Below are 144,179 nucleotides of genomic sequence, written 5' to 3' on the forward strand. Positions count from 1 at the left end.
TAGTGAAACAGATTCCACGACTGTAAATGTGTATTGCGATATTTTTCCACTCTCAACAGTTTAATTTTAATTATTTAAAAAGCTCGACAAGCCTCGCGCTTTAAATATTAAAATATCAAAATTTAACTGTCTCGAGTGGAGAAATATCGTAATACACTTCACTTGTTGCAGTTGTGGAATCTATATATAACAGATGAAATTCGTGATGACGAATTGGTGAAAATCGTGATAACAGATTTTGAAATTCGAAATAATGAATTAAATGTGTTATCGCACTGTTAAGTAATTTTTTTTTATGTATTAAAATAGTTATAACGAACTGTATAATTGGTTATTACAGATTATTTTCGTGATAACGATTTTTTTGTATTAGTTATCACAGTTTTTTGTAATTTGGGATTCTAGATTAAAATTCATTATCACAGATTTTTTTCGCTCACCTGAACCACAGCGTTAAGTGAGCTTTTTCCTCACTGTTCGCCTGTCGCTATTTATAAACTTTTTTTTTAATATTCTTCACTGAAACCTGTTAGCCAAATTGAAGAAACATGGTCATGTGTGAACAATTAAGTTTTAACTCATTTTATTTTAAAATTAGCAAAAGGAATTTAACAGAAACTGAAATTGTTTTGGTAAATTATTATGAACAATATAGTATGTTTTTTTCTCTCAACATAAATTAAGTGATAGAATCTACTGTAGGTGTAATGTTACTATCATTCTAACATTACAGATATTATTTCAGGTTTTGTCAAATTCCTTTTGCTAATTTTACAAATAAAATGCGTTAAAACTTAATTGTTCACACACGACCATTTTATGACATATTGGTCAGCTCACAAAAGTCTACTAGAGATTCCCCTTTTCGTTCATTATTCATTCCACATCCATGTTTTCCCATTGTTCTTTCAAAACCCCTGTAATCATGTCATACTTAAGTATTGAAATCTACCATGAAGATTGTTAGTTTTTGGGGGGGGATTTTCTCTATCTCAGTTTGGAGAATTTCATAAAACTCACTCTGGATTGTTTTATCAGCTTCATTTGTTGGAGAATAAACTTGGATGATTGATATCTTTATAGGTTTTGTATTCAGTCTTGCTGTTATTATTCTTTCATTGACTGGATTGTACTCAATGAGTAATTTTGTAGCCGATTTGCTGAGGATGATGACAACTCCTGATGTTTGTTGTCTTTTCTGCCGGAGTATATGGCAAAACCTGTCCATTACTTATGCCTAGTATGTGAAGCTTGCTTTCCTTAATTTCTCTTAATACTTGGGCTTGTTTTCTTGTCTCGAACTTAATACGGACATTCCTAAAGCCCATTTTCAGTTTTTGTTTACTAACATTAAAACAAAATATTAAATTTATTTCTGATTGGATGACCAACTCTCATCCTCTTTTACTTGAGTGATACTGACTACTAGTATTTTTTTCCGAGTAATTCACTTCACTAGTGAAACCGAGAACAATATAGATTGAAACAATGTGTCTTACTTGATGAATTGACAATTTATTAAATAAAATGACAAATTTGAAGTCAATACTTGCTATCTTTAACAGTTATTTGCAAGATGTTATATAGTCAATACATGCTGTCGTTAAATATTTTATCTTTAGTACACTTTAGTACGCTCGAAATCTTACTTAGTACATGTGTAAAAAAAAAATTAAAAAAATGCTCTTGTTTAATCACTGAAACGACAGAAAACATGTGTTACAAGCCCAGACTCACTTTGATATCTACCAGCGTTTTATTTACGAAATCTTCTTTCAAGTGTTCGGTTGTGATCAGATTTCTCAAGTTTTGAACATTTGGCAACTTTAATTTATGTAAGTAAAGAATTGTATTTAATATATCATATCATAACTTTATGCTATCTTTAGGAATTCTGGACTTTTTGCCTCAAATCATATTAGCTAACTAGATAATTAACCAATAACATTGTTACGTAAATCTTACTAGCGTTTTGACGCGTATGAGTGTGGTTTACGTTATACAAAATGTTGTTGGTTCAGCAAAATTATATATTTTTCAATTTTGCTGGATTGAAACCAATTTCATTTCTAACTTACACATTATTTTGGGAATTTTTAAAACTTTCTTCTTTGGAATCTGCCTACGTTAAAAAAAACCCCAAAGAGATGAAAGCGGTCACAGGCCACGAGTACAATATTTAGCACTCATTTATGTCAAAGAACTGGAAAAAAATATGTCAGACGCAAGATCAAAAACAGAAACAAAGGGATTGAAGCCCATATTCTGATGTATCTAGTGAAGATAAGTCAAAAAGGACTTATTATGACAATGAAATAGATGAACAAGACCACCGATGAGTTCGCACTCACATTATTGCTAAGGCAAAGAATGACAATATGTCTGTTATTGAAGATATGAAGGGTCTAATGTTTACTGAGTAGAAAGCTGGTTCCAAAAAAATATACGATTAACTATGACCTTCCACCCGTAAAGGGGTAGATGCTGCCGTTTTGTAATGTGAAAAACTTGAGTGCAACGTCTTGTTTACATAAGGAGAATCTATACAGATTTTAATGGTGGCGAAACAAATTTTGAATACATATTTACAACACACATTGTTTTATACGGAAGCACATTTAGGACCTCCTAAAAGTAATTTGAATTTGAATTCAAAATCACAAATTTAAATCGTTATCACGAATTGTATAATTCATTTTCTCTAATTGTTGTGCTATTTTCACATTTCCTGACCGGTGTGAGAAAAATATTTCTCATCACTAGTGAAAAATCTGTTCTCGGCAAATGATTTGTTCAAATTTAATTGTGACGTTAAATTTTCTTGTTTTCTTCTGAATTCTTTATTGTGACGTCATGAAAGAAAGGCGACCATGCATGATTACGGCACATCAAAAGTACACAACTTTCCTCAAAATTTTGAAAAGAAAGGATAAAATTCATTAGTGAAACAGATTCCACGACTGTAAATCGTGTATGGCGATATTTTTCCACTCTCAACAGTTTAATTTTAATTATTTAAAAAGCTCGACAAGCCTCGCGCTTTAAAGATTAAAATATTAAAATTTAACTGTCTCGAGTGGAGAAATATCGTAATACACTTCACTTGTTGCAGTTGTGGAATCTATATATAACAGATGAAATTCGTGATGACGAATTGGTGAAAATCGTGATAACAGATTTTGTAATTCGAAATAATGAATTAAATGCGTTATCGCACTTTTTGGTTATTTTTTTTTATGTATTAAAATAGTTATAACGTACTGTATAATTGGTTATTACAGATTATTTTCGTGATAACGATTTTTTTGTATTAGTTATCACAGTTTTTTGTAATTTGGGATTCTAGATTAAAATTCATTATCACAGATTTTTTTCGCTCACCTGAACCACAGCGTTAAGTGAGCTTTTTCCTCACTGTTCGCCTGTCGCTATTTAAGGTCTTTCCTCTACAAAGGAAAGACCTTATTGTTTTTCTTCCGTTTTTTCTTTTTCTTTTTTTTCTTCCAACATTTTTTTGACATGCCCGCCTCTTGTTTCTGTTGAAGTTATAAAGACCAAATATGGACCATAGATAGACCTCACCAAGATGTATTACCAAATGACCCTGTTAAGGATTTCATCATCCCCTTTAGGAGTTATCTCCCTTTTATTGATTTTTTTTCAACATGCCCCCCCTCGTTGGTTTTAAAGATATCATGACCTTGATTGGACATAATGTAGATCTCATCATGATGTATAACCATGTGAGGCTGAATAGGATTTCATCGTCCCCTATGAGAGTTATATCCCCTTGAAACAATTTCTTTCCTTTGCGTTTTTCTCAGAAAGTATAAGAGATAGAATCAATTTGAAAACGGCAACATGTACAGGAAAAGATGGCAATGTTAATGAACATGTACAATCATTTTGTTATTAACCCTTATAAGGAGTTATTTCCCTTGAAAAATTATACATAATTTTAGAAAAATTGTATTTCAAGAACCAGAAGTCGTAGAGACTTGGGACCTTCACCAATAATCTTTAATTCATGTGACCTTTAATATGCCGTCAAGGTCAAAGGTCACTGAGTGCAAAAAAAAATTACGCTGCAATTTCAAGCTTACATATTAGGAAAACGATAAGACTTTGCTGCACACATACAGTGTATCAAATGTTCCTCTCGACGAGCTCTACATTTTATATGATAAGTCCAAAAATGTCCGACTGTCTGTGTAAAAGTTACAACGGGATGATTCTTAAAAGTATATTATTTTGTGTATATCTTCTTAAAGGTAACATATATCAACCTACTATAAACTGCAAAGATGGTCAGTAATTCAAGACCGTCAATTTGAGGTCAATGTCAGGTCATGATGAAATTTCACCTTGACCTTCACAGTATACTATGACCTTGACCTTGTGATATTTGAAAGGTCAAGTGGTCCTAAGGTGAATGGTGGTAGTCCCATGTCTCTACGACTTCCGGTTCTCAAGTTTGGTATTGCATCATATATTTGATGATTAATTGTGACCTTGGTGAACTTTGAAATTGTCCCAATTCTTTTTCTATAATGTTGTCCTTTAACTGTAGATTATTTACCATTTAACAGATTTGAGATATCTATTGTCGTCTGCAATATAATGCAGTTTGAAATTTTGCGAGCGGGAGCATGTATTTCGGAATCGACAACAGCTTACCACTTAAAATGTTTTAGAAATTGAAGAGGTTAACATAGTTATATGTTTGACCAAATACCAAGAACATTCCATGAAAAAAAACACCAAAAAATCAATTTGAAAATTTCCGGTTTTGCATTGACTTTGTGAGTTTCATAAGTTCTATTTATATAGTTGATATTGCATCATTTTTGGCACTTTGTCAAATGGGGTCATCTGATATATCAAATTGAAGGTCTTAATAAACTCTACTTAAAAATGAAAATTTTAAACCCCCTTTTCATCCAAGGGGGACGGGTGGGGTCATTTAGTGCAAACATTCAAATTTCTCAGATGGTAAGGTTGTCGCATATCAAATGAAAGAACATAAAGCGTACATTTCAAATTTCAAATTGACGTCTCCCAAAAATGGGTTGGATGGGGTCATTGAGTGCAAAAAATAAATGTTCTTTTAAGGTAGGGTTGTTGTATATCAAATGAAAGGTCATGATGTGTACATTTGAAATATCAAATTCCCGACCTTCAAAAATTTGTTGGATAGGGTTATTAAGTGCAAAAATCAAACTTTCAAGAACATGGTGTTGTCGCATATCAAACGAAAGCTCATCTACTCTGTTCCATATATCATAATTCCGATCTCAAAAATGTAGACGGATGAGGTCATTAAGTGTAAAAAGCGAAAAGTTTCAGAAGGTGTGCTTGTCGAATCGATTTGAAAACGGCAACATGTACAAGACCAGATGGCAATGTTAATTAACATATACAATCATTTTGTTGTTAACCCTTATAAGGAGTTATTTCCCTTTAAAAAATATAAACAATTTTTGAAAAATTGTATCTCGAGAACCGGAAGTCGTAAAGACTTGGGACCTACACCAATAATCTTAAATCCATGTGACCTTTAATTTGCACCCAAAGTCAAAGGTCACCGAGTGCAAAAAAAAATTACGCTGCAATTTCAAGCTTTCATATTAAGAAAACGATAAGAGTTTGCTGCATACTTACAGCGTATAAAATGTTCCTCTCGACGAGCTCTACATTTTATACACTGACCTCAAAAGAGTCCGACTGTCTGTTCAAAAGTTACGACGGGATGATTCTTAAAAGTATAGTATTGTGTGTATATCTGTTTAAAGGTAACAGATATCAACCTACTATAAACTGCAAAGATGATCAGTAGTTCAAGACCTTCAATTTGAGGTCAATGTCAGGTCATGATGAAATTTCACCTTGACCTTCACATTTTACTATGACCTTGACCTTGTAATATTTGAAAGGTCAAGTAGTCCTGAGTTGAATGGTGATAGTCCCATGTCTCTACGACCTCCGGTTCTCAAGTTTTGTATTGCATCATATATTTAATGATTAATTGTGACCTTGGTGAACTTTGAAATTGTCCCAATTCTTTTTCTATAATGTTGTCCTTCAACTGTAGATCATTTATCATTTAACAGATTTGAGATATCTATTGTCGTTTTAGAGATAATGCAGTTTGAAGTTTTTCGAGCGGAGGCATGTATTTCTGAATCATCAAGAGGTTACCACTTAAAATGTTTTAGAAATTGAAGAGGTTGACATATTTATATGTTTGACCAAATACCAAAAACATTCCATTGAAAAAAACACCAAAAAATCAATTTGAAATTTTCAAGTTTGTAAGTTTCATAACTTCTATTTATATAATTGATATTGCATCATTATTTGCACTTTGTCAAATGGGGTCATCTGATATATCAAATTGAAGGTCTTAATAAACTCTACTTAAAAATGAAAATTTTAAACCCCCTTTTCATCCCAGGGGGACGGGTGGGGTCATTTAGTGCAAACATTCAAATTTCTCAGATGGTAAGGTTGTCGCATATCAAATGAAAGAACATAAAGCGTACATTTCAAATTTCAAATTGACGTCTCCCAAAAATGGGTTGGATGGGGTCATTGAGTGCAAAAAATAAATGTTCTTTTAAGGTAGGGTTGTTGTATATCAAATGAAAGGTCATGATGTGTACATTTGAAATATCAAATTCCCGACCTTCAAAAATTTGTTGGATAGGGTTATTAAGTGCAAAAATCAAACTTTCAAGAACATGGTGTTGTCGCATATCAAACGAAAGCTCATCTACTCTGTTCCATATATCATAATTCCGATCTCAAAAATGTAGACGGATGAGGTCATTAAGTGTAAAAAGCGAAAAGTTTCAGAAGGTGTGCTTGTCGTATATCAAACGAAAGGTCGTACAAAGTACAATACGAAAACATCACTTTTACAGGAAAGACCTTTCAATTGTTTTACAAACAATTGAGATACTAGTTATAAACTTTTTTTTTAATATTCTCCACTAAAACCTGTTGGCCAAATTGAAGAAACATGGTCATGTGTGAACAATTAAGTTTTAACTCTTTTTATTTGTACAATTAGCAAAAGGGATTTAACAGAAACTGAAATTTGTTTGGTAAATTATTATGAACAATATAGCATGTTTTTTCTCTCAACATAAATTAATTGATAGAATCTACTGTAGGTGTAAGGTTATTATCATTTTAACATTACAGATATTGTTTCAGGTTTTTTCAAATCCCTTTTGATGATTTTACAAATAAAATGCGTTAAAACTTAATTGTTCACACACGACCATTTTATGACATATTGGTCAGCTCACAAAAGTCTACTAGAGATTCCCCTTTTCGTTCATTATTCATTCCACATCCATGTTTTCCCATTGTTCTTTCAAAACCCCTGTAATCATGTCATACTTAAGTATTGAAATCTACCATGAAGATTGTTAGTTTTTGGGGGGGGATTTTCTCTATCTCAGTTTGGAGAATTTCATAAAACTCACTCTGGATTGTTTTATCAGCTTCATTTGTTGGAGAATAAACTTGGATGATTGATATCTTTATAGGTTTTGTATTCAGTCTTGCTGTTATTATTCTTTCATTGACTGGATTGTACTCAATGAGTAATTTTGTAGCCGATTTGCTGAGGATGATGACAACTCCTGATGTTTGTTGTCTTTTCTGCCGGAGTATATGGCAAAACCTGTCCATTACTTATGCCTAGTATGTGAAGCTTGCTTTCCTTAATTTCTCTTAATACTTGGGCTTGTTTTCTTGTCTCGAACATAATACGGACATTCCTAAAGCCCATTTTCAGTTTTTGTTTACTAACATTTAAACAAAATATTAAATTTATTTCTGATTGGATGACCAACCTCCCATCCTCTTTTACTTGAGTGTTTCTGATAACTAGTAATTTTTTTTTCTCGAGTAATTCACTTCACTAGTGTAACAGAGAACAATATAGATTGAAACAATGAATCTTACATGATGAATTGACAATTTATTAAATTGAATGACAAATTTGAAGTCAATACGTGCTATCTTTAACAGGTATTTGCAAGATGTTATATAGTCAATACATGCTGTCGTTAAATATTTTTACTTTAGTACACTTTAGTACGCTCGAAATCTTACTTAGTACATGTTTAAATAAAAATTAAAAAAATGCTCTTGTTTAATCACTGAAACGGCAGAAAACATGTGTTACAAGCCCAGACTCACTTTGATATCTACCAGCGTGCTATTTACGAAATCTTCTTTCAAGTGTTCGGTTGTGATCAGATTTCTCAAGTTTTGAACATTTGGCAACAATAATTTATGTAAGTAAAGAATTGTATTAAATATATCATATTATAACTTTATGTTATCTTTAGGAAATCTGGACTTTTTGCCTCAAATCATATTAGCTAATTAGATAATTAACAAATAACATAAATTCGATGTATTGTTACGTAAATCTTACTAGCGTTTTGACGCGTATGAGTGTGGTTTACGTATTACAAAATGTTGTTGGTTCAGCAAAATTACATATTTTTCAATTTTGCTGGATTGAAACCAATTTTATTTCTAACTTACACATTATTTTGGGAATTTTTTAAACTTTCTTCTTTGGAATCTGCCTTGGTTTAAAAAAACCCAAAGAGATGAAAGCGGTCACAGGCCACAATTCAATATTTAGCACTCATTTATGTCAGAGAACCGGAAGAAATATGTCAGACGCAAGATCAAAAACAGAAACAAAGGGATTGAAGCCCACATTTTGATGTATCTAGTGAAGATAAGTCAAAAAGGACTTATTATGACAATGAAATAGATAAACAAGACCACCGAGGAGTTCGCATTCACAGTATTGCTAAGGCAAAGAATGACAATATGTCTGTTATTGAAGATATGAAGGGTTTAATGTTTACTGAATAGAAAGCTGGTCCCAAAATAAAAAAAAAATATACAATTCACTATGACCTTCCGCCCGTAAAGGGGTAGATGCTGCCGTTTTGTAATGTGAAAAATTTGAGTGCAACGTCTTGTTTACATAAGGAGAAGCTATACAGATTTTAATGGTGGCGAAACAAATTTTGAATATATATTTACAACACACATTGTTTTTTACGGAAGCCCATTTAGGACCTCCTAAAAGTAATTTGAATTTGAATTCAAAATCACAAATTTAAATCGTTATCACGAATTGTATAATTCATTTTCTCTAATTGTTGTGCTATTTTCACATTTCCTGACCGGTGTGAGAAAAATATGTCTCATCACTAGTGAAAAATCTGTTCTCGGCAAATGATTGGTTCAAATTTAATTGTGACGTTAAATTTTCTTGTTTTCTTCTGAATTCTTAATTGTGACGTCATGAAAAAAAGGCGACCATGCATGATTACGTCACATCAAAAGTACACAACTTCCTGAAAATTTTTAAAAGGAAGGATAAAATTCATTAGTGAAACAGATTCCACGACTGTAAATCGTGTATTGCGATATTTTTCCACTCTCAACAGTTTAATTTTAATTATTTAAAAAGCTCTACAAAACTCGCGCTTTAAATATTAAAATATTAAAATTTAACTGTCTCGAGTGGAGAAATGTTGTAATACACTTCACTTGTTGCAGTTGTGGAATCTATATATAACAGATGAAATCTGTGATAACGAATTGGTGAAAATCGTGATAACAGATTTTGTAATTCGAAATAATGAATTAAATGCGTTATCGCACTTTTTGGTAATTTGTTTTATGTATTAAAATAGTTATAACGAACTGTATAATTGGTTATTATAGATTATTTCGTGATAACGATTTTTTTGTATTAGTTATCACAGTTTTTTGTAATTTGGGATTCTAGATTAAAATTCATTATCACAGATTTTTTTCCCTCACCTGAACCACAGCGTTAAGTCAGCTTTTTCCTCACTTTTCGCCTGTCGCTATTTATAAACTTTTTTTTAATATTCTTCACTGAAACCTGTTGGCCAAATTGAAGAAACATGGTCATGTGTGAACAATTAAGTTTTAACTCATTTTATTTGTATAATTAGCAAAAGGGATTTAAGAGAAACTGAAATTTTTTTGGTAAATTATTATGAACAATATAGCATGTTTTTTCTCTCAACATAAATTAATTGATAGACTCTACTGTAGGTGTAAGGTTATTATCATTTTAACATTACAGATATTGTTTCAGGTTTTTTCAAATCCCTTTTGCTAATTTTACAAATAAAATGCGTTAAAACATTGACAAATTTGAAGTCAATACGTGCTATCTTTAACAATTATTTGCAAGATGTTATATAGTGAATACATACTGCAGAAAACATGTGTTACAATCCCAGAATCACTTTGATATCTACCAACGTGTTATTCACGTAATCTTCTTTCAAGTGTTTGATTGTGATCAGATTTCTCATTTTTTTGTCATTTGACAACTTTAATTTATGTAAGTTAAGAAGTGTATTTAATAGAGATTTCCAATAAAATGACTTTACTCGACATAACCGACCTAACTCAACGTATTTCGTCCTACTGCATTGAAGCATGACGGAGGGGAGCATACACAGCATGCATGTTTTGCTCTTTGAACACGCATTGTTTGCTGGAATATACCGTCAGTAAAAATCAACCCCAACTAATTGTTTTACTCTTTAAATATTTTGTCATTAAACTTTGAATGATTTTATTGACACACATACTATAATGGAACAAGTAAATTAGCAACTTGTAATCAAACACACCCATCATTTCTTGTCATTTCACTTGACCCATATTTTAGTTCTTCTCAAATTATGAATTTTAAAAACTACCAAGACGAAATTTAGCATGCAAATATTAAAATAACGAATTCCGAAGCGAGAAGGTTGCCTTTTTATTGTTTTAAAAAGATTTAACGTTTAAAGTAGATTACAACACACCCGAATGTAAAAGGTTTACTCGACTTTTAAAACAAAATAATATTTTTCTATAATTTAATTGAAGATAATTTTATGTGGGCAGAAATTCATATCAATGATATATTTTTCAAAAGTACTTTTTCGTCTTTACCTATACCAAATTATGGGGCGAGGTTTTTGTTTACAGCTCTTCTATAAAAGCATGCAACGCAAACCATTGATCAACTTGCTTGCTATATTTGTTTGGATGTTGGTAAACAACAGGTAGGTAGTTTGTTTACTATTTACTTGAATTTGATTGGGCAATAAACATTAATGTCAATGCATGTCCAATCAAATCCCAGTATATATTGAAACTCCGCCTTCCTATTGTTTGCAAACATCCAAGCAAACATAGCAAGCAAGTTGATCAAAGTTTTGTTTTGCATGCTTTTATAGAAGAGCTGTAAGTATACCTAAACTTGCATCCGAGGATACAGGGGTAGAGGGCGTACTCCCCCTTTTCGATCGCTAAATAAGTTTTAAAATCCATATCATTTTTAGCGTATAATTGTCCAAATTGTTTTTTGCATCGCTCCGCTCGTCAGTATAAATTCAATTATAGAAAACTTCACCCTCTTTAAAATATCTTGGATCCGGCCATGATCACAAATTGTATTGCACGAAAAAAAAACTTAAATGATTGTCGTTTGACTTTGATAAATACTTTTTAAAAACAACAATGTCTGAACATTAGGCATCTCGCATGTGATTTAAAAGTTTAAGACTACATACTGAATTGGATTTTTTTTCCCATGATTTAGTAGCTCACTGAACATAAACAGTTATGACCACTAATGGTCCCACAGATACTCTGTACTTTTGACATGACAAAAGGTCTCGCTTTTCTAGACTGTCTATGAATGTTTTATTCTTAATTTGTGATGTACAAAAAACAAGATGTAGTATGATCGTCAATGAGACAACTCTTCACAAGAGACCAAATGACACAGAAATTTTAACAACTATAGTCCAACGAAGGGCTTTCAACAATGAGAAAAGTCCATACAGCATAGTCATCTATAAGAGGCCATAAAATGACAAATGTAAAACAACTTAAACAAACAGCCAAATTAATGTTAAAAAAAATCAACGAAAACACAACAACAAACGATAAGCACTGAATTAAAGGTTCCTGACTTGGGACAGTCACATCCATACTAGGACAATGGTGTAACAGTACGACATAGTTGATCAATATTATAAACGGGATAATTATTCTTTATTTATTAGTTGTAGTTGTTTTTAAGATAGTGTTCAGCAGCTATGGATACTATCATTTCGGTACATGGAGCTTATTTGGAAATACTAGAAATGGCTAGCTGTTTTTATGCTTCGTTTCAGTCTCACGAGTCAATCCCTTTCTATCTGTTTTAATTGTGACATGATAATTTGATAAACGATCTCCATTGGCTTTAACTTGGATATTTATAAAAACTATGTATCATAGAGATTCATGCGTAAAATAAGTTCTCGACATAATCTGGCTAAAATATTAGATACGAATTAAGCCTCACGTTATACTTACGACGAAGAAGCCTACAGCTATATATAATACATGTACTTACGACGAAGATTAAGCCTCAAGCTATAGTACTTATGATGAGGATGATACTGATGTATGTCTTATATCCAGCGACAAATATTACATATATATTGAGGATGATGAAAATTAATTATAATGATAAATACATATACCTTTTTAAACATGCCCGACAATTAAGAGTCGCATTTTCATATGCTAGGTAACAAGAGAGTGTAACCACTATCAAGACACACAAGTCTTTTTACGAGTAAACCAATACCTGCTCTTGCTCGTGAATGCATCATGCTTGGTGGAGAAGCCGAAAAATACAGTCTTAAAGTCATTCGATCAGGGGGTCCAACAAAATCATTGAATTTGTATTCGAGGCTAGCCTGCTACCAGTCAATCCCATATACAAGTATATAATCATGAATATAAAATGTTTTTTTTCAGTCGTGTAACACCTTCACTGGTGATCCTGTCATTGGATCTGTCGCATAGTTGTCACTTTTATATATATTTTTTATATATATATATACCTCCAAAGCGAGACAAAAATTGAAACTTAAAATTTTCGCTAACTCAATCAATATATGCGATAGCTTTAGAATCTACTTCTAATCGGATGAATACGAGTAAAAAGAAAATTGCCGTAAAGACTGAAGTGACATTATAGTTGTCTCAAAAATGTAACAACTATGTAAATAGACATTCTCATCCACTTTTAATCAGAAATACTTGGGTACAGGATATTTTTAGCCAATTACTATGTACTATGATAAGTTGATAGTTTACTATCCACAGTGGTCAATGCAGATTATTAGTCATCACTTGCTAATCAAGTACACCTTCCAAATTACAATCTATATAACGAATTGGTGTACACATTTATTTACACACATTATTATCAACTACAGTTTTCTTTTTTTAATGTTCGTTGACTTTCATTTGAAAGAAAAGTATATGTCAACTATTAAAATTTAAAGAAGTACATGACCTGTATTAATGTTTTTTTTTTTAAATATTCACTTCCCGTTGACGTACGTTTTTGTTGTTGAATTTTTTTTTAGAAGTTGTAAATTGAGGAGATTAAGTGCAGAAGAAGAGAACGTTTGAAATGATACTTAATAAAGTATGATGCAATCCCAGTTATCAACTTTAACAGAGACACGATCTGATTAACATTTTGAGTTCATTTTTTTTTTCTGAAATTACGACAAAATCTATATAAATTAATACCCACGGAAATTAAATATTATAAAACATTAAAAATCGAAAAGAAGAATCTATCTGATAACGACAAACAAAATCAATACAAATATCAAATAATAAAAGGTTCATTAAATTTTGCAAAGATAAGTATATCTGAAAATCAAAGTCATTGTCAAAACCATGAAAGACAACTCAAATGAATCGTATGATAGGTAAAGATACGTTAATATACGTGGTCTTATGACAGTAAGGTTTAGGCGGGAATCTCAATAATCACGTGATATATAAAAATCATGATTTCTTTCGTTTTTCATCATCTTAGAAATATTTGATATTGGTAAAATTTATTATGAATGGATTTCATAGTTTAGGAATGCTTAGTTAAAACTTGAGTAACGCATTTAACAAAATTAATTGGTTAGCAATAACCGGTCCCGTTACGTGTGTACGTCGAGTTAGGTACGTATGTCATTTTATTGGAAATCTCTACGATATCATATTATAACTTTACGCTATCTCTAGGAATTCTGGTCTTTTTTCCTCAAATCATATAAGTTAATTAGATAATTAAAAAATAATATTAAATCGACGTTGTGTTACGTAAATCTTACTAGCATTTTGACGCGTATGAATGTGGTTTACGTACTATAAAATGTTGTTGGTTCAGCCAAATTACATATTTTTGCCGGATTTAAAACAATATCCTAACATTCCTTTCCAGTTATTGTAGTTTCTGAGCTAATCTTATGTTTCCCTCTAACCAGTTTTTAGGTATCTTGATGTGTTGCCAAACTTTTTATTTTTTGATTTTTTTTAACTTTCTTCTTTGGAATCTGCCCAGGTTCCAAAAAACAATCAAAGAGGTGAAAGCGGTCACAGGCCACGAGTACAATCTTTAACACAAATTTATGTCAAAGAACTGGAAGAACTTTGTCAGACACAAGATCAAAAGCAGAAATAAAAGGATGGAAGCCAGTATTCTGATGTATCTAGTGAAGATGAGTCAGAAAGGACTAATTTTGAGAATGAAATAGATGAACAAGACCACCAAGGAGTTCACACTCACAGTATTGCTATGGCTACGAATGACATTGTGTCTGTTATTGATGATATGAAGGGTTTAAAGTTTACTGAATAGAAAGCTGGTACCAAGAAAAAGAATGAAACATTTCACTATGACCTTCCATCCGTAAAGAGGCAGATACTGCCGTTTTGTAATAGAAAAAAGTCTTGTTTACATAAGGAGAATTGTACACGTATAACTGGTGCCGAAACTAATTTTAAACATATCTTAACCACACACATTGTTTTAAGGTACTGGATGTACAAAAACTATCATCTCAATGTCAAAGCAACATTATTGAAATACGAAAATATATGTCAAAAGATTGTCATGGGTTTATCCAGTAACAGTGAAAAAGATTTTATATCTATAAAAACAATCAAAATGTGAAAGCCTCTTCTAAAAATGTATGATATTTGATACCATGAAAGAAAGGGCAATATATCTGGCCAGAGTGCGTTAAATAAAGCTTATGGTCATTGCTCTTATCTCGCTTGCAAATTCATAGATGACTGTCTTCTTTTGGAATTGATTCTTTTTTTTATTACAGATAACATTTGGAAAACAAGGGAGGAGAGAATACAATACAGGAAAATGTTGACCACAGTTACAATTATTTTGTTTATTAGCTTATTAAAAGGGCATTTAGTTATTGGATGTGTATTACCTTGTACATGTGCTGATACAAAAGTGGATTGTTCTTCAAAGAATTTAACAGAAATACCACCAAATATTCCCTCAAATACAACAGAATTGTAAGTACTTAAATTGCATTTTCTGTTACCTAAAGTACTTGTGCAAACGTGATAAAAGCAAATCTATAAAAGTTCATCGGTCGCAAAAGTTCTGTTATTTACCATTTTACATTAATCGATAAATTAAATAATTAAATATCAAAAATGCAGAAATCGATTGATTACTAAGATAGCTAGATCTGGTGCATTGACAAATAAAAACAAAGGTTTATATTGCTTTTTATTACATATTCTATTCAAGTTTATTAATTAACTTGCATATCTCCAATTGTGTGCTTTTCATTACTTCATTCACGATTGAATAACACTTATTTACAAATATAAGTTATGTGTTATATTTTACTTTTCAGAAGATTCCTGTTTGTCTAATTCTAAATTCTTTCTTTCATTTTATCAATTTAATTATAGTCTATGCTACTATTTTTTCTTAAAATTTCCTGTCCAAGTCAGGAAAATGGCAGTTGTTATCTTATAGTTCATTTCTGCGTGTGTTGCATTGTCCTTTGTTTTTGTTGCACTTGAGTGTTTCTGTTTTTTCGTTGTTTTCCACGTATAGTTGATATGTTTACCTCAGATTTAGTTTGTAACCCGGACTTGTTTTCTCTAAATGGATTTATGACTTTTGAACAGCGGTATACTACTGTTGCCTTTATTTATACTATTGTCGATACTATCAAAAGATAAACTGTTGATTTTCATTTCATACGTTCAAATATTGTCCATCAATTTGTCAGTTTATCCTGATACCGGTAATATTATATTATTTATATATATTCACTAAAAGATGATATTTTTTTCAATTCATATTTGGAATAAGATCTAAATTTAATATTCATTAATCGTCTGATGTATCGTATCTTTTTTCTTTCTATTCGACGTTTTTAATTTTCATACTTTCAGAAATCTTAGTGGAAATAACTTGACCTCATTATTACCGAATGACTTATCTGATTTAACATCCCTTGTGATACTGTAAGTATAATCAATGCATTATAATTTATACGAGCGTTGGACGTTAAGCAATCAACAAACAATCAATTATACGACTAAAACATGTTTGCGTACGTATAACGTTCTAAAGTTGTCAGCATGGATCTTCATGAAATTGTACTACAAGGTTTCATACCACAAACGAAAGCTTGGGATTGATTTAAGGGGTAATTACTCTAATTGTTTAGGAATTAGGAGTCAGAAAGTATGTGTGTCTCTATGAAATTGTACCACCAGGTTCCAGTTCTGTCGATACCTGTTACTTGGCATTGCACAAGGTCATGTTTTTCTCTGTCTGTTTATGACGTCTTTACACTAAATCCATTGGATGTTGGATGTGTACGGATTGATAGTTTAGTCTAAGAAGCATGATTATTTTATTAGTTGTTAGTGGCTTTGAACTAGCTGTCAGATAACTGCGAGTACTCTCAAGTATGTTCCTACTGTCTTTTTGTTGTCGGAATGTATAAGTACCCGGTCACGTCTACTTGTATGTTTGTTCATCTGATGAGTTAAGCCTTTTTTATCTGATTTTTATAGTTCGTTCTTATTTTGTACTGTTATACCACTGTCCTAGGTGAGGGGGAGGGTTGGGATCCCGCTAACATGTTTAACCCCGCCATATTATTTATGTATGTGCCTGTCCCAAGTCAGGAGCTGGTAATTCAGTGGTTGTCGTTTGTTTATGTGTTACATATTTGATTTTCGTTTATTTTTTTTATATAAATAAGGCCGTTAGTTTTCTCGTTTGAATTGTTTTACATTGTCATATCGGGGCCTTTTATAGCTGACTATGCGGTATGGGCTTTGCTAATTGTTGAAGACCGTACGGTGACCTGTAGTTGTTAATGTATGTGTCATTTTGGTTTCTTGTGGACAGTTGTCTCATTGGCAATCATACCACATCTTCTTTTGTATATTTGATATGCTGAATCTTATCATTTGTGTAGATTTTTATACGCCCGGACGTATTTGGAATACCGTTGTCCGTCCCTCCGTTCGTCGTACCGTCCGTCCGTCCGTCGTGAACATGTCGGACAAATACTCAAAAACGCTTTAAACAATTTGCATAAAACTTTAATGAACTGTTTATATCTATTGACGTGAGCTCCTTTTCGTTTTTTTTTTTATAAATTTTAGATTTTACGTTTCCGAGTTATGGGTTTTTATTCATTTAAACAAGGGTGATTTTCCAGTTTTCGGACAATAGATAAAGAATGCATTCACCAACTTGCAAGAAATTGTGGTGAATTGTTTATATCCATTGACATGAGCTCCCTTTCGATTTTATAAATTTTTGATTTTACGTTTCTGTGTTACAGGGTGTTATTCATGAAAAGGGAGAATTTCCAGTTTTCGGACAAAAATTCAAAAATGCTTTCAGCAGTTTCTTTAAAAGAGGAATGAAAGATACCAAAGGAACAGTCAAACTCATAAATCGAAAATAAACTGACAACGCCATGGCTAAAAATGAAAAGGACAAACAGACAAACAATAGTACACATGACACAACATAGAAAACTAAAGAATAAACAACACGAACCCCAACTTTGGTGAATTGTTTACATTGATGTAAACATCTATTGATGTAAGATCCCTTAAGAATTTTATAAATTTTAAATTTTACATTTTTGCATTATGGGGTTTTATTTTTTTTTTAAAGGGGGGATTTTCCAGTTTTCGGACAATAACTCAAAGATGCTGTCAGCAATTCTCAGGTAACTTTGGTGATTTGTTTTCATCTATTGATGTAAGCTCATTTTGTTTATTTTCTTTGGTTACATCTTCTCACATCAGACTCGGACTTCTCTTGAACTGAATTTTAATGTGCGTATTGTTATATGTTTACTTTTCTACATTGGTTAGAGGTATAGGGGGAGGGTTGAGATCTCACAAACATGTTTAACCCCGCCGCATTTTTGCGCCTGTCCCAAGTCAGGAGCCTTTGGCCTTTGTTAGTCTTGTATTATTTTAATTTTAGTTTCTTGTGTACAATTTGGAAATTAGTATGGCGTTCATTATCACTGGACTAGTATATATTTGTTTAGGGGCCAGCTGAAGGACACCTCCGGGTGCGAGAATTTCTCGCTACACTGAAGACCTGTTGGTGACCCTCTGCTGTTGTTTTTATTTGGTCGGGTTGTTGTCTCTTTGACACATTCCCCATTTCCATTCTCAATTTTATCACTTTTGATTTTCATAGATTTCTAACATAACATTAAGAATTGATTGAACTTTTTATAGTCTGACAACATATTTAGTAAGTATTGCACAAAAGCAAGAAATCTTTACTTGAATATAAATTCAATTCATATCACCAATTTCAAGTTCTTTGACTACATCCATGCAGAAACCTTTAATATGTCAAATATTTAAATACAATCCAAATTCAGACCTGTTTCAAGCTTAAATATTATGTCCTTTTTGCCACAAATGTTCAGAGTTGGACTTCTGCGGGCGTATCTAGCTGCGCTCGGCAAAGCAGTTTATTGGTTTTGGGTCGTCATCTTATCAAGTTGGTCCAAATCGGGTTCAAAAGTAAACTTTGGATTTCAACAAAAATTGAATATATGGGTCTTGTTTTATTTGCTGATTCGAATCGTATATTTAAATTTTGCTTTTGTGGTCTCATTAGCAAAATGGTCCATATTGAGTTCCAAAGAATCCGAAACTAAACGTATGTTTAATTTAATAAAAAAAAATCAATTATCGAATTTTCTGTGATATGCTATTCTGACCATGTATTTTTTCGAATTTCGGGATGTGGGGATTTAAATTTCTTTAAATTCGGGACCTCGGAATTTCATGTTTTTAGGCCCGGGATTTCGGTATCTTACTCCCCCCTTATATATACATACCTCCTTTAATTGTTACATACTTATGTAATTTTGCTATCTTATTGAATGCGTTAATTTATGTTCGTCAAAAATATTTGAGTACCGTGGAATCAGAAAATTTCCATTACTCTATTTTCTACCCACACCTCCTTTATACATATTTTTTCTATCTTATTAAATGTTTTTAGGCTGTCAGTTTACAAATATAGATCAACCTTTGATTGGTACTTTTGAGAATTATAATCTTTCTTCAGTATATTCTCAAGTAATCATATTAATTATAGATATTTATTTCAGAAAGTTAAATGATAACAACTAAAAAGTTTACCCGATGGTCTTCTGTCAACTAACACAAATCTTCAAAATTTGTAAGTGTGATTAATGGCTCTCTCATTCTCTATCTTATTGTATATTTATTTACGTACCTTTATAATATAATTTAAGTTCGTCAAAATACTTGTGTACTGAGGAATTTTTACCATCAATCTATTTTCTACGCACACCTTTATCTATACCTACACATGCATTTTTTCTGTCGTATAAACTGTTTTATGAACTTTTTGGAACTTTGGATCTTCAATGCTCTTCAACTTTGTACTTGTTTGGCTTTATAACTATTTTGATATGAGTATCACTGATGAGTCTTATGTAGACGAAACGCGTGTCTGGCGTACTAATTTATAATCATGGTACCTTTGATAACTATTATGAGTGAGTATAAATGTATATAAACGTTGCATCAAGAATATAAATAAAAATATTTTTTTTACAAGTTAGATACCTTGTCATGTTTTACGAATATGTTAAGCCCGAGGTACATAGAGAGTTTAACCGCTGAAAATTTTGGTACATTTAAGTATCAGTATCTTTTTCATGTAGATTCTAACATTATCATGTTTATTGGTTTTTGTTCTAGGGATTTAAGTGGTAACAACATAATAAATGTACCAGAAGGTCTGTTATCAACGAATACGGATCTTCGAGTTTTGTAAGTGTGATTGATGTCTTATCTTGGACTAAGTCTTATTATAGATTGCACTGTTAATTTAATCGAATATGCATCTTGACATATTGTTAGTGTATAAGTAGCACAGGGTGTAATTGTTCTAATAAAGGGAATTATCGGGTCAATAAAATTCACATTGAACGAGGCAACGCTTAACCCAACATGAATATTATTGACCCGATAAATTCCGTATTAGGACAAGTATTGCCCACTGTGTAACGAATTTATCCTGATTTTGTTATGTCATCACTTATTATATTCAAATTAAATTGTTAGGACAATATTGACCAAATATATTTAGATACTTGATTTAACTGTGAAAAATAATAGGATTATTAGGCAATTCAAAAATATCTTTTTCTATTAGGTCAATGGTGTAAGGGAGATAATTCCAATTGACTGAATCAAAAATTGGACAGAAATTTATTAGGACAATAGGCCAATCAAATGCGAGAATTACTCTTAATTAGGATAATAATGAATAATGTCTAACTCAGAATTTATCATATTTTAGATTGTATTGTATGTCTTATTACGCAAACATATAAATAAGTTCTTATACTTATATACCTAGAATTCAAAAGGATTAACCTTATTCTATTTTCTACGCACACTTTATTTGTACATGCTTATTAAATATAGCATAGACTTTAATTTCGTTCAAACCTAAATGGTTTCAGTTGAAAGCTATAAACAAAGCGTTATGAATATCGGCTCAAAAACATATAAAGCCGAGATAAAGAAGTTTGCGTTTAAGGTAGATATATGGTATACCACCATCTTGGATTGCACAATCGCAGTACAAGATCGGTCTAATTATTTGCCTAAATCTGCAAATTTGGAGACAGATTTGCAATTCAATGGTTAGACTGCCTTTTCTTTTTGAAGACAAATTGTTAATTAATCGTATTATTCAAAATATTTCAACAAATATCAATTTTTTTGGTACAAAAATTATTTTTTTCAAATGAGCCATTTAAGGGGAAATAACTCTTTTAGTACAAAATTTATACTGGGCTAATAGGGATTTTTTTTTATTTTTACTTGTAGCAAGAAAACAAGTTCGGTGACACCATGTTTTCTTTTTATTTATTTAAAACATATTATGAAACCTTTCTTCTCACAATTTATTTCAAAATTCTATCTCATAGAATTTTTTTTATGCACACTAATGTGTTTTTTCATGAACAAACTAACCAAATTTTGGCAATTTTCAACGACCCATAGCTTGAAAAATAGCACGGTGACCCATACTTTTTATTAAATTTTTGAAAAGAGCATAATAAAATCTTCATTTTGGCAAATTATGAAAACATTCTGTCTCAAAAAATATATACTTGTGATCTACCTTAATTGACTAATAGTTAGATAGATAGATTTTAATCTGATAAACATAGTATGTCCATGTCAGATTTGCTCTAAATGCATTAGATTTAGTGATATAAGCCAAAACTATATATAGCTATGCCTATTCTGGATTTCTTTTAAAACTCTTATTTGTTTATTTAAGGAATGACTGTAATATTTTTTCTGTCTATGAAGAAATAACATAACAAAAATGTGGTGCACACTGAATAACGCGCGTAGCGTGTTATTTAACAGTGTGCACCACATTTTTATGTTATTTCGAATAGACTGACAAAATATTACAGTTATTTCTTATAATTTAATTCTAAATTCCATTTTAAACTGGCGTAAATCATGAAAAAACGTTGATGACGTCATGGTGACAAAATTGTGTCTATGATATGATAAGCAAAACGACGTCAGCTAATCAGAAGAAGAGTTACATTCTAAATCAAATTATTAAGTAATTATCATAAATAAAACTGCTCCGGTGTTCAAAGCTTTAATTGATTTTTTTCATCATTCCATTGTATAAAATAATTTCAGGCATATTGTAAAATACGTAGAAAAAATAGTCATTATGTATAATGACTGAATCTTGCATGCCTAAAGTTTTCAGGCATTTTAGAAAATGCCTAAATTTAGAACATGCCTGTAACATATAGCTTGTTGTTCGGTGTGAGCCAAGGTTCCGTATTAAAAGACGTACCTTGACCTATAATAGTTTACTTTTATAAACTGTTATTTGGATGGAGAGTTGTCTCATTGGCACTCATGCCACATCTTCCTATATCTATAACATTAACATACTTATGTAATTTTTCTATATATTCAATGTTTTTTAAGGTACAAAAATAAATTTAAGGTACAAACTCGTTTTTATTAAGATAAGACCGTTGGTTTTCCCGTTTGAATAGTTTTACACTAGTAATTTTTGGGGCCCTTTATAGCTTGCTGTTCGGTGTTAGCCAAGGCTCCGTGTTGAAGGCCGTACAATGGCATTTAATGGTTTACTTTTATAAATTGTTCCTTGGATGGAGAGTTGTCTCATTGACACTCATACCACATCTTCATATATCTATACACGTTGTATCAAGAATATCATAAAATACATATTTAATCTTGTTCTTACATAAAGAGATGATCTTTTGGAACGTTAAATTGGTACATGTACTTTTGTTAAGTTTAGTTATGTATATTCTTACATGATCATGTTAATTGATTTTCTTTCAGAGAGTTAAGTGATAACAACATAATAAGTTTACCAGACGGTCTGTTGTCGACTACTACGAACCTTAACTCTTTGTAAGTGTGATTGATGTCTTTATCAGTATTATATAATATATTGTATTGTATATTTAGACGGACATAATTAGAAAAATATGGTAAATGTGATTGGTAATTAGTTAAGATTTCATCTTATTATAAATTGCCCTGTTTAGTTGATTACGTAATATATATATATTACATTACATGGTATTTCTTAATCATAAGAAATCCGATGGACAAGGTATAATTTGCAGTTGTCACTACACACAGGCAGACATGTACATATATATATTACATATATATATATATATATGAAGTTTAAAAATAAAAAAAATCAATAAAAAAAAATAATAGTAACGCCGTGTGAAGTAGGAGATTCGGTAAAAGCGTTTACTGCAAAAATGCTCTATTGATAATGCCATTTTTTTGTGTTATTTATTTTTAAACTATAGTTTCTATAATAACGTCTTTTCATTTATCATCTGTATATTAGTAAACGATCTTTCCTACAAGGCCCCTGAATCGTTAGGAGGAACCATACATGTACACAATAAATAAATTATAGAAACACCTAAAAAGTGTATAAAACAGTGTAGGAAACAGTAACTGTAATTATCTATAAATATGTCGGATAATAATAAACTCACCATAGATACGATCATGATGTGAAAAGAATAATATCAATCTATTCTGATTTATAACAATATAACAAAGAAGATGTGGTATGATTGCCAATGAGACAACTGTCCACAAGAGACCAAAATGACACCGAAATTAATTGATTTTCTTTCAGAGCGTTAAGTGATAACAACTTAGAAAGTTTACCAGAAGGTCTGCTATCGACGACAACGAGTCTTGAACAAATGTAAGTGTGATTGATATTGTATCTCATAATCGTATTATATATAGATTGTATTGTATATTTAATCGAACATGATTCGAAAAGTATGGTAGGTATGATCTGTATTTACTCATTTCATCTCAATATAGATTGTTTTGTATAGTTGATTACGTATATATGTAATTGATATTTGTATTGTTTATTTGTGCATTTGTCTATCCTGAAGGTTTTCATTTATTTGTATTGTAGTTTTATCATGAGATGTTCTCATTTTAGTGTTTAACATTGCCATGAAAACGGGAGATTTTGCTAGCCACAAAACCAGGTTCAACCCACCTTTTTTTTCTTAGAATGTCCTGTACAAAGTCAGGAAAATGGCATATTGTATCTTATAGTTCGCCAGAGTGTGTGTGTTGTATTGTCGTTTGGTTTTTTGTTGCACGTTAGTATTTCTATTGTTTCGTTGTTTACCTCTTATATTAGATGTGTTCTATCAGTTTTAGTTTTTTTGTTTTCTCTCAATCGATTCATGACCTTCGAGCAGCAGTATACTACTGTTGCCTTTATTCTTCAATATAATTGTGAACCGATACCTCAATAGTTTAATCATCATTCTACATACTTAAACATGTTCAACTTTTAATCTCGTTTAATGTTTAATGGTTGCAGTTCAAAGCTATACACAAAGCGTTAAGAATATCAGCTCAAAAACTATATACCAAGTCAGGAATAGGACAGTTGTTGTCCATTCGTTTGATGTGTTTTATCATTTGGTTTCGCCATTTGATAAGGGACTTTTCGTTTTGAATTTTCCTCCGGATTTAGTATTTTTGTGATTTTACTTTTGAATACATGCAGACATTTGAAATATTTGTAACTTGAGTAGTAGAATCTTATTTGAGTATACATGCATTTTTGCATTTTTTGATTAATTTTCTGCCGAACGTTTAAATAATAACAATTTAGGAAGTTTACTTGAAGGTATGTTCTTTTCGAAAACACATCTTTCAAATATTTAAGTTTGATTGAATTTTATCTCAGGCCTCATATTATAAGAGATTGTATGGTATATTTAATTATGTATAAATTTGATTTTTTTTCGTCAAATACTTTTGTACCTAGAACTCAGTAGGTTTTTTATCGTTCGATCTTCTACCAACACATACTTTTTACATACTACTGTATATATCATAAGGTTGCAGTTAAAGGTATAAACGTTGCATCAAGAATAAAAAACAATTTAATAATTTTGGTACATATAAATAAATAAATAAATGCAACAGTAGTATACCGCTATTCAAAATTCATAAATTGATTGAGAAAAAAAAAACAAATTCCGGGTTACTAAATAAAGCGACAAACCTTTGAAACCGTTGGTACTTTTGATTATCACAATCGTTATTAAGTATATTCTTTTATAATCATGTAAATTGATTTACTTCCAGATATTTACAGAATAACAAGTTAGTAAGTGTACCAGAAGGGTTGCTATTGACGACTACGGTTCTTCAGTTGATGTAAGTGTGACTGATGTCTGATCTCAAACTTAATCTTATTATAGATTGTACTGTATATCAATTCAATCGAAAGTGAATCTATAATTATTGTAAGTAAGATTGATATAATTCTCATGATTTATCATACTAGAGATTGTATTGTATATTTGATTACTTACATGGTGCTCCTTTTGAATATCAGTATCTTAGTTAATTATATTCTTTTATAATCATGTTAATTGATTTTCTTCCAGAACTTTACAGAATAACAAGTTAGAAAGTTTACCAGAAGGGTTGTTATCAACGACTACGGCTCTGGTATTTCTGTAAGTGTGCTTTTTGCCTAAACTGAAACTTTATCTTGGTAAAGATTGTACAGTGATTTCATTGAAGGAAGTACACCACTAATTCATGGTCCCATTGCTTTCTATGTTAAATTCCTCCATTTCAAGCAGGCACACCTCTTTCATTTTAAGTTCAAATAAAGTGGCAATCATTGCATATTAAAGCAACACTTTATGGTGTCTTGTACTGAAAAAATCAACATACCTTTAATGGCATATAAGAAAGAACTGGTTCCCGGAACTTCGAATGTACCAAAACAGGTACTTCAGATCGGACAAACAGACAAAATGTACCCTCTTTTTAAAATTTAGTGCATTTTTTTTTTAATATTCAAATTTATAAATCCAAAAGTGTTCTACAATGATCACCAGTCCTTCAGCTTGCATTTGATGCCAAAAATAACTAAATAGCCTACATATTTTGAAAGTTACACTCATGCGTAGGAACTATTTTGTGTACAATATGTACAACTTTCTGGTATGTGCTTTCTGGCCGGGCCTGAATTAGTGGTGTTACACCTGAACTGAATGTGAATTAACATTTATGGTAATTTTCTTTTATGCAATGAAATGTTATGTGAATATTTTTCTATGGTACTGGACAGGATAAAACTTTACTTATGCCGAGTATTTCTTTATTTGAAACCAAGATAAATTCTGCACTTGAAAAGTGCGAAATTAACAAAGAATTATATGGGATTATCAATGGTGATATTACACCTTTTTCAGGCTTTATCATATTGTAGATTGTATTGTAGATTTGAAAACTCAAATCTATAAATACGTTCTTCAATATACTTATTCAATAGGATAACCATAATTCTATTTGTTCGTACACTTCATTTCTATACACTTATTAAATTTTGTTTCTCGTTAGCTATTCAATGGTTGCAGTTCAAAGCTATGTAGGCTTTAAGAATATCAATTAAAGAATACATAAAGACTTTTAAAATCTGTGGTTATATGAATATGAGTATCTTAATAAGGTATTCTCTTGCATAATCGTGATTATTGATTTTCTTCCAGAGATGTAAGTAATAACAACATAGAAAGTTTACCAGAAGGTCTGTTATCGACGACTACTAGTCTTCTAGCTTTGTAAGTGTGATGTCTATCTCAGTCTATATTCTATTCTGGTGTACTTATGTCCGTTGTTATTCTGTGATTTACATGTTGAAATGTAATAATATTTTATCTATCCATATGTTTCTCTGTCATTAGTGTTTTTGTGATTATCTGTACCGTATTCCAGTCACGACTTCTTTTTATTTTAGCTGTAATTTCAGCATTGCCTTATAAGCGAGAGGTTTGACTAGCCCTAATACCAGTTTCAACCCGCTATATTGTCTTAAAATGTCCTGTACTAAAGCAAACGGCAGTTGTTATCAAATAGTCCGTTTCTATGTATATAGACGTATGTTATTTTTGTGTTACTATAGTTCTATTGTTTTCTTCTTATAGTTGATGTTTTCCCCTCGATTTTGGTTTTATGACTATTGAAAAGTGGTTTACTTATGTTGCAATTATTTGTCGTATTATATATTAAATAACGTACTTATATAGCTGATGTATTTATCGATAACAGTTGACAGCAATCGTGCCAATCCCCGATTGGTAAACTACGGTTATTGTAAGTTTATTAACGTAAACATCGGTAATAAACTGTGAGTGTAATGTTATTATCGTGAATATCGGTAATATACAGTGAGTGTAATGTTATTATCGTGCCTATCGGTAGTATACAGTAAGTGTAATGTTATTATCATGAATATCGGTAGTATACAGTGAGTGTAATGTTATTATCGTGAATATCGGTGATATACAGTGAGTGTAATGTTATTATCGTGAACATCGTTAATCTAATGTTATAGCAATTTCATTATCGTGAATATCGGTAATATACCGTGAGTGTAATGTTATTATCGTAAACATCGGTAATATATAGTGAGTGTAATGTTATTATCGTGAACATCGGTAATATACAGTGAGAGTACTGTTATTATCGTGAACATCGTTAATCTGTTGTTATATCAATTGTATTATCGTATGCTTTCCCCTCGATTTTGGTTTTATGACTATTGAACAGTGGTATACTAATGTTGCAATTATTTGTCGTATTGTATATTTAATAAAATACTGATATAGCTGATTTATTTATCGATTACATTTGACAGCAATCGTGCCAATCCCCGATTGGTAAACTACGGTTATTGTAAGTTTATTAACGTAAACTTCGGTAATAAACTGTGAGTGTAATGTTATTATCGTGAATATCGGTAATATACAGTGAGAGTAGTGTTATTATCGTGAACATCGTTAATATGTTGTTATCAATTACATTATCGTAATCATCGGTAATATACAGTGAGTGTAATGTTATTATCGTGAATATCGGTAATATACAGCGAGTGTTATGTTTATATCGTAAACATCGTTAATCTTATGTTATCGCAAGTTTATTATCGTAAACATCGATAATAAACAGTGAGTGTAATGTTATTATCGTATACATCGGTAATAAACCGTGGGTGTAATGTTATTATCGTAAATATCGGTAGTAAACAGCGAGTGTAATGTTATTATCGTGAAGATCGTATCAGTAATCTAATGTTATTGCAATTTCATTATCGTAAACATCGGTAATATACAGCGAGTGTAATGTTATTATCGTGAAAATCGGTAGTATACAGTGAGTGTAATGTTATCGTGATCATCGTTAATCACCTGTTGTAAGTTTATTAACGTAAACATCAGTAATTAACGTTTACATTGATAATCTATTGGACATCGTTAACATTGATAAACAATTGTACAGGGTTGCGTTCAATATCGTAGCAGCTGCAGCTACGTAGCTGATATCAATATCTATGTAGAAACTATAGGCTAGCTACACGTTCAATAGACAAAAATCTACGTAGCACTACGTAGCAGCTACGATATTGAACGCGGCCCTGGTAAGGTTAATATCGTGAACATCGTTGATCTACTGTAATTGTAATTGTAATGTTAATATTACATGGTAATTATCGAAATTGTCACTGCTACGTTCAGTCATATCTTTTGATCATTTACTTTTTAGTGTTTTGTCCCTCGGCCAACGCGTTGTTGGGGACATAGAAATACCAAGTGTCCGTCTGTCCGTCTGTTAATCTGCTTTATGAGCGCAATCACGTGTACAGTTCTTGCCAAATTTGTATGACAGTTCCTTTTCATGAATGTGACTTACCGAATTAAATTTTTTACCGGATTTGTTATAACATGAGCAACACGACGGGTGCCACATGTGGAGCAGGACCTGCTTACCCTTCCGAAGCACTTGCTCGCCCCCAGTTTTTGGTGGGGTTCATGTTGCTTATTCTTTAGTTGTATATGTTGTGTCATGTGTACTATTGTTTGTTTGTCTTTTTCATTTTTAGCCTTGGCGTTGTCAGTTTATTTTCGATTTATGAATTTGACTGTCCCTCTGGTATCTTTCGTTCCTCTATTACATTATATGTTTATATCAGCTAAGTCTTGGACGAGTTTGAAAATCATTACCGATCAATTATTTAAAAAAAAAATATGTCTCTTGGAAACACGGTACAAATTGCATCGTTTGGAAAATTACCTTACGAGCGCTGTAATGTCTTTTTTGTGAAATTTGTCTTTGACTGTTTGAAAAATCAGTGCCGATCAGTTATCTATAAAGAGTTATATCACTTGGAAATATTGATTAATTGGAAAATGCGTTTTAGCGCTACCATGTGTACAATTCATGCTAGAATTTTATAAAACTTGTCTCATAGGTTTTTATCAGTAATGGCTTCGGTACTTTAAAATACAGGTCCTAGTTGATCGAATATTTTTAATGAGTTATTCCTCGCAGAAAAAATTATTATAGCGGAAATCATATAGCATTTGGTCTTGAGTCTTCATTTCTCTAAGATATTGATAAATAATTTAAAAAAAAGAAAGTTATTGCCCTTGTATCCTGGATAGATAAAATATGTTCAAAGCAGGGACATTTGAACTCTTTTTTTGTTTAACATTAGACTTTTGTTTCTTAATTTGAAATAATCTGTAGAACAGTATATATTTGGTATTTATTGAGACCATGAATTTGAGTCAGGTATCACGTGATAAGTTTGTTTTGTAAGTATTATGCATAACATCAGTTTGTCTTTGTAGTGATAATTAATGAATGGCTATTATCGGATTATGTAAAATGTGAAGAGTCAAAAATTAGTTTTATGGTTCAATAAAATCAAAATAAATTATTGCCATTCATTATAAATAAATTTCTATCAAAAATAAGTCTCAAAGAACTTTTTATATTATTTATATTAACAATAATAACGTACACACATGTTGGCGTATGAATACACAACGTCAGAGTGGGTGTGTCGCCATCAAAATTGACAACATTGAAAATAAAACTAATAATTTCAACCAACCAGAAGACAGTAAATACACCAAATTTATTTATTGAATGGCATTGATTATTATATTATTCAAAGAAGCATTTTATATCTATTTTGATTTGATGATTTGTGTAAATTTTTTAGCAAAATTAAATGATAGCTGTGTCGTATTTTATAAGTTTCGACGGCATCAATTTGTGATTTGATGGTCGTAAATTAAGTTTGCTGGTGACTTATTAGTGTAAACGTCAACAGGTATTTAATTGCGACCATCAAATCAACAATTCAAATGAAACTGACAGAAAACAATGCAAAATTATCCATTTTAAATATTTCTTTCGTCGTCTGTTCTTGCGCGAGCGGTTTCCTAGCATAAATTTTGAACGTAACAAACGATGTTGCATTAGAAGTAGCATTACTATGTTGTTAGTTCTTTCCATTTTTATAATGTTGTCATTTTTTAAATTTCTTATCATTGATGTTTCGATATGTTTCGCAATAAGTGAAATAAGAGAAATTACAGACATGGAAATGTACAGCATTAACTTTGTATTTAATTAAATATTTAAGGAATATAAGCGTTAACCCACTAAAATGCTGCCTAATGAAAAATGTAATAAAAAGGTTGACAACGGTCCAGTTAGTCTCAGGCACCTGTGAGGATTTCAACACAACGACAGAAATTAAAAGTTTCAATACTTCAGACTGCAAAATACCAGGTTAGCAGTTTAATATATTTCCTGATAAATGATGAATTAATTAATGTTTAATGTATTTCAAATTTATTCGTTCAGAACTTGACCTCTGTAGCAACTCTGCGATAAGAATATATAGTTCAGATTCGGTTCTTTTTCTTTCTTTGTAGAAGAAGTAAATGGTTATCAAAGGTGCCAGTATTATAATTTAGTACGCCAGACGCGCGTTTCGTCTACATAAGACTCATCAGTTCTCGTGATCGTATAATTGTAGTTTGCGTTGTGTTGTATGAATAGAGAAAAAGACGTCTATACAAATGCTGGAATACAATGACGTTAATACATAGCAACCATGACGTTACATATAGAGAGCGGTAACGCGTATAAGTACATGTATGAATCCCGCGTTATGTGATTGTCTCTATTTATCCTCGACATACTCGGGGCCGCGAATTTGTGCAATTAAAGTCTCAATGAGCAATTTATCCAAATTAAAAAAATCATCTATAAATGAAAAGAAATGAAATATTTGAAACTTTAAAGTCTATAAATCACATTTAAAACTATCTCTGAATCAATGTTGCGATTGAAAAATGTTCTCAATTATAATTACAGTCTCTGATTGCGGTTTTGTAAACGGACACTTCTTCTTCTAAGTATTTGTGATTCATCATTGTCATTTGAATTTATCTCTAGTGTGTAGAGTTTGACGATTGGTCTATTCGTAAGTCCAAATTTTGTACGCACTATTGCTGATCTCACCAAACCATCTCCACCACGCACAAGGTCCTCGATGATACCAAATGTTCCATACAGTTCTAGGCGAGTCATCATGAATTTGTACTATGTCCCCGATCTTTATCCTCTGTAAATTATTGCCACTGGCTCTGTGGAATTCTCGTAGTGATGTAAGGTACTCCTTCTTCCATCTCGTCCGAAAGTGTTGTAGTAAATCTTGTTGTTGTTTGTTACGTTTTAGCGCATGAGCGCAAGTTAGTGTTTTTCTAGTGTCTTTAAATTCGCTTTTGTCATTTAAAGGATACGGAAGTGTCTTTAATCTTCTGCCATACAAAAGATGAGATTGCGTAAGTGGTTCTTGATCCTTTTCATCAGTAGAGATGTACGTTAACGGTCGGTCATTCAGTGTGCACTCGATTTCTGTAATAACGGTATGTAGCATATCTAAGTCGATACAGGCACGTCCTAATGTTTTCTTGAGCGAAGTTTTTGTGAGTCCAAGAAGTCGCTCCCACCATCCTCCGTACCAAGGAGCTCTGCTGGGTATAAACTTCCACAATGTTCCTAACTCACTAAGTTTTCCGTGCACTTTTTCTGATTTGAATATTTTAGAAATCTCTGTCGCTGCAGATTTATACGTAGAAACATTGTCAGATATCATAATTTTCGGTAAAGACCGACGGCTAACAAATCTGCGAAAAGCTAATAAAAATGAATGTGTCGTTAAATCCTGAACTAACTTAATGTGAACAGCCCTGGTTGAGGCGCACGTAAAAAGACATATATACGCTTTTGTTTCCTTGTTACCATTTTGTCGTACATGTAACGCTCCTGTGAAATCAACTCCCGTGACGCTGAATGGCGGGTCTTCTCCAAGACGATCCTTTGGCAGTGGTGGTGGGTCAGGCGCCACATACGGTCGACTAATTATCTTCCTACAGGGAATACAATTCCGTAATGCGGTTTTCACTCTTTGTCGGATTTTCGGTATCCAATACGTCTGTTGAATTAACGTAATTGTCCCATTTATTCCAGTGTGATTTTGTAGTTTATGTGCGTCCAAAATTATCAATGTTGTCAACGGGTGTTTTGTCGGAAGTAAATAAGGGTATTTCACTGTTTCGCTAACGAGCGCATTGTCAATTCTTCCGCCGGAACGTAGTAGTCCCTTTTCGTCGATATATAACCGTAACTGACGTACTATAGGTAGTCGATTAGTATCCTTTGAAACAATTTTGCGGATTTCATTCATAAAAATAGTTTGCTGTACATTCCGTATCAACACGAGTGAAGCATTTTGAATCTCGTCTACCTCTAAATGTTGGTATTTCCTGTTTTGTGAAAGCGTTATGCAATTCGCTATAAAGCGCAATACGTAAGACATTATACGAAGCAGTTTCGGAAAACTGCTGAATATTGATGACTTCCTTTACAACTGTGAATCTGTCATCATTTTGTTGAATTTGCCGGACTATGTCTTTACTTCATTGTCTGTAATTGTTGTCATAGCAACGGAATTTCGATCCCAATGCGGCCACTGTTCTTCATGTGCAAGCCATTTCGGTCCGTTGAACCAAGTACCATTATTCAAAAACTTAGATGAAGACATGCCGCGGGTAAGATAGTCGGCGGGGTTACAGTCAGTTGGACAATACCTCCAAGTTTTATTTTCCACAAGTTGTCGGATTTCTGTAATTCTATTAGCTATAAATGGTTTTTGTATTTTCGACGAATACAACCAACTCAAAACGATTTGGCTATCACACCAAAATGTAACTTTTGTAATTCCTAAAATATTTGACACATGTTTAGATAATTTCGCTCCAACTACGGCGCCCATCAACTCCAATCGCGGCAAAGTAATTACTTTAAGCGGTGCAACTCTGTTTTTAGCCATAACTAATTGCGAATGTTTTCCTTGTACAATGTAGGCGCATGCTCCATAAGCTTGTTTGCTAGCATCGGTAAAAATGTGCAATCTTGCTGTTTGTGGCGATAATCCATCGTTGTTAAGTAGTCTGGAAAGTTCAACTGATTTTGTATATTTAAGATCTGTAGATAAAGTAGTCCATTGCTTAGTTACATCTTCAGGTAAGCGTTCGTCCCATCCAAAATTACGTTTCCATAGTGACTGCATAAGAATCTTAGCTTTCACTGTCACGGGACTAAGTATGCCAAGCGGATCAAAGATTTTAGACGACTGTCGTAATATTTTTCTTTTGGTTACATCTACCATGGTTGAATCTATGTCTACTTCTGCAAATAAAAGTTTGTCGTCCGCAACTTTCCAGCGCATTCCAAGTATGTTGACCTCGTTACTGGAATCTAGTACGTTTTCTGTTTTAGCAAGTTGTCGTAGTCTGTTAGAATTAGAGTTCCATGATCTGAGATTAAAGCCTCTTTTCTGTAATAAACACCTGGAATCACGGTAAAATTGCATTAAGTCGTCTTCATCAGTAAAACTAGTTAAAACCTTATCAACATACAAGTCTTGTGTAATTCTTGAAGCTGTTGGACTAGGATTCTCTTCAAAGTGTTTCAATAAAGTTGCATTCAGTATAAATGGTGAGCATGTAGCTCCGAATAAGACTGACTTCAAACGATATGTTGTAAACGGACTGGTTGAATCTGTTGGGTCACTTAACCAAAAAAAGCGAGTTACATCACGGTCAGATTTATGAAGTCCAACTTGTAGAAATGCCTTTTCGATATCTGTTGTTACTGCAAACTTCTGAGTACGAAATCTGGTTAGTAGCTCTGTTATGTCATTTGAAATTGGCGGATATGAATGAAGACAGTCATTCAAACTCGGACTTTTTGCGTTCTCTTTACAACTGCAATCATACACAATTCTAATCGGAGTAGTTGTAGAATCTTTCTTGACGGGGTGATGCGGTATATAGTGTATGCGCTATGGCTCGTCCTCATTCTCCTTTATCTTTTCGATAAAACCACGTTTTTCCTGCTCTTTAATTATGTCGCCATATATTTTGAATAATTTTGGTTCCTGGTTTAAGCGGTTAACGACTCTATGGGTCCTTGCTCTTGCAATCATCTCGTTTGTCGGTAATTCAGGACATTCTTCAATCCATGGAAGTTTTGCAACGTACTTCCATCCTCATATGTTATCGATGTTGATGAAAATTCTTTGATGTTCTGTTTTTCCGTGTTAAGTTTGTCGTTTTCTTGTATACCAAGGGACTCCAATTTCCAAAATCTCTCAATATCATAGTCCTCTTTTGTGTGACTAGATAATATGTGCATCATATGTGAATTGCGTTGTCCTCTTGTACATGTAAGTGGTCCAGATAACAAATAGCCTATTTTGGAGCTCATCGCTGTCGGTCCGTCGCCTCAAACGATATCATCCTTGATTACATCCCAGTAGTGGTCTGCTCCAATGAGTAAAGAAATTTCAAAGCTATTATCCTCTGATAACGGGTGGGCTAGTTTAAGTCCTTTCAAATAATGAAGTTGCTGCGAAATGTACCTGCGATTATTCTGAATCGGCGCTGCTATGGTTGGTACAATCAATACCTGTAAAGGTATTTTCTCTCCTGAGTCTGCTTCTAAATACACTGTGGCTTTATTCATGTGACGAACATTCTTGTCAGAATTTCAGAAGGCGGATATGTTGAGAGTTTCCTTTCCGTCTGGCTTGACGTTCAACTTGTCGGCTATTTCCTGCGTCATAAATGATCGTTGCGCTCCTTCGTCGAAAAGGATGTGAGCGTCGGCGCACTGATTCTGTGACCATATTGGAGCGATTGCCGTTTTTAAGAAGACGGTAGAATTTTCTTGTTAAGCAGATGTATGCATGATTGGCGTGCCGTTTTCTGTATTACTTGAAATGTTCTGAATCTGTGATTTTTGAATTGAAGATTCATGGCATAAACTAGTGTGGTGTTTACGTTTACATGTACGGCATGTGTTTTTCGACCTACATTCTGATATCATTGCAATAAATGCACATTTTACTTGGAGAATAGTTTTTAGATTTTGATTTATTTACGTAATTTCCATTTTTCTTACCAATTCCGGCATGGAAACTTGCGGTAGGTATATCACAAGCCTCATTTTCATTAGTGCTGGCTTCTTGAATAGATATTTCCCGTTGTATTGCCTTTCTTAGATTTCCAAGGGTCCAGTCGTCGTTTCCGTTTTCTCTTGTGATATTACTTTTAACTCTAATAGGGAGCTTACCAAGCATAACTGGGATTAACAGGGAACCATACGTATCTTGGCACTGTCCTAAAGATTCTAATCCACGGATATAAACCTCTGACTTATCCGAAAAATTACGGATACTATCTAATGTGTATGAGGGTGCTGGCAAATCTAAAAGAGCTTTCATATAAGCGTTCACAATTTTGTGTGTTTTCCCAAAGCGATTTACTAATAACTCCACGGCTTTGTGATAGTTTGCGCTGGACAAGTTTAAACCATTTATAACATTCATAGCGTCTGCATCAAGAAGTGACTGTAGGTACGTGAATTTCTGGACATCAGTAAGTGTATGATTGCTGTGAATTGTGTTTTCAAACGACTCCCAAAAGTATTGCCACTCAAGAATATCTCCAGAAAAAGTAGGTAGGGTTAGCTTCGGCAAGCGGTGATTTTGACTAGACAGGGAACTAGTTTGTGAAGAAAATCTTGGGTTGAATTCTGTGTTCATTACAGGACGGGTTTCGGAATTGATTTTATGCATGTTCATGACGGGGCGTGTGTTTGGAATACTTTCGTGAGATAATTCTGTACATGTACGTGTAACTGTTTGTGCTAATTTCTTATAACGGCGTAAATGTGTTTCAAGATCTAAATTATACTCATCTGCATCTGTGATTTCAACTTCTATATCTTCATCCGATGTATTTTCCAAAATCTGTTCATCCAGTTTAAGAATTACACTTTGTTTTTTCACTAAAGCGTCAATAATTGGACCTGCAATGTCTATATCCATCTCCGAATCGGTGTTCAGCTCATCTAGTTTCTTGAAGAATTTCGTGACAGCGGCTCTATACACCTTATCGCTATTTGTCCGCCATTGCTGGAAATCACACAGGTTCCCGTAAAATTTTGACGTCATAAAACAAAATGTCTGACGCCACAATGGAAAAGTGATTGTTGTTGACGTCAAAAGTTCAAGCGGACGGGTCAGCCGGGAATAGCGATAAGGTGTATTTCCAGCTCGAATAGACTTGATTCTCGACGAATCCATCTTTTATCTTGGTCTCGGTACCAATCTCGTGATCGTATAATTGTAGTTTGCGTTGTGTTGTATGAATAGAGAAAAAGACGTCTATACAAATGGATGATTTAATGCTGGAATACAATGACGTTAATACATAGCAACCATGACGTTACATATAGAGAGCGGTAACGCGTATAAGTACATGTATGAATCCCGCGTAATGTGATTGTCTCTATTTATCCTCGACACAGTGACGGTCATATCAAAATAGTTATAAAATAAAGTCTCTTTATACTTTGGGATTTCGAAATTAGAAAGGCTATATATTTTATTTTAGCTTGTAATTAAAAGGGATACAGGAATTTGTTCTGAACTTATTACATAAATATTTAGTATAAAGTAAAATAACAAAAATATTGAACTCCGAGGAAAATTCAAAACGGAAAGTCCCTAATTAAATGGCCACATCAAATAATAAAACACATCAAACGAATGGACAACAACTGTCATATTCCTGACTTGGTACTGTAAAAAATACTTTTGGGACAAATTATATCAAAATTATAGAAAACTTCATCGACTCTAACTCAAAATATGGACAATTTTATGTTTAGGGCGTCTTGAAATCTTTTTTGACAGCTTCCGAAGTGCTAATTTTCATCCTTTTTCAGCTGGACCAAATCACTACTTTCCTTTAAAATTCTGGACCCAAATTTTTTTAAAGTGTAATTTTATCCCCCTACTTGCAATTTGAGGCATTAAACATGGAGAAATAAATTTGGAAGGGGTATAAAAATTAATGGCAAGTAACCCACTGTCAACACTAGGGACTATATTTGTGAACAACGAAAATCAAGGGACGACAATTGTGGTCTCGGACCTAATAGGATAGAAAGAGTTGACAAATCTTAAAAACTTGGTATGACCAAAGCTTAATAAATTATAACACTGCTTACAAAGTTTCATGACAATAGGATGTATATTATAGACAATAAGTTAAGTTCTATACTCATCTTTGCGCGGAAAATTTTGACGTTAAAATTGAAAATTTCAATTATCAACATTTGGGGCTTTAAAAATTAAAATATTGCAAACAAATACTTTTTAAATGCCTTAATATATAACTTAGCCTGTACTAAAAGCAATAGAGTACTCATTTGATTTATCAGACTTGGCATAAGTATTCAAAAGTAAAATTTATACGAGCCTGCGCCTAAAAATTGAGGTTTTTCAATGAAGGGGAGCCTTACATGAAGATGTAATATTTTCCAGAAATTTTAAATTTGTGAAGCTTTTTGGTTATAAATGATCCTTACATATGTATTGAAAGTACTTTAAATGGAAAGAAAAGTTACAAATAACATATCATATTAGTTTAAAAGGGTCTTAGGCCAAGTAAGACTGGAAAAAAATTAGGGTCAATTTAGGCGGTGCCATATATTTACATTCAAAAATGCATACTGAGGCTATAAGAAATAAAAATTTGTGTCTTTTTTATCATTTCTATACTCATATGACATGATGCAACAAATCTGAGCACAAAAAGACTCTTGCAATTAACTTTTCTTACAAACAGTATGGTCTGATACAAAGATATTTGCCTTTTTAGGGAAAAACTTGCATGCAATTTATTCTCAACAGGCTTATATTTAAATCACTTGCTATCCTACAGAAGAACAGAAAGATATTATGTGAAATGGAACAGGTACAATAGACATTGTAAAGTGCTTTTGATACAAATTTAGTGAGGTCTTTATTATGGACTTCAAATTGTATGTACCAAGCTCCCCACTTTTTACTTCATCCAAACAGGGCGTTAGACAAGGGTAATTTATACAACACATTTTGCACATATTGTCTGAGATAATCTTCTTTTCTGTAGATTCAGAGTTCATAAATAAGTAAAAGAACTAGATAAAGGCATAGAAACACAAATATTGACACATGAAAACCTGTCAGATAGAAAGTCAGGATGCCATTTATGCATCAATATTGAAAAAGCTATAAATGTCTATTTTGACCATAAAATGCCAAAATTGGTCATTTTTGCAGAAATTCTATAAAATTAAAGTTTAAATCCTTTAGTTTCATGCTATTTGACAAATTGACACCATCAAAACATTTTGGGAAGTTGCCAAAGTACAGATTCTATATTTACAGATTTCACCTCTTAGGTCCGAGAACACAATTATTTCGTAGTGCATTTCTTTTAGAACATAAATGAAAATAAAAAAATCCCACCTGCGCTTTCTCAAAGAAACTTTTACAGTGTGTTGTACTACTTTTGGGACAAATTATATCAAAATTATAGAAAACTTCATTGGCTCTAACTCAAAATATGGACAATTTTATGTTTAGGGCGTCTTGAAATCTTTTTTGACAGCTTCCGAAGTGCTAATTTTCAACCTTTTTCAGCTGGACCAAATCACTACTTTCCTTTAAAATTCTGGACCCAAATTTTTTTACAGTGTAATTTCACCCCCCTACTTGCAATTTGAGGCATTAAACATGGAGAAATAAATTTGGAGGGGTATAAAAATTAATGGCAAGTAACCCACTGTCAACACTAGGGACTATATTTGTGAACAACGAAAATCAAGGGACGACAATTGTGGTCTCGGACCTCCTGACTTAATGTGTTTCACTCGGTTTTAGTTTGTTACCCCGATTTAGTTTTTGTCCATATACTTATGAGTTTTGAACAGCTACTACTGTTGCCTTTATTTGGAACAGCCGCAAAAATGCGGCGGAGTTAAACATGTTTATGAGATCTCAACCCTCCCCCTATACCTCTAGCCAATGTAGAAAAGTAAACGCATAACAATACGCACATTTAAAATTCAGTTCAAGAGAAGTCCGAGTTTGATGTCAGAAGATGAAACCATAGAAAATAAACAAAATGACAATAATACATAAATAACAACAGACTACTAGCAGTTAACTGACATGTCAGCTCCAGACTTCAATTAAACTGATTGAAAGACTATGATTTCATCATATGAATATCCTTCCCGTTAGGGGTTTAGTATCATACCATCATAACATATATGAGAAGAACATAACCCGTGTCATGCCAACAACTGGTTTTTGCATAAATTTGTTTAGTACCGATGCAAAGTGAATCATTATTAACGCCAAAATATGCAATCTTTAATGACCTGACAACCGTATCGTAACTATATCCCTTCTTAATAAGTCTATTTAAAGGTTTTGTTAGTTTCTGAGGTGAATATTGACATTTTTGTGCTTTATAAAGAATATTTCCATAAAAAATTGGATGTGAAATACCTGAACGTATAAGAAGTCTGCATGTTGAGCTACATAGAGTCCATATCTGATGGACACCACTTGTTGAATATATCTTTGCACAATATTTACGCCGAACGTAGAACAATATGTTGTCAATCATTTTGACGTTATCTAAATTAATAGACCACTTTCGAGTTTGTCCCTCACCGGAAAAAAACTCGTCAATCATGCGCGCCTTTATGACGTCATTTATCAGATAGAGGGGATCGTCTGTATCCCTGCACTATAAACGTTCATCAAGCATCTTAGTGATCGTCATTGTGCAGGATAAAGTAGAAATAATATTTGTTCTGTAGGTAATTAATCACAGTTCACTAATGACAGCTGTGCTGAAAGACAATTATGAGAATTCAATTCGCCGAATAATGCGTGGAATATAGCTTTATAGTTTTCCAACCGTTTCCTCAACATTTGAACGGAAGTGAGGACGCACCTAAACGCAAGAAGGATGTTCACTAAAACCAAAGTTTTTTTACGGAAATGCATCGAACTCGAAAGTTGTCTATTAAAATCCATTGGAAACATCAAACAATGCATGCGATGCTAGCAAAATAACATAATTTTCGGACTATAAGCGATTTAATTAAATTTCAACACAATCTTTTATAATTGTCAATAAGCATGTGACAACAATTTGATTATGATAATATTCTTACGATGTTCCCTGTTTTATTTAATACAGTTTCATAGATAACCGTGCATCTCAATTCATCGTTTACCTTTTAATTTAATTGTAAAACAAGTTAAAGGTTAAACGATAAATATTACGCATGCATGAAGATTAAAATGATTTTGAGCTATTGTTTTGTTTGACAATATTGTAAAAGCTAGGTTCTTGATTTATTTGGACAATTTACCCAAACTGACTGATATTAATGAATAATTGTTCAATATTTTTTAATAGTTGATGGAGGATGGAGCATTTGGTCCAGCTCGTCATGCTCTGTAACTTGTGGAAATGGTGTCATTACCAAAACCAGAGCATGTGACAACCCCACACCGTCTGACAGTGGACTTGATTGTGTTGGTTCCGAAACTGAAACATTTTTTTGCAACTTAAGAAAATGTCATTCAAGTAAATTTAGTGAAAATCATGTAATTCTTTAAAGGGGCACTAGCTACGAGATATATAAAAATCTAAAATATGTGATTTCTTTTTTGTTCAATGATTAATGAAAGTGAAAGATTGTCAACATTGAAAGTTAAACAAAGGCAAATCATTTGATTGACTGATTTGATCCACAAAATATCATTCTTATACAGGTAAAAACCATGATTATTAAAAAAATAAATCTATAATATGAAATTGAACAGACCTAGAAAAATCCAAATTCACTAGTCCTTTTCAATTAATATCTATATTTATGTTTATATCGCTAATATAACCATCGGAGGTATCCGGAGGTCAACTGGATAGTCAATTAGATGCTATCTAGACTCAAAAACACACGAAACGAAGTTACATTCTCGAGCCCATGCTCTGTAAAATTGTTTATTTTTGCACTCTTTATAATATGGATAAATGTTTTACATAGTTATAAATGAAATGTGAGAATTTTAGTCAAATCGTTGAACACGAATTTGACAGCTAGTGTCCCTTTAAAGTACATAGTAATACATTTATTTTAAATACGAAGTATTTGAATGGTTATTCTATTTTATCTTTAACGTTGTAACAATGTGTCAGATGACACCGCATTCCAACCAACATGACTGACATGGATAAAAAAAAAAAGAGAACATAGGGCTAAAATGCAAGTTTTTTCTAAACAAAATTAACCTTTATGAAAAGAGAAATTCTGAAAGGAGCACATATATATGTTCATAATAATGAGCTCTACATGTCAAAACTGTTCGACAATTCTTATAGGAGTTATTGCCCATTAAGGACAAACATGTTTTCCCATTTTTGACTTTTATCATGAAAACTATGATATTGAGGGAAACATGTTTTTATTATGTCTCATATGATTAAAATTATAATAGAAAAATAGTTTTTTTAAATCACAAAAATGATCAGCAAGGCGAGATCTATTATTAAGTCAAATAAACTAAACAGACTGAAAGATCAATAATACAAAATAAAAAAAAAATAGAGATTTTAACATAAATACTTCTCGTCTACAATGTTGGAGAGTGTGCTTAATGTTTGATATGCCCATAGACCAAGGTGAGCGACACAGGCCCTTAAGAGACTCTAGTTAATTTTATAAACTATACACTTTATTTATATATATATTGTCTGCTCTATGGTCGGGTTGTTGTCGCTTTGACACATTCCACATTTCCTTTCTCAATTTTACTTCTTTTATCACAACGACACATACACGAACAAAAGGAGGCATAGATCAAATAACTCATTTTAGAGACCCGGCTTAAAATTGTGTTCACCAAACGCTTTTAATCGACAGAAGCCTTCTATTTAAAGTGACGCCCCAATCAAAAAGATTAGATACACCAATTGTACTACTAAGTTAAAGAGCATTGAGACCATAAAATTCCGAAATGAGTTGCTAAATACAACTAAGGTAATATATTCCTAGGGTCGAAAATCCTTAGTTATTCCAAAAATTCAAAGTTTGGTATTAACAGTTAATTGAAAACTATGACCATACCTATGTTAATTCATGCATTCATTTGAAATAGAAAAAAATGAATATTGCATAAAACGAATAGTCAAAATAAGTCTATAGAAATCTCGCTAAATGAAACCTTTAAACAATGAAATTATATATTGTTTACATCTGTTAACAGAATCGTGCAATCATTCAAAGAAAACTAGGATCGGCCACTAACCAGGAAAAGATTTCGACAATATATCGGGTAATTTGTTTTCCCATTATGATTATATTATTTCAGATAACGAACAGGACATATAAAAGACATGCATTATTTTTTAATCCATTCAGAATATATAAATCACACGAAAAGAACCTTCGTTAACCGCTTGACGTCCTATCGCAACATAATGCAGAAGGGGAGTAAACCCTGCTGTGAATACATCAACAACCATGCGAGTCCACACGCAATCAAAATATCACTTGCTCATAAGAAAAAAAACAGTTTGATGGCATAATGATCAATAATAAATATCTGACAGCATTTTCAAGCTCATTAAACTTTTCCTTATTGCCTTTTTTTATCATTAATAAAAAGGAGAACAATAAAATAGATTGTTATAACTTACAATGTTATAAGAAATTTAGTCTATGTGTTATTACTTTTTCTTTCAGGAAAACAGCGCAAAAGGAAATCCATGACATGCCATAATAAAAGGACAACCAACATTGATTGATAAAATTGAGGGGAAATACAAATAAAGTCAGCATCGTCATTATTGTGGGGAAAGTCATCATTGTCAATATTGTGGGAAAAGTCATCATTGTCATTATTATGGGAAAAGTCATCATTGTCATTATTGTGGGAAAAGTCATCAATGTCATTATTGTGGAAAAAATCATCGTTGTCATTATTGTGGGAAAAGTCGTCATTGTCATTATTGTGGGAAAGTCATCATTGTCATTATTGTGGGGAAAGACATCTTCATTATTGTGGGAAAAGACATTTTCGTCAATATTGTGGCAAAAGTCATCGTCATTATTGTGGGAACAGTCATCTTCATTATGTGTGAAAAGTTATCTTGGTCAATATTGTGGGAAAAGTCATTATCTGCCTATTTTTTTTTTTTTTTTTTTTTTTTTTTTGTCTGGTGGGAAAGCTCTGCTATAATTGTGTGGTTTACTTTCCCTCGAGTGTAAACTTTGTTGTATGAAGTAGTATTAAAACAATTTATTAGCTGATATGAGTTTAATTAAAATCTTTATTACATTTCTTTTCTTTATGTTAACATATTAATGTATGACATAAATTTATGAAATAGTGTGCGATCAAACGATCACAAATTGAAGCATTTGCATTTTTTATCATATGTCTGGGAATATTGTGGTTAACTTTCATTTTCATTTTTTTAATTACATATGTATGCGACTTTCTTCTAAATAAATGAGGGCAGAAATTTATCATAAGTTGTTTTGGTTTTGTAGCCATATACATTTTTTTTTTTTTTTTGTAAATATGAAATCAACATAACGACCTAATAGAATGTACGTAAAATACATAACCATGCTGTGTAATACTTAAGAATTTACAGTTGAGTAAACGTATTGATGGATGCAGTAGAAGGTAAAACGCTATCCATATGAACCAAAACATGACAATTTATCTGAATAGATCAGAACTATCCGATCTTGCATTCAAAACAGCCCTTATGTATGTAACCCTTTCAAATACCCGAGATTGTGAATGCTTTATTGTGTTTTCAACCAAATGTGATCATGCTCTGACTTATTGTTTCCATACGAAAACATCGTTTTTTCATTGGATTGTAAATTGTTGGAGTAAGATACCAACTTGATAATCAAACTCATAATGATAAGTCGAAAACAAACTCACAACGTCATGGTAAAAAAGGCACTTACTTTTTGGTAATTAAGGGCATACGATACAGTTTTTATCACGTATTTACAAGTTGATGAAAATGTGCATATAGGCCATTTTGTACCTCATTAAATCAAATATGTTATAAAAATATACCTTCATGTGCTACTTTTTGAGTTAAATGAGGTCGAAATTTGGTATATTTGCTCAAAATTCGAATTTGTGGCCCTATTTTCCCTTTGGAAAGAAAGACATAACTTTTTTGTTTTAAAAAATAAAAACAAATTGTTTTTTTGTTAATGAATTTGTAATTTCTTTACTTTATAGATATTCTAAAAATTGATGCATTTTTTTGTTCAAAAATAACGCATATTTATCAAATGGTCAAGAATTTATCAAAATTAAAAAAATTGCACTATTTTATAAAATTTGGTCCATATAATCTCCCTGTAAAATGAAACAAAATGTCTTTTTAAAAAAATTGGGGTCCATGCACTCGTTTTCAGATTAAATAAGTTTGAATGATAAAAATCAGTCGAAAAATGCATCTTTTCTCGATATTTCACAGTTTGACGTCGCGAAAATAATATTTTACGTTACCAAAGTCATTACCTCCCCTGTAACTGTATCGTATGCCCGTAAAGAATTGAGAAACATAAACCACAACCAAAACCGGCGTGATCTCATGTGCTCCAGAAGGTCATGAGGGATCCTTATATTTCTACACTTCTTCTACCCATGATTATTTGGAGGATTGAGTATATCGACTATTAAAAAGAGGTTCTTCTACATGAAATGGGAATCATAGATATTCATTTCTTATTTTATGTTATGAAAAATCTTACTTTTGGAAAAAAACTAGTTCTCAAAACATATAACCCAAAGATAAAATCATCAAAATTATGGACTTTGATTTTTATTTCGTGGATTGATATTTAACAGACGGTATACCAATGGGAGTTAGTTGTGTTGATCGATTCATCGTTAAACTCACTTGAAATATAACTCATTCAAAACATAATCAAAGACAAAAAGGAAAACATCATGTAAAGTTTGTATCTCAAACATTTTCATACAGCTAGTGATTGTATCTCAAACATTTTCACATAGCTAGTGATTATATCTAAAACATTTTCCCACAGCTAGGGATTGTACTTCAAACATTTTCATACAGCTAGTGATTGTATCTCAAACATTTTCACACAGCTAGTGATTATATCTTAAACATTTTCATACAGCTAGTGATTGTTTCTCAAACATTTTCAAACAGCTAGTGATTGTATCTCAAACATTTTCACACAGCTAGTGATAATATCTTAAACATTTTCACACAGCTAGTGATTGTATCTCAAACATTTTCACACAGCTAGTGATTGTATCTCAAACATTTTCACACAACTAGTGATTGTATCTCAAATCTCAAACATTTTCACACAACTAGTGATTGCATCTCAAACATTTTCACTAGTGATTGCATCTCAAACATTTTCACACAACTAGTGATTGCATCTCAAACATTTTCACACAGCTAGTGATTATATCTTAAACATTTTCACACAGCTGGTGATTATATTTTAAACATTTTCACACAGCTAGTGATAGTATCTCAAACATTTTCCCAAAGCTAGTGATTGTATCTCAAACATTTTCACACAACTAGTGATTGTATCTCATACATTTTGTATATCTTATTAAACTTAAAGTTAAGGAAACTTAGTAAACCAGAAGGTGTGAAAGTTTCTTGATATGATATTAACTTTTAAATTGTGAATTTTCTATTTTCCTGCAGTAAAATACGCATTGCTTGACAGTATGGTGTTTTTATATCTCAATTCATATGTTCCGCTATATTGGCTTCATTTTAAGGGTATACTATCTACAACTCGAACTAGAGATAAAGGATACAACAGATACAGTGGAGTTTGCCTCCTACCTTGACTGATATCAAGAAAACGACATGGAAGGTCGGTTGAAAACATAACTTTACGACGAAAGTAATGATTTCAGTTTCCCAATTATGAACTTTTCATTTCTATGAAGCAGGATTCTGCATGCACTCAAGGAAGCTATTAAATGATGAGTTCAAAATGGGGGAAATCATTCCTTCGTAAATTTTACGTCAGCATCACGAGTTGTTTGACAGATGATAGCGGTTCCTTATGTGACACTACAATCCCGTCCCCTTTTCACGATATGACCTATTAAAGACATATCACCGGGTTTATAATAACATAAGCAACACGGCAGGTGCCACATGTGGAGCAAGCTAGATTTCCTTCTCTTACGGAGCACCTGAAATCACCCCAGTCTTTATTCTTTTTTGTTGTGTTTTGTATACTATTGTCTCTTGGTCTTTTTTTCTTTTTAGCCATGGCAAAGTCAGTTTATTTCCAATGTATGGATTTAAGTGTCCTTCGGCCATCTTTCGCCTCTCTTTTACACACAATCTCCTCCAATTATTTACGAGAAAGAACCACTGAAATCAACACTTTATTAATATTTCGGTCACCACCACGGATTAGTTGACCGATACTATATGTTTGTGTTTCAACTGATTATCGGCAAGTTGTCGTAGTCATATATATATAGATAAGTATAAAAACGCATAGTCGTCTTGTCTGTTGGTTTATCGTATGTGTACATATCCGATTGTGACATTATGACATGGCATGTATCTCGGGTAATATTCCTAAAGGAAAACATATGAAATGATTATAAAAGTCATAAACTGACGTCACAAGAATCTCTTAACGTCGGCTTACTAATATAAACGACATGTATTTTTGATGTCTGCTATAGTGACACTAGTATATACCATTGTTTGCTTGACAGATTTATCCGATTGCTACATATTGTTTCATATGAGTTGTTTCACAGTACACCTTCCATAATTAATAATTAATATCGGCACTATATATACATAGGCGTCGCCGACTTAGATCCAAAACAGAAAGTAAATACTAATAACTGCATGTCGGACAAAGTGCGACATTCTACATTTTACATCACTCATAGAAGTGGGACATGTCTGTGTGCACATTGTTATATTTTAATCGTCAATGGTAATTACCGAAACATGGCAAATATTCAATTATTTTGTACCTGTGAGGAAGTACAAATTCTTCATATTTGAATTTTTCCATTCCATTTTGTTATATTCTGCACTTCCGGTGAATCGCCATTACGTCCTTCTTCACGGGAGTGAATCGTCTGTATTATTCAACTCCACAGACTCCAACCGGAAATATTTTACAACCATTTCAAACTGGATTTAAGTATATTTTCATAAAAAAAAAAGGTATTAACACGAAGACATGTTAAATATAGATAACAACTATAAACATTTTATCAAAATTATTTAAAGAATGACTGTAATATTTTTTCTGTCTATGAAGAAATAACATAAAAAATATGGTGCACACTTTAAAATAACCCGCTACATTTTTTATGTTATTTCGAAATATTTCGAAATATTACAGTCATTTCTTATAATTTAATTCTAAATTCCATTTTAAACCGGAGTAAACCATGAAAAAGCGTTCATGACGTCACGGTCACATGACAAAATTATGTCTATGAGCTGATAAATAAAACAACGTCAGCCAATCAGAAGACGCGTTACATCCAAAATTAAATTATTGAGTGTTATTTTGGTATCTGTTCTATTGAATTCATATAACAAATAGTAGCTTTTATAAGAATGTTGCTGTTAATGATTTCGAATTACTAGTATAAACAAAGGAATAACACTAAAGGTTTCTTCATGACATGGAGTGTAACAATGCTCATCTCTCTCAACCTAAATAAATCATAAACAAAAATAAATTCTGAGATAATAGTGTATTTTACTCGAATGAATTTTATTCAAATGTGTATTTTCAAAATCCTTAATTAGTAAATTGTTAATTTGTAACTTGTATCTTTGTCGTTTCAAAATTCTTTATTGATAAATTGTCATTTTGTATATTGTTGTTTTGTAACTTGTGTGGAGAGGTGCTTTCCATACTTGGCTTGAACATTGAAGTGACTTTTTTTCAATTACAAGACAATTGAAATAAAGGGCTGCGCTTTAGCGCATGATACGCCCGTTGCTCTTTTAACTTGTCTTTAATGCTTTAAATGAATTTATATGATCAACTAGAAACATATATACAAATCAAAAGGGATGTTACATTAATATATTCACCACAGTTTCATAAAATCCCCCTTTTTTAAGTATAAAAATTCATTACTTAAGAAAACGTAAAATCTAAAATTTATAAAAATGGAAAGGGAGCTTATGTCAATAGATATAAACAATTTATCAAAGATGCATAAAATTTTGTGAAAGTGTTAGTTATTGTCCCAAAATTGGAAAATCCCCCCCTTTTTAAGCATAAAAATTCATAACACGGAAATGTAAAATCTGAAATTTATAAAAATTGAAAGGGGGCTTACATCAATAGATATAAACAATTCACCAAAGTTTCATGGACATTGGTGAAAGCCTTTTTGAGTTATTGTCCGAAGTGTTGAAAATCCCCCTTTTTTTTATGAAACAAGCCCCATAAATCCAAAACTTAAAATCTGAAATTTATAAAAATTGAAAGGGAGCTTACATCAATAGATATAAACAATTCACCAAAGTTTCATGGACATTGGTGAAAGCCTTTTTGAGTTATTGTCCGAAGTGTTGAAAATCCCCCTTTTTTTTATGAATAAAGCCCCATAAATCCAAAACTTAAAATCTGAAATTTATAAAAATTGAAAGGGAGCTTACATCAATAGATATAAACAATTCACCAAAGTTTCATGGACATTGGTGAAAGCCTTTTTGAGTTATTGTCCGAAGTGTTGAAAATCACCCCTTTTTTATGAATAAAGCCCCATAAATCCAAAACTTAAAATCTGAAATTAAATAAAAAAGGAAAGGGAGCTTACGTCAATAGATATAAACAATTCACTTAAGTTTCATGGACATTGGTGAAAGTGTTTTTGAGTTATTGTCCGAAGTGTGGACGACGGACGGACGGACGGACGGACAGACGGACGGACGGACAACGGTATACCATAATACGTCCCGTCTAAAAGACGACGGGCGTATAAAAAGTGAAACTATCACCTCACTCAATCGGCGTCGCACAAATGCATGTACACACACATGAACACACACATACATGTATAAGTTCATTTGCTAACATTAAGTATAAGTTCATTTGCTAACATTCATATTATGACATTATGGTTAATGTTGTTATTATACTTCACGTTAAAATTCCAGATTTTGATTGGCTTATACTAGGTAGACAGTTTAATTTATTATACCTCACGTTAAAATGCCATATTTTGATTGGCTAATACGAGGAAGAAAAATTACTCTCCCATGGCTGAGCGGGAGACAGTTTTTTTTAATGTCACCCTCTCGTCAAGACCAATCAAAAATCGATAGTATAAAGGACAATGGAATGAATTTACATCAAGTAATTAGAGACAATGCTGAAGTTCTACGTTTTGGCTCAGATTTTATTATTTGACTATCAAAAAAAACAAAACATCTTGCTTCATTTCTTTTGATTTTTCTAATACCCGTAACTTTGTTATGTGCGTGACGTCATAGAAAATACTTTTTTAAATGAAATTCATCTGTAAAAGACAATAATGCTAAGACATTCGGTAAAATAAATTTAATGACGCATAGCTGAGAGATAGAGCAGATTGTTATCCTTCGAAAAAAAACTGGTAACAATCTGTTCCTAATGATATACATAAGGTGTAAAAACCTCTCAACCTCTCAACCCAACAAAAACTCATCAACAAAAATACTATTTTAAATGTATATACAATGTGTCATATAGACAAAAAGCACCAAGTAAGTGTTTGACTAACATTTAAGCATTCTTCTATGAAATATTGTCCTAAAACTGATTTATTTCATCGTTTTTCTGGGGTAATTTCGGCCAATTGTATTGTCCCGTTTGACGCGCCATGTTCTACAGTATTACCGTAAAATATATTACACTATTTCGAATTTTGTATAGACAAATTCTTATATTCTTTGTCGTTTAAATAGTTTAAAGCAGAAAATATTCTTTAAAAAAGTATAAGAGTATATTTTTTTTCTAAATTGATTGATGAATTATTTCTACGTATAGTACTGACTCATATAAGTCTCATTTTTAAACTTCAGAAAATCAACTCGTTTATAAACATTTGTATTTTGCTGTAACCACCATAGCGAGGTAGACTTTCTCAACAGTTTTGATAGCTCCTCGTCTTTGACAAATCCATTATTCTTCATTAAATTAACCACATAACTAGGGGGTTTATTATTAATATGACTCATTCCGCCTTGCCCTGGCACAGCCCAACTTAATATTATACCTTCCCGAGCATGTCTAAATATGTTATCTAAATAAACACTCTCATACTGTTGCGGTATATGTTCGGCAACTTCTAACGACACAATCCAGTCATAAAGAGGTATTCCATACTGTGCAATAGTTAGATCCATATATTGAACTCTCCCTTCACTCGTTTCCTCACAAAATGGCGCTCCGTCATATGCGTCGTAAGATTTGACTTGTCCTAATTTGAGTATTTCACGTTTGTAAACACCGGGTCCATCCCCAAAGCTACCTACGTTTTTCCCTTCAAGGAATCGTGATAAACCCTTTAAAAGTTTGAAATCGGTTTTATGTTCTCCAGTTGCTTCCAAACTTAAATGCCTGCACCATCCACCATTTTTGTTAACGTGTTGTCTCTTAAAAAAGAAATAAAGAATTACACAATGTGTTAACCCTAGAAATATGACCAAATATACAACTTATGGTTCAGCGAGTTTCGGATTCAGATTAAAAATACATCATCGCAAATTACGGCTGTAATACCGAAAATAAAACACAATTATGATTCAGAATGGAAACCCCTAACCCCTGCAATCGTGCCGGCTAACTTCTCAGTTCAGGAGGTTAATCGTTGACCATATATGTACTAATTACTTTTCATAAAAGCAGGCAGCTTTACAGAGAGCGGAGTCAAGCCTTGTAGGCCATGAACCAAAAAATAAGTGTACTGAAAGAGTGACATGTTTTAACGCTTTGTGAGATGTAAGTAAAAATCATGTTTAGGTCTGTTTCAAAGCAGTATTAGATTATACTCTTATAGATATATTCACTTTACTGTTTTTAATAAATATAAGATATTTGCTGCATGACATTAACTATCCATCAAGCAAGGTCATGTTATAATTGTTGATATAAATAATTGACCAACTAAAATTAAACAATCTATTCTCTTTTAAATTAAGTGCGTTTTAAAAGATATTCTGGGTCACTAACTCAATATAATAATCTAATAGTTCGAATTACTAAAAGAGGACATTATAACTAGTTAATATGGGGTTTACAGCACACAAGCCGTTTGAGCTAATGGAAAAAATAAAAAATAAAATGTTTTAACAGCCAATGGTTCAACAAAGAAATCAATAACTAGTTTACATACCTCGCATTCTATTTGTCCTAGTTTTTTGCTCATATCATTTAATTGTCTAGATAGTTCGTTTCTCCTCTTGGTTACTTCTGATGTTATTCCATCATTGCTTCCGATGCACTGAGCATGTGCGGATCCATATACCTGATATTGATCACCAGACGTCTTTGAATGTACTATATAAATGACCAGTGGTATGGCCGTGAGAATCGTTATAAAGATTGCCTTCAAACACCAGACCCATGATAATCCGTTGTTCATCGCATAATTCTTTACTAAGATCACCTAAAACACACAATTTAAATATAACAAAGGATCTTTTTATAAATGCGTTACATGGAAGTTGCAAGTGTACAGGTATAAACTATTTGTGTATACTGAACGACAAGAAATAGGAATCAGCTGCTTTTAATGTCTGCGGCAGGAATGAAAATAATATTTAACATGTGACGATATGCTATCGTAAAACTTAACAAAATGTTAAATCTAAACCACAAGGGAGGCGAAAGATACCAAAACAAATCGAAAACATACTGACAATGCCTGATGGCAAAAATGAGAAAAAAAACATCAGAAAACAAACAGTATACAAAACACAACATAGCAAACTAAAGACTTAGTAACAATAAACCCGTCATAAAATATCCGATGTTCTGAAATTGTAAGCATATCCTGCAACACTATTTGTTTATTTGTGAAAACATAGTTTTATTTAGGTAATGCTTTCAATCGTTATGATAGCATATAAACGGGTGTCTCTTTGAGAAGTTTCCTCATAGAAGTCAGAGCATCGTGAGGAATTACACTTACTGTGCTCAAAGTTCATTTATCTATCATGTGTTCGTTGAGCAGGATATGGCTTGAAAGGGCAGACAGAAGTTGTATGAGATGACACAATCATATCTACAATGGGACTTTAACAAGGTATAGTACTAAAATGAAGGGAAAAAAAGAAAGTGTGAAAAAACGAGCGATATCGCTATATATATAAAAAATCATTTGATGCTGAAGAATTGTCTGTTTTTGTGAAACGACGTGGAGGTTTTGTAAATTCTTGGTTGATACATCTCTTTGTGAATGGCATCTACAAAGTCATGTCACATTAGACAATTGCGTCGACTTAGTTTGATAAATGTGTAGTACAGTGTCAAGCTGCATTCCAGACAGTTTTCAAAGACTTACACTAAGCATATTATGGACATGTTTAATAATGTAACTCTTTTGTTGTGATTTTATCTAAATCTTTATATTATTTGGCAAAATAATGTAAACAAACAATAGTTTGTTTTCAATGAAATAGATAAAACACAATTTACGCGAATTGTTTTCGATCAGTATAGAAGGGGCTATTATTTGAGTATTTGTATGACGGCGATAAATCACAAAGGAAGTAAGAGATTACATATTGATGTATGACTTTAAAAAACCAAAACAGTATTGACAAACAGTCTCATATTGCCGCTTTTCGTGTCATATGATTTAAACGTACTTTACCAGTATTATATATAGTACACATTACACTTTGGGTTAAATTTGAAAATAATGACAAAAAAGATTTTATTCGAATAAAATTTAAGATTAATTTACAGTTATATCAAAATTACGAATGAAAATAATAAGGATTTTAAGATTTGTATGATATGGAATAGACATGAATATACAGTTTTTTATGAGTTTTATAACACTCACCCTGCTCTTGTTTATTCTATAGCAGGGGTTATTTTCGTGCAACGTTTTCGGCCTTTTTATTTCCCGTATTTTCGTGTTTTGGCGTTTTATTTCTCGTTTTCTCGTGTTTGGCTCGATTTGCGTACTTCGTGTTTCTCCTTATTTATTTTCCGTGTTTCGTGTCTGTGCACTTAATTTCTCGTGCATGTCCCGCATTTGTTTAATCCTCTCCCTTTCACACCGGTGAAACCAATTTCAAGATTTTTTGGGAACATTTATACTTGTTTAATCGCCATTTGCTGACGTACAGATGTGGTTAAGGGCTCAAATTAATCCTCAGATAACCAGCAATGCGATTTAATATGCATCAAACCTCTATCATTATTAGTTATGTTCTTTTTCACGGGTTCAACCGAACATAAAGCATTTCTTTTCTATACAAGGCTTAAATACACAAACACAAATATTCTATGGGATGTAGGTTTGCAGCATCCAGTCATTTAATAATAAATTCGGAACATAATAACAACATGTGAACAAAAAATTTAGAATGGCAGGTGTTACGCAAAAAACAGTCCTAATCACATTCTCTTCACTATAGAAGTATGATCAACAGCCTGCACAATCTACAAAATACAATTACAAAAATTAGAAACAATTCACAACTACATGTAAATGATTGTAAACATAAAATTGAATAAATACTGTAACTTTGGACAGTGTACATGTGTGTCTGTTGAATTGTACTATACTTCTATAAGAAATAGCTTATACGTGTGAAAGACAGTACCTATAGAACAAAAATTGTTTTAAAAACAAGAACAAAAAATTAAAGAAAAGTCAAACAGACCTTAACAACAATTGAATTAAACGTCTAGACTGATTGAATGCAAACCGTCGAATGATTTAAATTCCCGCTTAGTATGCACGGGTGGATTCACCCGTGCAAATTACTACGCATAAAGGTATTCGTTAAGCCTTATAACGAAAAGAAATTTATTTAATAAACAAGTCGCCCCTTACTGATGTGTAATTTTTCTGTAAAAAACATTTATTTTTCTTCGAATTTTGAGGAATATTCTCAAAAAGAAGTGCAAAGAAAACTGCTCTTTTAAGAGGATTTATGACTTTTTTCAATAATTGTGCAGTGAGTTTTTGAAGAATAGTATTAAACTAATAGTGCTAACTTGTACACTAGTTGCAAATGTAAATTTTAGTGTTGCAGCGCAATCACAAACTTGAAATACGCTAAAAATCTGAAGTCATTTCTTAAAGATATTATGAGAAAAGAGACAAAAGCCGCTAAAATATTCTGATTTTTTTTTTTTTTTTGTTTTTTTCGCAAAGTTGAAAAAGATGCAACAAAACATGGTTTCGTAAGTGTTGCGGTATACTTAAGTTGAAAAACACTTTTGTTGTAATAAAGGAACATGTATATTTCAATGAAAAAATGACAGTTTAAAGAGTGGATTCCTCCTAGATTTGCGTAAAAATCATGAATTTGGCAACAAAAAATTATCATCTGAACACATAATTCCAAAAAGAAAACAAATTGGGTGAGAATATTTATATTATTTTTTTTTTAATTTCTTCCGTAGTAGTAGACTTAAGTACTTAAATTTCAATAAGTTCACTACAATGCCAGTGGCGCAGGGGTACGCTGATCTATCCCAAGGCGCTAAGATTAAAGTTCGTATCTCACTGTCGGAGTTGGAAAAATAATTTCCTATATTAAATGTAACTTCCTATATTAAATGTAACTTAACTTAACTTAACTTTCAATTTCAAAAAGGAAATTAAACCTAAGGATTTTTTTTTTAAAAGAATGTGTGTGCAAGATTGCCCCACCCCCTTGTTTACCCCCTTTGCTCCATAGGGCTCGGTCAAGGGTGTCCCAGATCAAGCTAACATTGGTAACTAATTTTATTAGTTTTTCCTTGTAAAAACAAAGTTTAGGTTGCTGATTGATTGAAAACGATTAGACAAATAACTAGGGTCCAAGTTTGAAATCGGACAAAAAGAGCGTCTAAAATAAATTATTTCGAATGTTACGGACATCGATATTTCAAGGCCTATAGCACGTTATGCGTCTATTTATACCACTATGATAACTTATATGACTTCAACAGACTCGAGGCATTGTGTTTCCACCAAAACCTGACCCTATTAGCCCACCAATATGTCTCTGCACGACTTTTTGCCCAAGGATTTCGTATTTTTTCACTTTTTCTCCAACAGTCACGTGACTTTTGGAAATATACCACGTGACCAAAAAATGACGAAGTATCTTCAAACTTAATTTTTTGAAATATTTTACCAATTATCTTTCATTTGAGCCCAACATGGCATGTGTATGACCATTGATGCGAATGCTGTATTCATTTAAACTCCGATAATGTATTTTCGATAAGTAAAGGTCTAAAATGCATGAAAGGGAAAGGGTTAAAAGTCAGTGTGTGTTATAATACATTCTGAAATTTGTGTAATCTAATAGTAATTGATGTAAGTTTCCATACTACCATACAATATATATGGTATCAATGAAGTCCATCAAATTTCTATGAATGATATATTTTTTTCAAATAAGATGCAAGTAGCGGACGCTTAAAGTTGACCACAAGGTCTCCATGTCCATTAAAAAAGGCTGTGTGATCTCCAAGTACGACTGAGTAATAACTTCTGGTACTTTTTTCCTTAATATTTACGATTTTATTCTCGCGATTCGTTTTTCCAGCTTTTTATTTTTCGTGCAACCCTTTTTGCGATTTTTATTTCACGTGTTTCCGTGTTCAGTAACACCCCCCCCCCCCCCCCCCACCCTTTTACCACCCTCTTATAACATAAAACGTAAAGTAAAGTGTTCAGTGCAGAACAAGCAGCTATGTTTTTGGTATTGATAAAAGAGGGACGAAAGATACCAAAAGGGACAGTCAGACTCATAAATCTAAAACAAACTGGCAACGCCTTGGCTGAAAATTAAAAAAGACAAACAAACAACAGCACACATGACACAACATAGAAAACCAAAGAATAAACAACACGAACCCCACCAAAAAAACTAGGGGTGATCACAGGTGCTCCGGAATGGTAAGCAGATCCTGCTCCACATGTGGCACCCGCCGTGTTGCTTATGTGCTAACAAATCCGGTAAATAGTCCAATTCGGTAGGTCACATTCATGAAAGGGAAGGGGATTGTAGTTACGACGTAAGGAACATATCCGAAATCATTTGTGAAACGGTTATTCCATAACGGCCAACCAACTTGTGATGGCGTCCGTAAAATTTACGAAGGGATGATTTCAACTATTAGACATGAAAAACAACAATGTTTTTTGATTGAGTTAAACCATTCCAATTGATATTTTATAGTGACTGTGTCTATGTTGTGATGTTACACTATTGTTTCAGATAAGGGATAAGGTTTGGTACCATTAAAACGTTTAATCCTGCTGCAATTGTTTCTACCTGTCCTAAGTCATGAAACTGATGGTCAGTAGTTGTCTTTTGTTCATGTAATTCATAAGTGTTCCTCGTTTCTCGTTTTTTATATAGATTAGACCGTTGTTTTCCCGTTTGAAGGTTTTTACGTTAGTCATTTTTGGGGCTCTTTATAACTTCCTGTTCGTTGTGAGCCAAGGCTCCGTGTTGAAGACCATACCTTACCTATAACGGTTTACTTTTATAGATTATGACTTGGATGGAGAGTTGTCTTATTGGCACTCATACCACATCTTCCTATATCTATATACAAGTCAATAGACATGAGTTGTGAAATATGGCTTTATATGTATTTTGAAACACTGCGGTGCCTTTGTGTCTGTGTTCAAAGTTCCCTGCCACGAGATAGATCTAAATTGTCCGGCGCGGGACGTTTGCGCTTTTATTTAAGGACACTTGCGCTTCAAATCATAGGACATTGGCGCTCTTCAAAATGGACATTTGTTCTTTTTACATAGGACATTTGCGCTTTTTCAATATTTGGTTTATATGACTATCCTCCTTTTTATCCGGGCTTGGGACAGCCAGGTTTGACTTGGCAGAGGTAAAAAAATAACAATCATTGCAAAGCACATTTCTTAGCACATTGATTTATATTTAAAAAAAAATGTATACAGATAAACTAGCAAAAGTAAACATTCTAAAGACATGAAAACACGTACAGTCATCACAGGTAATTTTTTCGCTAGATATCTGAAGCCCAAGGACTGAAACAAGGTCTTGTTATCTGTTTTGACTGGTATTTCGACCATATTTTAAATAAATTATCATGTTTCTCAATTCTGGGGTGCCTATTCATCAATAAAACAAATCGTAATGTAATTCGCTGACGGTTGTTAAATGATACTCTTCAAAAAGATTTTTTAGCAGAATGAGTAAGTAGAACTGTTCATTAAAGTGGGCATTGAAGGATTTTGCACCATATATCGTAATAATGACAAATATAATTTGTCATAGGTTTTTTAAAAGATGCAAAATTAACGCATTTTTATAAAAAAAAAGGTTTTCAGTTAAAAAAAAAATAATTTCGTAATCATACTATTTGTTAAACACTAGCAGGTAGTTTTTAGTTTCTTAAAATACAAGACAATATCAGCAAGAGTTTTTTTTCTATTTTAGTCCTACATTGCATTAAGATTGGGGTAAATAAAATATCGTATAAAGTCTATAGATAAATATCAATAATAGATACATGAAGATGGGATATGAGTGCCAATGAGACAACTCTCCATCCAATAGATACATGAAGATGGGGTATGAGTGCCAATGAGACAACTCTTCATCCAAGTCACAATTTGTAAAAGTAAACCATTAATTACAGGTCAAAATACAATGTAAATAAAAGGACATGATGGGTATACGTAAATAAGTCAGCACCCCAAAAAGATACCTTGAAAAGGGATAACGGTCTGTGTAACACTTATCAATTCAATGTTTTAAAAAGTTTTGAAACTTTAGATTTTTGGAATTTTGATCAAAGTTTTAAAATATCAAAATTTCAAATTGTGTAAAAGTTTTGAAATTTTGAAATTTTAACCAAGTTATTAAAATATTAAAATTCTAAATATCGTTTATAAATTTGATAGTTTAGGAATTTGATCAAACATTTAAAATACAAAACCCAACGTGCAATTTTGATTATTTCACTTTTTGGAAGTTTGATTTTTTAAATTTTTGATTAAAATATCAAAAATAGAAAAGGGGCGAAAAGAGAGGTGCCTGTAAACACTGATGTAGACACGGCTCTGATAACAATCATTCTTAGTTATAAATAAATAGCACGAAATATATCAAATCATTTTTAATTACAAAATAAATAATGGAAAGAAGAAGCCTTTTTTTTATATATAAAACATATTAGACATCACATGGGATAACAGTATCCTGAAATTTTAAGGTTGTGCATCTATCAAAAAAATTTTGTTAAACCTATTTAAACCGGAATTAAATAAGTTGATTAAATCTCTCATATAAGGTTAGCGTTTGAGATAAATAATTCAGAGCTATTTGGTGTCCCCAGTGCCCAACATTTAGAAGTAACAGTGAAAACTGACCAACTCGCAGTAAACCAATTAGAATTATTCGCCTTTTTGACGTTCCTGATAAAGGTAGATCCAGAAAAAGCGCATCGGTCGCATGCAACGTTTTGTTTTCTTTTTTATCGATTGCATGACGATAATATATTGCCTTTTATGATTTATTTCAGTTCCAAGAATAACACGGAAGGAATACTTAATGTATAGCGTCGCAATGAACGTTGTGCTAGGCGCGCTTCAGCTGGCCCCTAGACAAAAAAGTGTACTGGTTCAGTGATTATAGACGTCATACTAAACTCCGAAATATAACAATGAACTAAAATTAAAATCATACAAGACTTAAAAGGACAGAGGCTCCTGAATTGGGACAGGCGCACAAATGCGACGGGGTTAAACATGTTTCGTGAGATCACAACCCTCCTTTATACCTCTAGCCAATAAAGAATGAAAAACACACAGTAATACGAACAGTAAAACGCACTTGAAAAGGAAATACAAGTCCTATGTCAGAATAGGAAATAAACGAAACTAATCAAAATGACAATGATAATAAATTAACAAAGGACTACTATATATAAAGCTAGCAGTTACTGCCATACGCCAGCTCCAGACCTCAATTCATGAAACTGATTGAAAGGTTATGTCTTCATTATGTACACTCTCCCCCTGTTGTATTTATTGCTAATTTGTTTCGGAACATTCATGAAATATGCGTCACTGGCAACAAAAAATCGAAAATTTAAAATAGGTTGTTTACGTACAAATTACGAAGAAACTTAGGATTCAACTCCCTCGGACAAAGTAGCCCTTATAGATGGGTTTTAACTTCACTTTGGCCAAACACCTCTTGAATTTGTTTCGTTTCTTATTTTTCTTGACTTTCAAATTTCAGTTTTCACCGTTCCGTAGTTGAATTCTTTACTTAAAATTCAGCGTTTTACATTGTACTGGTTTTTCGAGAGCAACATTGGTGTATGGCCAAATATGGAAAAATCCAACATATGCAGCTGACACTTTGGCTTCTCTTTACACGCCCCATTCTGACTGGACGTACCTGTGTATTTTTAGTTTGCTAAAAGTCGATTGTCGTACGATAACATTAAAAATGTTCAAATAACAAAATGCAAATACGGAACAATAATATCCCTTAATACAAAAAAATCCCTTTCCTTTTATTTACTATTTAAAAACAGTGGTTGATCTAGGACCCATATTGGAGCTACGTGTACGTATAAGATAACCAGTCCAAACGTTGTCTATAAGGGAGCAACCATTTAACTTTAAAAGTAGGGTGTTGTTGTTTTGTCGAAGCGCTAACAATTTTATTAAATTATGTATATCGCTGATATAGACTTTATTTTGAAAAGAATTTTCAATTTTCAAAATGCCGACATCTACAAATAGATAGATGGGCGCTTAATGTAGTACAGCGGCAACTATTACATACATATGAACTTTGAAAATAATGTTTATGGTATACGTTTATATATGATATGAATGGTTTCAACTTTTACAAAACCAGAGCTATAATTTTGATATAAACGTTTAATTTATTTGGCCTTTTTAATTTTATTTAAGGAATGACTGTAATATTTTTTCTGTCTATAAGGAAATAACGTAAAAAATTTGGTGCACACTAGCAATAAATAAATTTGGTGTATTTACTGTCTTCTGATTGGCTAAAAGCAATTGGCTTTATTTTCAATGTTATCAATTTTTATGGAGACACGTCCACTCTAACGTTGTGTATTCATACGCAAACATCTGTGTACGTTGTTATTGGTATTTAAAATATATATCTTTGAGTATTATTTTTGATAGAAATTTATTTATAATGAATGGCAATAATTTATTTTGAATTTATTGAACCAAAAAATTAATTTTTGACTGTTCGCATTTAACATAATCCGCTTCGCGGATTATTCAATGTGAAGAGTCAAAAATTAATTATATGGTTCAATAAATTCAAATAAATAAAAGCCATTCATTAAGTGTGCACCACATTTTTTATGTTGTTTCGAATAGACAGAAAAAATATGACAGTCATTTCTTATTATTTAATTCTAAATTTCATTTTAAACCGTAGAAACCATGAAAAAACGTTGATGACGTCACGGTCACATGACTAAATTATGTCTATGGGCTCATAACAAAATAACGTCAGCCAATGAGAAGACGCGTTACATCCAAAATTAAATTATTTGACTTTATTTGCCTTTTTAACTTGATTTGAATCGAGCGTCACTGATAAGTCTTTTGTAGACGAAACGCACGTCTGGCGCAAAAACTGACAAAATTTATATCCCGGTATCCATCTATGATGAGTTTATGTATATACCTTGTAACAATACCTTGGTTTTAATCTACTAATATTTGGTCTTATTACTCTTAATTTCAACGTAAATAAAATATAAATATATCAATCACCTCCCACATTGTAGACTAGCACAACCTTAATTGGGACACCATGCATTCAGTATTCCTACCATACCAAAAAAAATATTTAACTAAAATCATTGATACAAGGCAATATAATTATGATCGTCATAAAATCGATAAAAATAAAAACATAGCGTTAAAAGTTACGACCGAAACTCTTTTCTGGATCGACCTTCTTAGGGTACGCTCAAAGCTGAATTTTAAGGGCCAACAACTTACAAAGAACAGATTAAATGATATATTCTTTAGCCAACATGATCGCAGAAAGTAAGAAGTCGTAGAGCAAAACAGAAAAAAATTGAAATCAAAAGAGATAATACACCGTGTATTGAGCCTTTCTATTGCTTAGAGTTCAGTAGAAAATATATATACATGCTCAACCTAAACATACTATTTGACCTACTGCGAGTTGTTCAGTTTTTACTGTTACTCCTGTTTCTTCTTAAATATGGGTGCTAGAAAAACCAGCAAGTAAAATGGCCAATATCAGATCCGTACGTCTTGTTTTGAAATGAAAATTTATTTTGTCATCCAATTTTTCACCGCTTATACAACTGTCTGTCTGGGCTTTTATTTCATACATTAACTTTTAAGTATCAGTATGTTTTCAATTCATATTGTTTCGTTTCGTTCCGTTTTTATTTCGTTTCGCTTTTTACAGGCACCCCTCTTTTTGCCCCTTTTCTATTTTTGATATTTTAATCAAATATTTAAAAAATCATACTTTCAAAAAGTGAAATCATCAAAATTGCACATAAGGTTTAATATTTTAGAAGTTTGATCAAAATCCTAAACTATCAAATTTAAAAACGATATTTAGAATTTCAATATTTTAATCATTTGGTTAAAATTTCAAAATTTCAAAACTTTTACACAATTTGAAATTTTGATATTTCAAAACTTTGATCAAAATTCCAAAAATCCAAAATTTTAAAACTTTTTAAAACTTTGAATTGATAAATGTTACACGGACCAAAAACATACAATCTTAAAAAAAATAGACAGATCTCGGTTTATTTTATCCAACACGGACCCAGTGGCGGATCCAGAAATTTTCATAAGTGGGGGCCCACTGACTGACCTAAGAGGGGGCCCGCTCCAGTCACGCCTCAGTGATTCCCTATATAAGCAACCAATTTTTTTCCCAAAAGGGGGGGGGGGCGGGCCCCCTGGGCCCCCTAAATTCGCCTCTGGGACCTCCTAATCTGACCACTAAAAATAGGGAATAATGAAAACACATCCATAATTCAACAACATTCGTTATCCGTCACTTCAATATAATTCTTTTGAGAATGGCATTAATCATTTTAAAAAGTTTACTTATACAATGTAAAATGTATATACTGTATTATTGATGGTGAGACGTTAATAAATTATTATTGTATTGTATTGTATTCAGTATTGTATAAAAAAAAAAAAGCAGACGCGATCAGATCAACTTACTAATTATCTAAGTACTAATTGTAGTGGAAAATGTTTCGATTTATACTGCGACTAATAGTCCAGTGATTATATGATTTTAGTTAAATACTTACGTCTGTTATTAGTACATCCTGCTCATTCTGTAATTACCATGCTTCAATTTATTGCACACACTATTTACTGTGTAGAGATATTGTCGATATTTTATGCCTATGTAGTATATGACAATCAATAATGGTCAAGGATAATCTGGCAATTCGTAGACAATTGTAATTTGTAGGAACTGATATATATAGAGCATGTCGTCATAGAAACAGTTTTAAATAATAACTTCCTTAAAACGGCATGAGAATTGGTATGAGAATTAACATAGTTTTTGCTGTTTTGTTTTAGATCGAAACTGTGTCAATCAGGGAAATATAAATATGTGGATAGTGTATGCGTATTTCGTGTAGTCTAAACACTGCAAAAAATCAATGAAGCAGTGACGAAAGCTAAATATATATATCTAGAACTAGACAGATCCTAAACATAGAACTACAAATAGAAAGAGTCTAAGCTGACTAACTATGTATATTTTTAAGATTAAGTAGGGTAGAGGGTAGATTGGGTAACTAGTCGCTAATTTTTACATATGCACGCCGTTCTTTATTTCCGTATATTGCATGATTCCAGTAAGCACTGTTTATTCTTTTGGTTTGAATGTTGTGTTTACGCGCAGCAGGGATCCACGTCGAGTGTTCTATAGTTTTTTTTAACCTTGTCTCCATGCATTAGTCTTGATTTTAATAATCAAAGAACCGAATTAGTTTGCATTCTGTATAATATGAAAAAGTGTTAAAACACACATTACAATCCTCGCTATGGCATGACAGATGCTGACAATTTTTTGTAGGAGTTATGCCCCTATGATCTAGGAATTTAGATCTAAATATACTTGTATGCACAATAGTATGCCAGTGCAACTTATATCAAACCAATAAGTTCATGATTTTTTGTAGTTAATGTAGAAATTATATGTAGATGTACATATCCACAAGAGCTGTGGTTCAGTTGACATTTGTAGAAGTTTAATCTGTGAACGTGTTTTAAATTTGATACAACATGAAGTGTTTTTTCCGTTATACTACACATGCTTTTTGATCTCTGATTACGTTAGACTACATATGCTACGTAATCAGAGATCAATATTTTAATTAGATTGGTGGTTTTTCTTTACTAGGGTCACAATTTTTTTATTTACGAGATAATTATCGTGTAATTACGAGAAAACTATCGCGTAATAACGAGATAATCATTTTTTTATCTCGTAATTACGAAATAGTTTTCTCGTAATAAACTATCGCGTAATAACGAGATAATCATATTTTTTTTATCTCGTAATTACGAGATAGTTTTCCCGTAATAACTCGATCATTATCTATGATGCTACATATTTGGTTGTGTATGTTACTTCGTGGAATGGTGTATCTTCTATATATGTATGTTACTTCGTGGAATGGTGTGTGTTCTATACATGTATATATGTATGTTACTTCGTGGAATGGTGTGTGTTCTATATATGTATGTTACTTCGTGGAATGGTGTATGTTCTATATATGTATGTTACTTCGTGGAATGGTGTGTGTTCTATATATGTATGTTACTTCGTGGAATGATGTGTGTGTTCTATATATGTATGTTACTTCGTGGAATGGTGTATGTTCTATATATGTATGTTACTTCGTGGAATGGTGTGTGTTCTATATATGTATGTTACTTCGTGGAATTGTGTGTGTTCTATATATGTATGTTACTTCGTGGAATGGTGTGTGTTCTATATATGTATGTTACTTCGTGGAATGGTGTGTTCAATGTATGTCTGTTACTTCGTCGAATGGTGTGTTTTCTATATATGTATGTTACTTCGTGGAATGGTGTGTGTTTTATATATATATATTACTTCGTGGAATGGTGTGTGTTCTATATATGTATGTTACTTCGTAGAATGATGTGTGTTCTATGTATGTATGTTACTTCGTGGAATGGTGTGTGTTCTATATATGTATGTTACTTCGTGGAATGGTGTATGTTATATATATGTATGTTACTTCGTGGAATGGTGTGTGTTCTATATATGTATGTTACTTCGTGGACTGGTGTATGTTCTATATATGTATGTTACTTCGTGGAATGGTGTGTGTTCTATATATGTGTGTTACTTCGTGAAATGGTGTGTGTTCTATATATGTATGTTACTTTGTGGACTGGTGTATGTTCTATATATGTGTGTTACTTCCTTTAAATGAAATATATGGTAATAATGATACTGCATATATAAAATGCCACATGAGTTTATAGTGCGGGAATTTCTCGCTGCATTGAAGACCTGTTGGTGACCTTCTGCTGTTGTCTGTTCTTCTATGGTCGGGTTGTTGTCTCTTTGACACATTCCCCATTTCCATTCTCAATTTTATTAACTACATTTGTGCATGCGTTGCTGTGTAAATTTACCACTGGATATAAATATGTATGTGTGGTATGTATGCTGCCTTCATAAATAAAAAAATATATATGATTGTATCAATTCCGTTTTGTTAGTACATATGAAACAATTTTTAAATTCGATTATGCTCTTTTAATTTAGCAAGAATGTCGGAGTGCCGTATTGAATATGGAGACAAGCCAACCGACTCTGCCGGTTTTTTTTAAATACAATACGCGCTATTTCATGACATATGCTGACAGGTTCATCAATATAAAAATAAGGAGATATGGCTATAGGAAGATGAGGTATTGCCAATGAGGCAACTCTCCATTCGAGTCACAATTTATAAAAGTAAACCATTATAGGTTAAGGTAAGGTACGGTATATAGGGCCCCAAAAAAATACAAGTGTAAAACATTTAAACGGGAAAACCAACGGTCTTATCTATATAAAAAAACGAGAAACGATTTCCAATGAGACAACTATTCACCAATTGAAAGTTCAAATGGAGTGAATGTAAGCAATTGTAAGCAACCGCACGGCTTTTAATGGGGCTGGAAATCACTTAAGTGATACACAAATTATAACGTTCGTGAATTTTATTTAAGACTTTATTGATATTAAGTGTTCACTTTCAATAATCACGATGTTCGTGTTTTGTTTAACCCAAATAAAAACTAAATATTCAACAATAAATGCGTTTATGTTTAAGATTTTCTTCATGTTTTATTCATGTATCGAATATTAAAGTCACACATTGAGCAGACTTGATTTAATTATACTGATAATGTAAATCGATCTAATAATAAAAATATTTATCCCTTCATATTGAATTGCTGCTTAAATGTAATCGTAATTACCACGACGGTTAAAGCTAGGTTCATACTGCCGATCAGATCAACTCGATGATCCCGATTTCCCAAATTCCCACGACCAAGCGTAACCAAATTCTTGATCAGGCCTGTTTACGACGTCTACCCGACTGCTACCCGACTGTACACGAACTTAACTCGACCATTCACGACTCCTTGATGACTCCATCACGACTCCAACCCGACCACTAATTGAATATACATTCGATAATTCCGACCAATTCACGATCTCTACACGAACTTTACTCGACTAGCTAGACCAAATCAACTATACTCAATCTTAGCCTGATCTCGGCCAGACCAGATCGACTTGATCGTAAAGGGGTCGTAGGGATAGTCGGGCATTGGTCAGGTAGGTACAATTTCAGTATAAAAAAAGTCTGATTTTTAAAAAATAAGATCAAGTGCAAATTTGGATGGCGTAATTTTAAACCTTCTTTGGTAATGACTCTTTATAACGTTCTTTGCCAGCTGGGGCATTATCTGTACCCTTTGGACACATTCTCGGTTTATTTGGTTAGATTCGGTAGTTTACAGAATGTCTAAGTAAAATTATATTACATGGATACATCAAAATGAAATATCTTGAACCATTCAATTACTGATTACATACAAATGCACAAATATGACACAAACAGATAACTAAATTTGTAAGAAAGCAATGAAAAGGGGATGGTAAAATGTATGTATGTATATTGATATCTACCATCAGTTCTAATCCAGGTACAAATCTTATTTTGTGGTGTCATTTTCAAGAAAAGAACAGTTTTTATAACATTGGGGTCCTCTTTGTTGAGCTCCTGCAAATCTTCATACTTTCGATTTTGCCATTTGATTATGGACGTCCCGTTTTGAATTTTCCTATGAGTTCACTATTTTTGTGATTACAATTTATACTGCCCACACAGTGGTCGCCGTGTCAGCCAAGTGCATCACCTAGACTTTCCGCACCCTTAGCTGTCTGCCCCTTTTTTGTTTGTCTTCCACGCTCCGTCACAGCTATTAACCTGTATATCTGTGCTCTAACCACTTTGCCAAATAATCCAACTGCTTTATTCCATGTAAATGTGCCTGTCCAAAGTCAGAAAACATGCATGACATTGTGCCTGTCCGAAGTCAGAAAACATCCATGACATTGTGCCTGTCCAAAGTCAGAAAACATCCATGACAATGTGCCTGTCCAAAGTCAGAAAACATCCATGACAATGTGCCTGTCCAAAGTCGGAAAACATCCATGACATTGTGCCTGTCCCAAGTCGGAAAACATCCATGACATTGTGCCTGTCCCAAGTCGGAAAACATCCATGACATTGTGCCTGTCGAAAGTCGGAAAACATCCATGACATTGTGCCTGTCCAAAGTCAGAAAACATCCATGACATTGTGCCTGTCCAAAGTCAGACATCCATGACGTTGTGCCTGTCCAAAGTCAGAAAACATCCATGACAATGTGCCTGTCTTAAGTCAGAAAACATCCATGACATTGTGCCTGTTCCAAGTCGGAAAACATCCATGACATTGTGCCTGTCCAAAGTCAGAAAACATCCATGACATTGTGCCTGTTCAAAGTCAGAAAACTTCCATGTGCCTGTCCCAAGTCGGAAAACATCCACGACATTGTGCCTGTCCAAAGTCAGAAAACATCCATGACATTGTGCCTGTCCAAAGTCAGACATCCATGACATTGTGCCTGTCCAAAGTCAGAAAACATCCATGACAATGTGCCTGTCCAAAGTCAGAAAACATCCATGACATTGTGCCTGTTCCAAGTCGGAAAACATCCATGACATTGTGCCTGTCCAAAGTCAGAAAACATCCATGACATTGTGCCTGTCCCAAGTCAAAAACAACCATGACATTGTGACTGTCCCAAGTCGGAAAACATCCATGACATTGTGCCTGTCCAAAGTCGGAAAACAACCATGACATTGTGCCTGTCCAAAGTCAGAAAACATCCATGACATTGTGTTTGTCCCAAGTCAAAAACATCCATGACATTTCGCCTGTCCCAAGTCGGAAAACATCCATGACATTGTGCCTGTCCCAAGTCGGAAAACAACCATGACATTGTGCCTGTCCCAAGTCGGAAAACATCCATGACATTATGCCTGTCCCAAGTCAGAAATTATCCATGACATCGTGCCTGTCCAAGGTCAGAGAACATTCATGACATTGTGCCTGTCCCAAGTCGGAAATATTCATGACATTGTGCCTGTCCAAAGTCAGAAAACATTCATGACATTGTGCCTGTCCCAAGTCGGAAAACATCCATGACAATGTGCCTGTCTAAAGTCAGAAAACATCCATGACATTGTGCCTGTCCAAAGTCAGAAAACATTCATGACATTGTGCCTGTCCAAAGTCAGAAAACATCCATAACATTGTGCCTGTCCGAAGTCAGAAAACATTCATGACATTATGCCTGTCCAAAGTCAGAAAACATCCATGACATTGTGTCTGTCCCAGGTCAAAAACAACCATGACATTGTGCCTGTTCCAAGTCGGAAAATCCACAAAAATGCGCATGTCCCAAGATACATGATGTACATTAATGGCTCGCTTATGGAGTGATTATCCAAAATTGTAAACTCGAGTAAGAGTTATTCTACGAGGGCTTTAGAAATGTCCGATGATTTATTACCATGTGTACTGGCTGACTGGAATAATAATAAAAAACACTTATTGAATACTTGATGCACTAAGGTTCATCCATGCCAAGTTTGGTTGTGTAGTTCCCGAGGAGAAACTCTTTAAAATATTTTAGATTAGACAACGGACGACGAAGGGCGCCAGTATTAGCTAAAATTCACATGACTTAAGAGATAAAACGACAAAAGACAAACTATAAAAACAGAACTCTACACACAAAAAGTTTAGCACAGAACCCCACCCCCTTTTTCTAAGAAAAAAGGTCTTAATTCTCTGGTCCCACTAGTACCTGTTGTCGTGTCACAGTAACTCATTGATTCATGGTACAAGTTGTCTTCTGTAATGTATAAATGTCGCAATATTCGTGTTCATTGATGACACAGGCATGTCATATCGGTAACAAAAACATGATAGCGTCCGACTGAATGACTACAACTTTACTAATTGGAACCCTTGAAGCAATACAGTTTGCAACAGAGAAAGCAAAACATAAGACATCGTTAATTTATAAACACATTTGAAATATTTACAATTTTGTGAAATGATACATGATTCGGCTTTTGTTTCATATTTTCTAGTCTGAGATAATTTTACGTAATATCCGACGGTCACATAACGTTGAATGCCAGAGGAACCTATGTGATCAAACAAAAGAGAACTAACAAAAATACATGAACAATGATTGGTTTCCAAAAAAAACGTGCTTAAAGTGTCATCATAAATACCATTTAAAAATCGTATTGTTTTCTTCAAATTGTTTATAACTTATTCTCCTATAAACATTTGTATTTTTTGCAAGCCACCATAATGTAGATGACTTTCTCAGTTGTTTGGATGACTTTTCATCTCTATAAAACCCATTCTTCTCCATAATGTCAAGGACGTATTGAGGAGACTGTTCGTTGATATGTCCCGTACCTCCCTGATTCCGTGTAGCCCAGCTCAATATAATTCCAGCCCGAGCATGCCTAAATATATTATCTAGATAAACACTTTCATATCGTTTTGGTATATGTTCAGCAACTTCTAATGACAAGATCCAATCATAAAGAGGTATTCCGTATTGTGGTATCGTCAGATCCATAAACTTAACTCTCCCTTCACTTGTTTCCTCACAAAATGGCGCTCCGTCATATGCGTCGTAAGATTTGACTTGTCCTAATTTGAGGATTTCACGCTTGTAAGCACCGGGTCCATCACCAAAGCTTGCTACTTTTTTCCCTCTGAGAAATGAAGAAAGTGTAGGGATGAGTGCTTTATCTGTCAGATGACTTCCGGAATCTTCATAGCTTGTATCTTTACACCATCCTCCTTTATTTGATGTTTCTTTGTTAGAATTCTGTAAAGTACAGTATAAGAAGCGTATATATATGTAGTACTCAGTGTTGATTGGTGCGCATTTACCTATCTGCAAAATTGGTAACATTCAAGGAAAAAATACACATATTGCAACACATTTTTCACAAATTTACCAGGAAGAATAAACGGGTTTGAGATAATTATCATCGTCGTCATGGAAAACTTAAAATCATTCATGATAAACGGTGTCGAATTTCCTTAAAGTGTAATGTAGTCCGAAAGTTTCTATAATCTGTGCATACATCATATATTCTCTTACAGTGTATGTATACGCTATATTTACATTCAAAAGACGAGGTATTATTAGTCATACGACAAGTATCTACAAACGGAGTGTATCTTTTTTTTTAAATAAAGTTAACTAGTATTTTAACATGTCATTTTTTATAATCACGATGAAGACGGGGTGTATCATGGTATAATATGCGTATGCGTCCGTGCATCCATCCATCTGTCCATCCATTAAGACACAATTCAATAAGGTCCTTCAACCAATTCTCAAATAACGTTAACACAAAGTTAGAATTGACGAAAGGAAGATTCCCTTTCCCTTTCTATTTCGTTTGTTGTTTCTGAGTTTTTGGATTTTAATTATTAGATTTAAGAAAATTTGAACACGTTTTCTGCATTAACTTTAGTTTGCCTGGATTGATATAGTGGAAACTTTACCAATCTAATTAAAAACCGATCTCTCATCGCTCCTGTTTCTGATATGTCGCGTGGGAGATCTAACGAAACCCGCTTTGAGGTCACATGTGAGTGACCTCGTAGGTGTGTCTTTTTCGACCAATGAAATTGAGTCTTCCACGATCTTGGAAGTTTAACGTAAGGCAAAGGGATGTAACTCATTTTATTTACGACGAAATCGTCAGTCATAATAATTCATAAACTTTTTTGATTGGCTTATTAATAGGTCGTCAACTCATTTGCATATCTTTATAAATTCATGACTTTTAGTTCACTCACATGTGACCTCAAAGCCGGTTTCGTTAGATCTCCCACGCGACATATCAGAAACAGGAGCGATGAGAGATCGGTTTTTAATTAGATTGAAACTTTACATACTTGGAATTGGCGACCTTAACAAACTCTTCGACTTTAAAAAAGATATTATTGAGAATAAATTTTCTAATGAGTCATGTTTTATTTGTCTCCATTAAATTCCTTCGAAATATCACATTTTATTCTTGGAGCATTTTCAATATGAACATTAAGATTCAAACAGCCCTTGCACGGTCGGTAAGATTCAACCAACAATTAATGAATGGCTATTATTTATTTTGAATTTATTGAACCATAAAATTAATTTTTGACTCTTCACATTGAATAATCCGCGAAGCAGATTATGTAAAATAGGAAGAGTCATAAATTAATTTTGAATTATGTTTCAATAAATTCGAAATAAATTATTGCCATTCATTATAAATAAATTCCATTCAAAAATAAGACCAAAAGAACTTTTTATATTATTCATATTAACAATAACAACGAAAACCAATGTTGGCGTATGAATACACAAAGTCAGAGTGGGCGTGTCGCCATAAAAATTGACAACATTAAAAATAAAAATAAGTATACTTTTAACCAATCAGAAGACAGTAGTAAATACACCAAATTTATTTATTAGTTGAACCTTAAATAATAACATTACATGTATATTTCAAAAGAATTCTCACTTTTGATTTGTTGAAAACAATCCAGAGGTATTCAAAAGTAAGTTGTATTGCTCAATAATTACATTTGATGTATGTTTCATTATAATACGTTATTCTGATTGGCTAACTGCACAACACGTGCTATTCCTGAAACAATTGTATTAGACAATAACATTTATCATTCATGATGACACGAGGTCCCACAATAAAGTGCACAGGTAAATTAAATGAAAACTTGATAAAAATCGTGTTTTCATGATTCTAGCTAAAAAAAAATGTAATTATAAGTATTGAATGCTTCTTTTTGTAACTTTATAGGGTTGTAAAAGCGTTGACCGTGCGCACATTTTTAGTATGAAGCGCTTCCGCGTTTCATACAAAAAGTACTTCGATCAACGCTTTTACACCCCAATAAATTTACAAAAAGCAGCATTCAATTCTTAAATAAAATACATCATTGATGACTGCATGTGAATCTCGTGGCAACGTTAGGGAGCTACCATTTGATTTTTATGGGGGGGGGGGGGGGGGCTAGGATGAAATTTGAAAAAAATAGGCAGGACAGGAGTTTTGAGTAAAAAAAAAAGGCAGGATGAGTAACTTGTTAAAAAAAAAGGCAGGATGACAATTTGTGTAAAATAAGTCAGGATAATTAACTAGTAAAAAAAAAGGCAGGATAAAACGACAAAAGACAAACTATAAAAACAGAACTCTACACACAAAAAGTTTAGCACAGAACCCCACCCCCTTTTTCTAAGAAAAAAGGTCTTAATTCTCTGGTCCCACTAGTACCAGTTGTCGTGTCACAGTAACTCATTGATTCATGGTACAAGTTGTCTTCTGTAATGTATAAATGTCGCAATATTCGTGTTCATTGATGACACAGGCATGTCATATCGGTAACAAAAACATGATAGCGTCCGACTGAATGACTACAACTTTACTAATTCAAGAACCCTTGAAGCAATACAGTTTGCAACAGAGAAAGCAAAACATAAGACATCGTTAATTTATAAACACATTTGAAATATTTACAATTTTGTGAAATGATACATGATTCGGCTTTTGTTTCATATTTTCTAGTCTGAGATAATTTTACGTAATATCCGACGGTCACATAACGTTGAATGCCAGAGGAACCTATGTGATCAAACAAAAGAGAACTAACAAAAATACATGAACAATGATTGGTTTCCAAAAAAAACGTGCTTAAAGTGTCATCATAAATACCATTTAAAAATCGTATTGTTTTCTTCAAATTGTTTATAACTTATTCTCCTATAAACATTTGTATTTTTTGCAAGCCACCATAATGTAGATGACTTTCTCAGGTGTTTGGATGACTTTTCATCTCTATAAAACCCATTCTTCTCCATAATGTCAAGGACGTATTGAGGAGACTGTTCGTTGATATGTCCCGTACCTCCCTGATTCCGTGTAGCCCAGCTCAATATAATTTCAGCCCGAGCATGCCTAAATATATTATCTAGATCTAGAGGTCCCACAATAAAGTGCACAGGTAAATTAAATGAAAACTTGATAAAAATCGTGTTTTCATGATTCTAGCTAAAAAAAATGTAATTATAAGTATTGAATGCTTCTTTTTGTAACTTTATAGGGTTGTAAAAGCGTTGACCGTGCGCACATTTTTAGTATGAAGCGCTTCCGCGTTTCATACAAAAAGTACTTCGATCAACGCTTTTACACCCCAATAAATTTACAAAAAGCAGCATTCAATTCTTAAATAAAATACATCATTGATGACTGCATGTGAATCTCGTGGCAACGTTAGGGAGCTACCATTTGATTTTTATGGGGGGGGGGGGGGGGGGGGGGCTAGGATGAAATTTGAAAAAAATAGGCAGGACAGGAGTTTTGAGTAAAAAAAAAGGCAGGATGAGAAACTTGTTAAAAAAAAAAGGCAGGATGACAATTTGTGTAAAAAAAGTCAGGATAATTAACTAGTAAAAAAAAAGGCAGGACCGAATAGAGTAAAAAATAAAAAGCCAGGACAGAGATTACAACTAAAAAAAAAGCAGGACAAAATTTTTCATCCTAGCTCCCCCCCCCCTCCCCCCCCCCCCCCCCCCCATAAAAATCAAATGGTAGCTCCCTTACAACAATATGACGTAAAACAAAATGCTTCCGCGTTTCATACAATATGTACTTCGGTCAACGCTTTTACACCCCAATAAATTTACAAAAAGCAGCATTCAATTCTTAAATTACATCATTGATGACTGCATGTGAATCTCGTGGCAACGTTACAACAATATGACGTAAAACAAAATGTAGATGAATTTAATCGTGACTTTTTTTTTTTTTTTTAAGGGGTAGTAAAAAGTAAAATCTCAAAACTACTGACCTCCGAGGAAAATTCAGAGGAAAGTCCTTAATCAAATGACAAAAACAAAAGCTCAAACACATCAAACTAATGGATAACAACTGACATATTCCTCACTTGCTACAGGCATTTCCTCATGATCAACGCACCAGTAAATAATATGAGGCAGGCATAACCTGTGAATGGGGACGAAGTCTGTATGTATTATTTTCTTAATTCAATCATGTTGATAAAAGAAACCGAAATACCGTACGTAACGTTCCCGATTTTGGTTCTGTTGTTAGGGAATTAGCTGTGACGTTCATTAAGTTATGACGTCATATTCGATGTAAACAAAAGAAACGCTTTCATCAGGTAACGTAACGTTTTTTTTTCATATCAAACAATTATTAAAATTGAATTTGTATTGAGATCCAATCTTATGTTTTACTAGACTGATAAATATAAAAAAATAATCAAAGTCTCATGCAAACAAGACAAGATTTCTGCGCAAATGCGGGAAAACCGGAACAGGAACTAGATCTGAAAAAAAAAGTTAACGATTTTGAGTTCATTAGTACAATGAAAAATTTGGGAAATTTTCCCAGATTTTTTTTTTTTTTTTTTTTTCATTGATTTTTCTACCGTAATTGGGGACTTCGTCCCCATATTAAGGACTATTAAGAGTTATGTCTCTTAGTCTGAATCCTTAAAATTTTCCCTTTTTTATTATAATTTTATATCATACATCTAAATGATTGATATCAAAACAGGAATCATACCTCGCACTGCAAACGTCCAACTGTTCTGCTCATTTCATTTAATTGTTGGGATAATTGATTTCGCATCTTCCATACACCATTTAGAACCTCTCCATTGAATTCAGGATTATTTGTTTTCCCACTCACTTCTGTAGGGCAGTTAGTTTTCATCATGTTCGGAATTATCTGGGGATTTTTTGAAATGACTGCATACATTGATGATAATAACAACAATAGAATCGTCAGAATGATAGACAGTTTCCAACATGGTTTTCTTTCTACATTCAAACTCATTGCATGAAATGACCGTGACAACTGTACAATTATATAGTATACTTCATTAAGGTCATTTGTATAATTCCATACGTCAGTGCATCCGCTGTGTCCTTGTTAAAACACTAAAAAAAAATTAGAAATTTCAACATAATTTCCAATTCCAAAATTTGCTCTGACAGTAGGCTATACTAATAGAACTATTATACATGACAAATTTATCATACAAAAAAAAAAACTGAACAAATATTAATCTTTATGCCATGCACATGTTACCATTATTTTTGTTACGTGTCGTTCATTATCCGCATTAGAATGCAATAAATACTTTAGAAGTAAAGCCGGAAAATCCAACTTTATTGAAATATGAATAAAAGTTCGTCGTTAAATATATGTTCAACATCGTATGAGGCAAATATGTGGGGAACCTTACCAAGAGAACAAATAATAAAAAGGAGATTACTCCAGAAGAGGGTAAGACGAAACGTGGAATACCACTCTACTGACAATAAAAACAAATCTGGGTATAATACAATGTCAATGATCAGGACTTCTCAGCAGGACTTGCACAGAGCCAGAGGCGGGACCGCCTCAACATGTTATCAACAAGAATTATATTGTTAATATTGAAGTCTGATTTCTTGTGTAGTTCATGTACATACATAAAATGTAATAACTCATTCTAATGCAACGTAACGTTCATTTTGATTGGATAACGTCACATATTTACATGGCATCAATTGTCAATTGATGCTATGAGACGTACGCGCAAGCGCAGACGGCATATGGCAAACTTTAGATACATGTATTAACGTTGTTTTCAGTCAGTTTCATTAGAATGGAGATAACAATATTGTATTTTAAGCTCCGACGGCATCAATTGGGGATTTGATGGTCGCAAATACCCGTTTACTGTCTCCGCTAACGCGACGCCAGTAAACTTAATTTGCGACCATCAAATCCCCAATTGATGCCGTCGGAGCTTTAACTTCTTAAAATACAATACAGTTATCTCCTAAATCATGATCAATGTTGGAGGCCACACACAAACACAAACTGTCCGGGGTTAAGGGGGAGGGTGGAATCTTAGCAGTTCAACATTTGTCTCTGAATTCATTATTGACATTAAGAATACATTACCAAAGTTTTAAAACATGAGGGTACCTTTAGAATTCACACAGTTCGATAATCATATTAAAAGGTTGCACAGATCATTGTGATGATATGATTAACCTTGAAGTTGAAGGAAACCGCCACACAACTTTATAACGTCAAAAATGTATAACGTAACGGAGATGACAAGCTTCCGAAAAGACGTCAACTAGTTCTTTCCTAGCAACGGAACCGTAAGTCTAAATACACTTATAGGCGTCAATTTTACCTAATATTCTGTTAATAAGTGTATTCTATTTTTTTAATGTCTACTTTTCTTTGAGCATCAACACATGATCCTGTTGGATTGAAGATACTATCTAGTAATTCATATTAGCAGCACGCGTGAGTTAATCATATGTGTCTGAAAATCATTATTTATACAGGATATTGTCCAAGTAAATATGTTCAGCCTAATCTTGCACAATTACCAACAAAGCAAATTTCTATACAGTATTGATCTCTATTAAAGTATATACTTCTTATGCAAAAAGGTCATAATGCCGTCTATGTTATTTAGCAATCAGTATATTATCTTCATTGAAAATAATGCAAATTACAGAAACGACTGATTTTTTATCAATAAATCTCTGTATATTATTGAATTAAACACGTATACTATAAATTTTTTTGTAATAACTCCATAATTTGTCTGAAAACAGCAATGCAAGGTTATTTACATTTGTCCAATCGCTACTTTCCCTAAAATTTCTATATAGAGTGTCAAAGTCTTACAGTTCATCTTTATTCAGAGGATAAACACCTTGCTGTATAATCTGTTTCTAGTGCGTCAAAACCTTACCATATACATCCCTACCTGAAGTTTAAAAGCCTTACCATACATGTCTATCTTAAGTGTCAAAACCTAACCTTACCGTGCATATCTATCTAGAGTGTCAAAGCCTTACTATACATCTCTATCTAGAGTGCCAAAGCCTTCATCTCTATCTACAGTGACAAAATCTTACCGTATATGTCTATCTAGAGTGTCTAAGTGTTATCGTACGTGTCAAAGCGTTCATCTTTATCTACAGCGGCCAAGGATTACCGTACATCTATATCTATAGTTATAAAGCCTTGCCGTACATGTCTATCTGTACGTAGTGGTAAAAACTTATCGTACATCTCTCTAGAGAGAGCTAAAGCCTATAGGTAATTTATATCTAGAATGGCAAAGCCTTACCGTACACCTCTATCGTTAGTGTCAAAGCCTATTACTAACCGTACATTTCTATCTATAGTGGTAAAGCCTTATCGTACATCTCTATTTAGAGTTTTAAGCATAACCGTCTACGTACACCTTCATCTAGAGCGTAAAAGCCTTATTATACATATATACTAAGCAAGGAAAAGCTTTTCCGTACATCTCTATCTAGAGCATCGAAGCCAAACTGTTAAACTCTGTAAAATTCTGTATGTAAAATTGAGAATGGAAATGGGGAATGTGTCAAAGCGACAACAACCCGACCATAGAACAGACAACAGCCGAAGGCCACCAATGGGTCTTCAATGTAGCGAGAAACCCCCGCACCCGAAGGCGTCCTTCAGCTGGCCCCTAAACAAATATGTATACTAGTTCAGTGATAATGGACGTCATACTAAACTCCGAATTATACACAAGAAACTAAAATTAAAAATCATACAAGACTAACAAAGGCCAGAGGCTCCTAACTTGGGACACGTCAGGCGCAAAATTGCGGCAGGGTTAAACATGTTTTTGAGATCTCAACCCTCCCCCTATACCTCTAGCCAATGTAGAAAAAAACAAACGCTCAACAATACGCACAGTATAACTCAGTTTAGGAGAAGTCCGGGTTCGATGTCAGAAAATGAAACAAAAGAAATTAAACAAAATGATAATAATACATAAAAAACAACAGATTACTAGCAGTTAATGACATGCCAGCTCCAGACCTCAATTAAACTGATTGAAAGATTATGTCTTCATCATATGAATATCAGGCACAATCCCTCCTGTTAGGATTTTAGTATCATACCATCATGAAATATATGAGAAGAACATAACCCGTGTCATTCCAACAGCTGGTTTTAAAATAAATGTGTTTAAATCCGACGCAAAGACCCTATATAAGTGAAATCTTTAATTCTTACAACAGCATCTTAACTATATCTATTCTTAATAAGTCTGTTCAAAGCTTTTGTTAGCTTTTGAGGTGAATACTGACATTTTTTGTGCTTTGTAAAACATATTACCATAAAAGATTGGATGTGAAATACCGGAACGTATCAGATGTCTGCATGTTGAGTTATATTTACGAATTATTTCCTTATACCGATGATAAAATTTAGTAAATGTTTTGACTAGTTTGTGATATCGAAAACCCTGGTGTAATAATTTTTCAGTAATACATGTACATAAATTTCTCTCGCTAAAATCTAAAACGTTGATACACGAGCGAATCGTACAAGTTGAGATATATAAAAACTATAAGATGGTGACAAGGGAACCATCTAATAATAGATAATTATTAATCAACGATAGGAAATGAAAAATCATCTCTTATCATAATTTTTTGTATTAAGCTTCCCGTTAATGATATAGATATCAAGATCGAGGAAAGGGCAGTGATCATTTTTAGTTTATTTAAAGTAAGTTCAACATATACATACTGCAGTCGTCATTATTGAGAGCCAATATAATTGTCATCCAAATATCAAGAACAGTATTGTTAAATGTTTCTATCAAATGTTGTTTCGATGGGTCTTTGCTGAGTTTAGTCATAAATTGTAACTCATAACAATACAAAACAGGTCTGCAATAAGGGGTGCACAGTTAGTCCCCATTGGAATTCGAATAACTTGACGATATACGGAATCTCCAAAGCAAACAACAATGTTATCAAGTAAAAATTCAAGTGCAGATATATCATCATATAGTATCAAAGCATGTCCAATTGACATAGTTCTTTTGTTTGTTGCTACTAAAAAATGACCTAAAAGAGTTTGATCATATGTATTCGCATACTGACTTTTTAAATGCCCAATTAAATTAGGGATGTGAATTTTTTCTTAATTAGAATATGAGGCAAAGTGGTTTATAGGGTAGACAACTCAAAACTTTGAACAGATTCAAAATCACCAATATATGCATGCAACGAGTTTTTAATTTGATACTCCAAAAGTAATTAATTCCACTTTTTTCAAAGGCCGAAATTGTACAATTTTTTATCAGGTTTTTGATTGTACCAAGTGTACTAGTAAGTAGAATAAACAATTATGTAGTGAAACAACGGCTTGAAGATGAAATAAATTTATATTTATAAGGTGTTTTGTGTAGCCTCGGAAGCCAGTGCATAGTTGGGACATTCATGGTATATGTGGTTCTGCTTGTAAAGAAGTAGCTAAAAGTTTGTGATGTCTGTACCAAGATAGGAGCCTGTTTTCATTGGATGTTGCTATATATCATATCATTTGTGTTTCGTTAATTGGTTTGTACCTGAATCAGAATATTAGATTTTTCTTTTGAATTGTTTAACATTTTTTTCAATTTATAGCCTGCTATATATATGCTCATTTTCATTTGCCTCGGGTTTAGAGTTGACTCATTGGCAATTTAACACATTTTCTCATTTTCTTTTTGTTTGTGTCTGATGTTGCAAGTCGTTGTTTTTGTTGTTGTTTTTTTTTTTTTTTTTTGCCTTTTTTAGGATTGCCTGCTTATTATTTTGTTTTGTTTAGGCTGTTATTCATTTTATTTTATTGTATGCAAATACAAGTGTTTCATTTCTATATTTTTCCATGTCATTTGAAAGCTTTAATACATTTCGTGTTAGTGAAGCCGACCACCTGAGAGTTTAATGATATTTTCAGGTGAATTTTTTTTTCTAAGAACATTTGAAGAAAGATCAAACTTGTTTTAGAAGTACACAAACCTTGCTTGCAATCAATTGATGTAGAATGACACAGTTTAGCTAGAATATGATTACTACTTACATTTTAAACACAGAAATAAAGGACAGAACACTTTTGGAAACAGGCTTAACATGGATTAAGGTTTATCATGGATTATGTTAGCTAACATTAACATTCAAAACTGTTTTTTTTTCTTGTACCATGTGTCTGTTTAGGTTGTAACTGTTATTTGGTTCTCAACGCTAGTTGTATAGGAATTTTTAAAACACACTTGGTTATCTTAAAAGAGGGACGAAAGATACCAAAGGGACAGTCAAACTCATAAATCCAAAACAAACTGACTACGCCATGGCTAAAAATGAAAAAGACAAACAGAAAAACAATAGTACACACGACACAACATATAAAACTAAAGAATAAACAACACGAACCCCACCAAAAACTAGGGGTGATCTCAGGTGCTCCGGAAGGGTAAGCAGATCCTGCTCCACATGTGGCACCCGTCGTGTTGCTTATGTGATTACAAATCCGGTAAATTGTCTAATTCGGTAGGTCATATTCATGAAAGGGGAGGGGATTGTAGTTACGACGTAAGGAACATATCCGATATCATTTGTGAAACGGTTATTCCATAACGGTCAACCAACTCGTGATGGCGTCCGTAAAATTTACGAAGGGATGATTTCAACTTCACCATTTGGAACTCTTGGTTTAATAGCTTCCTTGTGAGCAGCAAACCTCTATCAAGAAAATCATGATAGGAAATGCAAGCACGGGAATATCGTATCAATTGGGAGATATATACCCCGTATGCAGGTGCTGCTGGAATGTTGCTACTTAGAAATGGAAAGTTCACAATTGGAAAGCTGAAATCATCTCTTTTGTCGTAAAGTTTTGTTTTCAACCGACCCTCATTGTCAATTTCTAGATGTAAGTCAAGATATGAAGCCGACTTAACTGTATCTGTAGTATCCTTTATCTCTAGTTCGATTGGATAGATGCGTTCCACATAGTCACCAAATTTTGAATTGTTTAGTGAAAGAACATCATCTATATAGCGGAAAGTAGAGTTAAAGGATATTGCTAACTTCTTATCTTTCTTCCTAAGAAGTTCCTGCATGAAGTCAGCCTCATAATAATAAAGAAACAAGTCGGCGAGTAGAGGGGCACAGTTTGTTCCCATTGGAATGCCGACAGTCTGTTGAAAAACACGTCCTCCGAACGTAACAAATATGTTGTCAATCAAGAAATCAAGCATCTTGATAATATCAGTTTCAGAGAATATTTTGTTTGAATCAGAGTGATTCTTTACAAAGTAGGATTTATCCCTCCCTAAGACAAGATACTTGTATCTACGTTGGCCATTCTTTTTTATGAAACAAAGTAATACCAACTCTTTCAATTTGTCTTTTAGTTTGGAATGTGGAATACTTGTGTACAGAGTAGAAAAGTCAAATGTTTTAATACTGTTACAAGATGAAAGAGAGTTAGATTGTATGTACTCTAAAAGATCTTTTGAATTTTTAAGTATCCACATCTGATTCACGCCACCTCTAGAATAGGCAGTTTCACAATAACTTTGAAGCCCGTCTTTGATTGCTGATAAAATAGATGTTAATAATTTAGAAAGAGGTTTCGTGGAGCACTTGGAAGACCCAGCAATATACCGTTGTTTGTTAGGACACTTATGTAGTTTAGGTATCCAATAGTGATGGAAGATACAGTTCTTCATCTTTGGTTGAAATTCCAAAGGAACATAGAACAGACCTATGATTATCCAGGATTTCCTCTTTGGTAAGTGTCGTGAGGGTATATGTTGAGTTTCCAAGTGAATTGTCAATACCTAATTCGTTTATCAAGCAGTTGATGTAGTGACTTTTACACACAAAAACGATGTTATTTGGGGCTTTATCTGCGGGGAAAGCTTCTTTATATGTTTCTATTTTGTGAAACCGGAACCAAGGCGTTGCAACAGCATTGGAGAATAAAAAAATTTCAAACGAGTGTTTTACGTGATTTTTATTTCATTATGTTTATGTTTGGGATTTCATCGGACAAGTGACAGTCTTGTTTTGAATGTGTCTGTTTTAATCAAGGATTTGATTATACATGTATTGTAATCTTAAGACATTTAATATTTTGATCTGATCCCAGTAAATGACATAGTTGTTTTTATGCCCCACCTACGATAGTAGAGGGGCATTATGTTTTCTGGTCTGTGCCTCCGTTCGTCCGTCCGCTTCAGGTTAAAGTTTTTGGTCAAGGTAGTTTTTTTGAAGAAGTGGAAGTCCAATCAACTTGAAACTTAGTACACTTGTTCCCCATGATATGATCTTTTTAATTTTAATGCCAAATTATAGTTTTGACCCCAATTTCATGGTCCACTGAACATAGAAAATGATAGTGCGAAGTTCAGGTTAAAGTTTTTGGTCAAGGTAGTTTTTGATGAAGTTAAAGTTACATCAACTTGAAACTTAGTACACATGTTCCCTATGATATGATCTTTCTAATTTTAATTCCAAATTAAAGTTTTGACCCCAATTTCACGGTCCACTGAACATAGAAAAGGATAGTGCGAGTGGGGCATTCGTGTACTAGGACACATTCTTGTTTAGTAGAAGCGATTGTGTCCTTTGTTATGCACTCGAAATATGCTATACTAGAAAGACCGTTTTTTGTCTTCTTAAAGTTTGAATCTATTCAACATTTGACTAAACTGTCGGTAAACAATTCTATTGTCAGCCGAGAAATCTTATTTAACGGAAGTTATGTATCCTGGCAGGTCCTTAATATACTGTAAATATAGTATTTAACAAATACAACATGCACCCTTGATCTGGCAGATTATTATCTTCGGTTTCTTCATCTAGCTAAACTATCAGTGTTCATTGAACTACTCGTACATTTACTTTTTATTTTTATTAACCTGTGTACGTCATTTTCTTAAACTGTTGGGGTGTTTTGTCTAAGACTATGGTTGTCTTTCTGAAATTGTTTTACATCTAACCCCCTTGTTTTATTAATTTTGTATGTACATTTTGTCAAAGATCAAATTTATTCCTTCAGTCTATGTTCACCTATTTTTGTTAATATACCTTTTGATTGAGTTAAGCCATTTCAATTGATATTTTAAAGTGTGTCTTTTTATGTTGTGATACTACACTATTGTTTCAGGTAGGATTGAAGGTTGGTACCTTTTTACACGTTTAAACCCGCGGCAGTATTTGCACCTGTCCTAAGACATGAATCTAATGTTCAGAAGTTGTCGTAAGTTGATGTGGTTTATAAGAGTTTCTCGTTTTTAAATATTATTTAGACCGTTGTTTTCCTTTTTGAATGGTTTTAAACTAGTCATTTGTTATGACCCTTTATAGCTTGCTGTTCTTTGTGATCCAAGGTTCCGTGCTGAAGATCGTATTTTGACCTATAATGGTTTACTTTTACAAATTGTGACTAAGATTGATGAGTTGTCTCATTGGCACGCGTACCACATCTTCATATCTACTGTACAAAGCTACCTTAGAATTCCAAATCTACGACATAGTCTTGTATATGCAAATCTTTGATGAAGTTGGTTGTGTTGAATTCTCTTATAACAGGGTGGTAACTATAATGAATATCATTGAAGTTAAAGGCAATGAAGACCACCAATTATTTAAACTAGATGTAGCGTTGAAGATCACCAATAAAAATTACCTTTGATTTAGTACAAATCGGGGAGTGACTTGAGCCAAAATATAACAGATTATGGTTGACGAAAATTGCACTGATAGCAATGTATCGAATGATTCAATTCCATGGTTTTTAAATCTATTTGATAAAATGATTAATTCTATAGGTGTTTGCATGCTGTTACATAGTGAGTAAAATACAATGGATAGTTGCAGCTAACAATTAGGAAATGAAGACCTATGAATGCCATATTCATTACATTTTTTTCCTGATTTTAACCAACAAATCAAATCACATGGGCCATAAGTAAACAACTGTCAAAGACAATACTATTACTTATTTTCAAGACTTCCGGTTTTTGTGGCGTCTAATGTGGTGTATTGTATTGGTGTTCGTCCTTTCGCCGTTTTTTATTTTGGTAATTAATTTTGTCTGTTTTATTGAACTTGAGATTACCATTAATATTCACTGTATTTTAGTATGTACTGCATATTTTTAAGTGCAAAATATAAAATTGTGTACAAAACTGAAAAAGGCCACACGATTTAGAAGAAAATCATAAAATTAATCTGTGTACAGCATAGACTCAAGTTTGATCTTGTGCAGATTTATTTTTTTCAATTACAATTCTTTGTTGACAAGTGGACATTTAGGAAACCATTTTTTGTGTTCATCCTCTGGAATGTCTTCATCCTCCCAACCGGATAATATGCCACCGCACATATGACATTGACATGTATCTCCAGTTCCTGAAAGACAAAAAGGAATAGATTTTAAAATCATTTCGATAAAATGCTTATGATGTGAGAAATTTTTAGTCGTAATGATTAAATGATTTAAGAAGACTCTTAAAGTCGTAACTATTAATGGTGTCAGCACGTGCTGCATACTTTATTTACTATAATTAACCATTTCGTTTTAAAAAGTAAAATTACAAAAATACCAAACTTTGAGGAAAAATTCAAAACGGAAAGCCCTAATCAAATGACATAATCAAAAGCTCAAATACATCAAACGAATGGATATCAACTGTCATATTAGGCATTTTCTTGTGTAGAAAATGGTGGATTGAACCCTGTTTAATTTATATCTAGCTTAAAAATATATATACATAATACATGATCGTTCCTGGTGAATTTGAATTATTTAAAAAAAGATGTATATTAGGTAAGTATTATGTGATTACTCATAAATGTTTAGGCCATGTTAACTTAATTGTCAAAGAAATTATTTAGATACATACCTTTGTAATACAGTCCTGTAGATGCTAAATCTTCTGGTGACTGCTTCAAGTTCTTTGGCCAGGACTGGAACGTAACAATACGCATATTTAGCACTAAGAATTGTTTATTATGCGGTTGAAGGTTTGCATTCTGTGAGTGTTGTCCGGCATCATTTGAAACAGAATGTTCCGGCAAACTGTCCGCACAGGTTTTCGATTTGGTTGAAACTTGTTCACAGTACCTGAAATGCTTGGCGTGTTCACTAGCGACATTGTCATTTTCTAACCACCCACTCAACACTCCTCCACAGAAAGCGCATTGTACCTTGTCCTTTGATCCCATATAGTAGAAACCATTATCGCATAATTCGGTTGGACAAATGGGCGATGATTTTGGCCAGTTTACAAACGTCTGTCTTCTAAGTTCGTCGCTTAGACGTAATTGATCGAGTCTTTTCAGTGGATGCTGAGGTACCTCGTCATAAGCTCTCTGTTGGCAGAAAAAAGGTGGGAGTTGTGTCAGAGATACCATGATTCCACACTGATAAAAGAAATCTGTAAATAGAAAATAATATGTAGTTTAATCATTGTAGAACCATTGGTGGCCTTCGGCTGTTGTCTGATCTATGGTCGGGTTGTTGTCGCTTTGACACATTCCCGCTTTCCATTCTCAATTTTTAAGTCATTTTACTGTATTGATCAATCTGTATTCCTATCATTAACTCTAACGAGGATGATTTCTATATCAGTTATTTGGGTTAATATATATAAATGAATAATATAAAGAAAAACATTTTGCATACTTACGTTTAGTCTAACCTGTAAAGTAATTAATAGTGTAAATTACAGTATTTTATATATCTCTTTTGATGGAAAGTAAAGGTTATTTCCAATTCTATTTTTAAAAGTTTTGTGGGTTACGCCGAATACATCTAGGAATCTGTTTGTTTTTTACGCTTCGCTCAAACAAAGTGAAAACTAAATAGAGAACCAGCGTATGTAGTAAATAGATAACAAGCCTATTTTGGTATGTCTAGACTATTCCGGAAATCTCCTGTATAATCCTTTAAGTTTCACCTTTAATCACGACACTCCAAATAGCGAAAAATTACCGCAGTATCACCAGCTAAGTCGTCTGTGCTTCTTGTAGGCTACTGCATCCTTTTCATAAATTCTCGAAATAAAATCATTTAACTTCTATTTTTAGGGGGGGGGGGGGTATAGAATAGAGCGCTAACTCTTGGTGAAGGTAAATCAAGAAAAGCATTATAGAACGCAATATATAACAATGTAATGTTTTTATTAACAATAGTTATGTTGGTTTGATTTCACTGTTTGACCAATTAAAGAAAGAAAGGTGCAAACTGTCACATGTATTCCGTGAATAATTCAACAAAGTATTTTATGTGTAAGAAATCAAGCAATTTAATTGAAATTCAATGGTCAATATTTTTTGAACGAACTTAATAAAATCTCCCAAAAAATTAGAATAGCGCTAAATAGTCTAAAATGTAGAAAGCATGGTAAGAGCGATATGCAAAAAGTCGGAATATTGACAGTAAGTATTAAGTTTGTAAAACTAAAACTTCAAATGTCGAAATTTCATAAATGTCCAGGAAAGTTTTTGTTTTGACCATGTTGACATAGTAATAATGAAATATTATTTTTATACATGTACACATATTTATATATATATTACAAAAATTAATTTTTTACTTCCCTTTTCACCTTTTTTATATTCATATATTTATTACAGAGCATGCCATTATTTATATTTATGTATTGTTCAATGTGTGTATTAATTGTAAAAGCAAATTTGCTTGTTTCTAAATCCTTAATATTCATATCCTTTTTGATGATTTATCTGAATATATATTGTTTAAACTAGTGAAATACTGGCATAGACAAAATATATTAAAGATGTTCTCATCCTATTTTTTTTATCATTAATATGTATACGATGAGAGAAAACAAGCCTGTTATGTCGAAACCAACAGAAATGACTAAACAAATGATTTTAAAATACGCACACCTTTCTTCAAGTTCTAATTTTAGATTCACCCAACATTGCAAAAGAATGGGGAAATTCCAACTTATATAAATAAACCAAATATAAAACATGTAAAAATAAATCAAAGATCGAAAGACTTAACTGCCTATTTATATCTCTCAAGTGACGTTAGTATATAGAGGAAGATACCAAGGAATACCGAGGAAGATGCGGTTAACTCAGGTCCACCAGCAGAACAGTTCCTGCTCCTCTCTATTAAAAATAATTTATTTTTTTTAACATATAGGCCTTTGAAAAAAGAATATGAAAAACCAACACAAAAATAATTGAATAATAAAAAGGCATACAAGCAAAATCAAATATAAGTCCTCTGTGTTCATTAAGTTTTTTCCCCTAAAAGACAGTATTATAACCCCCAATTTGATGACAAAAATATTGCGGTCAAGCAGTCGCTAAAAAATTCTGAATCCCAATTCCCCATGGTGTCAAAAAAAAACCAAAAAATATGTTATGACTCGGACAAAAAAACATTATATATATACTTAAACCCTCCCCTCTTGAACTTAAATAACAGTCACTGGTTGAATGATGAAGGTAGTGAGTGATATATATATAAAGTCTGATGTTGATGAGTGATATAGATAGTCGGCGGTTGGGTTATAAAGGTTGTCAACGATATATGGGTATTCGGTGGTTGAATAATGTAGATAGTTGGTGGCTGCGTGATGTAGATAGTCGGTGGTTGGTGATATAGGTAGTCACTGGTTAGGTGATGTAGGTAGTCACTGGTTAGGTGATGTAGGTAGTCACTGGTTAGGTGATGTAGTCACTGGTTGAGTGGTGTAGTCACTGGTTGAGTGATGTAGTCACTGGTTGAGTAATGTAGTCACTGGTTGAGTAATGTAGTCACTGGTTGAGTGATGTAGGTAGTTATTGATATATAGGAAGTGTTTGTCACTGGTTTTGTGATGTAGGTAGTAGGTGCCATGGATAGGTGATATATATTCAGTCAGTAATTAATAGGTAGTCGGGCGTTGAGTGATGTATGTAGTCAATGGACGGGTGATGTAGGTAATCGGTGGTAAGGTGGTGAGCATAGTCGCTGGTTGTGTGATTTAGGTAGTCACTGGTTGATGAGTAATGTAGGTAGTTGGTGGTTATAGACAAGAAGGAGAAACTTTGGTAAAATAATAAAGAATAGGAATTAATGTGGTGCTGATAAATAAAGAAGTGAGGATAATGAGAAAAGATAAATAAAGCATAAAAAGTAAAATAATTTGTTTTTAAAGTAGGAACCACTTCAAAACACGAACTTTAATTACCTGCCATATTTTCAACACTGACCGATTGAAAAAAAAAAATTGACGGTTATACGAAATTTATGCGAATGATAAAATCGTGCACAGAAGACTAAGTTTATAATGTTTGTATGCCTCAGAGTTGTATGCATTCTCTGAGTATGCATTGGTTCAAGAATTGGAATAACATTATTTTTCACCGGTCACTCGTTTATTATGACTTTAAGCAAATCACTTACTTTTGGCATATTTCTCTTTTTTAAGCCATATATACAATTGTTGTCTCTCCAATCTTTTGAACAATATGACGTCTTCCATTGTCTTCGGTATTCCATTGTTTTTGGCTTGTAACAATTGAGGAGGGAGGAAGTTCACTTATTAACAAAACCCGTGAAAATTTATTTACTCATAACAGAGTAAATACTCTTAAGACTTAACTTTGATGATTTGAACCATACATAATATTGTTATATTACATTCTGTTTCATTTTCACTGTGGTTTTTCACTATATAACGGAAAAAGAGGAAATTTTAAACCGTGGTATTTTTATATTCTATTTATATAGTATGACCTCTTTTTGCTAAATTATTTCCTTGTATACTATTTCGAGATATATATAGTATTACAATCTCTACGATTCGTGTTACTTCATACATTTGTTTTTGTCTAATAAACATCTGTATTTTGAATTTTGTAATTCTTTAAATTATTATTTATTTATTTTTCAGGAAGTCATAATAATTTTAAAGTTATGTTTACCACATATAACCATAGAAATACAAAAAAAAACAAATAAGAAATAACAAATTTTGATTGGATGTGAAAATATAAACATTCAAATAGCTCGAATTTCAAAACTTACTTTACTATTAGGCTTCGCTGTCATTACAAGAAGTTGTTGATGAATAATGTAAGTATAATAAAACAGAAAAGGGTCATTATTTAATTGAATCTTATTTCATTGGCAATCATGGCACATTTGCTTAGCTTTATTTTTGTGTAAGATTTTTTAAAGGATTTAGATGTATATATTTATCATAATTTATGACATGAAAAATGCAAAATCGTAGATTGATTGATTGATTAACTGTGGCTTAACGTCCAATATCAAATATTTATTTATGTTCGAGAAAAACTTGTGGAATGTGGCACTCATTTACTGAAAGTATCAATCAGTGTAAACTTGCTTTGTTACAGTAGCTTGACGATCTTGACGAATGTTTCATTTTTAGAAATGTGTTTGTCATCATTCAATTTGAAAGACATGTTGTTTCACTTCAAATGATCCTTTTAGCAATGCTATAAGTTACCATGAATTAGCGCCAATGACCGTCGTCTGACATCTTGACTACTAGTGTCTAATACCAAACATAGACAATCATCCTTGGTGCAGCGTATTTCAGACTTATTAATAATCTGTTATCCCTAAATGCCCTTCCGCCTACGGACATGACTTATGCTCCCTGGGATCAGATACGAAACATTTCAAAAATCTAGTTAACCCCACCCAACAACAATAAGATGTGCATTTGCCTGTCATAAAGATTCAATTAATGAATTTTTATCCTATGGTTTTGTTATTTTGTTTGTTAAGCTCACCTGGCCCGAAGGGCCAATTGAGCTTTTCTCATCACTTGACGTCCGTCGTCCGTCGTCGTCCGTCGTTAGCTTTTACAAAAATCTTATCCTCTGAAACTACTGGGCCAAATTTAACCGAACTTGGCCATAATCATCATTGGGGTATATAGTTTTAAAAATGTGTGGTGTGACCCGGACAACCAACCAAGATGGCCGCCATGGCTAAAAATAGAACATAGGGGTAAAATGTAGATTTTGGCTTATAACTCTGAAAGCATTTAGAGCAAATCTGACATTGGGTAAAATTGTTTATCAGGTGAAGATCTATCTGCCCTGAAATTTTCAGACGAATCGGACAACCGGTTGTTGGGTTGCTGCCCCCGAATTGGCAATTTTAAGGAAATTATACCGTTTCTTTGGCTATTATCTTGAATATTATTATAGTTAGAGATAAACTGTAAACAGCTATAATGTTCAGCAAAGTAAGATCTACAAATAAGTTGTATGCCTAAAATGGTCAGTTGACCCCTTAAGGAGTTATTGCCCTTTATAGTCATTTTTTACCAATATTTGGTAATTTTTTCTTATCTTTTACAAAAATCTTTTCCTCTTAAACTACTGGTCTAAATTTAACCATACTTGGCCATAATAATCATTGAGGTATATAATTTAAAAAATGTGTGCAGTGACCCTCCCAACCAATCAAGACGGCCACCATGGCTAAAAAAAGAACATAGGGGTAAAATGTTAATTTTGGCTTATAACTCTGAAACCAAAGCATTAAGAGTAATTCAGACATGGCGTTAAATTGTTTTGCAAGTCAAGATCTATCTGCCCTGAAATTTTCAGATGAATTCGACTACTGGTTGTTGGGTTGCTGCCCCTGAATTGGAAATTTTTAAGGAAATTTTGCTGCTTTTGGTTACTATCTTGAATATTATTATAGATAGAGATAAACTGTAAACAGTAATGATGTTCAGCAAAGTAAGATCCACAAATAAGTCAACATGACCAAAAAGGTCAGTTGACCCCTTAAGGAGTTATTGCCTTTTATAGTCAATTTTTAATAATTTTGTAAATTTTGTAAATTTTGTAAATTTTAATGAAATATTTTCCTCTGTAACTAATGGGCCAAGTTCATTATAAATTGAGATAATTGTAAGAAGCAAGAATTTTCAGTAAAGTAAGATCTACAAACACATCACCATCATCAAAACACAATTTTGTCATGAATCCATCGATATCTGTGTCCTTTGTTTAATATGCACATAGATCAAGGTGAGCGACACAGGCTCTTAAGAGCCTCTAGTTTATTTTTAAACTGGGTGGGGGCAATTTTTGAGAATTTGATGTTATTTTATATTTATATTTTATATTTTCTCATTTAATATTTATTGATAATTTTTGTATTCTCACGAGATAAGATGTTGACATATTGCTACTAGTCCAGTTAAACTAAGTTTTCACCTCAAACTAATTGCAACAGAAAATGTTTTATTTCTAATCTATAGCATTTAACCCAAAACATACACAGAAAAAAGTCCCACAAAATCTAACTCGAGGAAAATTCAAAATCAGCATTTTTAATTTCTTATGGAAATTAACATTGGAAAGGGAGATAACTCCACAAAGATGAGTAAAAATTAACATAAAGTATGATACCTTGATGGGGTTATAAGTTCGTATTTGACTATATTATATAATCTTCTGTCCATGAATTATGTACAAAATTTTTTTGGCACATTTTTCATTACAGAAATGGCAAATTTATGGCTTTGGGACAATTTTGAAAAAATAATGTGAATATTTCGTATTGTTTATATCTGTATTTAGTCAGCATCTACCTTGTTTAAAGAAACTTCAAACCACAAAAAGAAGAGTATATGCTTAATTAGTTAAATTCAATTTGAGACTCTATACCTTGACATACTGAAAAAATCTAATAAATGGTAAACTAATGAATTATTAAATCTAGGTTGTAGCTTGATAAAAAATATGAAAACATCTTTAGAGTTGTTTGTTATACTCTAAAGACGGTTAAAATATCAAGAATCAATACATTCTGTTAAATGGAAGCGGTCAAGTTATAATTTTGTATCAATTTTTATTAATATGTCTGCCTTTTTCGCAGAGTATATCAATGCAAATCTCCATAGGAATTTTAAAATTGTGATTTTTTAGTTTTCCTCAAATTCAATTTTATTGGACTTTTTTCTGTGTGTATTTGGGGTATAATGCTAAAGATTAAAACTTAAAATCTTCTGTTGTAATTATTTCAAGGTTAGGGACAAATTTATGCTAGATAGACTGGACTATAATACATGTACGTGTCGTTATTTGTAATTTAAACAAAATATGAGAGTGATTTGTTTTTTTCATGTTCAGCCCAAAACATTGAAATATAAACATACATGTTTATAAAAAAAAAATGCTTCCTTTCCAGTGCTTATTATCTGCAAAATAAGTGCTAGTAGTGTACAAAATGAACAAATAATTAATTCTAAGTTTTAGAATTTATACTTATAGTTATAAAAAAAACTCCTCTACAATTATTAAAAAAAAATGCATTTAAGAAGCTGTACATTTCTCTAGATATAATTTGTCCAGCTCGGGGCGGTTACTCCAGCAATATGGGATAAAATGATGAGGGTGTTTAATTTTCATTGACTTTAAACATGTAAACAGAAACATTGTCCTGGTGACTTATTGGTAATATTTACTGTTGAACTATTATTTAACAAATATTAAAGAGAGAGAACGAAATATAAGTGACTGTCCTGATCACTGATTAAGAAAGAAACAAAATGTGAGTCATTTACTACTTCTCATAAGTAATTATATCATAACCACGTATAAATTATCTTTGATATTGTCCGCCTATTAATTTATAAATTTATAAATTAACTGTTTACAAAAAATTTTGGTTCGAAATGAGTTCGAAATACTAAGGGTTTTCTACTATTGAGATTGATAACCATTTGTGGTTTTTTTTTTTTGGGGGGGGGGGGGGAACCTTTCGGAAATTTTGGTTATCAATGCTTTAATTTGGTCTTTCAACCTTTTTTATTTGAGCACCACTGGTAAGTCTTAAGTAGAAAATTATTAGCATTGAATCTTTGATAATAATGAGATTTTATGTTCATTAATATTCAGGAAATTAAAACAAAAAGACACATTTACAAACATTAAATTTTTAGTTATTTTTTTCGTTGAGTGGTTGTTTCCATAATATATACCACACATTTCCTTTTATTTCTATATTGTTAAGATTTAAATTGAGATGCATCTAACAATGAAATATTGTTGCATAATTTGTTTACAGATTTTACACTTCAGTGCAGTTTCGTTTCATTTTAAAGTCAATTAGTGTATTTTTTTTCAAGTCAAAATCCCTTGTTGGTAATTCAATTAACAGACCACATTATTTAAAAAGATCCATTCGTTTTTTATACCTTTTGTTTTTTTATTTTGCCATGTGATTATGGACTTTCCCAATTGATTTTCCTCTAAGTTCAGTGTTTTTGTGATTTTACTTGTTATATGTACAACTGAAAAAAAAACATTACAAAAGAACTACAAAATTTATAAAAATAGCTTCTCTATACAGCGCATTCGGATTGATTTAGAAATTTCCCTGTATATTTAACAAGATATTTAAAACATGTGAAACTCATGATGAATTTTGGAATTTCGTATCGTTTACCAGTATATGTACCACAAATAATATACCAGTAATACATATGATAATAATACACTTCAACAAAACCATATCATAAGTCTTTTCCTTTCACGTATTTCTTATTACTTCAGATTTGTTGTCTTTGTTTTTGTACAGCTCAAGTCAAGTAATAACATCCAGCATGTTGTCAGTAATGCGGTCACCGTCCTTGTCAAGAGGGGGATACGATGATGTATCTCAACACCCCCTAGAAAGATTACATCCATTACGTGTAGATGTTGAACTAAGGAGGAACACATTTACAAACTGGCCGACGAATATGTTTGTGTCACCTGGAAAGTTGTGTGATAATGGCTTCTACTATATGGGAATCACGGACAAGGTCCAGTGTGCTTTTTGTGGAGGAATTTTAAGTGGCTGGACAAAGGACGATGATGTCCATAGTGAACATTCTAAACATTTCGGACAATGTGAACTTGTTCGTGTGAAGAACAATAACTGTGTAAGAAGGTTTGATTTTTCTAGCTCTGTCCAGACATGTCAGAAGAAAGAAAACAAATCTCCAGAAGAGAATGTAAAACCGCACAACAGCCAATATTCTCTATATTGTGACAGATTGTCTACTTACCAATCATGGCCAAGAACATTGAAACAGAAACCAAACGATTTAGCAGCTACTGGTCTTTACTACAAAGGTTGGTATATTAATTCAAATCCCACAACGAAGAAGATTACCATCAGTTCGAAATGGTTTTGAACATCTAATTGGCGCGGCGCATATATAAAACATAGATAACTAACATAGATATAATTATGCAATGTTGCACAGTACTGATTCTAAGAGTACTTGCAGTTACTGAAAATTAGCGCATAGACAATAACAATCAAGTGTTATAAATAAAAAATCTGATCCCAGATTAAAGAATCTATCAGAACAAATTCAACGAATTTAAATACGCCATAAATAGTATTGTACAATGTCGACAAATCTTCATAGTATCGACATGATGCAAAACCGTACGTTTTCATGGCTATATAACAATATTTAAGTTAAGTTTTTCATTTTCAAAACAAAATACAATTTGATTCTATCTATTCATATTTCTATTGATTTTTAGAGAAATGCATGCATGGGGATAAACACCCCCTTCTTCTCTTTTCATTTTTTTTGCATTTAATTCTTATTTTGGAAATATACTTTGAAGTTGCTTATCATGACTTTCAAGATTTATTTAAAAACTTTACTGATTATTTTTAGATATGGTTTTAAAAAATATTCTAATCTTGTAATTTATTGAAACACACTACTTTTGAAGAAATAATCAAAATCACATATATAAAATGAAAAAAAAAGATTTCTTAATTGGTACTTTGTATTTCATTTTAAAACCTACTTGCAACAATTGTCACATTTCGATTGAGAAAGAAACCATGTGATATCTGTGAACAAACATACTATAATTGATGTGACAGTTTAATTTAAAAATATTGTGTTTTCTAAGTGGTGCAGAAGATAAGTTCACTTTCTATTCAACATCATTTTGATGCAAATTCTTAAGCTTAGTTGTAATACTGTTTACTATTGTATTGCTCTTAAAACACAAACATAACGAATGAATAAATAAAATTTGTTGATTTTCAACTGAAACTTTTCTAATTATAAATGTTTTTATATGCACGTGTGAAAACTACAATGATTAGTCGTCTACAAAATATCTAGAAATATTGATACTTTCTTTACCAAGCCAAAAATTGTACAAGCGAATAAAAAAACCTACAAACTAATTTTAAGACCCCGAAATGACGTAATATTATACAGAAATAAAAATAAAACAACCAGTACATGTAAGTTACAAAATCAGAACTCATTTGATTTTTTTTTACATTTTCAGGAACTAGAGACACATGTCAGTGTTATATGTGTGGAGGGATACTCTCTGGATGGGACACGGAAGACATTCCACAAGCTGAACATAAAAAGTGGTTTCCAAAATGTCCACTTGTTTCCGGTTGACAGTGTAACTTGTGTTATTATAAGAACTCGGAAAATACGCTTTATCTCTTTCTTTTGTATTCTAGAAAAAAATATTCTTACATTCCTTTTATATCTGAAAGATTTTCCTTCTAACGCTCTCTGTCTTTACACTTATTGTTTTAGCATTGACATCATTCATATAGTATTATTATAAATAATGAAATAATGTGTTATCATTATCTTTTTTTTCCGTTTTTCATGGAAGAACATAGACATGAAGCTGACAAGTTTGAAATTCAACATTTCATTGTACATATCCAAAGCGAGTACTTTTGATCTAAGTGCAAATATGAAGCAGTTGGGTATATCATTTTCATAAAGGGTATCTTGTATGGACATCCATAATTTAGTTTGTGAAAGAAATGAAAACATTCCAAAGAACACAATTTCTGTTCTCGAGGGATCCTTATCCTTTTCTCTTTTCTTTTTATACAACCATTTCATTGACCGAGACCTATTTTAACGCTGTCTGTTAAATGATGTTTGGCATGAAGATGTTTTATCGTAAATAGCATATCATCATTAATTTCCTTCGATTCTAACCTTTGACCTCGAGGACTAAACATTTTTTTGAATGAGTTGTAGTTATGTATAAAATTGAGAAAGGAAATGGGGAATGTGTCAAAGCGACAACAACCCGACCATAGAGCAGACAACAGTCGAAGGCCACCAATGGGTCTTCAATGTAGCGAGAAACTCCCGTACCCGTAGACGTCCTTCAGCTGGCCCCTTAAAAAAATGTATACTAGTACATTGATAATGGACGTCATACTAAACTCCGAATTATACACAAGAAACTAAAATTAAAAATCATACAAGACTAACAAAGGCCAGAGGCTCCTGACTTGGGACAGGCGCAAAATTGCGACGGGGTTAAACATGTTTATGAGATCTCAACCCTCCCCCTATACCTCTAGCCAATGTAGAAAAGTAAACGCAGAACAATTCGCACATTAGAATTCAGTTCAAGAGAAGTCCGAGTCCGATGTCAGAAGATGAAACAAAAGAAAATAAATAAAATGACAATGATACATAAATAACAACAGACTACTAGCAGTTAACTGACATGCCAGCTCCAGACCTCAATTAAACTGATTGAAAGATTATATCATCATATGAATATCAGGCACAATCCCTCCCGTTAGGGGTTTAGTATCATACTATCATAAAATATATGAGAAGAACATAACCCGTGTCATGCCAACAACTGTTTTTTAAATAAATGTGTTTAGTTCCGATGCAAAGACCCTATAAGTGAATCAATATTAAAGCCAAAATATGCAATCTCTAATGACCTGACAACAGTATCGTAACTATATCCCTTCTTAATAAGTCTGTTTAAAGGTTTTGTAAGCTTTTGAGGTGAATACTGACATTTTTGTGCTTTGTAAAGAATATTACCATAAAAAATTGGATGTGAAATACCTGAACGTATAAGATGTCTGCATGTTGAGTTATATTTACGAATTATTTCCTTATACCGATGATAAAATTTAGTAAATGTTTTGACTAGTTTGTGATATCGAAAATCCTGGTGTAATAATTTGTCAGTAAAACATAAATTTCTCTCGCTAAAATCTTAAACGTTGTTACAAACACGAGCGAATCGTTCAAGTTGAGATATATAAACACCACAAGGAAAATTCACCATCTAAAATGGATAATTAACTATAGGAAATGAAAAATCATCTCTTTTATCAGAATTTTTTGTATTAAGCTTCCCGTTAATGATATAGATATCAAGATCGAGGAAAGGGCAGTGGTCATTTTTGTATTAGCTTTATCTAAAGTAAGTTCAACAGGATAAATTTCTTGAGCATACATACTGAAGTCGTCATTATTAAGAGCCAATATATCATCCAAATATCTAAAAGTATTGTTAATTTTTTGTATCAAATGTTGTTTCGATGGGTCTTTGCTAATTTTAGTCATAATTTGTAACTCATAACAATACAAAAACAGGTCCGCAATAAGTGGTGCACAGTAAGTCCCCATTGGAATTCCAATAACTTGACAATATACGGAATCTCCTAAGCGAACAAAGATGTTATCAAGTAAAAATTCAAGCGCATATCAAAGCATGTCCAATTGACATAGTTCTTTTGTTTTAGCTACTAAAAAATGACCTAAAAGAGTTTGAACATATGTACTCGCATTCTGACTTTTTAAATGCCCAGTTAATTAGGGATTTGAATTTTTTCTGAATAAGAATATGAGGCAAAGTGGTATATAGGGTAGAAAAATCAAAACTTTGAACAGATTTAAAATCACCAATATATTCATGCAATTTATCAAGTACTTCCAATGAGATTTTGACACTCCAAAAGTAATTAATTCCACTATTTTCAATAGCCTTATTTGAACAATTTATTATCTGGTTTTTGATTGTACCAAGTGTACTAGTAAGTAGAATAGACAATTTAGTAGTGGAACAATTGCTTGAAGATGACATAAATCTACATTTGTAAGGTTTTTTGTGTATCTTCGGAAGCCAGTACATAGTTGGGAATTTCGTTGTATTTGGTTCTGCTTGTAAAGAATTAGCTAAAAGTTTGTGTTTGTTACAGATGTCGTTTTCTGAAAATGAAGTCAGTTGCAATGTTGGTGAATTCGTGATTTCCTCTTGCAGAACCTCAATATAAAATTTACGTCAAACAATAATGATATTATTAGAAGCTTTATCAGCCGGGACAAAAACAAATTCCTTGGCTAGTTCTTTAAGTTTATGTTTGATACGCGAAATAGGGGTTTTATGGTTGTTGTTAAGAGTAAAATGTTCTTTAAAATGTTGAATTCGAATATCCACTATCTTCATTACTGAATTAAAAAAGAGTCCAAAGATTTTTTGTCAGCTTTTTCCCGTTTTACCCATTTCAAACAGTAGGTACGGAGTGAGTTTTGAATGATATTACGTCACTCATTCCAATTAATAATTGACGGGGGACGATATTAAGGTCCTTTACTGAGGAATGATTTTAACTCTCGGTCGCGAACGATGTTAAGGTCTCCTGTTATGACATGGGAAATGGGGCAATAAGTGTATTCGGAATTACTGCAATTACATGACATAGGTGTATTTTCAATGATATTTACATCTTTACACAATTGTCTATAATTAAACACATATTTCCGGGTAGATTTCTTGTAAATATAACAAATAAGAGGGAGTTCAGTATTATCAAAATATCCAGGAATTTGGTCTTTAACAGAATGGTCGTTAAAAATACCGGCAATATTTACAAAATCAAAACCTTTATTGACATACTTTATTTTAATTAAATGTTTTTTGTGATCTTCAGGGCGATCAATTTTGGGAAACAGTTTAGAATAACAATATGCCATTATAATTTGAACGATTTCATACTAAGGACTGTAATATGAAATTGTGCTGCAATCCTCTAAAATTTTATTTTATTTATTTATAGGTAAAGAACAGAGCTTGGTTAACAGATAATGTCTGCCGTTGTTTTTTGAAATAGAAATTAGGTCTGAAATATTTGTATGGTTGGTCCGAAATTTTCTTTGATTGCGATTTTTTCTACGTCCATGAGAACGATTTTTACGAACAGTTTTAGAAACTATATCCAAAATGTTAGCAGAATCGGTTCTTGATATATTACCAATTCCCATGCTATTATCATTTAGGCCGAGAGGGTAGACTGTCTGTAATTTTTTAATCCAATTTAATTCAATTATTTTCCGTGATCGTACAAACTTTGAATGAGGTTCACCAGGCTGCTTATTTACTACTTCTTAAGGTTGAACTGTTAAATATTTAATAGGATGATTGTGCTTCTTAAGATGTTGATAAATGATACTTTTGAATTTATTGGGTCTTTTAAAACGATACAGGTGTTCTTGCGTGCGTTTAGATAAATATCGTCCAGTTTCACCTACGTACTGAATACCGCATCCCGGTTTGTTTCATGTGAGTAAATTAATAATACTGTTTGTTTTTCAAGTAATATCAGTTTCAAAATTTACAGAAAATGTGCGACCATTAAACTTGGACCTTACCGTATTGTTGGTGGAAAGACGGGGACATCTAAGTCATTTTTGGCATGACACTTATCGATAGAAGGGTAACCACGATTTGTATTGTTAAAAATGTTAGCGATGGTAGTATTTTTAGATAAGCGATTTTGAAGATTGAGAGGTGTAGATACCCTTTGAACGAGTTTAGTATTTAATATTTTTCCATTTCTAAGCTTCATATTTGTTTTTTGGTATGTGGATTTTATAAGAGAGGAGCAAAGCCTGGCGTCCAGAATATGAACCAGCACACAGTAAATTGAATAATGTAAAAATGAGAAAACTGTTCGGCTAAAGACGTCAAACGCTTTTTGTCATAAATTACCCGACAAATTAACAAAAGATAGGGTATATCAAGGTAGCGACTGACGTCTGACTAAATAGATGAATGGGACTGAATATTAAAATACCACTTTTTGATAAATATTCCTAAAATAATGAACATAGAGAAGTTCTCGCTCGGACACACACTCCATAATCTAGTATAATATAAGAGCATAAACCTTTAGCACGGGGAGGCAATCTACTGTCTCCACACGGCACTTAAGACTAACTCTGTATGTGTATGCATCGAGAATTTGACGACGAGGTACCTCTTGTAGAAGTCATTGGGTTTACTTTAGGCTATTTGTATAAGTCTGACCAATACTGCAGAGAATGCATTTGTAATGACCTTTATTTGTATGTTAGTTCTCGGGTAGACCGTGTATTAGTTTTGCTTTTAATCAAAATATGACCATTTAGCAATGGTATTGTTAATGTTTTATGAAACATTTGATACGCATTCCTAACATATCTTTTTGACCATATGTCATATAATTGAAAGCAAAACACATAATAAAAAAGCCATCTACAGGAAGGCCTCTTATTAAAGAAAAGTATAAAAGGTGAACATTTTCTTCTTGATGGAATTCTTGATTTCGGACAGGCAAATTCTAAAGGTTTATATATATATATATAGCTTGTGTATTTTTGCAAAGCGTTGTCTTGTTTGTTGGTTTGGTGATTTCTCTGTGATTTTTGTTTATGCATATTTTTTTTCATTTATATTCTTCCTCATTATCATTTGAAAGCTTGGAAAATGGATGAAAGTGAAGTCCCCTCACTCAAGAGTCAACTGGATTTTCTGTGCCATCTATGCATGAAATGTTTGCCATTGAACATTTATCAATCAAACAATTTTAAAATCACGTAATCACATAGTTTATCAGTCGTATTCGTATTGTTTGCAATTTTATCAGTCAGTAAATATCAGAAAAATAGTTGTTTTAATCCGAGTTCATTTTGGAGAATACATGTCATGGTTTTCGTTTTTTTCTTCTAAAGACAAAGGAAGGTACGGAAGGGAACACCTGGTTTGCTCAGCTCTAGTTTGTAAAATGACTTAAATTTCCTTGCTTTTTTGTCTATTTACCGTAATGCTGAAATACCCAAAGAAGTCATACGAAACATTAACAATCCCTTCTTTACATATATCTTTCAAAAAGTTATCAAAGGTACCAGGATTATAGTTTAGTACGCCAGACGCGCGTTTCGTCTACATAAGACTCATCAGTGACGCTCATATCAAAATATTTATCAAGCCAAACAAGTACAAAGTTGAAGAGCATTGAGGATCCAAAATTCCAAAAAGTTATGCCAAACCATATGTTGTAATTGAAAGCGGAACACATAATACAAAAGCCTAGACGGTTCAGCTAGCAGCAGGATGACCGCTTATTGAAGAAGAAATTAAAAGACTTTTTTCTATTTCTCTTGGAAGCTATTGATAGGGTAGCCAAAACATTGTTCTTTCTTCAAAAAATGAAAATAACAGCTCATATTTTTTTGTTTTCGAAACATTTTTCTGAGTTAACCTACATCAGGAACACTCATACCTTAGACATTAAGTTTTGTCAGTTTAGAATGATAATCAAATCAAACACTCTCTGTGCAGGATAAGTTTGAACTTATACATATTGCTACACGTCTTTAAATCTTCTTTTTTGCATTGAATAAACCGAAGAAATCTTCTGTCCTCTTTGGTTTAAGTTATCTTGTTCTGGATGTGTTTTTTTTTTCACCTAAGATATGTTAAGTGTATGCATGGAGAATCTCTCGACCAGGTACTTCTTAAAGAATTCAGTGGAGTACTGTATGCTATTTGTCCTATAAGTCGCATCCAGTATTGAATTGCTTCGAACTCATGCTGTTGAGACAAGAACACTACTGAGTACACTATGTCCCGTGCTCTAGACTACTCGATCAGATAGACTGAACTAAACATTAAGCTTTGTGTTTTCAGCCGTGTATCACGATCACCCCTAGTTTTTGGTGGGGTTCGTTTTGCTTAGTCATTAGTTTTCTATGTTGTGTCTTCTGTACTATTGTTTGTCTGTTTGTCTTTTTATTTTTAGCCATGGCGTTGTCAGTTTATTTTCAATCTATGAGTTTGACTGTCCCTCTGGTATCTTTCTTCCCCCTTTCACTGGTGATCCAATATATGTATTTGTCCTAGTAGACGTATTAGAGTGGGGTGCTCATTTTCGCCGGGAACACAATTTCGCCGTTTAAGGATTTTGAGGTGTAAAAACTTCAAAGGATGGCTGAAATGGCAGAAATGTACCCGTAAATTATATTTTTATAACAAATATAATATTTTTTTAAACTGAGAAAAAATTGCGGCTCCTACCGAAAATGACCGAAAAACGGACAACGATTTTCGGACAATTTCCTGAATAAAAAACAATTTCAAAGAAGTATTTCTAAGTAAATATTTGACTGAATGCCCTAATTGTGAATTCTTTATACCTTTGAAATGTCTGCTATTCATCTATTATGCAATGGATTTGATAAAAATTGTTAAAGCTGCGGTTATTTGGTTTTAAATAGATGTGTAAAAACGGCGAATATGTGTCCCCCATTGACAAAACATCCGGAAATTTCAAACACCCTTTAATCTAACTTTTCAGATGATTTTCTTAAAACAAACCGGTTTTCAAGTTTAAGTATATTTTGCATTTGAAGTTATCTTCATATAGAAATATGAGTATACTTCAAAAACATTTAGACCTGAACATAAACTGTAGAAAACATGGAAAGATGTGGCGAAAATGAGCACCCCACTCTACTTATTTAGACATTTAAACAAGTGATAACTCTAGGACAGATCTATCCATTGGATCACCAGTGGAGGTGATACTAGGCTGAACGTACATATTATCATTTCATAATTACTCTGAATAACAGCACAACCGTGTTAAATCTGCAAATTTGCAGAAGCCACATTTTGTTCTCCTCTCACAGGGTATCATTCTCTATCAGGATATCGAGAGAACACCGCCTTCGCTGTGTCCAGCCCTCTATACTACTAGGATCACGTAGATTGAAATTGAAATTCAGCTCTAGGTGGCCTAGTGTCACCTTTCCTCATATGTAGAATCTAGAGTTGAAACACTGCACATGATATAGTAGACATGAAGATAGAATTGATTGCAGATTAGCTAAGTTATCTATACTAAAGGATCGTAAGATGCAGTTACAAAAATAATTATTTTAGGCTTGGTTGCAATGTTGATTGCATTTGGGATCATTGGACACGTTTAGCAATAAGTTATACTACTAGTAACGTTTTAGTTGTTAAGAGGTTTTCAATGGGGGACAAAGCCGATAATGAAAAACAAATATATCAGAAATAGAAATATAGGAAACGTATGTCGCCACCCATTTCCTTACTATGGACAAGGATTATACATTTGTATTGTTTCACCGACGTCGTTAGTTATAAATATTGATGCAGTTTTAAAAACATAGGGATTTTCTCACTCATTATATACATAATTTGGCGGCAAGCTATGGCAAGGTTGAAAAGAAAACGCAAAACCGATCGACAAGTTGCTGCTGTGTCAGTACTAAAAACCTTTCTATTTCGGTAAGTCTAAGGGATTAGTATTTTGAACAGACTTTTTATGGTGTTTTAAAAGAAACAAGTAACAATACTATTTCCCTATACTAAATAACTTAAGTATGTACTTTTCTGGTGTTTTTGTTTTGCTTTACATAATAAAATTTAGATGATTAACGCATTATATTCTATACATTTGAACAATTTTAGTGTAGTCCTTTTACCTATTGGGTGTATCACCAAGACATTAAGCATACCAACAAACGCAATCACATAAAGACAGACTAGTTCATTTTATTTTCAAAAAATACCCCAGGCAGTCTCGAAAAGTATCAGGAAGTACACCACTAATTCATGGTCCCATTGCTTTCTATGTTTAATTCCTCCGTTTCAAGTAGGCACACCTCTTTTGTTTTAAGTTCAAATAAAGTGGCAATCATTGCATTTGAAAGCAACCCTTTATGGTGTCTTGTACTGAAAAAATCAACATACCTTTAATTGCATATAAGAAAGAACTGGTTCCCGAAACTTTGGATGTACCAAAACAGGTACTTCAGATCTGACAAACAGACAAAATGTACCCTCTTTTTAAAATTCGGTGCATTTTTTTTAATATTCAAAATCAAAAGTCCAAAAGTGTTTTACAATGATCACCAGTCCTTCAGCTTTCATTTGATACCAAAAATACCTAAATATTCTACATATTTTGAAAGTTACACTCATGCGTAGGAACTATTTTGTGTTAAATATGTACTACTTTCTGGTATGTGCTTTCTGGCCGGGCCTGAATTAGTGGTGTTACACCTATAACAGAACCAAACTTGCTATATTGACTTGAGCATTACTTTATTTCATTCTATGATCTATTTCAAGCAATAAAAAACATATAAAGCTTTAGCTCAAATACTATTTTACTAATTTTAAGCTCAAATTGGACTGGTAGTAACATATGGGTTATTCAAAGAAAACTGCATATGGGTATTACCAATGGCCAATATACATTTTTATTCTCAATACCATTGTTTTATTTATTAATTTCTATTAGGAAAGCTATGTGCTTACCAATAGTCATATTTTAATCAGAGGTTCTTCATCAAATAAAAATATATTAGTCTAAACTTAAGACATGAATGAGAAAATTGTCCCCCCTTTTTTCTTTAAATTGGAAAAGGGCTTTTTTTGTATAAACCATAATTCTGTGGTAAAACATACATTATTAAGAGCAATTTATATATCTCTCAGCTAGATAACTTGCTAAACTGGTTCAAAATTGCATGTACAGTGAGCTTTTAGAATTCTTATATTAGTGTATACCATTTGCATAGATTGTAAAAGGCTACCATATGAAACACAAAAAACTTGAAAAATCATAAGATTATTTTGACCAAGAGCTATTTTATACCATATACAAGTCATAAAATACATGTTTTATTGATTTCAATCACAAAAAATGCAAAAATAAGAACTTGGAGTCAAGTCTTAACTGCATGCATGTTATATGACCATAAAAGGCTAAAATACTTGTGTATGCCAATTCAAGAGCTTAAATTTCCCATAAACAGGATGTTTCACCAAAAAAAGATGATTAAACATGATTACTAACATCAAATTTGACTTATTTTCATTGGAATAGGTACAACTTCTAAAAATTGGATTTCTGATGATTCTCTGTAATACAGAACCAAACTTGCTATATTGACTTGAGCATTACTTTATTTCATTCTATGATCTATTTCAAGCAATAAAAAACATATAAAGCTTTAGCTCAAATACTATTTTACTAATTTTAAGCTCAAATTGGACTGGTAGTAACATATGGGTTATTCAAAGAAAACTGCATATGGGTATTACCAATGGCCAATATACATTTTTATTCTCAATACCATTGTTTTATTTATTAATTTCTATTAGGAAAGCTATGTGCTTACCAATAGTCATATTTTAATCAGAGGTTCTTCATCAAATAAAAATATATTAGTCTAAACTTAAGACATGAATGAGAAAATTGTCCCCCCTTTTTTCTTTAAATTGGAAAAGGGCTTTTTTTGTATAAACCATAATTCTGTGGTAAAACATACATTATTAAGAGCAATTTATATATCTCTCAGCTAGATAACTTGCTAAACTGGTTCAAAATTGCATGTACAGTGAGCTTTTAGAATTCTTATATTAGTGTATACCATTTGCATAGATTGTAAAAGGCTACCATATGAAACACAAAAAACTTGAAAAATCATAAGATTATTTTGACCAAGAGCTATTTTATACCATATACAAGTCATAAAATACATGTTTTATTGATTTCAATCACAAAAAATGCAAAAATAAGAACTTGGAGTCAAGTCTTAACTGCATGCATGTTATATGACCATAAAAGGCTAAAATACTTGTGTATGCCAATTCAAGAGCTTAAATTTCCCATAAACAGGATGTTTCACCAAAAAAAGATGATTAAACATGATTACTAACATCAAATTTGACTTATTTTCATTGGAATAGGTACAACTTCTAAAAATTGGATTTCTGATGATTCTCTGTAATACAGAACCAAACTTGCTATATTGACTTGAGCATTACTTTATTTCATTCTATGATCTATTTCAAGCAATAAAAAACATATAAAGCTTTAGCTCAAATACTATTTTACTAATTTTAAGCTCAAATTGGACTGGTAGTAACATATGGGTTATTCAAAGAAAACTGCATATGGGTATTACCAATGGCCAATATACATTTTTATTCTCAATACCATTGTTTTATTTATTAATTTCTATTAGGAAAGCTATGTGCTTACCAATAGTCATATTTTAATCAGAGGTTCTTCATCAAATAAAAATATATTAGTCTAAACTTAAGACATGAATGAGAAAATTGTCCCCCCTTTTTTCTTTAAATTGGAAAAGGGCTTTTTTTGTATAAACCATAATTCTGTGGTAAAACATACATTATTAAGAGCAATTTATATATCTCTCAGCTAGATAACTTGCTAAACTGGTTCAAAATTGCATGTACAGTGAGCTTTTAGAATTCTTATATTAGTGTATACCATTTGCATAGATTGTAAAAGGCTACCATATGAAACACAAAAAACTTGAAAAATCATAAGATTATTTTGACCAAGAGCTATTTTATACCATATACAAGTCATAAAATACATGTTTTATTGATTTCAATCACAAAAAATGCAAAAATAAGAACTTGGAGTCAAGTCTTAACTGCATGCATGTTATATGACCATAAAAGGCTAAAATACTTGTGTATGCCAATTCAAGAGCTTAAATTTCCCATAAACAGGATGTTTCACCAAAAAAAGATGATTAAACATGATTACTAACATCAAATTTGACTTATTTTCATTGGAATAGGTACAACTTCTAAAAATTGGATTTCTGATGATTCTCTGTAATAGGAAGTACACCACTAATTCATGGTCCCATTGCTTTCTATGTTAAATTCCTCCGTTTCAAGTAGGCACACCTCTTTTGTTTTAAGTTCAAATAAAGTGGCAATCATTGCATTTCAAAGCAACCCTTTATGGTGTCTTGTACTGAAAAAATCAACATACCTTTAATTGCATATAAGAAAGAACTGGTTCCCGAAACTTTGGATGTACCAAAACAGGTACTTCAGATCTGACAAACAGACAAAATGTACCCTCTTTTTAAAATTTGGTGCATTTTTTTTAATATTCAAAATCAAAAGTCCAAAAGTGTTTTACAATTATCACCAGTCCTTCAGCTTTCATTTGATACCAAAAATACCTAAATATTCTACATATTTTGAAAGTTACACTCATGCGTAGGAACTATTTTGTGTTAAATATGTACTACTTTCTAGTATGTGCTTTCTGGCCGGGCCTGAATTAGTGGTGTTACACCATCAGAAAGACAAATTGAAAATGTCACTTACATGGCACTGCACCAACAAGTGTCTTTGGAAACGTACAACAGATGGTATATTGTTTGGTTTGTGCATCTCTAGCTCCTCTTTAATTATATACAAACTAAGTGAAAATATATTTTTTTAGCGGCAATATATATTTATTCACCAAATATGCTTATTATATTGTTATTTCAAGAAACAAAGCTTGTCTTGATGTATCCTGTAATATTCCACTGAATACCAGGTTAGTAGTTAAATGTTCACATTTCTTGAAATACAATTGTACAAAAGTTTTATGCATTATTATTATTTTTAATTATTAAATCGTGCAGAAATGGTTCTGTTATCGTTATTTTTTGTATTCATCATTTAGAATATATATTAGTAAAATTTCTGTCTGTTAATTTTACGAGGTGAACACTACAAAGAAGAACAATGGGGTAAATTTTCGTAAATTATTTCAGTTGTGATTTTACACTGTATATAAAAAGGGTGAATTTCTAAATTCTATGAATAGTATGACTAGTTGTTGCTATTTCCTGGTTTTTTTCTATGATCATGTTTCAATTATGTAATTTGGAAAATCATTCATATGTTAATTATATTTTAATCTTTCATAACTTTTTTCTCCCCTTTATCTTTTGGTGACTCAAACAATAATTTGCAAACGAGAGGTAAATTGTTTACATGGTCTTCTGCGTTAAACCATCAATAAAATATAACTTTAAATTTTCTGAAATGAAAAGATAACCTTCGTCACCGACATCAGAAGATAATCATTACATTTTCAGTTAGGAACAGTCAAATATCTGCAGTTAAATTATAAATTCTCGAACACAATTGTGAGAAAACCCTCTGATAATTTTCTTTGTGATACATGTTATACTGGTTGCTCGTTGTTCCCTTTTAATCATTGTGCCTAAAGTTGACAGGGATTTTATGAAATGCGTAAAATAAAACTAGTCATTTTGTAAAATACCTGAAATTTTTAATAAAAATTACACAAAATGCCTGGTCTGTTCCATGTTTTTCGAATATCCAGTGTTCTACTTGTTCACAGTACATACATGAGCTGTGATCAAAAGGAAACATATCTGATACTACATTACTTGATACCTGTGTTCAAATGAAGAGGTCATCAGAAATGAGAGAAAGCATGTATCAGACTCAATGACAAAACAAGCTGTGAGGATGAGAAATCTATCAGCAAGAGGTGGATGTTGGAGCAAATGTATTAGTTGCAATTCCCCATGTGGATCGAGGGAAAGGAGACCCGCGTAACCTTATGGCTGTTGTTACTTGAAAGGAAGAGCATGGTTATAAAAGAATTAAAGATGGAATACTACGTGGACTTTACATCAGGAATCAGTTTGAACTATCTGACAGTAACTTTACTGCTATTCTTTCTGTAAATTATGAAAATGAAATATCCTTTAGAAAAGCTGTCAGTAAAGTTTCTTTGTGTGATGGTCAGGGTTACACAAAATGTGGCTATAGTGCTAGTGGTAAGACTAGATGTTACACTAAACGTTGTCTTTGCAAAAAGTCAGGACAAATATGTAACAGTCACTGTCATCCAAACATTACATGTAGTAACAACTAATTGTCATCTTCAGTGTTAATGTAAATAATAATTACAATTATAAAACTGTAACTGTTTGAATTACATGCTATATAATAATTCATGGAAGCCATAGATTGTTGGAAATTTACACATGGCCTGGGTCGTGATATTCGAATTTTATCCTGAGCGTTATATTAAAATTAATGATAGAATAAAGTTATCTATTTGATATTTCTAGTCGTTAAATTTTTAGTACATTCCATTCAGTTTTAGTCTTTCAGGCATTTATAAAATGCCTGAAAAAAAAGACAATTTGTAAAATGCTTAAATCTAAAATGCCTAAAAATTTGTGTCATTTTACAAAATGCCTAAATTTAGAAAATTGCTGTAACATATATATCTTTATCTTATCTTTAGTATGACTAGTTTGGTATTATTTCATGGTATTTTTATATCAGCATGTTTTAAGTAATTTTCTTTGTTTAAATTTGTAAAATTATTCATATTCTAATTAAATATTAATCTTATTGAACCTTTGTCTCCCATTCATATTTTTATAAACACAAATAGTATTTTGCAATTTGGAACTAAAAAGTTTACACTGCTTTCTTATGTTAACCATAACAATGAAACATAGCAATTTTTTATTGGTTATACCGGTGCATACTTTGAATAATTTGGGAGAAAGCAAATACATTCGTCATCGAAATCGGAATATAGCTAGAAGTATTTGATGCTTAATGTGAGTACAATATATCTATCTTCACATATATATATATAGATATATACTGTATAGTGCGCGGTTTTGACGAAAAATGACATTTTGTTCCATTGCACTCTGTTTGGTAAGTTCAGCTATCAGTCTGACAGTATACAGAGGCCACCGATAGAAGGCAAGAGCAGGGATATGTTGTGGTAAACACTACATTTTCAGTCATGACAGGCAAATTAAAAATTTTGTAAAAGGCTTAAATCTAAAATGCCTAAAAATTTGTGTCATTTTACAAAATGCCTGAATTTAGAAAATTGCTGTAACATATATATATATCTTTATCTTATCTTTAGTATAACTAGTTTGGTATTATTTCATGGTATTTTTATATCAGCATGTTTTAAGTAACTTTCTTTGTTTTAATTTGTAAAATTATTCATATTCTAATTAAATATTAATCTTATTGAACCTTTGTCTCCCATTCATATTTTTATAAACACAAATAGTATTTTGCAATTTGGAACTAAAAAGTTAACACTGCTTTCTTATGTTAACCATTACAATGAAACACAGCAATTTTTGATTGGTTATACCAGTGCATAATTTGAATTGTTTGGGAGAAAGCAAAAACATTCGTCATCTAAATCGGAATGTAGCTAGAAGTATTTGATGCTTAATGTGAGTACAATATATCTATCTTCACATATATAGATATATACTGTATAGTGCGCGGTTTTGACAAAAAATGACATTTTGTTCTATTGCACTCTGTTTGGTAAGTTCAGCTATCAGTCTGACAGTATACAAAGGCCACCGATAGAAGGCAAGAACAGGGATATGATGTGGTAAACACTACATTTTCAGTCATGAACAGGCAAATTAAAAATTCTCGGACATATTAAAAGAAAACCCTCGTTGATAACATTTCTTTATTATAATGCTTTCTCCTTATTCCCTTTAATCATTGATGAAATATACAAATTTTGAAAACCTGTCTAGATCTTAGCAGATTTTTGTTTAAATGGTAAAGACATGGTAGTATAACTCCATTATTCAGGGATATTGAAAAAAGTTAAATCACAAAAATACTGAACTCGGAGGAAAATTCAAAACGGAAAGCCCCTAATGAAATGGCAAAATCAAATGATAAAACACATCAAACAAATGGACAAAAACTGTCATATTCCTGATATATATGGTCATCACAGGAACTGGCAGTAAAACTCTTTCTATTGTTAGTATGATTATGTAGGATATAATTGTTAGATATACATCGTAACCACATACATGAACGGTCGGAATATAGACGTCATTTTAAATTTTGATGTCATGCTTTCTGCAAGTAAAATCAAATCGTGAACCAAATCACTGGTGAGTCTATAGATGACCTGTTTCAAGGCAAACTTCAAATACCCTTAATTTATTTAACTGTGGTTGTCACCATTTTTCTGCTTTCATCTCGGTTGCCCACCTGTAAGAACATACCTTTTGTGATGATTGATTATTTGTTTTTTGAATATTCATGACATAATGAAAAAAAGGACGTTAAGCAAGCAACAATCGATCAATTTTATTTTTGGACAGGCAATCGGCATAACTATATGTAAGTATCACACATGTAACTGTAAGCGTTATTTCATTCCACCCTGGAATGAAATTACGCTAACTTAATAAATCCCGGTTCAAAGTAACTAGTGCAATCATGTCAGGTATAAAATCACTGGTGTAATCATTCTTGGTTCAAAATCACTAGTGTAATCATTCCTGGTCCAAAACATTTGTGTGACCATTTCATGAATGAAAAACATTAGTTGTCTTTTGTCCATTCTACATAAATCAGCTATGCAATTTTGAGTTAATTCAAATACCCTCGAAAATTACCAAGCCCCATTTTTATATAATAAATTATATTTCCACTTATAAAAACTCTCTTTAGAATCTGATCAAGAGTGGTTGATATTTTACACTGGACCCGGATTAAAAACCCTAGAAAATTCTTCTTGATGGATAAGATACAATAGGGATCTTCATCCGCCGGATAAAGTACACTGGCGGAATCAAACCACTGTTACAAACATTTCGTCCTAGGTTATATATATAACCATTCGCTACTTCAATAACATAAACAAAAATGGGTAATATTTATGTCAAAATATCTCTTAATCTGAATGTGAAATAAATATACGCATATGACTAATGACCATCAATATTGAGTCGGGTTCGAATTTTGGTGAAAAGAAAGAAATATAATAACGAAAATACCGAATTCCGAGGAAAATTTAAAACGAAAAGTCCGTAGTCAAATGAAAATATTAAAAGCTCAAACACATCAAAGGAATGGATAACAACTGTCATATTCCTAACTTGGAACAGGCATTTTCTTAAGCAGAAACTGTTTGATTAAACCTTGTTTTATAGCTAGATCCAATATGATTCAATTTCCATAATTTAATTACATATAACCATATGTGAATATATCTTTATGATATAAAATACATTTTTAATGACGAATAAATCAACTGATGACAACTTTCGTAAGATTGTCAGAAATATAAGCTCTAATTGAAAAAAAACGTTGATCGCTAATTTATCAAATCTCTGAAATATACAAGGAGGGTTACATCAATTTTTTACCATATTATGTGATCTCAACCAAGTTTAGAATAGGCCAGTCATTTCATATTTTGCTAGTCAAAATGTCGAATTCAACTTGAACCCTAACCTTTACTCGAACTTTAATTGGGTGATTTGTCGCATACGCCCTATACTTCTACTTAAGGGTATATCTACTAAAGCGAATGTCATGTGTGCTAATTGTTATTAATCGTGTAAATATATGACTAACTCATGTGTGCGCTAGGAATCATCGTTTTTAAAAGTACCGTTATGATTTGTGAATATTTTACGTATATAATTAATTATCAATTATCTTGATTAATTAAGAAATCAATATTACAGTTATTGTTACTTTTAAGTGATAATTTTACATGAGGTTTGGTAGCATTAGTACGGTTACTGATACGAAGCAGGCCGGCATATGATATACAGACGTTTCTAGCAGTTAAAAGGTAGGCAAATTTTATTATTAAATAAATTAGAGATAAAGATAAATAAATAATACAAAAGATGAACTGTATGACTGTTCAGTTAAGATTTTTTCTTCCGTTTCCTTCACATGTCTGTGATCAATTATTGACATTGCTTGTTTCCTTTAAATAACCAAACACATATACTGCATGCGTTATCCGTCTCTAGGTAAGGGTTTAAATTGAGGCTCACATGAATACTGATGCAATGAGGTCTAAAAATTCATCATCACTGTTTCTTAAGATAAATTTGACGAAATTGACCAAACTGGATGCTTAAAGCGAATTATTTTTAACTAATTCACTTTTATTAATGATTGAATGACAAAAAGTCATACTTCAGATTTTTTATATATCGTGTTGCTAGTGCCCCTTTTAAACCAAAAACTTATCCCAATATAGTCCAGGTCACATATTTCTTAAAATAAAATCACATTTCTCAATATACCAACTCTATTTGTCTGTCGTGAGGCAAAAAAGTATACAATATGTGACCTAAGTCCTTTATCTAGAAATATTACCATAGTTATGTCTGCATTCTTCGAATTTTACTCTCTGAATTAATATTCGTATACATTTTGTTCCTTGTATTTCATTATTTAATTTGTTTTTATTGTACTAAAAATTAACTAAGAAAGTTAATCTGAAAATTTGAAATATCCATCTTTTTATCAGCATCAAACAAAGATCTTTTAGAACATCACGACGTTCTCTCAAGTTGTATATAAATGTGCTAATTATTTCACAACGAAATTGCATTTAGGGTCGCTTTGTCTTTAAATACATATATTTTGCCACCAAGAGAGAAAAAACAAAATGTAAAGTGACTACAATTTAGTTTCATAAGTAATGAATGTGAATCACTTAGAAAGTTCCCGTTATCAAGTACATTCAAATCAGAGTAGTAAGGAAATAAATATCAAGTAGTATTTACACAAAACACCATGTAAAGACGTACAGTGATAATATTGTGTTTGCATGTGGTATTGATACTGTTAAATAATTTGTCTTAAAATATAATCGATTGAAGGTAGGATTACGATACGTGTTAGTTTAAAACTTACACCAACGCTATCGTAGTTCATTAAAAATGGGTATTTCATTAAAAAATGGGTATTGTCGTGATTGGCTTCCAGGTGCAACTCAAAACTCCCATAAATAAATTAACCTTAGTTTAAAAATTTCCGTATCTACATCGGTATAAATATGCAACACCAGTCAGTTACAAAAGGAATACGATATAGTACCAACTTTTAAATATTTATATTTCTTTCTGATGCACTTTTTACAATTGTCTTTCAACTTTAGTTTCATATTGTTATTTTAGTTGTTGTTGTACATCTCTAGTGTAAGTTATCACATCCAACATGTTGTCAGTGATGCAATCACCGTCTTTGTCAAAAAGGGGCTACGATGAAGTTCCTCAACACCCACTAGAAAGGCTACATTCATTACGTGTAGATGTTGAATTAAGAAGAAACACATTCACAAACTGGCCATCAAATATTGTCGTGTCATCTGAAAAGTTGTGTGATAATGGGTTCTACTATATGGGAATTCAGGACAAAGTCCAGTGTGCTTTTTGTGGAGGGATTTTAAGTGGCTGGACAAAAGACGATGATGTCCATCGTGAACATTCTAAACATTTCGGACAATGTGAACTTGTTCGTGTGAAGAACAATAACTGTGTTAAGAGGTTTGAATTTTCTAACTCAGTTCAGACGTGTCAGAAGCAAGAAAATACCTCTTTCGAAAATAATGTAAAACCGCACAATAGCCAATATTCTTTATATTGTGACAGACTCTCAACTTTTCAAACTTGGTCAAAAACCTTGAAACAGAGACCTGACGATTTAGCAGCTACTGGTCTTTACTATAAAGGTTTGTAAATTAATTTAAATCTCTTTTCATCAGCTATGTATTTTTATAAATATCTTTAACACTAAAAGCACGTGTGAATGAAGAGGGAGTGATTAAAGAAAAGACGATGTACTTCCACAACAAATTACTATCTATCTGACTTGGTGTAGACAATTTACAGACGAAAACATGATCATTTATACATAGTGTGTTAACACAGTATCTTAAGAATCTAGTGGATAATCTACTCTAATACTAATATTTTTAACGACAGACGCCATTCTTTTTTAGGAATAAAGTCAACGATTTACTGCCAGGAAAATCCGTTCAATGGCAGATGCAATTTGCCTCTAAAAAATAATCAATAACAGGAACGATTTATCAATTCCACCAGAATAGCAATTGCTATATTATTTTGCATTGCAGATCATTATTTTAAAAGATTTAACAACCGTTAGTTGCCAAATTAAAATATACGATTGACAATCCTGAGTATAAAAATACAGTACAGTTAACTCTACGCTACTATAAATATATTGATACCACCTAAACAAAGGCATCAGTAGTATACTGGTGTTCAAAAGTCCTAAATAGATTGAGAGAAAAAAAATTCGGTTTACAAACTAAAACCGAGGGAAACACATCAACTATAAGAGGAAAACAACGGACCAACAGAAACACTGAAGTGCAACAGAAAACAAACGACAATGTAACACATACAGAAACGAACTATTAGTTAACAATTGTCATTTGCCTGACTTGTTACAGGACATTTTAAGAATAAATGGTGGATTGAAACTGACTTTGTGGCTAGTCAAACCTCGCACTTTCATGGCAATGTAAAATATAACACTAAAAGGACAACATAGCATGACAGGAATACAGTACAAATAAGAACATTCAGGACAGAGAAATATACAAATAAACAATACAATAATACATTTCGGCATGCTAAGCACAAAATAAAAATGAACACTTAAAACAACCTAGGACAGCACACAAATTAGATGCAATCAGATAACAATGGAACTTTTATAATATTTACAGAAATATGTCATTAAATTTAAAGTTCATGATATCCTAACAACATTTCTGTAGGCACATATTCTCCCCTTCTGAGTTGATATACATTTTATAGTGTTAGTATAATTATACACACTCGGGTTTAAAGAATCTGAAACAATTCGGAGACACTGAGTAGTCAAAAATAACAGAAAAAGCATCCAATTGACAGCTATATTACTTACTTACTTACTTACTAACTTACTTTTTTCTGACCTTGATGCCATTAGCGTGTCTGGCAGTATGATCGAAGATCTTCATCTTGTGTTGCTCGTTGACATATATCAAGAACAACCGAAAATATAAGCTGCAAAATATGACTCTGTATTTTTACTTTTCCAGGAACTACAGACACCTGTCAGTGTTATATGTGTGGAGGGATACTTTCTGGATGGGAAACTGAAGACATTCCACAAGCTGAACATAAAAAGTGGTTTCCAAAATGCCCACTTGTTTCCTGTTGACGGTTTGCACATACTCGAAGTTACGATTTGAAATACAATTTGTCTTTCATACAAAGTACACTGTCTTACATCTTTTCATACATTTAGTTCCACATCAAAGGTGTCAAACGCTTTCGGACTTTCTGACTTATCAGAGTTATCCTATATAAGTGTTTACATAAATATCAAATTTGTGTATGCTAAAAAAAGTTTCTTTATGATAAAATTGTATGTTATATTTTTCCTCTTTCATAAAACATAGAGAACTGAAAATGTTGACTATTGATGTTCTTGGGTGAAAATGTTCGTAATTTTATGTTCAAATAGTAAATGTCATTCCGTGTATGTTTGCCCTTAGCTCACATTTATTAAGTTCATAAACATTGTCTAAAACATGTATAAGGAACTATCCTTGCTACTGTTAGTCAAAGAACTACCGTTAAAAAGAAATATGAACTTCATTGTCATTGGATCTCCAGTGAAGAGTTGTCTGAATGGTAATTATATCACATGTTCTTTTTAATATTATACAGAAAAAGTTAAATTAAAACTGAAAACTGAAACATTGTTATGCAACACGACTTTTTTATTTGAAAAAAAAAACGTGTCGGATTACGGATTTTTCGAAAGACCAAATTATTTTATAGTATAAAACAATTTTTAAAATACCAGAAAAAACACCCATAAAACACTGAGAAAACCTACCAAAGAAAAGAGATAAAATCGAGATATCAGAATGAAATAGAGATAAGCTAGAAATATGTCTACCCTGTATGTTATTTTTAATAGGAAAATTCAAACGCAAAGTATGCAAAACATTCAAAATCAGTTAACCATGAAAAATGTTCAGTACCGATTATAAGAACTCTCAATGGAAGTAAAACATGCCAATGATATTATTAACTTATCATAAGTGGTTCCCCTTGAACATGTTGACCTGACCTAATCACAAACTTCATATGTAAGCTTTGGAAAAATACCAAGGCTAATGAACAATGACTGAAAGGGTTGGAAGACACTTTTTTCCTTCGTCTGCATCCGTGCCTGTAAAGATTTTTTTTAAACTTGATTGCACACTGTGAAAGTGAAGGTAGAACCGCGGTGTTTTATTTTCTTTAAATAGTATGGTCAATTAATATTACATAATTTACTTGTGTTTGATATGAGGGTATAAATATAATGTATATAGTATGGCAAACTGAGATGGCAAATTGATAATTTTTCTTTATTTATATCTATCATGATACTTTTTTTGTTATAGTATTACCAAACAGTAGTCTAACAATCAAACTGCTTTAGGTTTAATCCACCATTTTCTACACGAGGAAATGTCAGTATCAAGTCAGAAACATAACAGTTGTTTTTCCATTTGTTTGCTGTATTTGAAATTTTTATTTCTGCCAATTGATACCAGACTTTCCGTTTTGAATTTTCCTAAGAATTCGGTATTTTTGTAATTTTACCTTTTAAGTATTAAATGATATTGTAATCACACGTGAAATTTGTATTTGACAAGAAACTTTATCATTTTTCTCCATTTTATTAATTTCCTAAATCCTCTAAAATTCGGTCAGACATTGTTAGCTTGGGACACATTTTGGAAAGATTCACGAACATTGACATTGTGACGTTATAAATACAATAGCAATTCAAACAGGTTTACCAAGAATTAACAGACATATATATTACACTTTTACAACTTAAGTTATATTGAAAGAAGAATCTCATTGCATATCATTTATGACAAAAATAATATATAAAATGTATCTATTTGTATTCAGGTTGTCAAACAGATATACATGTATTCATTAAAGATTTGGAACAGGACAACTGTAACATATGAAAGTTACTGTTTACAATCTTGATGTGCATGTGCAATCTAATTATGGTCCAATTCAATATCGGTCGAAAGCAAAAATTGCGACCTATAATAATATAATTGTCATAATTTGGTAACAAATACAGAATTTAACTATAAATAAAATTGAGAATGGAAATGGGGAATGTGTCAAAGAGACAACAACCCGACCATAGAAGAACAGAATCATATAAATGTATACCTGCATGGTTTAGCATAATGCCATTACATGAAATTGCAAATAATTGGAAGTTGACAATCATTTTAGCTCACCCCCTTTACGTACTTTTTATTCGCCGTAAACTTGGTCTTTATCATGTTTTGCTTACTTCAACTGGTTAACTATTATGACCATTACTTCAAATGCTGTCGTGTTCGTAAACAATTTGACCATCTGATACCAAACTTTGAGATTATTATCCATTTGGAGGTTTTAAATATGAGAGGTGAACGATACCACAGGGCCATTCAAACTCATAGATATAAAATAAACTGACAAAGCTATGGCTAAAATTAAAAAGACAAACCGACAAATAATAGTACAGAAGACACACCATAGAAAACTAAAAACTAGTCAACACGAACCCAACCAAACACTTGGGTGATCTCAGGTGCTCCGGAAGGGTAAGCAGATCCTGCTTCACATGTGGCACCCGTCGTTTTGCTTATGTTATTAAAAATCCGGTAAATAGTCTAATTCGGTAGGTCACATTCGTGAAAAAGGAAAGGGTATTGTAGTTAAGACATACGGAACATATCCAATATCATCTGTGAAACGTAATTCCATAACAGTCAACCAACTCGTGATGGCGTCAGTAAAATGTACAAAGAGATCATTTCAACTTCAGTATTTGGAACTCTTGGTATAATAGCTTCCTTGTGAGTAACAATCCTCTATCAAGAAAATCATGATAGAAAATACAAGCCCGGGAATATCGTATCAATTGGGAGATGTATACTCCGTATGCAGGCGCTGCTGGAATGTTGCTACATAGATATGGTGATTTACAATTTGGAAGCTGAAATCATCTCTTTTGTCGAAAAGTTTTGTTTTCAACCGACCCGCATTGTCAATTTCTAGATGTAAGTCAAGATATGAGGCAGACTTAGCCGTATCTGTAGTATCCTTTATCTCCAGTTCGATGGGATAGATTCATTCAACATAGTCACCAAATTTTGTATTATTTAGTGAGAGAACATCATCTATATAGCGGAACGTAAAGTTAAAGGATATTGCTAACTTTTTATCTTTCTTCCAAAGAAGTTCCTGTATGAAATCAGCCTCATAATAATAAAGAAACACGTCGGCAAGAAGAGGGGCACAATTGGTTTCCACTGGAATTCCGACATTCTGTTGAAAAACACGTCCTCCAAACATAACAAATATGTTGTCAATCAAGAAATCAAGCATATGTCAGTTTCTGAGAAATTTTTGTTTGAGTCAGAGTGATTCTTTACAAATAAAATTGAGAATGGAAATTGGGAATTTGTCAAAGAGACAACAACCCGACTATAGAACAGACAACAGCAGAAGGTCACAAATAGGTCTTCAATGCAGCGAGAAACTACCGCATCCGGAGGCATCTTCAGCTGGTCCCTAAACAAATATCTGTACTAGTACAGTGATAATGGACGCCAAACTAAACTCCGAATTATACACAAAAAAGAAGGATTTATCCCTCCCCAAGACAAGATTCTTGTATTTACGTTCGCCTTTCTTTTTAATGAAAACATAGAAACTAAAGACTAAGCAACACGAAACCCACGTAAAACTTGGAGTGTTCTCAATTTCTCCGGAAGGGTATGAAGATCCTGCTCCACATGTGGCACCCGTCGTGTTGCTCATGTTAGTACAAACCTGGTAATAAGTCTTATTCGGGAGGTCACATCAGAAAACGTGAGGACGGAATTGTAGTTTTACGTCATCAGGAACATATCCGCTATGTATAAAAAAAAGTTATAGTATGTATGAGGAACTTGTTAATGTAAAATAAAGACAAACATAACAAAAGAACTGTACAAAAATAACCTTCCATAGATTTCTTTCATTGCAATATGAGTGAATGAAATAGAAATCACCGTGTGTATTTTACAGGAAACTATTAAAAACATGAGGAACTTTTATATCAAATTAGCATTAAAAATCTCCGTATTTTTCACTGTCTTCTTTTATATAGACGGCATTGACTTGCTAACCTGCCCACGTTAACCATGAATAGAACGACTGTAGGGGTCCAACACATATCGATTCAAATATATAGGTTAACCATACAATAACATGCTGATATAAATATCTCAATATTGGAAAAAAAGGAAAATTCACAAAATACTTAACTCCGAGGAAAATTCAAAAACGGAAAGTCCCTAATCAAATTGTAAAATCAAAAGCTCAAATACATCAAACCAATGGACAACAACTGTCATATTCCTGACTTGGTACAGGAATTTACTTATGAAGAAAATGGTGGATTAAACCTGGATTTATAGCTAGCTAAGCCTTTCACTTGTACGACAGTCGTATATAAGATTCCATTATATTACAATGATGTTGAAGAGATTTACATAATGGTGCATAAATCTGTATCTCCCTTTAGTCTCCTTTGTGGTCTTTAGGTAAACGTTTAAGTTTTCATAATCTATGCTTTTGCGTTTTATTAGAACTATATAAGGGATTGCTTTAGGAATATATGACCATGGTCTAATTTTGTCGTAGTTTTCAGTGTTTGCATTGATACATTTCCTTCATCTTAATTTCTAATAAATAAATATATGTAAGTTGTTCTAACTTTTGAATGTTTTTTTTTATCATAAAGTACCGAAACTTCAAACTAAATTTAATTAAAACTTTAAGTACATTTAAACAAAAAACTGTGGTAGGGAGATATTATTCAATAATTAGACAGATCTAATCTTTTGTATGAATCATTTGGAAGAGGGCGTTTGAAAATGTTTAAAAGTATAAAGATTTCTTAGATTTCCGTTTAACGATTTATAACAGTTATTTTGTTTCGTTTTTTATAAGAATATAGTATTATATATCAAATTATTTCAATTGACAGACAAGTTATGGTATGTAGGAGGAACTTCTTAATGTAAAATAAAGACAAACATATTAACAAAAGAACTGTATAAAAATAACCTTCCATAGATTTCTTTCATTGCAATATGAGTGAATGAAATAAAAATAACCGTGGTTATTTTACAGGAAACTATTAAAAACATGAGAAACTTTTATATCAAATTAGCATTAAAAATTTCCGTATTGTATCAGTAAAGCACTACCAACCAATTGCTAGCAATACAAGTGGTTATAATACATTTAACTAAACCCAAATACCAAGATTTTCTTCCTTGCTCTTTTGGTTGGTTTTTGTATGTTGAATTATAAGTTGTTCTAGTTTTGCAGCTCAGTATAACCAAGTTTGTTATCTGTTATATAGTCATCGCCATTGTTAAAAATGGGCTACGATTAAGTACCCCAGCACAGGTTGGAAAGGTTACACTCATTACGTTAAGATGTTGAATTAAGGCGGAACGCATTCACCAAAGATGTTTATGTATAAAGGCAAAAGTCATAAATAGATTAAGTGAAAACAAGTCCGGTTTGCAAACCAAAACCGAGGGAAACACTTCAACTAGTCTACAAGAGGAAAACAAAGAAACAACAGATACACAGAAGTGCAACAAAACCAAACGCCAACTCACATAGAAACGAAGTATTATATAACAACTGTTATATTCCTGACTTGGTACAGAACATTTTAAGAAAAAATGGTAGGTTGAACCGGGTTGAATGGTATGTCGAACCTCCTGCTTTATGACAATGTTAAAAATATAGCATAAACATTACGTGACAGAAATACAGTTCAGACAAACGCAAAAACAGAGAAGCGCACACACAAATATGACTATTATTGATAGGTTGAAAAGTTGGGTAAAGCTAACCGTACAGTGATTGAAAAATTACAAACTGAGAATGAGAAGTTGAGACGAGAATCAGATGACTCAAACGAAAGACTGAGTAAAGATATTTTATTCAGCGAACGTAAATACACACAATACGAAGCAAACTTAAAATTACTATATCAGCAATCGAAAGCAATTGGTGAATTTGATTTCAACATGTATTCAGAAAAAATTAAACAGATAGACAATGAACAGATACGTGCAAAAAAAAGTTTTAACGAACTTAAAATGTCGTGTCAACAGTCGTACGAAACAAAAGTTAACCCACACATTACCCCAGATAGCATTCCGGTCAGTTCTACTGATAGTACAACTCAGAGTTATACATGTAATTCACAAATGCGATCACCCGAATCGGAGATTTCTAACGGTACAGCTAAAGACTCACAACAAACACACGAAACACTCCGTACAAATGTCCTAGAAAAAAAAGTCGACTGTTATAAAAATGATGAACCAACGACGTTCAAAATACCTGTTCGCTTGCAGGGTTCCACTGCTGCAGTTCAGTCCACTGATGACAATTTCTTTACTGGTGTTTCACGGAAAAGGTCCGCAAGGTATTACCTGTCAGGGATTGATTCGAAGTCAACCCGTTCCGGAATCATGACATATTTAGAGAGTAGAAATGTGCAAGTGACATACCTGAGATTGTTTCAATCGCGAAATAGTTTGCGCTATGTGTCTGCTAAATTGGACGTATCCGAACATTGTGCTAATATTATTGAAGGGGAAAACTTTTGGTCAAGTGGTGTGCATTGTAGATGCTGGCTTAGTAACCAGGCGTGGTATCAACGAAGCTCCGAGGTTCCAAGCGACCTAAAACAAGGCAAAAACTAAAAACCTTCATAATGAATAGAACTATTATTTCAAATGTTGTATTATTTCTGAATGTATTACTCATCTTGTTTTTATGTCTAGTATTAAGTTAGTAGCATGGAACGTCAGGGGTATCATGTCCTCTACTATTTGTCTTAGTAAATTTTTAAAGGACACCGATTGTGATATGTGTGTTATATCGGAACATAAATTGAAAGAAAGGTCTTTAAATTACTTATCTACTATAGAAAGAGGGTACAACTGTATGAGTAAAGCTGATGCATTACCAATTAGGTATAATGCATATCATGGTAAGGGTGGCATTGCCATATTATACAAAACTTCACTTCAGTTTTCTGTAAATGAAATAAGTGACATTAACTCCAGTAGAATAGCTAAACTTAAGAACCAGTCTTATGGTTCACTTTTTATTTTTGGTGCGTACTTACCATCTGATGACTCTATTGAAAATTATAAGAGTGAATTAAATATACTAGATAATTTATATACATACTATAGTGTTTATGGTAATTGTATAATTGCAGGTGATTTAAATGCTAGTTGCTTAGATAAAGACAGACATATGTCAAATAATTATAAATCTAAAGAGTTATTAAAATTTGTATCTAGGCATCATTTGTTGTATGCCGGGGGTAGAATACAAATGAAAGGGCCAAATTATTCGTATAAAACCAAACAAACAATGTTAGATTATATCTTATGCAATGAAGGTATGTATAGAAAACTAAGGTACTATGAAATCCTTGATGAAGGGAAGATAAGTAGCACGTCCGATCATTTACTAGTTGTGGCTGAGTTTGTGATAGACTCATCCCGCATCGTGTAATGAACTCTTGCGATAAATTACCTGCTTGGCATAAAGTTTCAGATGCGCAGATAAATGAATACAAAAAACTGCTGAATGATCCCGTTGATATGTTGATTGATAAAATTAAGTCTTTTTATTATGTCAATATTGACGCCATCAATGACGAATTCGTTAACATTTTACGCACTGCTGCTGACATTGCAATCCCGAAATGAGGTTTCAACCAACATACAAAACCTTACTGGAACGCAGATGTAAAACGAGCACATGACAACGAAAGATCAAAGCGTAGATGTTGGGTACTAGAAGGTCGGCCTCGAGGCATGCATTTTGACTCATAACGAATGTACAAAAGAGCCAAGTCCGAGTTTAGACGTGTGCAACAAGTGGCTAATGAACAGAATATACAGAGCTGTTATGATGATCTCAATGAAACTGCAGAATGTGATGTGCGTCTGTTTTGGAAACAAATAAAGCGTTTTAAGGGTCGTTCGTCTAAAGTTTATCCCGAGATTGTGTATGAAAATAATAAAATTAACGGTACCAATTTTCTTGCACCAGATGCGCATTTCGACAATACATGTCTCTTCAGTGATGCTCGTGGCCAAAATATTTGAAATAAAGTGCGTAATACTCCTGAGTCTGTAGCAAACTGTTTCGCCAAATATTTCCATGATATATACCAACCAAAGGATGAGAATAATTTTGACAATGACTTTAAGTGTTCTATCGAGAGCACATACAATGAAATTATTAAAACATGTGGTGTTGAAGGTGAATACTTACCTGGTGGTTTGATAACTGAAAAAGAAGTTACTGAATTAATAGGGAAATTAAAGTATAGAAAAGCCGCCGGACATGACATAGTTCAAAACGAACATTTGCGTCATGGAGGTATCTCTGTTGTGAAGTGTGTAACCGCTATATTCAATATCATCGTCAAACAAGGGCGAATACCAAAGAACTGGAAGCTAGGCCTCCTTGTTCCTATCTTCAAAGGTGGAACCAAGTGCAAGACTTCACCTGATAACTACAGACCAGTTAGTTTACTGTCCTGTGTTTTGAAATTATTTGAAAGCGTTATTAAAGCTCGGTTAATAAATTTAAACATTCCGAATCTCCAACAGCAAGGATTTCAAAAATACCTTAGTTGCTTAACAGCATCATTTAACCTACATGAGACTATTTATCATAACCTTGAATTATTCAGTAAAATATGTGTTGCATTTTTAGATAGTAAAAAAGCTTTTGATACTGTATGGAGAATTGGGTTAATGTATAAATTGTATAAAATAGGGGTAACAGGCAAAATGTGGTCAGTTATAAATGACTGTCATATTGGTACCATGAGTTCTGTAGTTGTTAACCAATGTCATTCTGATTTTTCCTGTATTACAAGGTGTAAGCCAGGGAGCAGTATTGTCTGGGTTATTATATTTGATATTTATAAACGAAATGTTGGTTGGACTTGAAAAATTTAACCAGAAAACAGGTGTATATCATATAGCCAGTTGCTCTCCTGCTCTCGCTGATGACATTTCATGTATTGGCACAACCCCGTCAGGTTTACAGCGAATGCTAGATACATGTGCTGACTATGCTAATAGATGGCGATTTTGCTTCAATGCGAAGAAATCTTGGGTTATGTAATTCCCCATAAATCCACGAGAAGTTCGGTTACAATACGATTGGCATATTGCAAACAGTGTTCTCCCGTTAGCAGAAGATTATACTCATTTGGGCATTGAGCTAAACTATAAATTTAGATCGTCAGAAAGGACATCTAACGCATGTAGAAGAGGCAAACACTCATTTCTCGCTCTTAATGGTGTATGTCTCAAGTCAGCAAATCCATGCATTCTACTTAAACTGTTTGAATCTATTGTGTTACCTACTGTACTGTATGGTTGTGAAATGTGGACTAATTTAAAGCCAAACGATATAGCAACGTTGAATTGTTTTCAGCACTTTATAGTCAAGCGTATTTTAGACTTGAGAACTTCAACTAGGTCGGATATTTGTCAAAGTATACTCGGACTGCATCCTCTTACTTCAACAATAGAGAAAAAGAAGTTATATTTCTTACAAAATCTTTGTAGCCTTAATGGTAAATTCCTGACCAAAAAACTATTTCTTGTGCGCCTATACTCTTATTTTATTGACACATTGACGCTGAATGTAAACATTATGGATTCATTCAAAAATTAAGGATATCTTATACAAATATTATCTTCATGAATATGTGAATATCTTTAAGCGAGATGGAGTTTTCCCTACAAAGCAATCTTGAAAAAATATAGCAAATAATACGGTAACCAAAGTACAAACTGATGAATGGACTAGTCGAATACAGAGTGACAATAACTTTTCTCGTTTTAGAAATATTCACCTCTCGGTCAAAGTCCCTGATTTTTGGAAATGCGCTAGATCATCAAGAGAAATCATAAACGCATACTTCATAACAAAATTACTAACTGACATCCCTAATAACACGGGAAGCACTTACGAGTTATGTGACAGACCATTTCTTGAGGTTTCCATTGCAATTATTTGTCGAAATGTTTTCATACGATGATGAACTGTTATACTGCATTTTTTAGGGCAAGCACATAACAACAGTAAATATCGACACTGCCAGTTTTATTAGTTTGTGCCACGTACACGTTTCACTCTGTGTTGCTGAGTATAGCAGAGTAACGAGAAGGGTGATACAGAAGCGTGCAAGTATATAAACTGTCGTTAGTGAGAGCAATTTTCTTAAAATGTTCTTTTAGTAATATGCTATACTTATTGTAAATATTGTAATATTGTATTGTTTTGCCTGTTTTGTAGTTTAATTTGTTAATATATATGTTGTTCATTTAGTTTAATTTGTTAATATATATGTTGTTCAATGAATCTCTTGATAGAGGAAATAAAGAAATGAATGAAGGAAAGGATGTAATATCTAGGTATACAAAGTCGTTACCACAAACCAGTACGGTCGGGTTACGTGATATAAAGTCGTTACCACAAACCAGTACGGTCGGGTTACGTGAAATTTTGATGACACTCTCTCTACAAGTAAAATCAAATCGTGCAAAAAATCTGTGACGGGTCTGTAGGTACCATTATTCAGAAAACCATTAATTTATTTTACAGTGGTGATAAAAAATAATTTCCCTTTCATCTCGGTTGTCCACCTGTTAGAACATACATTTTGTGGTAATTGTTAATTTGTTTTCTGAATATGCATGACATAATGGCAAAAAGACGTTATGAGAGCAACAATCCATCGGTGATTCATTAAAAAATGGGTATGTAGTGATTGGCTTCCAGGTGCAACTCAAAACCCCCATAAATAAATAAGTCTCAGTTTATATTTCATAAAAATTTCCGTATCGTACATCGATATAAATATGCAACCTTAGTTTCATATTGTTATTTTGGTTGTTGTACATCTCCAGTGTAAGTTATCACATCCAGCATGTTGTCACTGATGCAATCACCGTCTTTGTCAAAAAAGGGCTACGATGAAGTTCCTCAGCACCCACTAGAAAGATTACGCCTATTACGTGAAGATGTTGAATTAAGAAGAAACACATTCACAAACTGGCCGACGAATATGTGTGTGTCACCTGGAAAGTTGTGTGATAATGGCTTCTACTATATGGGAATTCAGGACAAAGTCCAGTGTGCTTTTTGTGGAGGAATTTTAAGTGGCTTAACAAAAGACGATGATGTCCATCGTGAACATTCTAAACATTTCGGACAATGTGAACTTGTGCGTGTGAAGAACAATAACTGCGTAAGACGGTTTGAATTTTCTAATTCAGTTCAGACATGTGAGAAGCAAGAAAATACCTCTTCGGATAATAATGTAAAACCACACAATAGCAAATATTCGTTATATTGTGACAGACTCTCAACTTACCAGACATGGTCAAAAACCTTAAATCAGAGACCTGACGATTTAGCAGCTACTGGTCTTTACTACAAAGGTTTGTAAATATATTTAAATTCCATTGGATCAGCTATATTACTTACTTACTTACTTACTGACCTTGATGCCATTAGCATGTCGGGCAGTATGATCGAAGATCTTCAACTTTTGTTGCTCGTTGACATAAATCAATAACAACCAAAAATATAAACTCTGTATTTTTACTTTTCTAGGAACTAAGGACACATGTCAGTGTTATATGTGTGGAGGGATACTTTCTGGATGGGAAACTGAAGACATTCCACAAGCTGAACATACAAAGTGGTTTCCGAAATGTCCACTTGTTTCCTGTTGACCGTTTACTCATATGTGAAGTTACGATTTGAAATATCATTTTTCTTTCATACCACTAAAATAAACATTTAGTTCCACATCAAATATGTCAAACGCTTTCTGACTTATCAGAGTTACCCTATATATGTCTTTACATAAATATTAAGTTTCTGTATGTTAAAAAAAGTGTCTTTATTATAAAAATGTGTCATATCTTTCCCCTGAAATAAATACGCATAGAGATGAAAATGTTGACCAATGATGTTCTTTGGTGAAAATGTTTGTAAATTTATGTTCAAATAGTAAATGTCATTCCGTGCATTTTTGTCACATATTAAGTTCACAAACATTGTCTATAATATGTATAAGGAACTATCCTCACTACTATAAGTCAAAGAACTACCATTAAAAAAATTGTGAACTACATTGTCATTTGGTCTCCGGTGAAAAGTTGTCTGAATGGTAATTATATCACATTTTCAATATTATACAGTATAAGTAAAAATAAAACTGAAAACTAAAACATTGTTATGCAACACGACATTTTATTGTGATTGGACACTATGAAAGTGAAAATAGCACCATAATTTATATGGTTTGGCAAATTGATAATTTTTCTTTATTTATATCTATCATGATACTTTTTTTATATATAGTATTACAAAACAGTAGTCTTACAATCAAACTGATGTAGGTTTAATCCACCATTTTCTACACAAGAAAATGACAGCATCAAGTCAGTTATATAACAGTTGTTTTCCATTTGTTTGTTGTATTTGAATTTTTCATTTTTGCCATTTGATGCGAGAATTTTCGTTTTGAATTTTCCTTAGAATTCGGTGTTATTGTCATTTCACTTTTTAGGTACAAATGATATCGTAATAACACGTGAAATTTGTATTTGACTAGAAACCTTATAATTTTTCCCCATTCTATTATTTTCCTAAATCTTCAAAATTCTGTCAGACATTGTTAGCTTTGGAGAAATTTTAAAAGATTCACGAACATTGACATTGTGTTTGGTAGAACAATCGGGATAAATACAATAGCAATTCAAACAGGTGCACCCAGAACAGAAATATTACACTTTTACAACTTTATACTGAATGAAGAATTTCATAGCATATCTTTTATGACAAAATTTTAAAAAATCTATCTATTGGTATACAAATTGTCAAACAGATATACATGTATTCATAAAACATTTGGAACAGGACTACTGTAACATATGTAAGTTACTACTTACAATCTTGATGTGTGCAATCTAATTCTAGTCCAATTAAATATCGCTGTAAAGCAAAAAGTGCGACCATTAGTCATGTAATTGTCATAATTTGGTAACAAATACAGAATTTAACAATAAATGTAGACCTGCATGGTTTATCATAACACCATTACATGAAAATGCAAATAATTGGAAGTTGACAATCATTTTAGCTCACCCCCTTTACGTACTTTTAATTCGCCGTAAACTTTGTCTTTATCATGTTTATCATGTTTTGTCTTACTTCAACTGGTTATAATGACAATGTGAACTAGTATTACCATTACTTAAAAACTAAAACGATTTGACCATTTGATACCAAACATTGAAATTATTATCCATTTGGATGAAGAAAGGTGAAAGATGCCAGAGGGACATTCAAACTCATAGGTTGAAAATAAAAAGACAACGCCATGGCTAAAAAGATAAAGACAAACATACAAACAAAAGACAACAAAGAATACATAAGATTAAGCAACACACAAACCCCACGTAAAACTTGGGGTGATTTCAAGTTCTCCGGAAGGGTAAGCAGATCCTGCTCCATATGTGGCATCCGTAGTGTTGCTCATGTTAGTACAAACCTGGTAATAAGTCTTATTCGGTATGTCACATCCGTAAAAGGGAGGACGGGATTGTAGTTACGTCATCAGGAACATATTCGCTATGTATAAAACTTGTTTGTTGTCTTTTTTATATAGACCGCATCGACTTGCTAACCTGACCACTTTAACCATAAATAGAACGACTGTAGGGGTCAAATACATATCAGTTCAAATATCTAGGTTTACCATACAATATCATGCTGATGTGAATGTCTCAATATTGGAAAAAAGTAAACTCACAAAAAATACTGAAGTATAATCAAATTGTAAAATCAAAAGCTCAAACACATCAAACGAATGGACAACAACTGTCATATTCCTGACTTGGTACAGGAATTTTCTTATGAAGAAAATGGTGGATAAAACCTGTATTTATACCTAGCTAAGCCTTTCACTTGTATGACAGTCGTATAAGATTCCATTATATTGACAATGATGTTGAAGAGATTTTCATAATGGTGCGTAAATCTGTATCTCCCTTTAGTTTCTTTTGTGGTCTTTAGGTAAACGTTTTAGTTTTCATGATCTATGCTTTCGCGTTTTATTAGAACTAATTAGGGCTTGCTTTAGGAATATATGACCATGGTCAAATTTTGTCATAGTTTTCAGTGTTTGCATTGATACATTTCCTTTATCTTAATTTCTAATAAATAAATATATGTAAGTTGTTCTAACTTTAGAATGGGTTTTTTTATCATAAAGAACCGAAACTTCGAACTTTATCAAAATAAACTATCAATACATTTAAAAAAACAAAAATTCCAATAAGTTCTTTCAGAGAGTGTATAACAAAATAGACTCAAAATTCTCAGTTTGAAAATTTATACTTTGATAATTAAAAAAAAAAATACTTCCACAACAAATTGGAAGTTTTCTTTAAATATCACGTAAGGAAAGCCATTATATATTTTGTCCAACTTCAGTAATACAGAGAAAAATGAAATTATGAAACTTTACAATATTCTTGGATTTTAAACAAAAACATGACCTCCTGTTAAATTATAAGTTATTGTTACTGTTTAGATCAAAACCCGATTAAATCGAGTCATTTATTTATTGTCTTTCACATTTCATATACAAAAGAAAGAAGAAAAAATGAAACTGACAAACATTACCAGCTAATCAATAATTTGATGTAGAGAGAAAAAATTTTGAGTTACTGTATACATCTCATCACTTATTCTATCACTATTACGCTATTCATATGAGTAGTCAGGAAATGAGAACAGAAAGACATGTACAGGCATTTTAGCTTTTTTTTAAATAGGGAATCTGTTTCATTTATGTATACCCCACATACTATTTTATCCATATAGGCACAAAACCATGGAATGATTCAATATAACATGAACAGTTTGTATGTGGTAAGGAGATATTATTAAATAATTTGACAGATCTAATCTTTTGTATGAATCATTAGGAAGAGGGCGTTTGAAAATGTTTAAAAGTATAAGATTTCTTAGATTTCCGTTTAACGATTTATAACAGTTACTTTGTTTCGTTTTTTATAAGAATATAGTATTATATATCAAATTATTGCAATTGACAGACAAGTTATGGTATGTATGAGGAACTTGTTAATGTAAAATAAAGACAAACATAACAAAAGAACTGTACAAAAATAACCTTCCATAGATTTCTTTCATTAGTATATGAGTGAATGAAATAGAAATAACCGTGTGTATTTTACAGGAAACTATTATGTAGAGAGAGAAAATTTTGAGTCACTGTATATATCTCATCACTTATTATATCAATATCACGTTATTCATATGAGTAGTAAGGAAATGAGAACAGAAAGAGATATACAGGCATTTTAGCTTTTTTTAAATTTGGATGCTGTTTCATTTACGTATACCCCACATAATATTCTATCCATATATAGGCACAAAACCATCGAATGATTTAATATAACATAAACAGTTTGCATGTGGTAGGGAGATATTATTAAATAATTTGCCAGAAGAAAAATATCTAATCTTTTATATGAATCATTAGGAAGAGGGCGTTTGAAAATGTTTAAAAGTATAAAGATTTCTTAGATTTCCGTTTAACGATCGATAATAGTTACTTTGTTTCGTATTTATATACGAATACAGTATTATATACAGTCCGCCAAAAGTTAAGCACCACCGAAATATAACTGGCAATATTTTTTTAACTATTGCAAAAAAAATATTAATGTTTGGTGTTATGAATTACCTTTAACAAACACTGTGCGTATTGTTATGCGTTTACTTTACTACATTGGTTAGAGGTATAGGGGGAGGGTTGAGATCTCACAAACATGTTTAACCCCGCCGCATTTTTGCGCCTGTCCCAAGTCAGGAGCCTCTGGCCTTTGTTAGTCTTGTATTATTTTAATTTTAGTTTCTTGTGTACAATTTGGAAATTAGTATGGCGTTCATTATCACTGGACTAGTATATATTTGTTTAGGGGCCAGCTGAAGGACGCCTCCGGGTGCGGGAATTTCTCGCTACATTGAAGACCTGTTGGTGACCCTCTGCTGTTGTTTTTTATTTGGTCGGGTTGTTGTCTCTTTGGCACATTCCCCATTTCCATTCTCAATTTTACTAAAAAAATTCATTACGACCAAAAAGATTGCACTCCGATAAAGCAGTCAACCAACCTTTTATCAAAGGTCATATGTGCGTTTATAAATACACTGTTTCTCCAGGTGGTCGTGTAAGTGTTCGTACATTGGTCCGTCGACTTTATAGAGGCAAACGAAGAGCACGTCGTGGTGTATAGAGACCTGTACCTTCAAGCAGGCACTCTACCGTCAGGTTTAAATGGGATAATGAACATCTATGCTTGAACATAAGAACCTGACAAAACACTCATTGGTCAGATGGGAGTCAGTTTCCTTTACTGCCAGAAGACGCCATAATACGAATTTCGCAGGGGGGGAAAACGGCCTATGACCAAAAACAACATTTGCACAAGGACTGCATGCATTGCTGGTTGTGTTCCAGTACGGGGTTGCTTCTTATACCGTTATAAGCTGGGTATGCATATTCTGCAGGGTAACATAAACGGACAGACATACAGAGATTTGGTGCCTTAACATATTGTAGTCCGTCATTTTAGTAATCCCCCACTTGCGTCAACATTGTCAAGACACTTGTACCTGAATGACAACGCTAAACCACGCAGGGCAAGAATTTTAACCGAGTCCAAAGAGCAACCAGCCATTTACACTAATTTTTGGCCTTCCTTGCCTCCATGCATGAACCCTATCAAACATGTCTGAGATGCCGTTGTCGGAAATCTCAATCGCAGAGATTCACCTTTACAAAAGTTTGTCGATTTAAAAGTGGCATTTGTTGTTTAATGCAACAGATTTCCTCAACTAAAGTTTTGAAGGCTTGTACCGAGAAAGATAGGTCGTGTTATGAAACTGTACCGGAAATGAGGTTGTTACACATGCTATTGACTCAAATATTGACATTAAATTTGCCAAACATACCAAAGATTATGTGTAGAAAATTTTAATGGTATTGGGTGATTAATTGTTGTAAAAAAATAAAATCACAGTGAAACTTAAATTCCATTTCTTAATTGTGTAATTTACACTATTTCTATGAACGAAAAACCTATATGCATAGAACCTTCATAAGTGACCAAAATTATATTTGTGGTTTGTTTATGGTATACATTAGCAAAATTGGTATATGATTGTTTTCTATTTTTCGAGGAACAATTGATTTTTTAAATTTAAAAAAAAATCGATGCAATAAAAGTAGGTGGTGCTTAACTTTTGGCGGACTGCATATATCAAATTATTTCAATTGACAGACAATTGCAAGTTATGGTATTATGAGGAACTTGTTAATGTTAAATAAAGACAAACATAACAAAAGAACTGTACAAAAATAACCTTCCATAGGTTTCATTCATTGGTATTTGAGTGAATGAAATTGAAATAACCGTGTGTATTTTACAGGACACTATTAAAAACATGAGGAACTTTTATATCAAATTATCATTAAAAATTTCCGTATTGTATCAGTAAAGCACTACCAAGCAATTGCTAGTAATACAAGTGGTAATAATACATTTAACTAAACCCAAATACCAAGATTTTCTTCCTTGCTTTTTTTGGTTGGTTTTGTATTATGAATTATTAGTTGTTCTAGTGTTGCAGCTCAGTGTAACCAGTTTGTTACCTGTTATGCAGTCATCCTCATTGTTAAGAAGGGGCTACGATTATGTACCCCAGCACCGTTTGGAAAGGTTACACTCATTACGTTAAGATGTTGAATTAAGGAGGAACGCATTCACAAAATATGTTTATGTATAAAGGCAAAAGTCATAAATAAATTAAGTGAAAACAAATCCGGTTTGCAAACCAAATCTGAGGGAAACACTTCAACTACAAGAGGAAATCAAAGAAACAACAGGAACACAGAAGTGCAACAAAACCAAACGCAAACTCACATAGAAACAAACTATTTGATAACAACTGCTTTATTTCTGACTTGGTACAGGACATTTTTTGAAAAACTGGTAGGTTGAACCTGGTTAAATGGCGTGTCAAACCTCCCGCTTTATGACAATGTTAAAATTAAAGCTAAACCAAATCTGAGGGAAACACTTCAACTACAAGAGGAAATCAAAGAAACAACAGGAACACAGAAGTGCAACAAAACCAAACGCAAACTCACATAGAAACAAACTATTTGATAACAACTGCTTTATTCCTGACTTGGTACAGGACATTTTTTGAAAAACTGGTAGGTTGAACCTGGTTAAATGGCGTGTCAAACCTCCCGCTTTATGACAATGTTAAAATTAAAGCTAAAACACCACGTTACAGAAATACAGTACAAACACACGTAAAAACATACTTAACAGAGAACCGCCCAAACAAAAAACATAATAGTCGACACAATAGGCGAACCGCAAAGTGGTTTCCAAATAGTTCACTTTTTTCCTGTTTAACGTGTAACCATAGTTACTATTTGAGGAAAATACTTACCTTTTATACGAGAACAAAATCTTTCGAGCAATCTTTTCATAGCTCAAGATTTCCTTGAAACGCTCTTTATCCTACCAGAATTACTCTATAAACATGATAAACAAACTGACATTTGTAATTAATTTTCTAAATAATAAATTTAATATGTTGTGTTCTATTTTGTAGGAATTGGCTGACATTGTAAGAAGTTAAACAACAAATTAATCAATGATAGTCACTGTACTTTTATTATCAGCTCGGATGTTTAATACATGAACCTAAAATATTGGATAAAGTGAGTTAACAAAGTGCCTATAAAAGAAAGTACTGCTATTTAAAAATTACTTACAATGAAAGAGAAAAAACATGACATCTTTTTAATAAAACATGGAAATCAGATATATACCTACAGTAATTCGTGAGGATTAATTAAGCTATGGTACATTTTTAAAATAATAAAAACAACAGATGTAGGACGGACTAGAACTAAAATATAAAAGCATGTTAAAAATCGGGATGTTAAGTTGAGATAAGCTGTATGCAATACAATGACGATCGTCGTATAGCCAAAGCTATATATTTACTAGGTGATATAAACTTTTGTACATTTTGTCTTTGATCATAGTTTTGTTATTTGTTTGTTTTGTCTAGGGATATTATTATAATCACCTTGGTATCTACTAACATACGGGTGTTTTTGTCATGCAACAATATACATATCATTTTACTTTCTGTTCGAAATTATAACATAACCTTCAACTACTCTCATGTACCACTTGAAAACAAGTATTATATACAATTATGGTCTATGATGATTTGTAAAGAGCAGACATCGTTTGATCTATAATAAATATATATACATGTAAGTGCTAAAAAAAGTACCATTATGTCATCTGTATCATTTCTGCATGCTCATAATACAAAATTAGATAATAAAAGAGGAAATCACTTGATTTGAATAAAAAATCTATTTCTATACACAAACAAGTGTGGACACAGATGAGTGTGGATAGTGTGTTTGGATGTTTGACAGTGTCTTATGACAATAAAGTTCTATGTTTTTCCTATATGGTGTTAATAACTGTGTTGCACGGTGACAACCCATCTGAGCATTAGGAGTGTTATTTATTTGATATTTTTTTATGTTCAATACAGACATGGGGAGACAGTAATTACATTAGTTACCAAATGATTATGATAGAACATGTTCTACATCTTTGTTTTGGATACATTTTGTAGCTGGGAATTGTTAATTTCTGTGTCGATTTGGTCTCTTGTGGAGAATTGTCTCATTGGCAATCATACCTCATCTTTTTTTATATGTATTTGCTTACTATTGGTATGGTTCTATTTACATTACTTTGTGGTGGATCGTCAGTATCATTAGTAAAAAAAAAAATTAAAATGTCGAATTTCTTCCTCAGATTAGAATACATTTATTGGTTTTAAGTAATGACAATGGCTTAAGTCTGACATGATTATTGGGGTTAAATAAGATCGGAAGTAAACCTCTGTGCTGATTTATATCAATTCTTTATATCGCCTCCAAAGCTGGTCGAAGCAAAGACAAATTTTGACCAAAATAAAAATGATTTCACAAAAGAACCTTTGTGAGCATGCTTCAAAGACTCATAACTGCTCCAAAAGTAATCTGATCGAATTTGAAGGATGTCAAGCAGATATCATCAACATCTACTTAATAAGTCTTAAAATATGTCTAAATACCTAAAAAGCTATTTAGTACTCAAAAGGTATTGCAAAATTATTCCTTTTCATTTTTTGTTTTGTTATATGGATACAAATATAAGTGATACATGTACCAATACAGTATGTGTTGTGGTATGCAAGTGTAGTAATTAGCATTTACTGTAACAATGTTAATTCACACAAATTAAGAAAAACAAATGAATGGAACAGATACTCCGCAGGGTGCTGCTTTATACGACTGCAGAGGTGGAAACCTGAACGGTTGGGGCTAGTATGGACACAACATTCAAGCTAGATACAGCTCTGAATTTGGATTGTGGTTAAATAGTTGACACAACATAGGTTTCTGATACAGATTGGATGTGGTCTATAAAGAACTTCAACTTAAAAATTTTAAATTGGACATTTACCTATTTTGGTCCAATATCCAAAATCTAAATACATTGTACATGGTTAAATTCAGAATATCATAGAACCCGAAGAATTCAATTTTTGATCGGACCAACTTGAAAACTGGGCCCATAATCAAAAATCTAAGTACATGTTAAGACTCACCATATCAAAGAACCCCAAAAATTCAATTTTTGTTAAAATCAAGCTGATTTTAAATTTGGACCCTTTGGACCTTAATGTAGATCAATTTAAAAACAGGACCAAAAATTAAGAATCTTAACACGGTTAGATTTGGCATATCAAAGAAGCACAATAATTAATTTTTTTGATGAAAGCAAACAAAGTTTAATTTTGGCCCCTTATTCCTTGGGACCAAAACTCCCAAAAATAATCCAAACCTTCCTTTTGTGGTCATAAACCTTTATAGATTTCTATTAACTTATGCTAAAGGTATTGTTAAAAAAACCAAGAAAAATGCTTATTTGGGACCTGTTTTTGGTTCCTAAATCCTACCCTGTTGGGACTAAAACTACCAAAATCTATTCCAACCCTCCTTGTGTGGCCATAGACCTTATGTTAAAATATCATAGATTTCTGTTTACTAATACTTGAGTTATAGAGCAAAAACCAAGAACAATGCTAAATTTGGGCCCTTTTTCCTAAACTGTTGAGACCAAAATACCCAAAATCAATCCCAGCCTTCCTTTCATAGTCATAAACCTTGTGTCTAAATTTCATATATTTCTATTGACTTTTACTTAAGTTAGAGTGCTAAAACCAAATGTCTTTGGATGAAGACGATGACGCCAACGTGATACAAATGTACAACCAAAAAGTTTTCAATTTTTGTGGTGGTATAAAAATGATCTCAAATCAAATTTCTAATGGAGTTTGCAACAATAATTATTCAACTACTCATTTTAATAAAACATTAAGTATTAAAATATAAATGTCATACAGTCATGGTGATGATGCCCCCGCTAGCATATAACGTTAAAAAGGTACATAAAGTGAAGCTGCCAAAAATTGAACTTAAACTGAGTTTAGAGGTAATAAGCATTATATACACATTTCACTAAATTTAGTTGAGACAAACTTGAGAAATTTTTTCCATTTGTGAAAGGGCATAACCCTAGAATGATAATCAAAGTGCTTGTAATCACTGAATGGCTTTTAAAGACTGCTTAAATTTATCAGTTGGTAGTAAAGTGAATTTTGCATTGTATAGTGTATATACATGTATAGCATTATTTTAAGTTGATTCAACTACTATTATGGACAGAGAAATCTAAACTCCAATTTTTAAAGAAGATTGCATAAAGCATTGGTTTTAGGTAATTCAACAACCATTCTGGACAAAGAAATAACTCAAATTTATTGTCTGGAATCTACAAAAATGTTTGTTTTTGGCCCTTAATTCCTAGACTGTTTGACCCATAACCCACAAAATAGACCTCAACCTTCTACTTATGGTATTCAATATTATGGTACAATTTCAGAACAATTGAAATACTTATACACAACTTTTTGTACGGACACTAGATTAATGCTTGTTTTGGTCACCTTTGGAACCCTTATTCCTAAACCTTAGGGACTATATATATAACCCCCCAAAACAATCCCAGGCTTCCTTTTATGATTATAAATATTACTGTGGATGCATTATTATTCTTTGGATACCAATTTTTGTTGCTTTTGTGGCTAGAGTCTTACCACGAAATTAAATGTTCAAAGATTAACAAATTTTCTATAGGCTTGTATGCAGACTTCGGCAAAACCACGAAATTAAATATCCACGAAAATGCAAACTTTCTTTAATCCACGAAAATTGGTACCCACGAAAATAAATGAATCCACAGTATGTTATAATTTTAAGGCTTCCTTTTTACTTATACTGAAGTTATTATCTGGAAACCATCCGTCTTGGGAAGACGACGACAGGATACATACATGTATTTCAACTGCAAAAATTTCTGTGGTTGTTTAAAAATTTCAAACATGTACGATGAAATATTGTTTTAAAAATTGATAAGCCTAGATATGCCTTATAATTTTTCCCTGCATAGTTGAAGGACCATTTACACTCAGAACCGAGTCATCAGTAGGCAGCTAGTACAGATGAATTAAAACAACCTAGCATCATATTGCTAGTAGTGGTAGTAGCATTCTCGGGTAAATTTGTTCTTTTTTTTATAATATATTTGATTCAAATCAATATAGAATGCTTTTATCTCCCTAATACTTACATTGTAAATAGAGGTGATACTACTTTGACAAATCCTTGTACATGAGAGTTTTCTGTCAAATCTTTATTTCACAAAGAATGATTTGCATAACAATGAACTGAGCTCAAAGCAAAGTATTCAATAATACACTTAGACAAAGAGCTAAACTCAGTGATATACTTTGTACTACAGGTCCTTCTTTAACATCCATCGACCAAAACCACATCTCAAAAACATTCCATACTACATGGTTGGATTCAGAAGTCCTGAAAAAGACATGATTTTTTTTATCATATTTTAAGTATATACACACAGGTTTAAACTTTCTTGTTGTACAATCATTCCGTATCTAGCAAGTATCAATTTGCTTCATGCACATATTGATATGTGTTGAGTTTACCTCTGTTGGAAATAAGAACACACAAACCTCCACCTAATTTTAGTCAACGTACCAAACATTCAAAACTATAAAATATTATCTAAGACTTGTCAGTGTCTATGTTTACCATTGCCACTGAATCAGTGATATATGTACACATAATTATGTACATGCAAGACTAAAATTATAAAGTACACTAGAACAGACACGTGGTATCGCAGGTCCATGACTGAGTTAGGGACGACATCAAAAGTTCAATGAAGGATAAAAAACTTAATTCACATAGTTTTTTCACTGATACCCCCACCCCCCTCTTAACTTAATTTGGGAAAAATTGATTGACCCATATAGATATATGTAAAAATCAATGTCGGATAACCTAATCTTGCAGCCGTTCAACTCCCCCACCCCCAAACTATTTGAATTAAGTTTTTTATCTTGCATTGATCTTTTGATGTCGTCCCTTAACGTATATAACTATGTGCAAGCCTTATTTTAGTATTAGTATTTTTATCTGATAAAGTTATGCCGATTAAACGATACAAAGTGTTCTCTGCTTTCAAATCTTTCTGATTGAAACCGTCGAACTGGAACTTATCAATTATTGGTAATATTAATTATTTGAAAAACAAAAGGTCCTGGAATGGAGTATTTTTTTAATCAACAGCATTGTCATATACATACATGTATTAGTTGTAAATAAAATTGAATTCTTTGATTCGCTGTTTTACGTCATGCCGGCTAACAAATTGAAAACTGTACCTATACGCCTTATTTTTAGTCCAGATTTTAGTATTTGTATTGTTACAATGTATCTTAGAAAGTCTAAACTGATTAAAATTTGACAATTAGTAGTTTCAACCCTATGGATACGACCCGTGTATATAGCATATTAATCCTGAATACACCGTTTGGTGGTGCACCTGTCAGACGCGGAACGTACAAATAAGGTAATCAGTAACAGGTGAATATACTATTAATTTTTGGTATCGGTATCGGACTCGATCCGGAACTTCTTAATTATTGGCAATATTAATTACGTGGAAAACAAAAAGGCCTGGAGTGGTGTAATTTTTAATCTACACCTATGTACTATATTAGTTATATATAAAGTCGAATTCTTTGATTCGTCGTTTTTACGCGATGACGGCTGACAAATTGGACCTCGTAATTTTAGTATTATAGATATATAAGACTAAAACTGACATTCAGTCTTTACGATATCTTCATTCCCAAAGTCATTTTCAAATCTGACTTCATGGTAAAATAAGATTCCATATCTACAACCAATGAAAAGGAAATATCCCTCTAATAGACTAGCATTTAAATCACAGTTTTCGAAAATGGAAGCTAGGTCACCGTGGAACCTAGAACAAAAAAAAGGGAAACAATATATCTTAAATATTTCAAATGCATGTACATGAAATAATATTAATCTCTAAAATTCACCATATTGTTCCCTTTTTTATCTTCTGTTCGATACTGTATATCCAGTGTCGAATCCAGAAATTTTCTAAAGTGGGAGCCCACTGACTGACCTAAGAGGGGGCTCGCTCCAGTCACGATTCAGTGATTCCCTATATAAGCAACCAAATTTTTTCTCAAAAAGCAGGGGCCCACACCCCCCCCCCCCCCCCCCCCCCTAAATCCACCTCTGATATCAACCTCTAGATGTCTTTCAATTACATTCAGTTTAGTGTGGGTTGATGTTTGATTGTTGTACATGTTACAATTACATTCAGTTTAGTGTGGGTTGATGTTTGATTGTTGTACATGTTACAATGAGCAAAGCCCATACCGCAGTCAGCTATAAAAGGCCCTGATAAGACAATGTAAAACAATTCAAACGAGAAAACTAACATGTCTGTTTAAGGTTACATCATCAAAATATGTAGGGTAGGTAGGTAGGTCGGTATTTTCTTTTTATTATTTTGTCCATTTTATTTTTTGTGCCATGATTTTGAATTGTGTGGTCCGAGTTGTCCATGGGGCGAGAGTTCCCCTATTTATAATGATTGGATTATTTCTTACGACGGCAATAAAATGGCTTAGGGTGGGTGCTCAAAATAGGATCGGTCAGGTACCCATAATCAAACATATTTTTTTTTTGGCCTTACCGAGAGCACCATTGAAATATATACAAATCACGGATCGGATACGCATCAACTATGTAAGACCTAGTTTCAACACCCCTAAACAGTGAATATTTTTATCGCAAACAGTAGAATTTTATTACATAATGTGAAATGTGTGGGATTGTGCAGCACGTGTCATCATGACATGTGTCCCTTCGCGGACTTCAGTTTTGATTATAGACTAGAGAAGAGACTAAATGCGTACAAACCTGATGTCAAATGAAGATATACGGAATTTAAATAACGTTGATCCTTTAAATGTATGAAAAACAAAAACATATGACAATTGTTCACATAAAATAGGTAGTAAAATTTTCCAAATGAACGTCCATTAAAATTATTAAAGTCTCGGATGAATATTTCCCGCGCAAATGTCATGGAATAGACCAAAACGAATTTTAGGTGTGTGTTGTCATTAAAAAATTCGGGTCAATGAACACAGTTAGATTAAATATATAAATATGTTAACTATTTTTATATTGGTTTTTCAGAAAAGTGACTTTACCAGATTTTTTTTGTGGCAAACAACGGTAAATAGCCTATATCATCTTGACATGACATATGAAAACCCCTTAAGCATAATGGTGTGTGTATGGAATAGTCCATGGAATTGTCCAAACCGATACAGGTGAAGTACGTAGAATAATATTGCTGTGTCTATTGTGGACACAGCAATAAAATCAGATTTAAGATCCTTATGAGCCCGTAGTAAAGTAAAAAAAAATGTAAAAAGCCTTATTAAATAAAATTTGCTCGATTAACCTTGAAGTGAAGACTAATAAAAATTTGCGTGTATAGTGAACCCCCTAAATAAAATAATACTGTGTTCTAGACCACTTCCCCTTTCGGTGATCTACAGAAATGATTTTTTACTATATAGTATGTTAATTAAAAGTAAACGTCATTCAGACAGCTAAGCTAATTTGAGGCGCATTGCAATTCAAATTACAATTGATGGTAGGATGTAAACCTTTTCAAATGTGAATTAAACTAATTCAAATTAGTTAATGTCAATCCAATTCAAATTAGGTGTGAACTCTGTATTATTATCAGGTAGTTTTAAAACTGAAAGATACTTTTAAGGGAAGGGAAAGAAACGGTTGAAACCATGTGTGTTACAAACACTGTTTATTCAAGTCAGAATCCTGGATCTCAAAAGCACTTTCGTAATGTCAAATGAAAACATGAATATGATAGTAATATACAAAACTATTTATTACTAAGTAAACGACATTTATTTTAGTGAAAAATCTGCATTCCAGGTGTAAATTGAGACAAATAATATCATTGAGTGCATTTTCTTGTCAAGTGACCAGCAGACATTGAAATCTACCTTTTGAATGAAAGGAGAACTCATAAGTTGAAAATGAATGATGTAAATCTAGATTCTAATAATAGCAAAAGGGAGCTCACATTCACAACAGTTAAAGCATTGCTGAGTTAGTGAACAGAGCATTTTTCTCATTAACTTAAATCCACCTATTGGAATGGATAAAACCCGAATTTTAAGACATAAGTTATAAAATATCTGATAAAAAGCAGTACTAAGCGTGCATGTTATGCTAGAAACATATTCAAAGAATACAGTTTTATAACTTCTTAATGTCATATCCAATATTTATCAAAACCTAAAGGGGAGATACATGTGTACATGCACCTTACTTCCTATTTTTTTCCGTGGATGTCAATACACCTAATCGCTATTTATTCCATACCGGATAAGTTCTAACATTACACAACTTTTTCATCCAGTTGAAGCTATCTGGGGGCCGTTGAAACAATTCACCATGCACAATACTTTTTAATGAAAACCCTTTTAACTAACTGTAAATACTTAAAACAAAATAATTTTTACTTCAATTTAATTTCGAAAAAAGTGGATCATACCATATTAAAGTTTCTTGATAATCGCTTTCTTAAGTTTTTCCTCCCTCAGCTCTCTACTGAAAAACCTCTATTTTCAGCCGCATGACCCAAACAGGAAGTTTTACATGTGACTGGTTTTGCCAGATTGGACTAAATAGCAATAAGGTGTATTTTCTGGGATTGTTGAAAACTTGCATATTCATCACTATCTGATTTTATGGGTATAACAATCCAGACAGACAAATAGCAATAAGGTGTTTAGGAAAACATGACCTAAAGCCTCCTTCATATAAGTCAAAAACTTGGGAACTCATACTGAATGGTCAAATGTGTTCAATATGAAAATTGCAGTTAAGATGGTAAAATCACAAATCAGCCGTTAACGAAATGGACTGAAAGTATGACTTTTGCGCAAATTTAAAAGGGAAACAGAGGCGGATTTAGAGGGGGGCCCGGCCCCCCCTTTTTGGGAAAAAATTTGGTTGCTTATATAAGGAATCTCTGAAGCGTGACTGGAGCGGGCCCCCTCTTAGGTCAGTCAGTGGGCCCCCACATATGAAAATTCCTGGATCCGTCACTGGGAAATGACGGGGAAGGGGCAAATTAACA

At 32.6% G+C, this 144,179-nt stretch overlaps 1 protein-coding gene and 4 long non-coding RNA genes across 9 annotated transcripts; 2 read left to right on the plus strand and 3 right to left on the minus strand.

Annotated features, from left to right (window-relative positions):
* Positions 1-23,648: 23,648 nt before the first annotated feature.
* Positions 23,649-43,635, plus strand: LOC143063197 (ectin-like). Of its 4 annotated transcripts, XR_012974968.1 has the most exons (8): positions 23,649-23,788; positions 25,210-25,281; positions 25,515-25,586; positions 26,631-26,702; positions 30,575-30,723; positions 40,842-41,012; positions 42,692-42,760; positions 43,171-43,635. XR_012974968.1 is itself a non-coding variant. In XM_076235185.1 (7 exons), the coding sequence occupies exons 5-7, from the start codon at positions 30,609-30,611 to the stop codon at positions 43,230-43,232; spliced, it is 348 nt and encodes a 115-aa protein (XP_076091300.1). In that variant the 5' UTR covers positions 23,649-23,788; positions 25,210-25,281; positions 25,515-25,586; positions 26,631-26,702; positions 30,575-30,608; the 3' UTR covers positions 43,233-43,635. The 4 variants fall into 4 exon arrangements, 1 of the variants encoding a protein (XP_076091300.1); XR_012974969.1 differs by lacking the exon at positions 30,575-30,723; XM_076235185.1 differs by lacking the exon at positions 42,692-42,760.
* A 6,220-nt stretch (positions 43,636-49,855) lies between these two features.
* On the minus strand, positions 49,856-63,145 carry LOC143063198 (uncharacterized). Its single transcript, XR_012974971.1, has 3 exons — positions 63,019-63,145; positions 51,854-52,126; positions 49,856-51,113 (listed from the first exon to the last, which is right to left on the minus strand). It is a non-coding gene; the product is annotated as an uncharacterized LOC143063198 (long non-coding RNA).
* Positions 63,146-69,392: 6,247 nt separating this feature from the next.
* LOC143062179 (uncharacterized) lies at positions 69,393-76,530 on the minus strand. 2 transcript variants are annotated; one of them, XR_012974593.1, is made up of 3 exons: positions 76,428-76,530; positions 75,012-75,388; positions 69,393-70,231 (listed from the first exon to the last, which is right to left on the minus strand). It is a non-coding gene; the product is annotated as an uncharacterized LOC143062179 (long non-coding RNA). The 2 variants fall into 2 exon arrangements; XR_012974594.1 differs by having other exon boundaries at positions 76,404-76,529.
* A 9,043-nt stretch (positions 76,531-85,573) lies between these two features.
* Positions 85,574-86,112, minus strand: LOC143063200 (uncharacterized). The gene is made up of 2 exons (XR_012974973.1): positions 85,990-86,112; positions 85,574-85,737 (listed from the first exon to the last, which is right to left on the minus strand). It is a non-coding gene; the product is annotated as an uncharacterized LOC143063200 (long non-coding RNA).
* A 41,062-nt stretch (positions 86,113-127,174) lies between these two features.
* LOC143063201 (uncharacterized) lies at positions 127,175-128,284 on the plus strand. The gene is made up of 2 exons (XR_012974974.1): positions 127,175-127,760; positions 127,936-128,284. It is a non-coding gene; the product is annotated as an uncharacterized LOC143063201 (long non-coding RNA).
* Positions 128,285-144,179: the final 15,895 nt, after the last annotated feature.

This window comes from Mytilus galloprovincialis, chromosome 2 (genome assembly GCF_965363235.1).
Source record: "Mytilus galloprovincialis chromosome 2, xbMytGall1.hap1.1, whole genome shotgun sequence".
Taxonomy (NCBI): domain Eukaryota; kingdom Metazoa; phylum Mollusca; class Bivalvia; order Mytilida; family Mytilidae; genus Mytilus; species Mytilus galloprovincialis.

Coding starts and splice junctions, on each gene's coding strand:
- LOC143063197 (XM_076235185.1), top strand. CDS start 30,609: ATGAAAAATGTAATAAAAAGGTTGACAACGGTCCAGTTAGTCTCAGGC. Junction 30,724..40,841: donor TTCAGACTGCAAAATACCAG/GTTAGCAGTTTA, acceptor ATTTTTTAATAG/TTGATGGAGGATGGAGCATT. Junction 41,013..43,170: donor CTTAAGAAAATGTCATTCAA/GTAAATTTAGTG, acceptor TTTTTCTTTCAG/GAAAACAGCGCAAAAGGAAA.